At 43.5% G+C, this 123806-nt stretch overlaps 5 protein-coding genes across 7 annotated transcripts; 4 read left to right on the top strand and 1 right to left on the bottom strand.

Moving 5' to 3' along the window:
* The first annotated feature begins 2763 nt into the window (after positions 1 to 2763).
* On the top strand, positions 2764 to 26982 carry TMC7 (transmembrane channel like 7). The gene is made up of 16 exons (XM_054041839.1): positions 2764 to 3119; positions 6364 to 6619; positions 11258 to 11406; positions 12539 to 12709; positions 12870 to 12955; positions 13476 to 13621; positions 14502 to 14649; positions 16627 to 16800; positions 17697 to 17854; positions 19145 to 19259; positions 19917 to 20014; positions 20346 to 20529; positions 21405 to 21535; positions 22555 to 22710; positions 24091 to 24169; positions 25576 to 26982. Exons 1-16 carry the CDS (start codon positions 3062 to 3064, stop codon positions 25633 to 25635), a joined length of 2169 nt encoding a protein of 722 aa, XP_053897814.1. The 5' UTR covers positions 2764 to 3061; the 3' UTR covers positions 25636 to 26982.
* On the bottom strand, positions 8295 to 49497 carry LOC128844268 (uncharacterized). 3 transcript variants are annotated; one of them, XM_054041835.1, is made up of 10 exons: positions 49269 to 49497; positions 47269 to 47359; positions 43212 to 43391; positions 42791 to 42840; positions 41775 to 41892; positions 38796 to 38953; positions 36653 to 36729; positions 34190 to 35598; positions 32229 to 32368; positions 8295 to 8610 (listed from the first exon to the last, which is right to left on the bottom strand). In XM_054041835.1, exons 1-10 carry the CDS (start codon positions 49361 to 49363, stop codon positions 8523 to 8525), a joined length of 2406 nt encoding a protein of 801 aa, XP_053897810.1. In that variant the 5' UTR covers positions 49364 to 49497; the 3' UTR covers positions 8295 to 8522. The 3 variants fall into 3 exon arrangements, with proteins under 3 accessions (XP_053897810.1, XP_053897808.1, XP_053897809.1); XM_054041833.1 differs by lacking the exon at positions 8295 to 8610 and adding an exon at positions 27084 to 29473 and having other exon boundaries at positions 49269 to 49494; XM_054041834.1 differs by lacking the exon at positions 8295 to 8610 and adding an exon at positions 29387 to 31473 and having other exon boundaries at positions 49269 to 49495.
* A 13-nt stretch (positions 49498 to 49510) lies between these two features.
* Positions 49511 to 57311, top strand: COQ7 (coenzyme Q7, hydroxylase). Its single transcript, XM_054041841.1, has 6 exons — positions 49511 to 49619; positions 50659 to 50858; positions 52390 to 52504; positions 52584 to 52723; positions 55837 to 55905; positions 56701 to 57311. The coding sequence occupies exons 1-6, from the start codon at positions 49550 to 49552 to the stop codon at positions 56776 to 56778; spliced, it is 672 nt and encodes a 223-aa protein (XP_053897816.1). The 5' UTR covers positions 49511 to 49549; the 3' UTR covers positions 56779 to 57311.
* Positions 57312 to 57389: 78 nt separating this feature from the next.
* LOC128844272 (palmitoleoyl-protein carboxylesterase notum2-like) lies at positions 57390 to 98579 on the top strand. Its single transcript, XM_054041842.1, is given in 13 exon segments — positions 57390 to 58704; positions 85512 to 85844; positions 85941 to 85993; positions 86262 to 86357; positions 87630 to 87690; positions 88225 to 88283; positions 88366 to 88468; positions 90217 to 90408; positions 90961 to 91061; positions 91631 to 91778; positions 97087 to 97134; positions 98164 to 98305; positions 98307 to 98579. Coding segments are annotated over 12 exon segments (1479 nt in total). The 5' UTR covers positions 57390 to 58704; positions 85512 to 85530; the 3' UTR covers positions 98469 to 98579.
* Positions 98580 to 115039: 16460 nt separating this feature from the next.
* On the top strand, positions 115040 to 123375 carry ITPRIPL2 (ITPRIP like 2). The gene has a single exon (XM_054042534.1). The coding sequence runs from the start codon at positions 117090 to 117092 to the stop codon at positions 119247 to 119249; it is 2160 nt and encodes a 719-aa protein (XP_053898509.1). The 5' UTR covers positions 115040 to 117089; the 3' UTR covers positions 119250 to 123375.
* The last annotated feature ends 431 nt before the right edge of the window (positions 123376 to 123806 follow it).

Below are 123806 nucleotides of genomic sequence, written 5' to 3'. Positions count from 1 at the left end.
AAACTTTCAGGTCAAACATAATATAAACATTTCTTTACCTCTGCTACCAACTGTAGTTTACATTAAAGCTAAAAGATCAAATATTATTTTCAAGGTTTGTTTCCTTGTACCTTTCCATCAACTGAGACAGAAAAACTGTCTCACTTCTGTTTTATAAAGTTTTCACTCAGTTTCACAGACAGATACTTTTATTTAAACCCAGTGCTGCACTGTTTCCATTGTAACTCTGCAGGAGAATACTTTAAAGGGTCCACCTGGTTAGAGTAAATTGTAGAATTAAGGACTCATTGTTTGATAAAATTTGACCTAGAATTTAGGGTTTGCAAGAATAAGTTTTACAAAACCTAAGATCAATACACTGAAAACACTGACTTCAATGGGGTTCTGTCTGGGTGCACAGACAGTCCACACTGACAGTCAAAGGATCTAGGCCTTTGTATTTGTTAGGTTGTGCTACTGCAGAACGAATTTTTTTTCTGCTCTTTGTTAAAAAATCTGTTTGGCCTATTCTAAGTTTAATGTTTATACTATCTGCTTCTTTGCAGTCATGAAAGCATAAATAGATCAGGTACAGTACACCCTTACTGAGACAGTGATCACAAGCATTTGCTAGTGCCTATAAAATACTAGACATTCTTTATAAACGCACAGCTGAACAAGAAGGAAGTTGTTACATCAGATTAATATTTAAAAATACAGTCTGTGGGGTTGTTACTGCTATACAAACATAAAAAAAGTTTTCAAGGACAAAAGTTTGCAGCTATCCCTGAATACTTTTCAGTGTCCAGGTTAATTTAGAACAATTCTGAAGTCAAGATAGTTCACTAGAGTTTAGTCATTATTTTTTCTTTCCTTATACTGTTAAAAGTTAATGCACTGGTACTGTTTATACAAGTCCAGGGGTCATAGAATCATAGAAAGGGGTTGAAAGGGACTTCAGGAGGTCATCTAGTCCAATCCACTGCTCAAAGCAGGACCAATCCCCAACTAAATCATCCCAGCCAGGGTTTTATCAAGCCTGCTCTTAAAAACCTCTAAGGAAGGAGATTCCACCACCTCCCTAGGTAACCCATTCCAGTGCTTCACCACCCTCCTAGTGAAAAAGTTTTTCCTAATATCCAACCTAAACCTCTCCCACTGCAACTTGAGACCATTACTCCTTGTTCTGTCAGTGTCCTTCACTATTAGGAACAATCTTCTTAAAACAGGCTATTTTGTCCAGTATAATAAATTAAATGAACGGTAACAAAATAAACAATTCCTTATAGTGCTTAGGATTCTCTAATCACATTTACCTATTCCTTAAGTCAGCTGGGTCAAGCCCCTTCCAGAGGCTTTTTGGGCCCTCCCCACAAATGTGTTCTCTGGATGATGTAATTTCATTGGCCGTTACTGGGGATTTTAATACCTTAGGTAGGTCCCAGAAACCACCTTTTTAAAGGTACACTGTCCTTATTTCCCTATAAGACAAAAATCATTAATAAAAACTCATCAGAGAAAAGCCTCTCATGTTCCAAAGCTTGAGTCAGTGAGTTTATTCCAGCTGTGTCCAGCTAGCAGCCCTAGTGAGCTAGCTACCTGGGGCCAGATATCACTTTGTTGTACCCCTGGATTTCTGGCAGGTCACTCCACTCTGCTGACTTCTAACTCCCTGCTCTGATGGGTTTTAGGAGCTGAAGGCCCACTATCCACCCTAACTATCCCTTATGTGAGCTGGCATGAGCTGGCTTTCTCTTTGGAGGAGAATATACCCAGAGAGAGACCCAAATTCTCAGAAGGAAAGAGAAAAAGAGAGAGAGCTGGAGATGAAATGCTGGAAGCTGAGTATCTCATGACACAGGCAAGATTCCTCCACTAGCACTAGACAGTGCTATGCTGACCATTTAGGCATTACTGACCTCTGGGACAAGGGAGATAAGGGCTGAGATCTAATCCGCCTCCCTTCCTTCAAAAGCCTCCACTCTGAGCTCCCTTAAGAGTCCCAAAGATCCATATTAGAGCCTCAGTTTTGACCCAGATAACTTTGTTTTCCCACCCATCCCCAATTCCAGCTGAACTCCTAACAAAACTCTTAGATCTCAAGATAAGGAAAGGTGCCAGATACTAGTCTGTTAAACAGGAAGGTTATGTTTGGTACAATGAATAGGTATTTGCTGGGAAAGGTACAGTTTGCTGCTCCAGTGACTATGGGATTTCCTTGTGACCTCTTCCAAGTAGGCAAGGCACTGCAGGAGAGAGTGAACTTTCTCTGGGTCTGAAGTAATTCAGTCCAGCCTGATTTTTCACATGGTTTTGAATTTCATAATTGGGCAGGGTGCCTCTCAGTCTGTACAGACAGACAGAGACTGTAGGGGCAGGACACCTCTCAGGCTGTACAGACAGACACACTGGGCAGCATGAGCACGCTCCTCGGTCTGTACAGACAGACACACACTGTATGGATAGCACACCCCTCGGTCTGTACAGACAGACACACACTGTATGGGCAGGATGCCCCTCAGGCTGTACAGACAGACACGCTGCGTGGGCAGGATGCCCCTTGGGCTGTACAGACAGACACACACTGTACGGGCAGCACGCCCCTGGGTCTGTACAGACAGACACGTTGTACAGGTAGGACTCCCCTCGGTCTGTACAGACAGACAGACAGACACACACTGTATGGGCAGCACGCCCCTCGGTCTGTGCAGACCCAGAAATGAGAGACACAGCGCATGGGGGGTGGGGGAAATGCAAGCCTAGGACTAGCTTTATTTCCTCTTCCTGCCTAGGGGCCCCCTACGCTGCACAGGTACCTCTTTCCAGCCTTGCCCGTGGAGGGGGGCCCTTGCTGGGGCAGCCCCTGCTGGGGGCCCTGGCCGCCCGTGTAGACTAGGCAAGTGCCCTGCTGCTGAGGGGCGCGGGGGCGAGCGGGACGGGGCTCGTCCCTCCGCACTGACTGCACAATGCACTCGGCTGCGCGCGTCTCATTGGCTCTGTGACGGCCGGAAATTAGAACCCTGGCCCGGGCCGCGGCTCCTGCTTCTCCGGCGGCGGGCAGAGGGGCTGACCCCTGTCCAGCATGAGCGAGTCCCTGGGGCCGGGGGCCCGGGGGTCGCCCGGCAGCACCGACGATGAAGGTAAGCGGGTTGGCGGGAGGGAGCCAGGCCGAGCGGGGGGCCCTGCAGCCAGGTGCCCGGCTGCGGCGCTGGGAGGGGAGTCGGGGGGACACCGGTCTCGGATCGTCACCTGCCCGGAGCCGGGCGCGCCAGGCTGGTTGCGGAGCAGCCCGCGAGACCCGCGCCGCGGGGGCCTGGCGGGGCTGAGGCTGGGGCGGGCGGCGCCGCAGGGCCCGGGGATTGCGCTTGGCCGTGGGAACAGCTTGGGCCGGGCGCTCCCTGGCGGACGCTCAGCCTGACGGGCGCGGGTGAGAGCCGGGCTGGGACACGCGTGGACCGGTTAACGCTGGCCCCGGGCGGCCTCTCGGCTCCGGTCTCTCACGCTTCGGATTCTTCATTTAAGCAGCTTGAAAAGAGGGAGACTCCGAGCCAGGCAGGCGGGAGGAGAAGGATTATTCTGGGCAACACAGTGGGGCTGGGGCTTCTCCCACCTGTACCGCAGAGGGAAGTGGGTGTCAAGTGCAGCGGAGGGTGCGTTTGTACAGCGCCTAGCACCGCGGGGCCCTGGGCCAGGAGCGGGGCTCCTAGGTTCTGCGGTACTGCTCTACAACCACTAATGAATCAGCATGGTGGTGTTTTACACCCCGGGGTGTTGTACTGGTGTGAAGGACTGCAGGAGGCAAGGAAGAGCCAGGTCCTTTGTTTCTTTCACTAGGACTCTGGAGGTGCCTCTTCGCCATGGAGAATATTTACGGAAACTCTCAGTAAAAGGGAGTGTTCAAGGAGCCGTGATTGTCTGTTGTTTGTCGTGAAAGTTGCACATGTAAATCTGAGAGCAGAATTTAACCTCAACAAAGAGGGGACAGTCACAGTTCAGGGCAATTGCACCTCTATTCCCTCTCTGGTCTACCAGTGGCACCCACTTAAACGTTTCTGGCTCCCAGCTGTCACCTCTCTGGGGCAGAGACCTGCATCTCTCCTCCTCTTGCCAGGGTTATTTCCAGATTACATGCTCCCTTGCCCTACAGTTTCCTATCCCAAGGAAGCCAGACTGCCTAAACAAGCCAGTGTCTGCAGTCGCCTTTCTCTCCAGTGGTTATGAACATATTAATAGCTATCGGTTGAAAGTTATCACACAGCTCATTCTAAGCAAACACCTGTTATTCTTAAGGTGAAAAAAACAGTACAGAGAAAACATAATACAACAATAAATGCATGCAAAAAAGTTTACTGGAGATCACCCTTTCCCCCTCCCCCAGGTGTCAGTCCTTCAAAACCCACGACTGGGTTTTCCCCAGGCTTACAAATTCATAGCTATCTCCATCAGAATCCAGACTGGGCAGATCAGCCTGTTTCTGTATACAGCTCAGGCCAGTTATCTCCAGCCTCCAGGAGCAGGTAATCAGCAGACAATCACCCTCTCCTCAGGGCTTAGCTTCAAAGGGCTGGGTTTTTGCATTACCAGAGGTGGGGAGTTTGCATTAACTTCTCCCTTGATATGCCCAGGAAATCCACTTCACATTTATTGTTTCAAAAGCCCACTCTTGTCTAGTACCATTTTAATATAGTCCTTTGAACTTCCAGGCTTTGCATCTCATCTCCCCCCTAGATATGTTGCATACAATCCTGGCCCACAATATATAAACTTTGCAATTGATACACTAGGGTTTTTAAGGACATTGCAGGAAATTGCCGTATCTGGTACACTGTCTACCCTATGGAAAGCTACCATGTTGCAGTCAAGTACAATACTGTTGCCTGGTCTGTTGGTTGATTGATTGATTAGAATCCCTAATTTAACATTTGGTGGTTTGGCAAGGTCTTGTCTCAAGATCAGAACCAGAGTTATTAGTTGAGAAGCCTGATGTGCATGGAAGAGACACTGACACTTAGGAAAGGCCTTTTTAATTAGCAATAGTTTTATTAGCACAATTAACAAAATCACAAACACTCCAACCCAGCAAAGTAGATAGAAGTAATACAGAATGGTCCAGATGTTTGAGATCTAATTCATTTGTTTACGCAGACCATCCCTAATGTAAAAACCCAAAGTACTAGTCATCATTTACATCATCACCACCACCACCAGTGGTCATCACCCTGGCATCTCCCCCAGCATGCAGGCCAGGATACATCTTTTATATTGTGTTATGCTGACTCCCACTATGCCTAATGCAGGGGTAAGCAACCTATGGCACGCGTGCCGAAGGTGGCACGTGAACTGATTTTCAGTGGCACTCACACTGCCCGGGTCCTGGCCACCGGTCCGGGGGGCTCTGCATTTTAATTTAATTTTAAATGAAGCTTCTTAAATATTTTAAAAACCTTATTTACTTTACATACAACAATAGTTTAGTTATATATTATAGACTTATAGAAAGAGACCTTCTAAAAATGTTAAAGTGTATGACTGGCACACGAAACCTTAAATTACAGTGAATAAATGAAGACTCGGCACACCACTTCTGAAAGGTTGCCGACCCCTGGCCTAATGCATACCCAGTAGGGGTTTCAGCCCCTTTTCCTCATCTGTATTTCCTCACCCTGGGGTGCCCTTCTCCCATAGGTTACTAGGCCTTTTACCTCAATCTTATCAGAGTATATGTCAGTTAGTTACCATGTCATTCTTGTGGTCAGACATCTGCTGATATCAGCTGGCATCTTGTGGTCCTGTCAACAATTTAATCCTATTTATTTATTGCAGCATTCTAGCTTGTGATATCTTATGGTCTAGGGAGACTCCTGGTTAGCTCCTTATGCTATGGCTTTTTGGGCCTTATGCCTCAATTAGTTTTGCTAAGCTATTGTCTTACAGGCAATGAGGTTTGTAGGCTTATTGTGTTGCTTCCTTAACTTATACTTACGCCTTACCTAGCAAATGCCTATATCTATAGGCTACAGACCAGTAGGTCCTGATGTGGCTAAAATACAGTTTGGTCTTGAAGTGTAGATGGGACCAAATTATGCTGCTGAATCTTGCTGTGGAGCTGGACTTTGCAGGGCTGTAGCATGATTTGTAGCATCCTTGCTCTTTTCAAACTCCTTGCGCCAGCTGTACTTTCACTGTCTAGGGCATCCATTTAACACCTTTCCACCCTCATGACGCTGAAAGGATTTTTGTAATTTCGCAGCAGTACTCTTTCTCCCTATGGGTTATTGTACGTTTCATACAAATTCCCTACCCCTGGTATCATCAGTTGTATTTTGACCATATTTTACATTTAAGTTCATTTGCTTCCTCTTTTTTTTTTTTTTTTTTTGGCAGAAGTCTTCCTTCCTGATGCGAATTATACATCACCATCTGTTACCTTTCTGCAAGAATTGCCTAGTTATCAGTCCATTTTGAGGCGGAGAACTTCTGCTGGAGGAACACAAGATAGACGACAAAACAATCATGGCTTTGCGAGACCCCCTGCTGCAGAGCAAAGAAATCTTGTAGAAAGAACAGGAGTGGAAAATGAGGCTGTGGTTCGATCAATAAGAGAGTATGCATTAACTATTCCGGAGAAGAGAAGACTAAGGTTGGATCAGTAGACTGTTTTGTTTTGTTTTTTTAAATGTTACTTTTTTCTAAATCTGTGCAGTGTACGTGCCAGGGAGAGCTGAAATGGTGTAAGACTCAAGTCCACTTCCTAGATTCTTGCACCATACCAAATATTGCATCAAAAAGGAGCTGTCCAGCCTTTTTTTTTTTTTTTTTTTTGCCAAAATGTATATTCAAATCCATTCTATCAAATAGAAATTTGCAAAGATCACTGTGGGTCTAATTGTGAACTCCTGGCTTACTCTGGTGAGCAGTTATTCACAAGAGAAGTCCCAATGACTTCATTCTGGCCTGAGGTGAGGAATAATTGCAGGGAATTAAAGAAGGGGGTGGGTGAATCAAAGAGCAGTTAACGATCATTACTGCTAAGTCTGGCTCCCCCTGCTCCATCTCATCAAACACAAAAATACTATTCTTAAGGCCCTTCATGCCTTATATCTATCCTGCCCATCATCTCTTATGCACTGTTGAGATGTTCACTCCCCGCTGCTCTGCCAATGGTATCAGTCTCAATTGCCACTTTATCACATTGTCCAATAAGCCCCTTTGTGCTTTCTCACATGCTGCCCCCTGTGCTTGTGAACAGAGCTCTCCATAAACATCTGCAAAGCCACCTCATTGTCTTCCTTCAAACCCCTCCTCAAACTCTACTCTGTGATGAAGCCTACAAAAAGCTTGGCAGCTGGTGGGAGGTGACATAGTTTATCGTGCTGTTTGTAATCATTTCTTGTTTTCTTGTGTGTCCCCTCACCTCCGTTGTCTCTTGTCTTTCTATGTAGTTTGTAAGCTCTTTAGGTCAGGGACCACTTTTTTGTCATGTGCTTGTAAAGAACTGTCACCAGATGGCTGGCCATTTAAGGGGAGTTGCGCCCTCGTCCCATCTGTGACTAATTAATAAGCTGCTTCCCAGCTGAGGCTGAGAGACCAGGGATCAGCTGATAGATCCCTGATCCTCACAAAGACCAGCGAAAGCTACAGGGAGTAGGAAGGTTTCTGCAGGAGTCCCTAGACAGGACCTAGTTTAGATATGACTCTCAGGTGGCTGGCCTGCAGAGTGTGGGGAGCAGCCCAGGAAGTAGAAGGGAGCAGAGAGGTCCACCTTGACTCCCAGGTATTTGGCCTGTGGAGTGTAATTCTATAGGGAATAGGTAGGCCTCTGCAGGAGAGCCTGGGTTAAGGAGAAAAGGGCATGTGTGATGCTCTTCTCAAGGCTCTCAGAACCATAAGCCACAGTGTTACCCCTCTGCCTTAGCAAGAGTGAGCTTTGCTGGAGCTTAGAGTGTGTGTCTGCTGCCAGCCACATCAATCTGTCCATTTCACCAGCAAACTCCTCGAGACTCTGCTAGTCTTAACCTTGCCTCGCAGGTAACAATCAGTGCATCCCAGCTCCTGAGTTACCCAGAGACGTTTCTCCGTGGTGGTCAGTCCCTCTCACTGGACACACACAGAATTAAGTTTGCTGTCTCCAAAGAGACCGTGTACACGCAGCCTGTTACAGTCACCAAAGACTCGCACTATACAGCAAAGTAACAGCACTGAGATAATTTATACTAAAACTAAGAATGTTTATTAATAAAGAACAGATTTAAGTGATACTAATCAAGAAAAAGAGAGACAGGTATAGTACAATAATATCGTATATGCTCATTTGATTCAATTGCTCATTCTTTGAGGTTCCGACCTCCTGTTCTCCCCCTAGGCACTTGTGCAATTTGTAGTTACATGTGATTGATATGGCAGAACAGCTGCCAAGCCAGGATGCTCAGTAATGATAAGTGATGTTCCTGTTGTTAAGTGCCCCAAAAAACTGGACATCAAACTTTCATAGTGTTGAGAACTGCATAGCCTCATCTCCATCTAAAATGGAGGCCAAACGTGGCCTATGTCATTTTCCAGAGTGCCTGTTGGAACGCTACTTGCTGGGGCCTGTAGTCTCTGCAAGCTGCCGTCCTTTGAGAGTAGCTGGAGCTACAGTTAGAGATGAGATCAGCTGTAGTCTATTCATTTAATGCAAATTAGGTTCCTTGGTTTCCTGCCAAACTACCAATTCAGCTTCCAGCTGCGTAGAGCAAGGAAACTGTACTGACTACAGAACATGTGGGACTGTGTGTTGCTATCTTTGGTCTATAAAATCATGTACAGAGGTCTATAAAATCATGACTGGTGTGGAGGGAGTAAATAACACTTCCTTATATACTTTTTCTCATAACCCAAGAACTAGAGGTCACCAAATGAAATTAATGGGCAGCAGGTTTAAAACAAACAAAAGGCAGTATTTCTTCACACAATGCACAGTCAACTTGTGGAACTCCGTGCCAGAGTATGTTGTAAAGGCCAAGACTATGACAGGGTTCAAAAAAGAAATACATACGTTCATGGAGGATAGGACCATCAATGGCTATTAGCCAGGATGGACAGGGGTGGTGTCCCTAGCCTCTGTTTGCCAGAAGCTAGATACGGGCAATGGGATGGATCACTTGGTGATTATCTGTTAAGTTCACTCCCTCTGGGGCACCTGGCATTGGCCACTGTCGGCAGACAGGATACTGGGCTAGATGGACCTTTGGTCTGACCCAGCATGGCCGTTCTTATGACCCTGATACTACAAATGAGCCTGTGAGTAATTCAGTGGGGCTACTTGTGAACAAAGCCACTCACAAGCATATATATTTGGAAGCTCAGAGCCTTTATTTGCTACTCTTGCATAGCGTCCTTGTGAATGCTGTATGCTGCTTTTGCTCCATGAGAGCATAGGTTGAGGGGATACAAGGCTTTTGAATTTCAGTGGGGGGGTTTTGTGCCAAGCCTTAACTTTTTGTATTTAGGTTTCTTCATTGCCAGTTGTTGTGAATATATAAATGTATATTTTTAAAAAAATCCTATCTCAATCCGTTGCATTTAGAATGTTTTTCTTGCTGCTCAGAGTTCCCAATGCTCCAGCCATTGCTAGCCATGGTATTGTTCTGCCATGGCAAATTTTCACTTATGGTGCCAAAAGCTATCCTGAGTCTCTGAAAAAGGTTTAAATGTTATAGAATAGCTTGTGTGTACTACTTGTTTTTGATGCTGGGCTGGAGCATATAACTAGAGCTGGTCAGTTTTCCAGTGGAATAGTTTTCTGTTGGAAAATGCTGATTTGACAACTTCAAAATGTTGGGTGGAAATCAATCTTGTCCAAATTTTTGTGGGAAATTACTGAAGTATTTCATTTTGACTATTATATAATTTATGATAAAGTGAAAATATTTTGATCTCATTGAAAATAAATGTTTTTGGAATATTTCATTTGGTAAAAATAGCTTTGGGGTGGAGAGAACGTTATCTTTTACTGACAGTAAGAAAGAGATCACTTGACCCTCTGAATTATTAACCCCCTGTACCAGCTCACTTGGTCACTAAATCTGGCACCAATATTTTTAAATTTTCAGTAATGCCTGAAGAGAGCTGCTGTCTTCAAATGGCAATCTCCCTTTGTTTACGCAACCCTGGGAAATGATTCCTCCTTCATGGCGCTTTCATTTCACTGTTAATTTAAAATTGTTTTGAGGTGAATGCAGTCCTAGAAGATGAATTACGAATATGCACTCTTTTCGACAGAGAGGCTACAGATGGCAGCCCGGATACTGTCTGTGTTAGGAAAACTGTTTCAACTAAACTGCTTTTAAGACTGGTTAGAGACACAGTTATACCAATTATTAAACAATATAAAGTGGCCTGACCCATTTTTACTGACTCCGATTTAAGCTAGGTCATGACGGTCACTTAAAACCAAGTCCTCACGAGGGTTATGTCTACACTTCAGGCTGGAGGTGTAAATTCCAGCTTGAGGAGACATACTTGCACTAGCTCTAATTGAGCTAGTGTGCTAAAAATAGTATGTAGCCGTGGCAGTGGGAGGGACTAGCTGCGCTGAGTATGATCCTGTCCAAGACTCTAGACATGTACTCCGGGCAGCTAGCCCCTCATGCTGCCATGGCTACACTCTGTTTTTAGCACCCTAGTCAATCAGAGCTAGCATGGGTATGTCTCATTTGGGTGAAATTTAGGCTTCAGGCTTGAAGTGTAGATGTACCCTAAGTGTTCTAACCTGGTTTTGCAGAACCATTTTGAAACCGGTTTAGTAAAAACAGGATAGGCTGCCTTAAATTGTCTAATAATGGGTCTGTACTGTGGCTCTAACCAGTTTTAAAAGTGGTTAAAATATGTAGACAGGCCTCAAGTGGTATTAATGATGAGAAAGATTAAGAAGTGAGGTTGCTGGACCGTTGGAATGTTCCTACTCCAGTTATTTGCCCTGTCTCACAAGGTGGCACTAGTTGTCATTGGATTGTTCTATTTTTAGTTTACAGTAAGGGAGACAAATTATTCTGAAGCTGAACAGGAGAGATTTTTTAGCCATTTTTGTTTTATTTTAAATGAAGGGTACAGTACCGGAGCCATTGGTTGGAACCTGACCTGTTCCAATATAGCTTAGGTGGGACCTGTGTACATTACTATTATTTATTTGTATTGTGGTGCTAGGATGTGTGTGTGTGTGTGTGTGTATACACTCCACCCACTCCCCAAAAGACTGTCTCTATGACTAGGAGTTTATTTTAATTTATATTTTTACTAGGGTCATCCAGGAGGCTAATGTAAAATATTTATCTGGATGGGATCAGTGGAAGCAGACCAGGAATAAATCATGGAAAAAATTCCTAGATGAAACCAAGGAGCTGTCATCTTACTTGGAACTTTGGAGAAATGACATTCATAACATTGAGGGTATTACCCCTTTTATACTTCCATTTTCTGTTTTATCCTGCTATTAAGTGTGCAGTATTGTTAGTATGTAGATCAGTGTATGTAGATCATGTGTGCGTTTTGCTCAGAAAATAAGTTTGCATGTCCCGAAGACTGAAGTCTCCAGAATAGCTACATCATGGCACAGTCGACATCAGTGCAAATGTCCCTACACTGCCCTGATAAGGTTTCTTAGCCTTGACTCCATGCCAATTCAAACCTTTGCACCTTACATGAGTCTAAGCTGGTGCAACTTTCACCTTCTACTGGCCCCCTTGGTGTAAATTATCCTGCCTGAGTCTTGCAACCCCTTACTGTCATTTATTGTGCACCTTTCCCTCACACATTACCTTTAAATTTGGCACATTGAGTTTGAGGGAGTAAATTACATGTTAAGGGACTGGAAGAGAGAGGTGTTAGGGTTGTACTAGGAATAGCAAGTAATTGGGATAAGTTAAAGTTCCCCCTACCCTATTTACACCTCTGGATAGCTCCCTGGAGTGTAAATTAGTCTAAATTAGATTTCCATATGCTCACTCAGACTCAAGAGCATGTTCAGAAGTGATATGTAAGGGAATGTAAATGGCACCTCAGTAAGTGAGTGTGAGTCTGAATGGAAAAGAGTCTAAATTGTTGTAATTTTATGTTGACTGACCCAGAAGAATGTGTAAATGACACCAGTTTAGATTCCCTTAAATGTACGTAGATTTGAATTCAAATTCAAAGGGGAATCTGTGTTTGTCCTTTTTTTTTTTTTTTTTTTTTTTTTTTGTGCAGGTTGCTGTGTTGTGTGGACACAGTTAATAGTTAAAGGTATAGAGTAATGTCTCTAGTCAGCCTTTTAAATATATATATACTAGTATTTATAAATTCCCTGACAGATCAGTAGAAATGTGTCAGATGAAAACTGGTTGAAAAGAGACACTGAGTCAGATTCTCATTTAATTTACATCATTGGAAATCTAGAGTAACAATACTAGCTTCAGTGGCATGCCTCCAGATTTCCCCTGGTGTAACTGAGATCAGATTCTGGACCCTTTGCCTTTAATGTTGTTTCATATTCACAGTGATTTTTTTCCATTATGATTGGTGACATTTTCTTTTCTGTTCCCAGGGAAGTTTGGCACTGGTATCAAGTCCTATTTCTCCTTCCTGCGTTTCCTGGTCCTGTTAAATTTTATAATCTTTGTTCTGATGTTCAGTTTTATAACACTTCCAAGCATCATTTCTCAATACGGAGTTCTCAACAGTAGCTATGATAAACTGCTTCCTCCAAAAGGCATAGGTAAACATCCTTACAATAGTCTACTATTGTTTTATGTCAAACGTTTTAAAGGGGAGAGAAGTGTTTGCCTGTAGAAGTTATGTCTGAACTACCTTGGTCTCAAGGTAAAGTGGAAAATTACTACTTTCCCAGTGACTTTTATTCTGTCTTCCTTTTGCAGAGCCACAATGCACAATTTATACAATTAGTGATACTAAAGGACTCGTTTACTTCTATACTTACATAATAGATCTGCTCTCTGGCACGGTGAGTAATTAGATTGAATTGTTTTACTTTTCTAAATCCAAAGTTAACACATGTAAAATACAAAAGGGTTTTGCTAGGAGAGTAATTTTTCACATCTGTTTTGAAAATGATGCTGCATATTCACCAGTGGAGATAAAGTTTTAATCTTTGTATGCAACAAGCAGCTGCTTGCTGGTGGGTCGGGAGACCTGGCTGGTCACATGCTGCAGTCACTCATCCTCATTGCCAACTGCTATTTTGCACTCAATGACGCTTTAAAAATATTACTTCTGCCACAATGGCTTACAGGAAGCTCCCAGCGGGCTGTATTGTGAGTGGAAGGGGAAGTGGGTCCATAAGATAGGTAATCTCTCTAACAAAACGTGGTTCACGCTGTGCAAAACCTTGGGAACCACAAACTTGTTGCAGCTTGTTTGGGGCCCTATATAGCAATCTTTGTTTCATTGTACTAAGCTCTTTGCAAAACCATGTTTACTAGCTGAGTGATTAATATTGTTATGTGCATTTCATCCTGTCACAGGGTTTCCTTGAAATGACGAGTCTGTTTTATGGATATTACAGAATAGATACGGTACTTTTCAATGACATTAGATACAATGTACCACTTGCGTACTTGCTGACTACACTTGTGTATCTCTCATTAAGTCTTCTCTGGATAGTGAAAAGGTAAAGACAACTTTTGGTATCTTCTATTTACTGCTTGATATTGTACAGTTCACATTCTATCCCAGTATATAGGAAACATAGTGAATTATTCTTGGACTTCCATTGATATGGAAATGGTGTAGCATCAGCTAAATCCCTTCTGATAACTCATGTTGTTTTCTTCCTCCAAAAACATATTGATACAGAGGAAGTGGAATAAAACATTCATTTTATTGGCTGCTTTCCAGGAGATCATTCAGCCTTTGATGGGGGTTGAAGCAAAAACTTTAGGTCTGTAATGCAGACCCAGGTAAACTAATAAAGCTGAATATTGGCTAGGCTTGAATAAATCTAGCTTCTGGGTTTATGATCTTACAAGGAGGTCTTAAGTCCTTATCTGTGTAGTCTTGAGCTATTAGGATTTTTTTAAATATAATGCACTGGGAGCTAAGAATTTTTAATATTTTTAATAAAGTTGAAATAAGTTTTTGTGCAGAGGTAGTGTGAGTTAGAGAGGGAGGAAAACTGGCAAAACAGAAGACCTCATGGACACTATGTGACCGGAGTCTCAGTGTATTTCTGGAAGTATATGTGGTTGCTAAGAGTTGAGGGGACTCTGAAATCCATTTTTGAACTACACAAAACCTTAGTTTTCATGGGTTGCAATGACTTCAAGCTGATTTTTTTTTTTTTTCTTATCTTAGGCCTTACTGAGAGAGCTTGGATGAAAAAATTGGTAACAGATGCTTGTGCTGATTAATGTGTGTCAACTAGTAGAGATTTTGCTTTCTGCTATATAGATTTTGAAAGTGCAGACAGAAAAAATATAGAAATTGTGGTTGCTCAAGTTTTTGGTAACACTGTTAATGAATGAACAAGGGTCTATAATATGTTTTATTAGGTCTGTGGAAGGATTTAAACAAAGCTTTGTACGTGAGGAAGATCCATTTCAGAGTTATTGCAACAAAATCTTTGCAGGCTGGGACTTCTGCATTACAGACCTGAATGCTTCACAGCTAAAACATAGTAGTTTAAAATATGAACTAAAAGTAAGTAACTGTTTTTGTTTTTTCCTTTGTATACTATTTCACCTTGCTGCACTTCAGGGTGGCTAATAAGATATGTATATAACTTTGCAGATATTTGGGATAGGGCTAGGAAGATTAAAGAAGCATGCACACTGTGTGTGAGTGTGAGTGAGTGAGTGAGATATCCCACATCCTATTGCATGCTCTTCCGGACTACATAGGGGTCTGTTACAACGCTGGCAAGATCAGTACTGAGGTTCAGGGCCTTCCCCCATCCAGCCCATGCTTCTCTTGTCATCTTGCTCACATTCCAGTCATTCTTCCTGTGCTAGTCTCTACTTAGCCCAACAGGAAAGCTATTGATTGTGGGGTTATAAGGTAGCAACACTGTAGGAAGCTGCTTGGTCAGAATAAAGAGCAGCAGCAGTTTCACCTTACAATTTATTTGCCAACTGTGACACTGCTGCTTTTAAAAAACAACAACCCATTTTCAATCAGGTGTTTCAGTGACGCATGCACATGTGCAGAAAATAGGATTCAAACCTCCAAATAGGTTCTCAACAGTAGAAGAGGTTTTCTACAGACAACTGGGGGCTATCAGGCATTTCTGATTAAAATTAGTATTGTTCTGCCCTCTTCCCACACACATTTGCTGCTGACATTTGTGTGGTAAAATGACCTTTGGAGAGAAATCTACCACTTATCGCCTTACTCCTCCTCTTTCTTATCCATTTTGAATACTGAGACTGTGTGTGTAATGCCATTAAACAATAGCTATTGTTTGTCTGTACATCACAAAATATAACACCCATCTTTTTCGTCTCTTTTAAGACCAGATTAATGTGTTACCATAAATCCAGGGCCTCAATTAGTTTTATTCCAGTGTTGAGAAAATAAGATGGCTGCCACTCAGGTCACAAATCAAAGCTTCCTTCATCCTAATGGTGATGTAATTTCCAATGAAAGTCTTGATTCTAGTCTCGAACATATGAGGGTGCAATGTCACGTGTCTCTGCATGTTACCATTATTCTGTCAGTCTAGCAGAGCACACAGTGTGAACAGAACCAGCCCCTCCCTTGCTTCCCATGTCCTGGGTCTCATGCTGAATGAGCCTGGTGGCTGGATTAACATCTCCCTTAGAGGTGGCCTTTTCAGATCATCCTTGATGTGCAATAATGGGATAATGTGTGAATGCCGTACTTGTTCTGGGGATGGAAAGTGAACTTCACTAAGGTTATCTGCCTTAAATTCCCTTTGAGTTTTAATATATTACATTAAGTATAAATGAAAATGTCCTTGTTAGGGTGAGTTATCTTTTATAGTCAGTACATGAGAATAACTCCCATTGATATTAAGGGTGTTAAGATTATTACTATGTTTGTTTTTGCAGTGCCCAAAAGTTTGCCAGGGGTTTTCATAGAATAAATTAAAAACCCAGCTCCTTGCTCCAAAGAGAGTACCATTTAATTATCTGATGAGATGGTGTAGATGAGTGTTTCACATCCAGTGGGTTCGGACCCATGCGGGGTCACAAGGCATTGAAAATGTTATTGCAATCTAAAGCAAGGAATTTCATTCCCCCACTCTCCACACAGCCTGACTTTTAAAAGTCAAGTATTCTTGTCAACCTCTTGAAACCCACACAGAAATAAATTATATAGGCTTATCCTTGTTATCATTGGTACATATTTTACTCTTATAATAAATGTAAAAAGGTCACAAAGATTTTTGACTTTGAAGAAGGGGTTGCCAATCTGAAAAGGATGAAAAACACTGGGTTAGGGGATTTACATTGGGATATAGACCTGTTCAGAACCCTTTGAAGTCAATGGAAAAACTTCAATATGTTTTGGATCAGGCTGCAAATGTGTGCACCTCAAGAACAAGATATACCTCTTTGTCTTAATCAGATGTTCCAGGTGCTGATGACACATGGACACATTTCCCTCTGCATTAGAGGACTGTACATTTCAATATGAATTTTCTTTGATTTATAGACGGACTTGGAGGAAGAAAGACTAAGGCAAAAAAAAGCTTGCAGGACAACAGAAGAAAAGCTGCGCATCTACTGTCTAAGACTATTTTTAAATATCTTTGTTCTTGCACTTTTGTCAGGATGCTTTTACTCTATCTATAGAGCAACAATCTACTCACAAGACATTATTTCCAGGGTAAGTCTTAGACAGGACATGAGAATAAATCCCGGTAGTGTGCTGATGATCCAAGTATGCTTGGCAAATAAGGTGAAGAATTGTAAAGGTATGGAGTGGTTTGGTCTGATGCAACTTTCTCTTGTATGGCATCTTCCATACAAAGGGGATCCCCAAGCACTCTTCAGTTCATTGATTAGTTGGCAGCAAATGGGGAGCAGAATCAAGAGGTATATGCAAGAAAGAACAGCGATGTCTTCAAATGAGACAGTTACTAATGTGGGGAGATACAGGAAAGTTGTTCGAGGGGTGGGCACTCTACAGAGAAGAAAAAGGGTCTTGCACCAACAGTGGCCAGTTTTTTTTTGACACGACAGAGAGAAGGCCAGTGCTCGACAAACCGGAAGAGGCGGGAAAGAGGGCCCATATAGACAAAAGGCCATGAAAGGTTTTAAATACAAAGGGTGAAATCCTGGCAGGAGTTTTGCCTTTGTCTTCATTAGGGCCAAGATTTCACCCAAGGAGTTCAGGATCCTAGAATGATTGGGAAGGCAGGGGAAGGGAAAGAGCTGAGACACAGCTGTGCTTTTTATGCATCAGTATAAAAGCTGGCAGTGGCATTCTGCATGTACTTGGATTTAGGGAGGCCTTGGGGGAGCAGTCATAGTGTTCCAAGTACGCAGGGATGACGGCTTGGATGCACATTTGGGAAGGGATGGGGACAAGGCAATGCTGTGTATTGACAGAGGTGCCAGTAGGCAAATTTGTAGTCCCAGGAGATGTGAGTGGAGAAAGAGAGATCAGGGTGAAAGATGATGCCAGAGTTCTGGACAGCTGAGGCCAATGGGAAGCCTGAGCAGAGAACAGGAACAGAGAAGTTTGTGTGTGTTACACTTCTCACCTCTCATCCCATGTAGGTCAGCAGCAAGATGACGTTTGAGGGTAATCTCTTCGTGCAATACTTGCCTTCTATGGTGATCACCCTGGCCAACTTTATTGCGCCTCTGTTTTTTTCATATCTAATCAGATTTGAAGAGTATTCACCAGCCTTTGAGATCAGGTTAACACTTATGCGGTAAGTGTGTTTGTTATTATCGTCACAAGCTTTTCTAAGGCGCTGATCGTGGTGGTACATGGGTGCTCTTTTCATAGGTTAAAATGGTCCCAAGCAGCCAGGGCCGGCTTTAGGGCGATTCAGCCGATTCCCCGGAATCGGGCCTCGCAAAGTCCCGAAGGAACTGCTGCTGAAGTCTCGCCGCTGTCTTCGGCGGCAGCTCAATCGCTGCCGCGGAGGAAGGTCCCTCTGCCGAAGTGCCGCTGAAGGCACCAGCAGCCGATTGAGCTGCTGCCGAAGTCCCGGCATTGTCGTCGTCGGCAGCTCAATTGTTGTCGCTGTCTTCGGCGGCATTTCGGCGGAGGGTCCTTCCTCCGGGTCAGCGATTGAGCTGCCGCCGAAGACAGCGGCAGGACTTCGGCGGCAGCTCCTTCGAATCGGGCCCCGCGGTGCCTAAAGCTGGCCCTGCGAGCAGCAACATCCCAAATCAGGGAGCAGCTATGTTGTGGCTCCCCACAGCAGCCAACCTGGCTTCCTTGGGAGGGCCCAGGATAGCAGAGAGCAGCCACTGCTGGACTTCTATGACTGCATTTTTTCATTTCTGGAAACAATCCACGACTGTGTCTGTGGATGTAAGGACAATGTAGTCATTTCCTCATCTTACCTCCCCTCTTCCCCCCCCAGCTGGGTGGTCTGTGGCGGGATTGGTTCTGGGGGCTCACCCTGATATAAATGGGTGGTGGGACAAAGATACAGTCTTGGCACAGTTCTCAGTAGTGCAGGAGAAATGTTCACACTGTCCTTCTGTACAGCAGCTATTCCACAGGACAGCAACAGAGTGTGCAGTCATCAGCTTCACTTATGTTACTGTCTTGCATTAATAGAGCTAGAGCAGGACAAGGCCCAGCACAAAGTGGAAGTTAAGTACTTTGTGCCAAAAGATACTGCAGGATAAGCGCGCAAAGAGCTGGGAGTTGATGAAGCAGTTAGAGAGTGGCAGCCCTAGGACTGGCTGTCCCAAGCCTACATTTGAAATTACTGTGGTCTAGGTCATAACGTAAGCAAAACACTGACATACTGTAATCTAAAGTGGGGAAGAGTCAAAGAAGCTTAATGTTACTGAAACTGAAATAAAACCTATGTTAACTCATTGGCTTATTCTTCAGTTAAAGCTGTGTGAAATGCTTTTGTATTAAGGGCCTGATCCAACACCCTGTTACACTTAATAGACTCCCATTGCCAGTTGGATCAGGCTCTTACACTTGTGACTTTTCTGAGGGGTTAGAGCATGAGATTTTGTCATTTCTCCAGGTGTGTCTTTGTGCGGCTGGCCAACATTGGTGTTCTCTTGTTTTCACTGCGGAATCGAATCCTATGTGATAGGAAAAAGTGTGAGGCCTGTGGATACAATTACGAACTCTACCCAGTAAGCAGATTTTGTGTTTAATCAGTCGCAACGTCCGAATAAAGATACCTTTGTACGTGCTTTGCTTGCGTGTCAGGTACTCAGAATTGATATTCACTTTGAGACATGCTTATTTTTAATGTCCTCCAAGAGAGGCATTAGTTTTCCTTGCTATATATCTCCTGCATCTACTGGGAGCTGACAATCGGCTGCCTCCTCTTTAGTTGTGGCTGTGAATCAGGACTTGGGTTGCTGTGCAGGGTTGGGGGAGAGATACAGTTAGCACTACATATTCTTGCTCAGTGTAAATCAGTGAAGTTCTTAAATCTGTGTATGGCTTGTTTTCCTTTTAGGGCAACATTGCGATTCCATTGGAGCCAGTGGGACAGATCCTCAGCTGGTGTAGATCTCTCATTGGAGCTATGAAAATTAACACCAGCTAAGGCTCAGACCCAACAGCATTATTGCGTTTGATACCAATGGGACCAAGGTTTGGTCCTTTAAAATGTTTATGGGTTATAGGGCAATAATAATAATAATTAATAATAAAAAACACTGGAAACATGGCTAGGAGTTCACTATTATGGCAGTGATTTTGAAGTTAGTTGTGTTTTCTGACAGATTTCTGTAGTTGCTGTTTGTTCTTCTAATCCTGTTTTCCCTCGTAATTTTTTTCAGTGCTGGGAATCTCGAGTTGGGCAGGAGATGTATAAGCTGATGATTTTTGATTTCATAATAATTTTTGCTGTGGCAGTGTTTGTTGACTTTCCTAGAAAGTGAGTATTCGCTCCCATTGAACATGCTTTTGAAGAACAATTTAAGATGTTCCCTTTTACTGTTACTCCTGTTTCTCTACTTTTCTCACCAGCTTTTCCATTTTAAAATAAGTCCGCAATTATAAAATTACCAGATTGTGCAATTGAGCAGGTATTTTATTTAGCACTTGCCTGCCCATGGAATTCGGTTTCTTCAGACATCATTGTGTTACAAGTTTTGTCTAATGCTTTTAATGTTACATTTCGCTTTACTCTGACTATATATTTAAAAGGTTGTGGAGTTCAATTCAGTCTCACTGCTTGAGAACTAGTGTTTTGTTTTGTTTTTTAGGTTGTTAGTTACCTATTGCTCTTATAAACCGATTCAGAGGTGCGGGCTGCAGAAATTTAAAATTCCTGAAAATGTACTGGAAATGGTATACGGGCAGACAATCTGCTGGATTGGAACCTTTTATTCACCACTTCTTCCTGCTATAGCAACTGTAAAATATTTTATAGTCTTTTACATAAAAAAGGTAATGAAGGTTTGTGGTAAGCGGAAGTAAATTGTGTACTTCTCTGTGGCTTTTGTACTTACAGAAGATAGAAATAGTATTGATTTTTTTTGATTACTAAGGGTGCAGCTTACTCGAAATGAAATAACATGGTGTCCTCTTTGGGGTGGTTTAAAAAAAAAGTAGATATTTAACTTTGAAAGGATCTAGAAAATGTCATGCTCATCAGTTAATTTGTCCATTTTATAAGAAACTGTTGCTTCGTGAGGCAGTTAATTTACACCTTCTTGTCAGTGGTTTATTTACCAAAATGAGACTTCAGAGCAAGGAAAGGATTTTGCCAAGATGGCATATATTCAGTTCAATCAACAAAATGGAAATCCAAGACTTTGCTTAAGAAGTGTCAGTTCTATGGGCCTTTTGTCTCAGAAGTTGTGAAATCTGACCAGACCAGTTTAGATTCATTCCTTTTGAGCAGCAAATCCCTGCTGGCATTTTAATATTTTGCAAAGGTTTATGTGACTTGTTGGGACTTTAGGATTCAAAACCTAAGGCCCCGATCCTGCAATATACTCCGCACAGGCAAAACTCCATTGCAGTCAGTGGGCCTGTATGCAGTCATAGGATTGGGGCCAAGGTCTAAAAGCAACTGTAGGGACTTCCTCTTGAGAAGATGCAAACCCAAGCTGGTGGATGGTATTTGGCTTCTTCTGAAATGTAAAACATTCTGACCTCAGCTTCAGGGAGCCCATTGATGTCAAAGGGAGCAGGATTGAACCCTTAATATTTGGGGCCAGAGGAGGGGGATGGGCTAGGCTAGGATAGACATCGACCTACTGGAAAAATAAAATGGTTGAGATCTGTTTCTCCCTCCCCCCCCCCCACTTCTTCTCCAGATAAGTTTGATGCATACGTGTAAACCTTCAAAGAGGTCTGTCAGAGCATCAAGCTCTAATTTCTTCTTCCTGGTGGTGCTGTTGATTGGGCTTATATTGGCTTTTATTCCTTTGGGACTCAGCATGACACGGTAAATAATGGTTTAATATTTATAAAGTTTATTATTTTGCTTTAATTTAAAGGGATTTTTTTAACTCGAGTAGGGATGCCTCAAGTGGTGGGTCTGGTTTTCATAAAACAAGTCACGGTTGCTTGATCTCTCTCCTTCCCTCCCTTCAGGGGAGAGGGGGCGAGAAGGAGAAGAGTAAAAGTTTAATTTGTCCTCCCCTGTGCTGGGAAAGGACATGCACCCAAACATTCCAAACACAAATACCCCAAAGTCAAAATTCAGGTTTCCCAGCCTGGCTTCCAGTCCTCCAAGGGTTAGCCTCAACTCAGGAAACTTAACTGTGCCAGAACTTGGGTTCAGGAGGCGGGTAGCTGTTAGTGTTTGAATTACACCCCTTTCTCCCAAACCACAAGAGAGCTTTTTAAAAAATGTTTTGGCTCTTGTCTGGTTCTGATTGGCCGCAGAAGCTGCTTTCCTCAAGAAGCTTCACTGGCCTTTCAGGATTAAATTAGGGCAATTAGCCCCCCTGGCTTTTCTGATTTCTTGTTAAGACAATCCAACCACTGCCCTGTGTCAGCACTCTCTTTACTGCTCATTTGATCGTGAAAAGGAAGTGAGAAAGGAACTGCTGCTGCATAGAAATAAATAAAGCTGAGGGAAGAAAGATGTGTAAGGGGGGAGGAAGATCTTTCTTCCCTCAGCTTTATTTAAGATGATCTTTCATTCATTCACTTAATCATACCACATGCAACATAATGAGTTTTCTAGATCACCAAAACCTCTCCGAACATATTCATCCTACAAAGCACCAGACCATCCTGTCACCAACCATTTTGGAAATATAAGTTAGAAGAAAATATACCTGAATAGAATTAAAAAGTAATTAATTACTTGTGCACCAGTAACTTTTTTGTTTTAAAATAATTCATTTTAATATAAACAAGAGCACTTTGACTTATGGAAACAAATAAGAATGGGATTCCCTGTTGCCTTGTTATATCTTTCTGTGTGACATCTCTTTTATGTTGCTTTTTCAATAGCATCCCCTCCTCTAAAGCATGTGGGCCATTCGTTAATTTTAACAATTCGTGGGATGTTGTTCCACATACAATACGAGGGTTTCCAACAGCTCTGCAGAAGGTCCTTAATGGTATAGCTTCAGAAGCATTTGCAGTGCCTTTCCTTATGGTTATCTGGTGAGTGTTGCTGAGTTTGGTGGTGCCCTTTAAGTTTTGTTGTCCTCCATGTAGTTGTATGATTTAGTTCTCTGTTAATTAAACGGATGTGAAACATTTTTTATACCCAATTTTCTTTGCCCAGGGAGGCGGTAGGCTTCAGATCTTGTATTCGAACCTTCAGCTTTTGTCTCTTTTCATTATTTGCATTCTTCTCTCGTCTCCTAATTGTCCAGATGACCAACATCGCAGCTTTCTATCTCTCTTCCCAAAACATTAGCTGCTAGCCATTCCGAAAACTGGCATGTTGTAAGAAGAGGGCAGTTTTCCCCCCAGAATATCACCTGTGTAACGCGTCTGGCCTTCCAGTTTAGGAAACTGAAGTCCCAGGGTTGCTACTTGGTCTCCAGATAGGCCAGTCCATAAAGTAGAGTTTAATTTTATGTCCCTGTTTCATTGATCTGAGAGGCTTGTGCCCTGGGGTTCTATATAGCTTGTGCACTTATTCACCCCAGGCTCTGATTCTTGAAGGTTTAATTTTAAGCACATGCTTAAGAGCTTTCCTGAATTGGGTCTGCAGTTTTGTACCCCCAAGACTTCAAGTCTTATTTTTCATGTCCTTAATACTCACAGAATACATGGTCATTAACTCCCTATGACATGTTTGCTAGTAGGTGGTGGTCATAAATTTTAATTATTTGGAAGAAAAACTATTTCAGTTCTCAGATAGGCAAGCAGTTTCAGCATCCAGTTTCCTGCTACCTCCTTTGCTCCTTTCACAGCGTGAATCTCATTCTGAGTCATTTGCAAGGGCAGTATCTATAGTAAGCCCACAGGAATTAATATTCAATTGATGTGACTACAGATCAAGGGCTAAAAACTGGAGAAGAGGGAAATTAGAGAACTACTTGTTTAAACTCAGCTTCTCAGGGAGCATCCCCTCAGGGCACAGAAGGGTGCTGATAGTCCATGGAGGGGACAGAGGCCCTCTAACCACACAGAAGTGTAGGGGGGGAGCAATACAGATCTCAGAACAGCTTCAAGAGGCCCCGCCTTCCATGCAGCCTGAGTGCCTCTTCCTGCTGACAGGAGAAATCTCTCAACAGCTCTCTTGCCACAGGCTGCTTCAGTCATGGCTGTCCCCTACCCATCCCAGCTGTATGTTGATTCTTCAGTAGTTTGGGTTTTCCATCACAATGCTTAGTTCATAGGTGCTGAAACTAGGGGTGCTGCTGACTTGAAGTGGTTTCTATTCTATACAAGGTTTACAGTTTGGTTCAATGGATCTCAGCACCCCCGGCTTAGTTTGGTGTACACTGTAACTGTCTTTTTTTCTGAATAGTTCTCTGTATGTTGGCATGGGTACGATGGTAACATATTATACACATTTCCTGTTTGCAGCCTCATTATGGTCTATTTCATTGCCTTGGCTGGAGCACATAAACGAGTTGTTGATCAACTCAGGGAACAATTGGTTATGGTAAGATCTAATACAATGTCTCCATTTCTACCTCCCCTCCCCGCAAGTTTTTCAGTTGTGTTGCACTAGAAATCAAGCATGCAGAGATTTATTTCTCTCTTATATAGCCAGATATAATGAGAACAACAGTGTATAAGTAGTACCCTGTATTTTCTCCCTGTGAAGGTAAAGGGCTCTTTACTCTTGCAAGAGTTTAAAGGAATAATAGGAACCAATTGCTAGAATCTGAAGCTAGACAAATTCATATTAGAAATAAGGCAACTCCCCCCCTAAATTTAACATCTCTTTATGTCTTCAAATCAAGACTGAATGCCTCTCTGGCAGAGATGCTTTACTCAGACACAGGGTGTTGTGTGCAATATAGGAGTAACTGGGTGAAATTCTATGGCCCGTGTGATACAGTATATCAGACTAGGTGATCTAATGATCCCTTCTGATCTTCAATTATTAATCTCTGAAAACAGAAAAATAGGAGGTGTCAAGTGACTGACCCCATCTTAGGCAGAATATTTGCTTTGAGGATTTTATAAATGTTCTTGCTAAGAATGTTTCCTAGCCACAAGCTGAGAATAAATCTGATTGCCATATATATATTGCATTCTATTTAATATCACTGCTCTTTGCAAGTACTATGTATGCAAAAATTACTGTGATATCTGACTTTGAGCAGAGTTTCCAAATCTGTGTTTACTAATACAGCTCCATATGCCTATATATTAATTATTATTATTATGTGTCTGTCTTACAATAGCATGAAATTGGGCCCTGTTCCACTAGGAATAGTTTTAAAATAACTAACTTGAGAAACTACTGATGAGTAGGGCTCAGACATTCCACATAGAATCAATCCATGCCCAGAGCTTTGAGGATTTGCAACATTTGAACATAGCATCCACACGTACATGTAGTAACGCACTCTTTGGAGATTAGCATTATCCTGATTGAAGCAAGGTTTTCTCTTGGAGAGTGCAAGCAGAGCTTCAGTCAATGACTATTAAACTTTGTAGTGCATGCCCCTGCGTGTGTATTTAAGGATGGACTCCAGCTTCTGGTATTTAGACTTTGATTGTGTCTGAGAAGGGCATGTGTGTTAATGTATATTGGGGGTGGAATTTTCAAAAGCCCCTGAGTGATTGAGGAGCACACGTGTCATTGAAAGTCAATAGGATTTGTGCTCCTAAGTCACATACATGCTTTTGAAAAGGAAACAGTGCTAACTCATGTTAAAATTACAATTGTCTTGTGTTTACTAGGATTACCCCATGTGGTAGTTACCATGTGGTAACAACCCACCTTTTTTCCTAGTGAAGACAAAGTGAGTGTGACTTATACGTATAGATATATTGGAGAAACAGAATGTCGTTTTCAAATATATTAATGGTGTTTTATTTTAACTGTCTTTTTAGGAGAGTCGTGACAAACAATTCCTAATCAGAAAGCTAGCAGAAGCTCAGAAGCATAGTTGAAAAACTTCCAAAAGGAAATTATGTGTGAGATGGGTTTTGACTTCTTGAGACTTTACAGAACCACTAGATACAGCAGGAACAAACATAACAATCTGTAGGACTTTGAAAACTGAATCACTAACTAGGGTCCTGATCTTTCAAACAATTTTGTGCATGCTTAATTTTAAGAACACAAGTAATCCTACAGTTTCAATGGGATTACTTGTGTTTAAAGTTAAGAATATGCACAGATTTTTTCAGGATTGTGGCCTTAACCTGTTTGTACCATATTAACTCTGCACAGAAACTCTCTGGTAGGACTATTTATGCTGGGAGGGTTTAAGATTGTCAGTGTTTACATTAAACCCCTATTTTCAGGGGGTTTTAGATTGCTCTAAAAATGTGCTCTAAGCTGAAACTGTGCCCATGAAGTGTCTTTGCCCAGAAACCATTTGAAATATCAGTTTATCTGTTTATAAATTATGCTATGGGAGTAGAGGGGTCGGGGGAGAATAGGAATTGCTAGTTTTACACTTTTCCAACTAACTTCTCTTTTAAAACGGAGGTGTTGGAGGCATCTAGGTTGCCATGCTGAATTAGCGCATTGGGGGGAACAAAAAATCTGTATTCATTTAAGTAGATTTCCTCAATATTTTTAATATGTAGACTTAATGCTTTTGTCTGACATAGCTATTATGGTCTGTCTTGTCTATGATGCACTGGAAATTTGGCCCTAAGAGTTTCAGAAGCAAAATACAAAGAAAGGAATTTTGAACAAACACTGGGGAAAAACCCACTGGGGACAGATCCTCAGTTGGTGTAAATCAGTGTAGTGAAACTGAAGTAAATGGAGCTAAGCCAATTTACATCAGCTGGGGATTTGGCCCTTATTTTATGCCTGTAATGTACTGTTGTTCAGAACAAAATCTGAGTAAGTTTTGAATGTTCTGGTGCCTTTCTGACTTAACTCTCAGGTGTACATATTTTAAAGCAAATAAGTAGCAACTTTGCAATACATTTGGAAACTTTTATACTCTTATATGCCAGTACCTCTTAAATGCACTACTTATTTAAAAACAAAAAAACAAAAAAAAAATTGAACTATATTTTTATGAAAGAATAATTTCCAAATACTCTACCAGATTTCATTATTTGAAGAATGTGCTTCCATTGCTTAGAGTTTTCTATAGTGCATTGTATGTATGTATGTGTGTGTTACTTGAACTCTGTAGAGGATAATTTGGAACATATTACACAATAGCAATAAGTATTTATGCAAGCCTCTGGTGTACTGTTAATCTTTGACTGTATATCTTGGAATGTTTCAGTTTTAAAAAACTAACATGCATTAAACAACTCTGAATCTTGTATAGTGTATGAACATTTTTAAAAAATAGTTAATTTTATTGAACATTTTTAAGGCCAATTTACAGCAGCTTAGATCCCGTCCCTTTATTATTTCTTAAGCTTTTAAAATATACTTTGCTTTAAATAAATTGAATATGCTACATATTTTGTGAAGAAGTTAAAAAACATATTCCCTAACGGCTGGCTCTGCAAACTCACAGGATCTGAGGGTATGTCTGCATTGGAGTTGGAAGTTGTAAATTTAGTCTTGAGGAGACCTATCCATGCTAGTTCTGATCAAACTAGCATGCTAAACATAGCAATGTAGCCACAGCTGTGGAGGGGCTTAGCGACCTAAGTATGATCCCATCTGAGACCATCAGTCTTAGTTATGAAATCCCCCCAAAATTTATGTAATAATAGGTTTTGTCCTGATGCAAACTAAATTACTAGTTATTTTTATAATCAACTGCACCACGGTATTTAAAGTTATTTTTTAAAAGACTCAATTACTAAAACTTTTTAAAAACTTGTTTAAAATGCTGTTTTTCTATGATAAAGTAACACTGAAAATAAGTTGAGTTCACAAAACACTTCTTTAAACTGGTTAGGCTTATATTAAATACTGCCTGTTCTTGTCATAAGGAATTGCTCTTTTTCACCATTTCAGAATTATACTAATAAGGCTGCAAAACTTAAGCACAAGGTTTACTTGCCAAATCTGCTTTAAATCTAAAGCTAAAAATAAAATCTTTACCATATTTAAATGTTTGTTCACTTTGTGAGAAAAGAGTCGCATGAGTCAAACCATGTTAAAATGTTACCAGAATTGAATATCACCATTTCCAAGTCAGTTTCAGCTCTGAGGTCTGGTCTATACTACCCGCCTGAATCGGCGGGTAGAAATCGACCTCTTGGGGATCGATTTATCGCGTCCCGTCGGGACGCGACAATCGATCCCCGAATCGGCGCTCTAACTCCACCAGCGGAGGTGGTAGTAAGCGCCGCCGACAAAAAGCAGCAGAAGTCGATTTTGCCGCTGTCCTCACAACAGGGTAAGTCGGCTGCAATACGTCGAATTCAGCTACGCTATTCACGTAGCTGAATTTGTGTATCTTAAATCGACTCCCCGCTGTAGTGTAGATGTACCCTGAGGAAACTAACAGAAGGATTGATCCTGTACAAATAAAGGCAATGTGAGTTTTACCACAGGCTTCAGGGCCAGGGCCTAATTGGATCTGGATTAGTCTTGTGTTCAGTGAATCTCACTTAGGATACACACTTTTACTAAATGCTTGGCTTTTAGTGGTAACAAGTTTGAAAATCTGGGTCACATTTAAGGCAACATGATGTTATTGTGTCACTTCCATTGGGCTGGCTTCCATAGGCATCATTAGCATCTATAGGGAAGTCAATCTGCACTGCTGAAGCCTCATTGCTGTCTAGAGCTAACTGTATTGAGACTGAACAACAGCTTTGACATCTGTTCTAAAAATTAAAAAAATGCATCATATTTATATTCAGTTGAGAACAAAGTAACTGTCTTGGAAGGGAATTAAGAGCATTTCTGTCTTTCTAGTTTATCTCCACTTCATTTGGTGCTAGGAAATATCCTATCTGACTGCTGGACCCTTTCCCACAGTGGTATAAAAATAACAGTCTTTCCTTGGAGCTCTTTTATCACTTTAAAAAATCCAATTGACTGGTAGGAAATATTTTTACTATAAATTACAAATATATTGGGCTTTTTAATATACTGATGATCAAAGAGACAATAAATTTACAGTAATTTACAGGCCAACACAATACTTAGTAGTAATATAATTCTGACAGTAATTTTCTTTCAAAACAGGAAATTACATTGGAAGAATGTATTTCACAAAAGGTAAAAATGAATAATTGTGACCACAGTCCTGCAAAGCCCTGCTTAGCTTGACATGGTGTGAGCTGTCCCACTAAAGGCAGGGGACAATTCAATGCACAAAGTTAAGTATGCTAGTACTAGTAGTCATGGTAGTAAAGTTAAGCACATAGGTAAGTCTTTGCAAGCTCAGGCTCTGTGGGCCTAATCATGCAAGCTCTCTGAATGTGGAACTCCCCGTGAAATCAATGGGACTTTGATTTTTTTTAATACGCTTTTACTCCTGGGGGAGTTCTGCGCCACTGTGTGGGCACAGAATTCAGGTCCCTCTGCAGATTTCTTTGCTTCTCAGCAGAAAGTGATGGGGAAGCAAAGGGAATCTGCATGAGTGGTCATGCGCCCACGTGGTTTCTGGTGGGCGTAGTTTGGGGAGGCATTGGCCCCCCAAACAGAGGTGAGATGGGGGGAGCATGTGGGGTCATATGCCACTGCCACCCCCCATTTCTGTGAGTACAGAGCTGCCTGGCGGAAGGAGGGTTCAGCTCTGGCTTCTGACTCTGCAGCTGGAGGTCACCTCCTGTGTCCTCGTGCTGGTCGTGCTCCTCTTGTGTGTGTTGGGAGCCTTCCTGTTTTCTGTACAAGGGGGAGTGCCTGTGGTGGGGCATGGCAGAGGTGGGAGGAAGAGGCAATTAGGGAGAGGGATGTAGGAGTGAGGGGAGGGAGGCAGGGGACAGTAGGGAGAGGAAGTGGGAGGGGATGAGGTGGGGACAGTTGGGAGGGGGAAGGGAGAGAATGGGGAAGAGAAGGAGAATGGGGTGGGGAATTGTGAGAGCGTGGCATGTGGTGTCCCCTTGGTGGCAGCGGCGGCAGCAGCTGGGGCTCCCCTGTTAAACAGGCCCATCGAACTCCTCCTGCACCTGGACCACCCTGACAAGCCCCACCCACACTGGACCCCCACCCACTGAGTCCCAACCAGCTGCACCTGGATCCCTACCCCACTAAGCCACACTCCCCAAGCACCCAGACCCCTCCCCATTGAGCCTCCCTCCACATGGACCCACCCATTAAGCTCCAACCACCTTCACCTGGACCCCCCTGCAGAATCCCATTGCCCCTGCACCCAACCCCTCCCCCCCATAATGAGCCTTTGTGCATCCAGATCCCCCAATGAGCTGCCTGCACCCAGGTTACCCCACACAGAAACCTCTCACCCCACACCTGGATCTCCCCACACTAAGCCCCTCCACACTTGGATCCTGCCAGGCTGAGCCTGCCTGCCCACACCTGGTGCAGAGGGGCAGGGCCTGGCCCTTGCCCTTGCCCTTTGTCAGGGTTGGGTGCAGCCCCACCGTTGAATCTGTGTCCCGGGGGGACTGCAGGGTGATCTCCCACCTCGATGCAGCCAGTGGCCTGTGCTCCCCACTCCCATGATGGAGCCTCCACATTTATTTATTGACAAATAAAATTTGCAGAATTTTAAAATGTGCACAGAATTTTTAGGTTTTTGGTACAAAATTCCCTCGGGGTAACACTTTGTGCAGGTGTGTGTATCACAAATATTACACTTTTAAAGTAAATACTATTTAGACCCCCAGTCCTGTAAGCTGAGCTAAGCGTGCAAACCCTTAAACCTGCACAAAGTACTAGTGAAGTCAGTGAAGCTCTGCATGGGTGCAGAGGTTTGCTCACGTCTCATCTTGCATGACTGGGTTTTTAGTTGCACATCATAATAGCTTTCAAAAGGAGTTGGCATGATTTGCAGTTGTCCTAATTTAGCTGGCAATATATAACTTAATTCAGTAGAAATCAGCATAGCTGTATGTGGTGCACTTTAATTTTAAAAGCATTATCAATTATTCATTACAGCTTAAATTAACGTAGGACTTGATTCTGGTCACAACAGGCATATGGGCGCTCTGTCAAAGTCCCTTGGGTGCTGGACCAGCCCCTTGATGAAGTTTTGCAACAAAACAGTCGTTAAACATAACTGAGGTGGGTTGTGTGTGACGGCAAAAAGTGAGAAGAATCATAAGTAGTTTACAAAAGGAAAAGTCATGACACGCAGGAAGAAATGCTGGCCCCATTGAAGTCAAAGGCAAAACTTCATTGACTTGAATGAGACCTGGATATCACCCACTGTGATAATTAAGAAGTTATGGGAAGTTGAGAGGCCAAATATCCTTTATTTTTCAAGCATTGTTTTTTTTAATGTAGTAATATTTAATGGTTTAAAGACATTTAAAAATCCCATAGTCCACTACACTAGCCATTAAATGTATGGAGGCTGGCTTGGTAGCAGCTGACTGGGGAGATCAAAAACATGATTTTTTTGTGAGAAGTCATGTTTTTTGTCATGAAAGTGAGAAATATTATGCCTTAACTAGTGCAATCTGTGATGCTATAAAGCAACAGATACCATTACATACCTACTAACACAGAGAAGGAAACACCATAATATTTGTATATGGTATCAGTTCTGGCTCTGGCATCTTAAGTTTGATTTTAAGCATTTTTTATTCTAACAGTTTACTACTGACCTGATAAGTTATGTACTAATGTAATGTGGAAAATGACAGAAATACAGTACTTGACTAGTATTGACACTCTTAAGTGCATGATCCATATTTGCTCTCCCTTCTTCATCTGTAGAACTGTATGAAAATCAGTGACATCAGATTTAATTCATCATAGTACTGCCTGACAGAGACTGATGCATCGATATGAGCTGAGCAGACTTAGGGCTTGTCTACATTACCCGCTGGATCGATGGGCAGCAATCAATCCAGCGGGGGTCGATCTATCATGTCTAGTCTAGACGCGATAAATCGACCGCTGAGCGCTCTCCCGTCGACTTGCTGCAGTGAAGACACTGCGGTAAGTAGATCTAAATACATCAACTTCAGCTATGTTATTCACATAGCTGAAGTTGCGTAACTTAGATTGATTCTTCCTCCTCCTCCCCCCTCCCAGTGTAGACCAGGCCTGAGATTCAGCCCAGACAAGACCGAGAGAGTGCCTATACGGAGGGAGAAGCAAACTGAGGAAATGGCAGAAATTATATCAGTATCTTTGATTAATGGCATGTCTTGGTTTGGTTGGGGAATTTGTTGGCTCCTGAGGGGTTTCTGGATGTCCAGATAGCAATTTAGATTGTAAGTGCCTTGGGGCGGAATAAGTAATACTCATTCTTATCTTGCACTTGAGAGGGATCTTACATTCTCTCTTGTGAATTTGAACCATCCCATTGTTATCCATGATTTTACCATCAGGTGAGACTACTGCAGTGCTATAAAAAGGAAGGCATCATCAGGTCCCCAATATTTAATACCAACTCAAAGATGTGGATCCCTGAAATGGAAACTAAAAGCCTATTCTGGTTCTTTTCAGGTAGAATAAATATTAATACCTGAAATGGAAGGAGTTTGTCTGAGAGAGCCTCTCCGAGGTGCTAATCTTCTGCATTTCCTCTAGAACTCTTTCATCAAGATGGCCTATGCTGGAGTCAGAGTTTTCCTCCTCTTTTTGGTCAACACAAATGTTTTCTTCCTAGGATGAAAAAAATGGGATGATACCTGTTAAAGATTTTCCTCCTTGAAATGTTTGTTTTAAATTAGACTTGATGGGCTGTCATGGCAATTGTTATAATTTCACATTGTCCAGGACAGTTGCATTGTCATCATTTGAGTTCTGTTGTAATAACTGGGCCTAACATTTTACTCTACCTGTGAGCTCAACTGTAAAAACTATGTGAAAGTTCATAAGATGTCACAATAACCTATAATAAATGTTGATGGGAAAAGGTACAATAAGGAGACATAAAAACTTAATTAGCCTGAACAAAAGGGCCTACTGATATGATTCAAGGACTGTTAAAATCAAGCTTGGTAAAAACAGAAGATGTGAAACCAGAAATTAATTAACCAAAATTGGTGTGGGAGATATTAGGCCTAAATTAAGGTCCTTAAAAATACTTTAACATAACATGGAAGAACAGACAGAGGCTACTGGAGTGAGCTTTACCATATGGCAGTCACCTCCACCATCTCCTGGGATCCCAAACCTTCTTTGTCCTAATCCTGAGAGATGGCCTGACCAGACTGGGCCAAAGAGAGAGACTCCGATACCATCGCTACCTCTACTGGCTCCAGCTGAATCCCAAACACTACGTGGGATGAAATGGGATCAGATTTTGACAAAAGCAGCTCCAGCTCATCACCACTAACTTCTTCTCTTTTACGCAAAAGGACAGTTATTACCATCTCTAATACCATCTAAGAGACTGTGAGAAAGGGGGGGGTTTCCTTCTAAACCGTTCTCCAGCTAAAGTGAAAGGGAACAAGAAATGTTGTTAAAATGAAAGCCTTATTTAATATTTTACATTTCAAATGCTTTAACTGCTTTTCTTTCTTTGCTATATCTTTAATAAAAGGTTGAAAAGATTTTTTTAATGGTGTATTTGCCATGGTACAAAGCAGGCTGAGGTCTCTGTATACCAATCCCTGAACCTGTTTAATGTTGAACAGTGACTGAGTTATGTTAACACCTTTTAGCCCATATATTCCTCTACTTTAATACATCAGTTCGTAAGTCCTCTAGATGCACTACGGTGCCAATGAAATATTATTTCATTGAATTATGTCAACAGAAGTGCATGGGACTACATAAGGTTACTTACTGGTTTCTTTGGACAGGAGATACTGTTTGCTGAAATTGTATCTACCATTCAGAGTAAGAGTGAGGGCTAAAAAAGCTGCTCTGTGTGAGCACTTCCTCCAATTTTTCTGGGTGGATTTTATGCTAAGAGCACTAATTAGGTCAATCTTTGACACACATGATTTGAAAATTAAGCTCTAGTCCTGAATGGTGACACCTCTATTATTCCAATCCTAAACCCTTGAAGCAGACTGTCACTCATTCTGAATTATGTTGTTTGAGATTTGCCCCGTCTCCATGGTGTGTGTATACTAGGAAACCTTGTAGCCAGAACTGACTACCTTGGCAGCAACAGTGAAAACTGTTATGAGGATAGGACTCAGGGGTTTTTACTACTGTATCACCTGACCCTAGGATGTACTGGTGGTGAATTAAGGCTATAGAGTTTGCAAGTGTAGACAGGCTGTAGAAACTAGTGTGAGAAACTCTTTTTCTGAATCCCTCACTAATTTAAGTATTTTCAAAGATGTTTAAAGGCTGTTTTTACATCCAGGCTGTTAATTTGACATGTCACATTTGGTCTAATATGATTTAAGAAGCCAATTTACAACTTTTTTTTTAAAGGGTGTTTCAAATGGAAACAAACTGCTGCCTACTTAAAAAAGCACTTAAGAGTTTTGTTACATTAATAACATCATTTCATCAAGCTCTTACCATCTGTTCATGCACATCATATAATGATCCAAGACTCAGGCTATCAGATACAGATGATATAGTGAACTCCTCTTCTGACTGTTGGTTTTCTAATGCACCTAAAATACTTGTTACTGTCACAGATGAATCTGAGAAACTGTCTTGTTCTTCATCAGATGTTTCAGATATAAAGTTGTGTTGTTCTTCTGAACAGGTGCAACAACACTGAGCCTTCTGTGGGATATGTGCCATTTGCCAATCACATGGGTCTGTTAAAATAATGTTACTTGTATGTACATTGCTGATAGTATCCTGAACCTTCGTGTCTCCTGTGGATTCATTAAGGATGAAACGCTGGTTACATAATTGTTGTATACTTTTGTTTTCTAAACTGCTGTCCAGATCTTTAGGCTCAGATGCAGTTGAAGTAGGTGATGCATCTTGCTCCATTTCCAGGAAAACTTGATGTAGAAAGGAAGGTGCTCCAAGTGTGACCCTAGAAAGGTGTTCTTCATTTTCATTCTCTGGAAGATGTGTCACAGTCCCTAAAGATTTACTTTCTGAAGCAATGGTTTGAATTCCATAGTCACTTGTTATGTTACAACTATTCAAGTTTACACAGTTACATTTCTGTTCAGTATTTCTGGAAAACAGCAATGGACCTTGGAAACGGACCTTATGGGATTTGGTGTTTTTTCCTGTAGCTAATTCACACAAATCTTTCTTCTTTTTTTGGTGCTGGTTACTTTGAGGTCTCTGATGAAGGCTGTTACATGTGGTATTTTGGCTGTGGTGAGTGCCACATTTAAGAGCCACAACAGAAGCTGTTTGTTCTCCCGTGTTTTCATTTATGATTGGGGTTTGTGCATTTGTGGAAATAGTATGAATTATTTTCTCATTTAATTCCCTGTTTCCTTCATTCTTTTTTCTTTCTTTTTGATGTACTGGCATATTCCTGGAGTTCTCCATTGGCCTTCTCTGTGAAAGCTTGCTAGACTTACTAATGCTGATGCCTGAATGCTTTCTACTAGGCATTTGGGGTGACTTTTGCCTTTTGAATTCAGATGACTTACAGAGCCACCCAGAGATGCATTCATTTTTCTGAGAGTGAGCAAAACTTGTCAAGCCTGATATACGGCCAGTACTTGGCTCTGTATCTTGGCATTCAGATATCCCTGAAGAGCTGTGCAAGGCAGAGGACTCCCCTTCATTAAGCACATTTTTTTTAGGACCTTTACTTCTGCCAGTTCCTTGTGCATATGGAGATATGGTACTTAAGTACAATGAATTTAAATCAGTTGCTCTTGTCGAAGTTTTAGAAAGTACACTCCTATGTTTAGACGAGTTACTGGAAACGTTAGATGATCTCTCAACTCTGAATTGTCCATTTACATTTATAATGTTTTTTTCTTTCTTGCCTTTCTTTGTATCTAAAGTAGACACCATATTTTTAATGACTAATTTTAATATTTATTTAACAAAAAATCCTTCATCCCCTGGCACTTTACTATTATTTTAAAACACAACAATAAAATGGATCAAACAAATATAGTCTATTAAAAGCGAATAGGAAAAGTCAAGAGGGAAAAGGACAAGTTGTAAAGTAGATAATTAGAAGTCATGACAAGAAAGGACAAAGTGTTTGTCAGAGAGAAATCAAGACGAGAATGAACTTTCAGAAGAGATTTGAAGAAAATATGATGTAAAAGAATGAATCAGAAGAGGGAGCAGTACAAAGGAGCAGAGCACATATTAGGAAGTAACAGACCAGGAAAAGAATCTCTTGCAATATGTTCTTTGGATAATATGATGTTAGACCAAGGTGTGTGTGAGTCTGTTAGAAGTTTGGCAACAAAGGTTATATCTACACAGCAGCTGGGATGGCACTTCCCAGTGTGGGTAGTCAGACGCACACTGGCTCTGGTTGGGCTAGCACCCTAAAAATAGCAGTGTGGCCACAGCGGCACAGGCTGGGGCTAGCTACCTGAATACGTACCCAGGGGGTTGCGCAGGATTGAACTCCAGTAACTAGCCCGAGTTGCTGCCCATGCCACCCGGGCCACATTGCTGTTTCGTAACACACTAGCTCAAGCAGAGCTAGCGTGTTTACCCGCATTGGGAAGCACACTCCCAGCTGCTGTGTAGATACACCCCAAAATAAAAAATAAGTTCATTTCCTCTCCTGCTTATCTGAGATGGATTCTGCATCTCCAATGTTACTGTTTTAACAGTAAAGGTGTAAAAAGAATACCTGGAAAATGTAACTTAATCATTTGCAAACTTGCAATTGTGTTTAGAAACAATTTCAGTACCTTCTAAGACCAACTGCTACAATAATTTAGCCCTGCTAACAATCCAGGAATCAGCCGTGCATTCTCAAATGGCTTACTTGGTTATTCTTTAAGAGATTTTTCGTTGCAGGCAACAGCTGTTTTCTAAGACATGGTGAAAAGGATTGAAAAGTATATTAAGAATGTAACTTACTTTTCCCATAATCATTCCTTGAATTTTCTTGGATAAAGTCAGCATTTGATTCTTCTAATTTGTTCATTTCCCGTGTACTTTTAAAACAGAATACATTAATGCTATGAGAAGTATAAAATAATGGTTTCAAAACAAAATCAAGACGACTTGTCATACTTAATGAGATTTATAGTCCTGTTCATTATTTTTCCTGTCTTTTCTAATGTACCTATTATTTGTATCAGATTGTTTCTCCTCATACAGTACTGTACTCTGACTCCCAATCAATGACTTATAGAAAAGTCTTTTACTGTTTTGCATGATAGCTATAATACACAGCATAACAAAAATAAGCAATTTGGCATGTTAATTATTTCTCAATCTCTGGAAAGGAACAATAAGTCCCTTAATGTTAGAAGGGCAAGCTTCGAAAAGAAACCTGTTTTCCTAAAATCAAAAGCTCATTTAATTGTAAGGATTTTGTTTTTATGCAATCAGACTAGTCTGACTTTGGTTTCTAACTATAACTAGGAATTACAATAGGATGAAAAGCAGTGATTGTTGAATTGATCATCTCTCTGCCACTGCCAAAGAGAAAAGAGAGTGAATTCTAATATAGGACTCAGGTTAGATGCCATACACCACAAGTTGCATACAAATACGATTTAGCCAAATTATTTGGGGACCTGAGAGTATGTCAGTAAATGGGCGTTTGGACAGTGAGGGACTCTTTACATTATGGGAAAGGTCCTTTTTAATTTTTCCCCAGATAATCAGGGTTTTGATAATCTAGGTTTGACTGTACTATGGTAGTAAATGTCCTTCTGATTAACTGAATAATTTAATAATCCCAGTGATCTCTGTACATCCCAACTACTGTATAAACATATCCACTCATACAGCATATGAGATCACAGCAGGCATGCACAGCTTTGTCCCATGTATGGATGGGACCTATATTAAGTATAACTTGTTTAATATCAATTATTTAATGTTACACAGCCTGCTTCTCCTCTCTTTATCCCAGTATAAAACAGGCCTAGTTTCAAGGAAGTCCGTGGATTTACATTAGTTCACAATTGGTCAAAATGAAAGGAAAATCAAATCAGTAATGACCATTTTTAAAAGAAATGGAAATAGGTGGACATTTACTACTAAAATACCGAGGTATGTGAAATATAGGGCCTACAGAACGTGAGCAAGCTCTTTTAAAACACCTATTGGTGTCTAATCCCATGCCGAAGTTTTTTAGTTGATATGCCCCAGCACAATAAAACCTAAAAACTTTTCATGCAACAGTCAAAAGCCACAATTGCATCCACAGCAAACAGTTCATCATAACCCTGTTTCTGGTGCCTAGGTTCCTCCATTTTTTCTGCATGACTTGCCGTAAATTAAAGTGCACCATTGTGCCGTGTGCAACCACAAGGATTTGATCAATATGTGGTCACTGCCTCAGGGCGTGATTTGTTATCAAGTTATTTTGGTATTTGTGATCTGAAGTTAGAATGTCAGACAGTCTTTTAGAAAGAGGAAAGATCGGTTTTGCTTTTGCTTAGGGTCAGACACTGAGCATTCGAAACTTCTATTAATAAAAGCTTCTCTGAAACATGAGATGTGCTAATGTAGAAGTTACCTAGTTTCAAATGGGAGACAGTGGGGACTATATAAAGATTCTCTCTTACATACATTTCATATAAAAAAATCTGGGCCTCTAAAACTTTCAATAAAAGACCAGTCCTCCACATTACATTTGACATGATCTACCATGCTTGGAAAGACTTATGATTGTGAGAAGTCTCTCTCAGTAATGCTGCCTTTCTACAGCTGGCCTCTTTATTATTTATAGGATATCTTGTGGATTAAATACTCCAAACATATTTCCTCTTATTGTTTTGATAAAGTTTGGGTGGTACAAATGTCAATAAGTCTGATAACACAAATAGGATAATTTAACAGAAAAGGTTCAGCTAACTTCAAAAATTAGAAAGCTATAAAGAAATCCTACTCTAACATCTGATACAAATTTCCAATCTGATCCTCTAAAATGTGAAAGTGCTGTAAATGTTTAAAACAGCATCAAAAGGTACAGAGTATAACATTATAGGCTATCATCATTTCACTCAGCTGTGCTGCTGAAAATCTCTCTGAATTTTTTTCACACCTCTTAGCTTCATATTCATGGGGATCTCGAGAGATCACAAGAGGAGGTGCACGCTGCTTGTAGTAATGGTCCAATCTTTGACTATTTTTAGCTTCTTTTCTCTTCTGGGGTGAGGCACAGTCTAGCTTCTTTATTTCCTCCGAAGAGATTTCACAAGTCTGAGAAGAAGAAAAGTGTCATTATATTAATAGAAATCTTTACAAATTGAGTTTGCTACAGATAAGCTATTAGTTCATAAACAATTCTCCATTCATTTTGTAGTCAGCATGAGCAATAATAGTTTTAACCACTTTTCCTCTTCCAAGGCTTACATGTTATCTATTGAATCCTCACAGTATTCTTGTGAGATAGGGCAGCGTTATTCTCACTTTCACAAGGGGGAACTTGTAGCGGCAGAGAGAGAGTATGTCTTGCTTAATGTCTTAGCAGGAAGCTGTGTCACAGCCAGGGTTAGAACTGAGGAAATCCTGGCTCCCAGGCGTGTGCTCAGGCCCACACACTAACATTCCAAGCTTGATTCTCCTTTAAAGTGGGTGCAGGTAATTTACACTCACTTACATTTTAAGGCCACTTTACACTGTCAGAGTACTGCAAAGTGTCAGAGAGACAGAGTTTGAGGCCAGAAGGGACCACCCTATCATCTAGTCTGATTGCCTGTATATCACAGGCCACCACCGCCCATCCACCCACTAAACCCAACAACTGAAATTAGACCAATGTAGTACAGCCCATAGGAGACTAGACTATTAGGGGAATAAGGACAACCCAGGAAATTAATAGAGCAAATAATCAGTCAATTTGCAAACAACTAGAAGTTAATAGAGGATAAAGAACAGTCAACATGGATTTGTCAACAACAGATCATGTCAAACAAACCTAATACCCTTTTTTGACAGGGTAACAAGCCTTATAGATAGGGGGAAGTGGTAGATGTGGTATATCTTGACTTTAGTAAGGCTTTTGATACTGTCTCACATTACCTTCTTGTAAACAAATTAGGGAAACGTAACTTAGAAGGAGCTGCTATAAGGTGGGTGCATAACTGGTTGGAAAACCGTTCCCAGAGAGTAGTTATCAGTGGTTCACAGTCAAGCTGGAAGGGCATATCACGTGGGGTCCTGCAGGGATCAGTTCTAGGGCCAGTTCTGTTCAATATCTTTATCAATGATTTAGATAATGGCATAGAGAGTACACTTATAAAGTTTGCGGACGATACCAAGCTGGGAGGGGTTGCAAGTGCTTTGGAGGATAGGATTAAAATTCAAAATGATCTGGAGAAATGGTCTGTAGTAAACGGGATGAAATTCAATAAGGACAAATGCAAAGTACTCCACTTAGGAAGGAACAATCAATTGCACACGTACAAAATGGGAAGTGACTGCCTAGGAAGGAGTAGTGTGGAAAGGAGTCAGGGGGTCATAGTGGATCACCAACTAAATGTGAATCAACAGTATAATACTGTTGCAAAAAAAGTGAACATCATTCTAGGATGTATCAGCAGGAGTGTTGTAAGCAAGACACAAGAAGTAATTCTTCTGCTCTACTCTGCACTGATAAGGCCTCAACTGGGGTATTGTGTCCAGTTCTGGGAGCCACATTTCAGGAAAGATGTGGACAAATTGGAGAAAGTCCAGAGGACAGCAACAAAAATGATGGAAAGGTCTAGTGACCTATGAGGGAAGACTGAAAAAATTGGGTTTTTTTAGTCTGCAGAAGAGAAGACTGAGGGGGAACATGATAATAGTTTTCAATTACATAAAATGTTGTTACAAGGAGGAGGGAGAAACACTGTTCTCCTTAAACTCTGAGGATCGGACAAGAAGCAATGGGCTTAAATTGTAGCAAGGAAGGTTTAGGTTGGACATTGGGAAAAACTTCCTAAATGTCAAGGTAGTTAAGCACTGGAACAAACTGCCTGGGGAGGCTGTGGAATCTCCGTCACTGGAGGTTTTTAGCAATCGGTTAAAACACCTGTTTGGAGTGGTCTAGTTATTACTTAGTCCTGCCTGGAGTGCAGGGGACTGGACTAGATGACCTATTGAGCATCCTTCCAGTCCTATAATTCTATGTGCCACAGGCAGAGAATAGGAGGGACCATGGTGCACCAGTGCCTGAGGCCCCCGCAGTGGCTGGGAAATGATTAAGTGAGATATCCTAGCAAGTGACTTGCTACATATATACAAAATATTCTACGTTGGTCAGTCTGTTTGATGGGAACATGTGTTATGGTCAAAAGTTTCACATACGGATGAAATTAATGAATTGATTGATGAGGTGCTGGCTTCAAATGTCAGCACCTCTGAAAATCAGGTCACTTATTTCGATACTTAAATTCATACTTACTGGCCTGATCCAGAATCCGTTAAATCAACTGAAAAACTCAGATTCATTTAAACAGGCTTTTATCAAATCCTATGTTTGAAAAGTGGTTTTGCTTTTGTTGTAGTATAAATGTAGAAGCCAGTATGTTGTCCTTGACTTTATTTGAAATAAATACTGTACAGAGACAAAAGAACTGATATAATTGTATAGTGTTTTTTAAATAAGCTGAGGATCAGGGAAGGTGAGGTTTATTTACTATAAAAGAGTCTCTCCCTGGGCAGCTGTGTATATTAAAGTTTTGGGGGGATTTCTTCATTCTGATGCAAGCTGACCATGCCTTTTTCCCCTTAATAGGATGGCCCCTGTCCAACTAGTCTGTTTCAGAGAGTGGAAGGTCGTGGGTATTTTCAACTGGAGGTGGTGTGATATGATTTTATGGAGCAGCAAAAGACTTTGGCTAAATTCTGCTCTCAGTAACATGGTTGTATATCCACAATAACTATTAAAGTCAAAGCAATTACTGTGGATTTACAGTCAGAGTGCAAAATTTGATCCTTTATCATTGCAATTTATGGGGAACTTGTTGTTCAAGTGCAACAGTGGAAAATGTTCTGTTACCTCTTTAATGATTAAAGTAGCATGACCTGTATTACTTACCGCCGCAACAATTAGCTTTGAAGCTGATGAAATGAGCCTCATGACTTCTTCTTGTGATGTGTATGGGGGAGGAGGAAATTGAGATAGTCTGGAAGGGAAGCTGTGCAACTTCTTTGTTCTAGTTAAACATGAAAGAATATATTTTAATCCATGTTGAAAGAAAATTCTATACATATCAATAGCATATAATGTACCACAGGTGTGGGTGAATGTAAATAAATTGCCATGATTTCAAAACTGGCAGATTGCTGTCAATATGGTGAAATTTATGACACTATTCTATGAGCTGCAAAAGTTTGTATGTGGGACATTGTGAAGCTGTGGTATAAAATCAACTAGCATCTCAATAGTTTCTGTTTTATTAACTGAATTACAGTCATGGAAAAGATTATTTTACCTGAAGTTATAAACTGGATTTCTGTGCTATGTTTTCAGAGATTATTTTAACGTTTCTGTTTCTGTTGGGAAAAGGATAGGGAGAGCCCAGTACTTGATTGGATCCTTATGGAGAGAGGTCTGTTTTGTATTTCTATACATGATGATCCATGTCTCCTCTTCCTGTCCTTTTACACAGAGATTGCCAGCACCCTTCCTGCTTGGGGCTGTTTATTGGAGTTTAGGTTCCTGAGTGAATTATGCTCCATAAAGCAATGCCAGTCTAAAGGCTCCTCCATGCAATTTTCAGATTTTCTCCCACCCAGTTATTCTATGCTCACCATTTCCTTCATACATACACTTCTCAAACTTCCCCACAGCCACCACTACAATATTCCTCTTCCAGCAAAGAAGATTAAGTCAGTGGCACTTCTACTCCATCTATAGGTGAGAGAGATCCATCTGGAGAGTGGAAACTCATCAACCTGACTTTCTTAAGATACAGTTACTCCCATAACGCAAGCTCCAGTGGCTTAGGAGTCATACCTGGGTCTGCTGTGTAGCAGTATATTGCACTGCTGATGTATGTGGCCTGGCAAAAGACAAATGCTTAGTAGAATTTACTGTGATTTATACATTACCTTTTTGTACTCCTTACTAAGACCGGGAAAGGTCTGTCAGTTACAACATCCTTCAAAACAAACAAACATATTATTGCATTTATTTAATGTAACTCTGACTGTAATTGTTATCTTCTTCAGAGAGACTTTAGTAAAGTAGCAAAATGGCTCATGTCTCTCCTAATTATTTTCAGTTTTTTTTCTAAAATATTAAAACAGGAACTTTCTTTATCAAATTGCTTTTGTGCTTGTTCATAACATTACTTTTTATTGCAGTGATTTTAGCAGGCCTATCTTCATAGCAGCTAGATGCAACGTTAAAGTACTTTAATGACATAAAATTCTGATAGAAAGGGAAAATTAAAAGCAAAAATTAAACTTCTATGTTTGTATTTGAACAGGAAAATACTTTATATGTATAAAGAAGAACATTAAGTGTTACTTGTGCCATTTTCTTTTTGATGATCTTCATTTCCTGTTGTCTTTCTGGGCTGCTCTGTAATTTTCTTTCACATTCTTCAGAATTTCCTGTATACATTCGAAGAGATGCTTCGAATTTACAATCTGTAAAATTATGCTTGAGACACTGATCATATTTTTGTTCAGCAATACTTCCAGGATGCTGTAATAAATAAAAATGGTAGAAAATTATGGGTAAAATATGGATATTTACAGAAGGAAAGTCAATCTTAATCCATGTAGATAATTACTTATTTAAGAAAGACATTCATGTAACATGGTACAGTAACACACAAAAATGCATACCTTAGTCACCAAACTCCTGATTCAGGAAATTACTTAATAACATGCTTAACACTGTGTATATGCTTAAGTCCTACGTACCTCAGTCCCTTATATTTACACACATATGCTTGTTATTTTCTGAACACGGATGCTCCCCTGAACCATCACACAAACTGTACACTTGTGTTTGTAGGACAGGTAAATCATAAAAATTAGTACTAAAACTACTCACTAAGGATTGCTCTATTTAAAAAAAATCAGTAGTACAATAAAGGCTCTTGTTAAACCTTAGTATAGAAAGCATGTTGATGATATGATGCATAAAATATTAGATACATTCTACTTAGAAAGCAACCTTTCATCTAAGAATTTAAAAAATATTATACAAGCATTCATTCATTAATTGACTTTCCCAAGGGCAAAACAGTGAGTCAATGGCAGAACTGGCAATAGAATTCCATAGTCCTGATTTTTACTCATGCTTGAGTCATCATATCACTGTTCCCTGGCATTATCTTGGGTCCAGTCGTGCAAATGAACACTTTCACATGTCAGTAACTTTATATCGGCAATTCATTCTGTTGCACTCAGTGGAAGTACTTGTGTTACATACTCATGCCCATGAACGTAAGGGTTTGCGAGATCTGTGCCTGCCTTTGTGTTACTGCATAGCTGATGGGAGATTAATGCAGGTAATTCACATTAACACAAAATGTGCATGTAAATTTCTATGCAGCAGTGGGAAAATAAATGTCACTCTACAAAAGTATTTCTATACATTTTCACAGGAAAAGTTATACATTTTTCCTCTGGCTTGTTAGAGATTTCCTCATTGTGCAGCAGAGAGGGTGTGACAAACTAACAAGTAATTCAGTGTGCAAAGTACACTTCCTCATTAAAATAAAATACAGTGAAAAACCTGTTCTTCCAACTTACCAGGTCTCTAAGTAGCATCAATTTACAAACTGGCAAATTATGATGATTAGTTGTTCTATTTGTTTAAAGACTCTAAGAAAAGTTTTATATAACCTAGCAAACCTGCAGCATAAGATGTAACCCAAAGGGAAAAAAACCTTCTCAATAAGGAATTCAATTTCCAAAGCGAATCTGGAATTGTGGATTCCTTAAAATTTCCAACCGTTCCACTAGCAGTGCAGTTTCATCAGAGATAGTAATGGTGGTGTGGAGGGAGGCTGGCTACTGGTGTTTTAACTGGCTACTGTATTATCTTACCCAGCTCAGCAGAGGTCTCTGAGACATGGTGGTTCAAATGCCAGTAGCAACCTTTACCCTGTCTATTCTAATCACTGTTGCTACCACTGATAGAGCTACGCTAGTGCTAGCAATAGAAAATATTAAGAAAAATATTAGTGTGGACAAGACCTGGGATTTCTGAATTTTAGATTGTTGAACAGCAAATACCATGCTTTCCATTTGGTCTTGGTTTTATTTTGGTCTTAACTTTTATTCACAAAAGTTATTTATTTTGTGTTTGTTTCTTTGTTTTTGAAAAGGCAAATATGTTATGAAGTGTCCAACTTTGGGGCAGAGAGATGGGGTCAGAGTACTGATACTAAGAAGAGCTAGGAATTTTCTGATACAAATGTTCTTTTTGCCCTGGTGGAAATAAAACATGATAAATATTGTGATGATCTGAGTGGTGAGCTAAAGAAGGCATGCACCACTTCTGGTAGGGATCAGTATTTGGGCCCTGATTAAGGAAAGCTATTAAGTACATGTTTAAGTTCCAGTGATGCCAAGGGGATTTAAACACAAGCTTAAAGTCAAGTATATGCTCGGGGTGCTTTCCTGGATCGGAACCTTGGTTAGCTCCAGATTCCGTATAGGATCCCTTGATAGCTGAAATATCAGATATACATACAGCTTTGATGAGCTACTTCAGATAATTTACGACCCTGGTAATTTAGTCTGTCCAAATGTCTGATATCTTTTACAGGTACAGCCAAAAGCAGCATATGCTTGCTCCTCAGAATACAATACATACATACTACAGCTCAAATTCTGCTTAGATTTAGATTCCTTGCAACTTCACTGAAGTCATTAGGGATGCATCTAACCCAGTCTTTAGTATTAAAAGGACTTCAAAACATGGCTCTCTGGACCTTAGGTAAGAATAGGTAATTGGTGCATAAGAAGGTTCCACTTTTTATTTGTTTTTATAAGAACATAAGAATGGCCATACTGGTCAGACCAATGGTCCATCTAACCCAGTATCCTGTCATCCAACAGCAACCAGTGTCAGATGCTTCAGGGGGAATGAACAGAACAGGGCAATTATTGAGTAATCCATCCCCTATCATACAGTCCCAGCTTCTGGCAGTCAGAGGTTTAAGGACACCCAGAGCAAGGTTTCAGAGTAACAGCCGTGTTAGTCTGTATCTGCAAAAAGAAGAACAGGAGTACTTGTGGCACCTTAGAGACTAACAAATTTATTAGAGCATAAGCTTTCGTGGACTACAGCCCACTTCTTCGGATGCATATAGAATGGAACATATATTGAGGAGATATATATACACACATACAGAGAGCATAAACAGGTGGGAGTTGTCTTACCAACTCTGAGAGGCCAATTAATTAAGAGAAAAAAAACTTTTGAAGTGATAATCAAGCTAGCAGAGTACATCTGTACTCGGCTAGCTTGATTATCACTTCAAAAGTTTTTTTTCTCTTAATTAATTGGCCTCTCAGAGTTGGTAAGACAACTCCCACCTGTTTATGCTCTCTGTATGTGTGTATATATATCTCCTCAATATATGTTCCATTCTATATGCATCCGAAGAAGTGGGCTGTAGTCCACGAAAGCTTATGCTCTAATAAATTTGTTAGTCTCTAAGGTGCCACAAGTACTCCTGTTCTTCTTTTTCCAGAGCAAGGTTGCATCCCTGACCATCTTGGCTAATAGCTACTGATGGACCTATCCTCCATGAACGTATCTAATTCTTTTATGAAACCAGTTATACTTTTGGCCTTCACAGCATTCTCCAGTAACAAATTTAATAGGTGGACTGTGCATTGCGTGAAGAGGTAGTTCTTTACGTTTGATTTAACCCTGCTGCCTGTTAAATTTCATTAGGTGACTCCTGGTTTGTGTGTTAAATGAATGGATAATTAACACTTCCCTATTCACTTTCTTCACACCATTCATGATAGACCACTATATCATATCTCCCCTTAATCATCTCTTTTCTAAGAATAACAGTCTAAGCTTATTCAGTAATATTGTGAATATTTCTAAGGCTAAATAAAATATTCAGTACTCTCACATGTGTATGAGTTAAATAATCAATCACCAATTGCAGTATCTAGTATATCCTCTAGCAAGGGACTATATTCTGGTCTTGCAGGGAGAAGGATTTGATGATGTGGTAGTTTTTTTTTTCCATCATAAACTACCACAACCGAAAAGAAAAGCATACATCTTCTAGTAACCTTAACGGTCCTCAATTTCAGTTGCTTTCAATCAGATTTTAAAGGAAGAAACATAGCAACAGTAACTAGGTCAGACTTATTTTTTCAGCATTTCTTGGGCTTCATTAGTTCATGCAGATCCTGTACTGACATTCACTCAGGCAGACCCTTGTGTCTGCACAGAGCCCCACTGATGTTATGTTGCATCTTATGTTGACTTCAGTGGGAGTCTGCATGCACTCAGGGATCCATCAAGGCACAGTGCGGTGCAGGATTGGAGCCTATTAGCCCTTTTAAAAACAATATGCATTTCAGAAAATACTTACCATATAGAAACTGGAACTTTCAGCCTCATTCCTGCTAGCTCCTGATAAATCAAAACTATCTTCTTTTCTTTGCACATCAATGTAATATTTTCTAGACAAAACATATTTTCCAGTTTCAGTAAAGAAAAATAGAAAGTAGGATAGGCAAACTTTTTGGAGTTTGGGATCTTGTGAATCTCTTGCCTATTTCTTAGAGTTGTAAATCTAGTTCATGTTATCTGACTATTTCAGGTCTAATTTAAGTTCATCTTTCCACCTTCATCCCCAAGAGTTATTCCATTTAAAAACAAAAATCTAGTTTTCTAGCAAAAAAGAAGCCTGTGCTATTTATTAGAGTCAGAAGTACTCACTTCCTTAAGGGATTCCTCAGCACCTGACAAAAAAGTTAGGCTTGCATGAACAGGAGCCTCTGTATACAGTATATACAGAGAGGCTGTATTAGTAGTAGTATTGGATTCTTATACTCTGTTCCCCTTTTCAACTGCTCCCTAAGCAAAATGTTAACCCAGTAACATTTTACTTTGAGCTGAACTATCGAACAATACTAGAGACAATTTGACCTATTTCTAACACTAATCCATAGCCATTTACTCCCCGCATCTCTGTTCACCCCTCTCCCAGTCACCACTCACTGTCTGTCTTCTACCACGCACTAACCACCCATTCCCACTCACTTGTCCCCCTTGTACTCATGCACAACACCCGTGTGCACTTCCCTTACATACAGTGATGAGCTCCCAAAATCCTAAGAACCGGTTCCCTACCGGGTCCTCGGTGGCACTTCGGTGGCAGCGGGGTCTTCACTCACTCCAGGTTTTCAGCGGCAGGTTCTTCACCCAGAGCAAGTGAAGGACCTGCCGCCGAAGACCCGGTAGGGAACCGCGCGGTGAATACAAGCCCCATGTCACATATATATCTATACATCCCCCATGTACTCCATGTTCATGCACAAACCCCATACCTATACACTGTTCATCCAAATACACACCCTCAGATATCCATATACCGCTCATGCACCAACTGTAACGAGGCATCCCCACATTCCTGAGTAACCACACAGTCCTCATGCCTATAATGCAACTAGGGTGACCAGATGATAACTCGAAAATGTCGGGAGCGCCGCAGGGGGAGCGCCTTTTCAATTGTTACACTCACCCGGCACGTCCGGGTCTTCGGAGGCACTTCTTTCTTTGGCGGCAAGGTTTATTACCCGCCACCAAAATGCCGCCGAAGACCATCAGCGACTGAAGGACCCGCCGCCGAAGTGCCACTGAAGATCCGGGCGTGCCGGGTGACTGTAACAATTGAAAAGGTGTTCCCCCTGCCTGTCACTGCCGCCTAATCAAAAAGGAAAAGAAAGAAAAAAAAAAAAGAAAAAAAAAAGGGCCGCCACACCCGAAACAAAATATTGGGAAAAATGGCGTCCCGACCGTACTTCGGTCGGGACGTAGGACAAACTGCTTGATATCGGGACAGTCCCGATTTTATTGGGACGTCTGTTCACCCTAAATGCAACCATCATACTCATATGCCTGAAATCCCATCCCCATGTATCCCTGGGCAACCCCATATCCACTCATCACCCTATCCTATGCACCACCCTATTCTGATACACTCACCATACACCCCTAAACTCATGCTCCCTCCATGTGCCCCCTATACTCATGCAATATCCATGTGTAACCCACACAGCTTCTGGCTGTGGTGTTCTGTCCCATCTAGTGGTGCCAAGACCACTTAGCGAGAGAGATTAATGAGTTTGCTCTACAGCCTGAGCTAACAAGCAGTTGGCTTTTAGCTCATGACGACCAGGGTCTGCCGGCGTTACACATGCACATTGAAACCCGCAATCCTCTATTCCCAGTCCCACCCCATATACATGTCCTCACCCCTCACCATACCCAGGCGCTCTCCTGCACTCCCCATCCCCCTGGAGCCCCGCTCACCAACGCACCCGCCACCCTGCTCCCCATATGCACACGTTCCTCTCCCCCGCTTACAGTCTATGAGCCACGGAGCGGGTGAGGCCCCTGGTGGAGACTCGCCCCGGCATATCCCCGCAGCAGGCAGCACAGTCCCGCATTCTGGTTGTCATGGCAGCCAGAGGGACGCTCGCCTGTGACTGACAGTACTTCTCTCCAATGGGGAGGAAGCCATAGAGGCCGAGGAGACAATCGGATCGGCACAGGGGCGGGAAGGCTGTACGCCATTTTGAGCGAGCCTTCTGGATACGTCATCACTCCGCGCCGAGGTGAGGAGGTTCCAGGCCTGGGTCAGGGCTATGGAGGCAGCTGTGGCTCCGGCCGTGAGGGGGCTGCGCGCGGGCTGCCAGCGTCTCCGCTACGGGGCAGGTACGGGGGCCACAACTTTCCCCTCTCATGGCAAAAGTGGGGTACCCGCTTCCCGCGTCACTGCCCCTAGCGCCCACCCCCTCCTTGGGGTACCCCCTTTTCCCCGTCACCTTCCGGGTCATTCCATCTCTGCCACTCTCTGGGGTCACGCCCCCCCAATGTCCTCTCCCGTCCCTGGGTTCACCCCTTCCTCCAATATGTTATTACCTTCTGGGGTCACTCGTCCATCCTCTTCTTGGGGTCACTGAATGAAATTAATAGGCAGCAGGTTTAAAACAAATAAAAGGAAGTATTTTTTCACACAACACATAGTCAACCTGTGGAACTCCTTGCCAGAGGATGTTGTGAAGGACAAGACTATAACAGGGTTAAAAAAAGAACTAGATAAATTCATGGAGGATAGGTCCATCAACAGTTATTAGCCAGGATGGGCAGGGATGGTGTGCCTAGCCTCTGTTTCCCAGAAGCTGGGAATGTGTGACAGGGAATGGATCAGTGGATGATTACCTGTTCATTCCCTCTGGGGCACCTGTCATTGGCCACTGTCGGAAGACAGGATACTGGGCTAGGTGGACCTTTGGTCTGACCCAATATGGCCGTTCTTATGGGGTCACCCCTTCCTGTCATACTCTGTCCCCTTGCAGGTTTACAGTTATCTCCACCCTCTCTTATCCCCACCCTGGAGTCATCTCCCACCAGCTCATCCCGTTCCAGGGTCATCCATCACCCCTGTGCTTCATCCCTACTCTTGGGGTCATCTGAGCCCCTTTGAGGCTAATCTCCCATATCCCACTTTCACACTAAGGTCACCTGTCATCTGTTCCCCTTCTCCCCGTTTTCCATTCCTGACTCAGAATCCCTCCCCCCGCATCACACTGGAGTCATGTATCACAAAGGGGTAAGTAAGTAGGTACAACATTGAGTAAATGGTGTGTGCATTCCGTGTTAAGTGTTTGTATGGATATTTTATTAAGACTTCCCTCACTTTCAGTGGTAGTAGAGAATTATAGCTCACATAAGTTGTATCTCTGTTTGACAGGTTCTGAAAGAAAATGGAGTTTGCAGTCAAAACACACTTCTTTCAGATTTTGTAGTACTGGAATGACCTTGGACAACATCAACAAGCCAACCATAGATCGCATAATCAGGGTGGATCATGCAGGGGAGTATGGGGCAAATCGTATTTATGCTGGGCAAATGGCTGTGCTAGGTAGAACTACAGTAGGGCCAGTCATTCAGGTTAGTATGTGTGGTCTAACTTCATCTTATCTTTAAGCTTCTTATATACTCAAAGACATATTCTTTAGCTCAAGTACAATAAAATAAATTACAAGGCTATAATTTAAGGTTTGCAATATTTACTTTAAAACAACTGGTCTTACAAAAGCTCTTCCTATGGTAAAATATAAGTATGACACGTAACATAGTGATCGATTGGCTGATGAGTAGGGTCATACCAAATTCATGGTCCATTTTGGTCAATTTCACGGTCATAGGATTTTTAAAATCATAAATGTCATGATTTCAGCTATTTAAATCTGAAATGTCATGGTGTTGTAAATGACCCAAAAAGGAATTGTGGCGGGGTCACAAGGTTATTGTATGTGCGGGTTGCGGTACTGCTACCCTTACTTCTGTGCTGCTGCTGGTGGCAGCGCTGTCTTCAGAGCTGGGCAATTGGAGAGCGGCAGCTGCTGGCTGGGATCCCAGCTCTGAAGGCAGAGCTGCTGCTAGCAGCAGCAGCAGCACAGAAGTTAGGATCACATGGTATGATATTGCCACTCTTACTTCTGTGCTGCTGCCTGTAGAGCTGGGCCCTCAGTCAGCAGCAGCCACTTTCCAGCCTCCCAGCTCTGGTATGATATTGCCATCCTTACTTCTGCACTGCTGCTGGTAGGGCGCTGCCTTCAAGCTGGGCAACCAGGCAACAGCCGCCGTTCTCCAGCCACGCAGCTCTGAAGGCAGCGCAGAAGTAAGGGTGATGATACCACAATTCTCCTAAAATAAACTTGCAGCCCCTCTTCAACTCCCTTTTGGGTCAGGACTCCCAGTTTGAGAAGTGCTGGTCTCCCTTGTGAAATCTGTATAGTATAGAGTAAAAGCACACAAAAGACCAGATTTCACAGGAGGGGACCAGATTTCACGGTCCGTGACGTGTTTTTCATGGTGGTGAATTTGGTAGGGCCCAACTGCTGAGTGAATCATAGACACACAGTTGTTGCAGTGGTGTGACAAAGGCTTCGTTATGTTTTAGGTGTCAGATTATTGTAAAATAAAACTCATTTTATATGTAAAAAGGAATGAGGGAAAGCTGTGAAATAACTGTTCATATTCCCTTTTCCCAAAATGTTAACTAATTACTGACTATAAATAGGTTTTAACAAAACCTAATAGTAAAGTTTTAACAAATCTGACCAATGAATTCCTCTTAATTCGTCAACTTTCATTCTTGCTTCTTCTGTTGTCATCATTTCCTAATTTTTCAGTCCTCATAGAGTTTTCTATGTTAGACAGGACCTGAATTTCTAATGTAAAAGCAAACAAGAGAGGGGAAAAGACACACAACCCATCCCTACCTGTGCACCTTTCAGGCCCTGTTTGTGTACCCCAGAGAAAAAACAGTCACAAGCCAATTTAATTTATTTTGTAGATCACCTTTAAAAATCAAATTAGCATGAGTGAAGTTAACATCCATTGAATTTTTTCTCTACATTTATAGTTAATGCTTATTTTCTATTATGTTTTTTCTATAATTTTATTTCTGTTGCAGCAAATGTGGGATCAAGAAAAGGACCATCTGAAAAAGTTTAATGAGTTAATGGTCACATTTAGAGTTCGACCTACTGTTTTATTGCCTTTTTGGAATGTTGCAGGGTTTGCTTTAGGTGAGTGCATAGTCTTATTGATGTTATAATAATTTAGGTTGGAATGTTTTGTTTGAATTAATTTGTTTGATAATTACAGGTGCTGGAACTGCTTTACTTGGAAAAGAAGGTGCAATGGCTTGCACTGTGGCAGTGGAAGAGAGCATATCAGATCATTATAACAGCCAGATCAGAACACTAATGGAGGAGGATCCAGAAAAATACAAAGAATTATTACAGGTATGTGAATGTAGTTTAAAGGTATTTCACATATTCTCTGAACAGTATATTGAGACAGTATTTTTCAAATGACATAAATATGGCATTTGGGTTTGCAGCAGATTATTTTCTCACTGCTAGTTCAGAACACTAAAGGCAGTGAAACACTCAAAATGAAAAGTGTTACGTTTCAATTAGCTGTTGGATTAAATGTAAATCTCTGAGACCACAGCTACAGAGCCCATTTCTAGTAGTTGCAATCTGTTTTTTGATGGGGACAGAAGAGGCAGCCTATGGTGCCCAAACATTTTAATTTAATGGGAGGGACTAGAGAAAAAGAAAATGTACAAATTGTTATAATGTACCATGTGGCATGCTTTGGTTATATTGGGTCTGACAATATCATTGCAACTCCAGATACCTTGCAGGCTTTGAGAGCAGCTGATCTCTCACCTTCACTTGGATTAGGAACCTCTGTCCTAGTCTTTTAAAATTTAATACCTTTGGGCCACAATCCTGAGTTGAGCTCTTAATGGGCAGACAACTGTGCATGTGCATAGCCCTGTTGATTTCAATAGGAGGTCTACCTGTGAGGAGCTTGTTATAAGGTGAGGGCCTAAGAACTCAGTTGTAACAACCCATTGACCACTACTGCCTAGTCAGTTATACATGGGCTGACCTGCAGTGGAGGTTGGGCTGCTCCAGATCCCAGTCTCATAGGCCCAAGACTGGGATTTGAAGTAGCCCAAATTCTGTTGTTGATTAGCATCTGCAAGACTGGGTGAGAGATGAGCTGTGAGCACAAAGGTATCATGTTAAAAAAAGCTGGTCTGTGTACCAGTAAAAATACAAGACAAAACAATGACACTGAATGCAAGACCAGGATAGAGGGAATATCAAGAACTCAAATTGTCCAGCAGAGTAAGATGTTCTAACTTTGATGTCTGGAGACCCTGAGCACGTCTTTGGCAAAAGTGTATTTTATTTTTCTTTTGATTTATACAAATATAAAAAGAGGAGCCTATGCAAAGCCCTACATGAGGAAAGCTGTCATGTATGATAGAAAAATCTCACATCATTAGTTCACATGTTTTGCTTGAAGGTATTTGGTTTAATAATTTCTGCAATCTGTACTTCACAAAGAAGAAATTTTTGCATTTTATATTCAGCTCATAGCTTGAGTCCTAGTTCTTTCTCTTCTAGGCTTTGATCCTGAAAGTTGTTCCATACAAGGGGAAACTTGAATCCTCATGGACTGGGCTATGAATCCTCCACTGGAGCCTCATGGACTTGGGCTATTAAAAAATAGAATATAATTTATTTAAATATTTTTGAATGTTTTCTACATTTTCAAATATATTTATTTCAATTACCACACAGAATACAAAGTGTACAGTGTTCACTTTATATTTATTTTTATTACAGGTATTTGCACTGTAAAAAAACAAAAGAAATAGTATTTTTCAATTCACCTAATACAAGTACTGTAGTACAATCTCTTTATCATGAAAGTTGAACTTACAAATGTAGAATTATGTACAAAAAATAACTGCATTCAAAAATAAAAATGTCAAACTTTAGACTAGAGCCTATAAGTCCACTTAGTCCTACTTCTTATTCAGCCAATTGCTCAAACAAAGAAGTTTGTTTACATTTGCAGGAGATAATGCTGCCCGCTTCTTGTTCGCAATGTCACCTGAAAGTGAGAACAGGCATTCCCATGGCACTGTTGTAGCCAGCGTTGTAAGATATTTGCATGCCAGATGCGCTGAAGATTTATATGTCCCTTCATGCTCCAACCACCATTCCAGGGAACATTCGTCCATGCTGATGACAGGTTGTGCTCGATAACAATCCAAAGCAGTGTGGACTGACGCATGTTCATTTTCATCACCTGAGTCAGATGAAACCAGCAAAAGGTTGATTTTCTTTTTTGGTGTTTTGGGTTCTGTAGTTTCCGCATCTGAGTGTTGCTCTTTTAAGACTTCTGAAAGCATGCTCCACACCTCGTCCCTCTCAGATTTTGAAAGGCACTCCAGATTCTTAAACCATAGGTCAAGTGCTATAGCTATCTTTAGAAATCTCACTTTGGTACCTTCTTTGCCTTTTGTCAAATCTGCAGTGAAAGTGTTCTTAAAATGAACAACATGTGCTGGGTCATCATCTGAGACTGCTATAGCACGAAATATATGGCACAATGCAGGTAAAACAAGAGCAGGGGACATACAATTCTCCCCCAAGGAGTTCAGTCACAAATTTTATTAATGCATTATTTTTTTAACAAGCATCATCAAAATGGAAGCATGTCTTCCGGAATGGTGGACGAAGCATGAAGGGGCATATGTATGTTTAGCATATATGCCTCATAAATACTTTGCAATGCCAGCTACAAAAGTGCCATTCAAATGCCTGTTCTTATTTACCATGTCACCAGAAAGTGAGAAGAGGGCAGCATTATCACCTGCAAATGTAAACAAACTTGTTTGTCTTAGCGATTGGCTGAACAAGAAGTAGGACTGAGTGGACTTATAGGCTCTGAAGTTTCACGTTGTTTTGTTTCTGAGTACAGTTATGTAACAAAAAAAATCTACATTTGGAAGTTGCACTTTCACGACAAAGAGATTGCACAACAGTACTTGTATGAGGTAAATTGAAAAATAATATTTCTTTTATCATTTTTATAGTGCAAATATTTATAATCAAAAATAATATACACTTTGATTTCAATTACAACACATAATACAATCTATATGAAAATGTAGAAAAACATCCAAATATTTAATACATTTCAGTTGGTATTCTATTGTTTAGCAGTGAGATTAAAACTGCCATTAATAGCGATTAATTTTTTTAATGGTGATAAATATTTTCTGTATAGTTCCAAAAACATAGTATGAGCTTCTTTATATCAGAAGTTGTTTCCTCATACACCATAGCTATAGGTTCTTCTAACGGGAAATTGTGGGGAGGGGATTTTTCAAAAGCATTCAGTTTCCTGCAGGTCTTGATCTCAGATATTGTCCCTCGAGTGATGATGTGGCCAGAAGTATGTGGTTTATGTACAGTTTTGTCATCTGGATGATTGATGTGTAGGTGAAAACTGTTACTAATCTGGTACCATTTCTTTTAAAAAGATAATAAAGAAGTTCCGAGATGATGAGCTGGAGCACCATGATGTAGGGCTTGACCACAATGCAGAATTGGTAGGCATAGAGCATTTATTCATTGCTGTTGATCATTGCTATGCATCCAGTTGTGATGGTCTCTCCTTCTCTTTGTGCAAATGAATGTATAGCGCGTGGATGGGAAAATAACAGTGCAATAATAATTCTTTATTCTTTCTCGGGAGGCAGGTATAAGATAACACTGAAGGTGCCTTCACCAGAATCTGAAATGATGCTGAATTTTTTTCCAGCAACTGAGTAGCATCCCGTTATGCTGCTGTTAAAACTAGTTCGTTGTTCCTAGCTAACTAGTTCAATTCTGCTTTTGTTTTTTCAAATCGTGGCTTAATTTGAGTTTTCTTAAAAGATCAGATTAGTAAGTGAGTCTTTTGTCAGATAGAGTAATCTATCCCTTTCAGTCTTGGGAATCCAGATATCACCTTGATATACCAAACACAGTTTACCATATTGGTTTAGGATGAAACTCTGGACCAAATTATTCCTTCTCGTAATGCCTCGTGAGCTCTGTGTAGTCCCTCTACTGTTTTCCCACCTCTGTGTGGGGGACCTGAAAGAGTTCTGTTATGTGGAGGGAAGGGGCATATTTTTCTCACATACAATATATTTCAGTGCAAGGTAAGGCTCTTTAATTAAAAAAAAAAAAAAAAAGGCTATTTTTCCTGTTCTGAGAAAGCAATATTGTTTGTCTAATGTAGATGAAAACAAATCTTCATATATTTCATTTTTTTTAAATTAATGCATGCCTTGTTTCCACAAATCTATTTTTTTTAATTAAGACGTCATCCAGTGACTAATTATCTTTCTCTTTCATAGGCACCAGCTTATTCACTTTTGAAGACTGCTATACAAATTGGATGTAAAGCTGCAATATTTTTATCAGAGCGAATTTAGCACTCTATTTTTCAATAATATAAAAGATTATGGTATTAAATTAAGACTTAACCAGTGCACTTGTGAAACTAGATATTTTTTACAGTAATTGACTTTTTTTTCTTCTTTGTATAAAGGATCTGATTCTGCCACTCTTATTTATGCTAAGTAGTATCTTGCTCAACAGGTATTTTCATCGAAATTAGTGGGGCTACATGTGGAGTAATATACTTACAATGTGAGTATGGATGGTAGAATTGGGTTCTTATTGACTAAATTAAAAGGCTGTTTTTTAACCAGAAAAAATCTGTTGTTTTTGCAAGTATTCACAAGGTGGCAGTAAAGCGTGTGTCTATGTAATAGTATATAGCTTTAGTATTAGTCTTCTGTACTTATACAGACTTTTAAAAATGAGCTAATCCTACAATTTAATTTAAAACAATACATTTAGCACGGATTATTTTATGAGTTTTATTTTCAGGGAAAGTAAATCAGGTTCTGGTAACAATATTTCCCTCATATGTCTCAAATAAAGGTCTGTTATATCAATGAAATAGACCCCTGTAATGACTTTCAACTTTGTATTCTTGGGCCTAATTCTGAAGTTTAGTCAGAAATTCCCTTTGTCCTGAATGTGTACAGAAAAAGTCGGCCCTATATACTTGATTTAAAGCAGAAGGAGACAGATACTAGCTGCAATTAGCAACAGTGTTTCTTTTTATGAGTTTTAGCTCTTCCTATCCTATCTCTTCCCAGGTCTTCTATGGCATTGATTGGATAGACACATACCAGCTTTCACAGTGCAAGGGAATAGGGTTCCCCAAACCTCTTAAAAGCACCCTAGCATGAGAGCAATTGAAATAAACCAGACAAAATTCTGACTGCATCTTTCACAAGAAGTGCAAACTGTCAATGCCTGGTGATGACCGAGAAATACAGACCACACTGTGCAATAATGCAGTTGGTATATCTTTAAACTGGAGGGATCGCTACCAGTTAATACGGCAGAAGTACAGATTTTACAAAACTCTTTTCTGGAGCCCTGGAATGGAGATGGTTAATGGCCTCAAGCTGCCAAAGAGTAGGATTGGGATGTGAATTTCCTCATGCTTCACTTCCAGATGAGACGGGTACAGCTTGTTTAGTAGGGGACTACTCACACAATAAAGGAGATGGACAGGAGCTTGGGCCAGGTACTGCCCAATGTTCCTTCTGCCTAAAGCACCTCCTGCCCATTCTTCCATTGTCACTGCCTCCTAGGGAAGGTGTGATCAAAAAGAAAACTTTAAAGGGAATTCGGCCCAGTTTTTTCACACACACAGATTCCTTTTTAACATTTTATAGTTTAATAATGAGTCAGGCCACTTTAATGCTACTTATGGCAGAGACTGAAACGCTTCCATTATTTTCACAGTGACCTCTGCAGTGTTTAAGCAAAATCACTTCCGGAATGTATGCCAGTTAGATGTGCTGACCTATTGCTATTAAGTCATTTGAGGTCACTGTTAAATTTGTGTTAAAGTGCAAGTTTGAAGCTGGGATATGTATTGATTTTGGTTGTCTGTTGGAGACAGGCTTTCACTTCTATCAACGGTGTTGTATGAAGATGGAAAGGAATGTAAAAGTCTGTCCTCTTAAATTATGGAAACAAAAAGTTAGGGTTTTGGGTGGAGGGAGTGTGTCCTGTTCCAACCTTACCTGCTACTAAACATAGTTCTTGTTCGCTAATCTAGTTTTCATCCTTTCCATTGAATGGAGAGCATTGAGCTTGTTTGCCAGATTAGAAATAGAATCATTTTGTTGTTCATGATTAAAATTTGTAGCATATCAAGCCCTGTTTCTTACAGACAAACCGAACAGTGGTGGAGAAGTGATTGAAAAGCTGGCTCACAAGTGTTGGGGGATAGCATTTTTTCGTGACTTCTTTGCAAAGGAGGGAATCACAAGGTGAGAAACAGAGTATCTCGGAGGTTCTGCTCATGCCACTATTGTTGAAGTGTTGTTAGCATTACCAATATAAAACCTCTTTTACAAGGGGCTTATAATGCATCTGTAAAAATTCATTCCTAGCTAAAACTTGGCATTTAAGGTTTCTGCAAGAGGATGATTTCCCTACCCCCTTAAATTTGGTCAGAAAAGGTAGATCTTCAAATAGAAACTTTTTGTATGCTCCCTATCACTAGTCACAATGGCTCTTTATATAAACAACAACAACAAAACCATCTAATTGGACAGGCAGTGAAATAAATTCTGTTCTCAGCTAACCAGTATGGATCTGGAGAAACTCCATTCACTTTTAATGAGTTGAAGTGGACATCACTGAAGTCATTTACATTGTTTAAATGAAGTATAATTTGGTCACAGTCCTTAGTCTCTTCACTCACCCACTGGACCCACTCGACCCATTGGCTTTAACTCCTCTAAATCACTGAGTTGATGGGGAGTGGGAGTACAAGGAAGTAAACTCTTCCAAGAGACTTCCTGGCTGAACCCCAGGAAGCTGTGACCAGCACAGATGTGACTTACATTAGTATTGAGCTAATGGTGTTCTCTCCCCTGGTTAATGCATTCATTTGATGTAAATGTTTGCCTACAGTGGAATCTAGATCTCCTGGTTCTATTCTCTATCCACTGGCTCATTCTGCCTCCCTTTTACTTCGTGTGCTCATCTTCTCAGTAGGGAGAGAATTTTTTTAAACACTTGCTCATCGGCAGACCTGTTGGATCTGTAAAGCAGCATGGGGCAATGGGTGTTTTTGACATGTTCCATATTGTACCCTGTACATGACACGCACATTCTGCAGGAATATTGCACACATTATCAAGTTGTTTTTCTTAAGATTCTTAGCTAAGGCTTACCTATACTTGGAAATTTACTGAAATAACTATTGTGGAATCATTATTTTTGTATAAGGCCCTGGAATAAGAGTGCTTTTTTCTGATTTAGCTTAATCCACTATAATCCTTTTCCCATTACAGCCTGATTAGTTCGAAACCTGTTAGTATTTAAGATGTCTGTGAAGTCACAAAGCAGAACACTTACATGTCGATTTTAGGACACGTGAAATGCATAGGCATCATTCATCATAAAAACATCATCCCTGTAGGCTAATAGTCTAATTTTGGAGAGCCTGGAAGACCGGGCTTCCCAGCAATTTGTGGAAATTTTTGATTTAGCAGAAAGTGACTTTTCCATTGGAAAATCCTTCTGATAGAAGAGTCCCAACCAGCGGTAGAAATTGCCTTTTTGGCTGTTAGATGATCATTATAAGCAAGTCCATGAAACAGTGATATTCCCCAATCTGGTATAGGTAGCTGTTAAATCTGCCTTTTGCCGTCATAGATGGTTCTAACAGGTGTTTTGGTGCTAAGGAGTTAAATTATTATTGGCTTATTAGTACTCCAGCAAGCTATATCATTCTTTACTTCTAGGCATGTGTCACTTTTATAGGTGCAGAGTTCTTTATTGCTTATCAAAACTTCTAAGATCATTGCAAGAGTAATCTCCAATTTGATCCTCACAGCTGAAAGCCCCACTGTTCATTATAAGGGATGGATAATCACATCAGTCAATAGGAACTGGCTGCTGGGATTGCTGCATTTTTCATGGCTGCCCTGTGGTAGTTGGCTCTACTCAGAGGCAGGCAGGCATACATTGGGTCTGGTGTTTAGCTGGTGAGTAGAGATTATAATTTTAGCTTGGAATGTTGATTTTAGATGGGAGTGCTGTTTAAGAGATTTTAATTATTCAAAAAACAAAACAAAACCCTATATTTTTTTAAGATGTAAGATTGTTCTGTAAAGTGTTCTTTGCAATGATCCACCATACACCACAACCTGGATAATTCTTAAACAGATGCAGGGTCACCAGCCACCCAATTGTTTTATTGGGGCAAGAATCCTGTTTTGATGGTTCACTCTGTAAGGATTGATGGAATAAAATGAGCTGCCAGGCAGCTTTGAGGGAGAACATTGGTCAACTGACTGATCACTATTGCCAGCTTGGTAGGATTTCATAATTGTGCTCTCAGCTACTGGTAATGGCATTACAACACACTTCCCTCTGGCTTCATCCTCACAGGTCACTTTAGTTTACTAATGACATGTGAGAGGTGAAGCAGGAGGGGAAGTGGCTAGAGTACAAGTGACAGAAATCTTGGTCTGAGCCTCAGCAATTGCATCATAAATGTTTGAAGTCTTATGATGTGACTGTGCTTATGGCAAATGTAGTGGTTTTTTCCCCCTATCTGCTCTTGATGAGATGAGTATGACCTTCTTTATCTGGTGCTGACCTTGCTGGGCTTATCCACAAATTTATCACTTCGAGATTAGACTATTGTAATGTGCTGTACCTGGGGCTACATGGTGAAACTAGTTACTGAAGCTAATGCAGAACCTGGCCACTCACCTACTAGATGTGTTAGCAGCGAAAACATCACCAGGACACTGTAGTCATGTTGGCTGTCAGTAAGCTTCCAGGTGGAGTTAGAGGCCGTTGGCTTTAACCTGTAAAGGTTTACATGGTTTGCGATGTGATTACCCTAAGGGACAGCCTGCCTCCCTAAGTGAAACTGTTGCAGGCACAATCAGTGAAGATCCTTGAATTGGAGCCCTCTTGTCTTGAAAGAGAGGAGGCAGCTGGCAGGGCATTTGTTGTGAAGTGTCCTCAACTTCAGAATTGACAGCCTCCTGGTTGATAAAACCCAGACTTTTTAATCATTTGGACGTGTTGCAAAGCCCATCTTTTCTCTTGGCCGTTTGGGAAAGAGGCAAGTTAATGTGATGGGGTATGTTGCGTGTGGGTGGGACTTGTCAATAAACTTCTCATAGACTTGTAAAAGGTTGTTGTGACGGGTTGGATCACAGAAACCCCCTTGGGAGCTGCCAACTGATGTGCCAAGACTACCCCTGTTCCTATTTTCCCTGCCAGCTCACAACTCCAGCACCCTGTCTTGCTGAGCCAGACACTCCCATCTGCTCCAACACCGACCCAGGTTCTGAATTACTTGCCCCAAAGCTGCAGGTTTACCTGAAAACAGCTCACAGAAGTGTGCTTGTCTTTAGCACTCAGCTGCCCAACTCCCAATGGGGTCTAAACCCAAATAAATCAGTTTTACCCTGCATAAAGCTTATGCAGGGTAAACTCATAAATTGTTTGCCATCTATAACACTGATAGAGAGAGATGCACAGTTGTTTGCTCCCCCAGGTATTAATACATACTCTGACAGGTTTCAGAGTAGCAACCGTGTTAGTCGGTATCTGCAAAAAGAACAGGAGTACAGTGGGCTGTAGTCCACGAAAGCTTATGCTCTAATAAATTTGTTAGTCTCTAAGGTGCCACAAGTACTCCTGTTCTTTTTACATACTCTGAGTTAACTTTTTACTTATTAATTATTTTATTAAATACAGAAAGTAGGATTTAAGTGGTTCCAAGTAGTAACAGAATAAGTCACCAAGCAAAATAAAATACAATGGGCAAATCTATGTCTAATCGAACTAAATACAGATAATCTCACCCTTAGAGATGCTTCAGTAAGTTTTTTTCCTCAGACTGGACACCTTCCAGGCCTGGGCACAATTCTTTCCCCTGGTACAGCTCTTGTTCCAGCTTAGGTGGTAGCTAGGGATTCTTCATGATGGCTCCTCTCCTCCCTTTGTTCTGTTCCACCCCTTTATATAGCTTTTGCATAAGGCGGGAACCCTTTGTCCCTCTGGGTTCCCCCCTCTTCCCCCTCACAGTGGAAAAGCACTAGGTTAAAGATGGATTCCAATTCAGGTGACATGATCACATGTCACTGCAAGACTTCATTGCCCACTTGCCAGCACACACATATATAGGAAGACTCACAGGCAAAACACAGCCATCTGCAGACAATGGTCCTGGTTAATGGGAGTCATCAAGATTCCAAACCACCATTAATGGCCCACACTTTGCATAATTACAATAGGCCCTCAGAGTTATATTTTATATTTCTAGTTTTAGATACAAGAGTGGTACATTTATACAAATAGGATGATCACACTCAGTAGATTATAAGTTTTGTAATGATACCTTACAAGAGACCTTTTGCATGAAGCATATCCCAGTTACATTATATTCACTTATCATGTTTTTATAAAACCATATAGACTGCACAACATCACAGTTGTTTTAAATACTATTTTAAAATTGTGATGTACCTAGAGTTTGGGTTAGGAACTGATTAAAATAAAATGTTGGAAAGTGAGATTGGATCCATGTGACTAAATGGTTGCTAACGTCATCAGTGAGAGAAGTAAAATTCTACTGTACTATAAGATGCCCTGTCCTTGCTTTTAAAGATTATTTGTTCAAAATAAGATATTTAAAGCATGACTTCATCACTCTTGTAATAGATCATTCACTATAAAATAAGATTACAAAGTACATTTGCTAAAATGTAAAACCGAAAACATACCTGTACATATCTCAAGAATTCCAGAACAAGAGACTTATAGTATCACAACATATGCATCCACTTATCTATGTAAGAAAACAAAACAACTTTTAAAAAATGGTCACCACGTTGAATGCTCTATTCTAAAAGCCTATAAATACTGGATATTAAGGCCTTTATGTTATTTAGAAATTGCTGCAGGAAAATAATGACAAATATACAATCAAAGTTAGGAATTTACAAAAGTTTATTATTAGTATAAAAGTGATAACTCCCCTGAGTCAGACAATCTCCTGGTCCCCCAGCCATTATGTCAGGACTTAAAGCTAGACAAGGCATGGTGTAGTGCTTTCATAGGGATTATTCTTTTCTAAGACCAATATTCTCAAAGAAACAGGTTTGTACAGAGATTCTCTGAACCTATTTGTGTTATAAAGTGGTCATGGAATTTGCTTCTGAATTATACAGACAGCCTGGTGTTCTGGTCGCGCTTGAGATGTGGGTGGCCTCTGAGGACATTGCACTCTGCACCCTTACAGCAAAAACATGTCAGAGACAAAACACTTTTTTTAACACATTTGGGTTGACTGAGGGATGGAAACATCAAAGGACAGGAAACCTCAGCGCAAAGCCAATCTCTTTGCCCATGTCTATACTAACAGTGGAAGAATTCACACCAAATACACTGTCACGAATGGCTGAAAACAATATACTACATTCAGTTTAATAGAGTGCATTAAAGTACATCCCTGTCTAGGTTGTCAGACAGTAAAATCATTTCTCTAGCAGTGAGTTTGAATAGTAAACATAGCTCAGAGTGTATGTAATGTGTTAGGTGAATAACTGCTGCTTTATGTACCATAGCAGGATTTCTTACTTCCATGTCTTTAGAGTGGAGCATTTGCACCAGTACATTTAATATTATGGGCCTGATTCGGCTCTCTTTCACACTGGTTTTCACACCGTGTGCATCCCCATTTATTTCAGTGGAATGACTTCTGATTCTCACTAGCGTAAGTGAGAGAAGAACCATACCCAATTTTTAGACTTTTGTTATTAAAAACCTGCGTGGGGGATTGTAACATGGCTGTACAAAAGGTTAGGGATGGTGCAAAGGGAAATACTGTAGAGGGGTACTCAGATACATTTAATTTGATCTGTGCCTCAGCTTGGATTTTGTGATGATTATACAGATGCCATGAGGCTGTAGTATTTTCTTCTTTATGCTTTTCAGCCATTAGCATTAGTCAATTTCTGATAGCTGTTCAGCCTTCAACGGCAGGCAGAGGGCAAAGAGATTTCTAAGCCCTCATTGTGTGCTGTGTAGTCCTGTTATACCGTTTATGCACAAATGGACTCTGTGGTCAGGCTCATCTTTTGTTTAACAGAGCAAAACGGATTGGATTAGTGCAGATGCCTCACAAACATCTGAAAAACGGAGTGGGATTGTTTCTAGGAAGTAGCTTGGCTGACTGGCCACTGTTTCACTTCATGTGGCTACTTTCAACTGTCCCTTGAGTCACAGAATATACACCTCTTTTGCTCTTGTAATAAAATTATAAGGACCTATGCAAATGTGCCATGGGATCCAAACCCTTGCATTTAAAATACAAATGGTTTCCATGAGGACAAGGCAACTCGACACTCATAATAATTATGGGCCTGATCATCATTCTCCCCTCAAATGGGAAGGGTTTCTCATCCTTCAGTGGGGAGAAGGGGCATAGTTTACAAAACCTTGACTGCACAGCATGCATGGTTCGTGCAGCTTAGCCGCTGCTCTCCTTACCTGCTCCCAGCTCAGTTTCTGCCAGCCTTTGCTGCTTTCCACCATCCTCATTGGGAGCGGATATCTGGCCGCCACTCTTGAAAGGTGCGCCACAAACCAGAGGCTTAATTAGTACCACCAGTGAGGGAGCTAATTACAGACCCCAGTGTTGCTGTTGTGGTGACAAGTATTCTGATGTGTCCTGCTCCAAAGCTGTCAAAATATGCCCTTGCTGCAGCCACTGCTGTTCACGCTGCAGGAGGAAGACCAAGCCGAGGAAAGCAAACAGGCAATTCTGAGCTGAGTATTGTGTATCGGGAAGGATGATTTTTAAGAACTTAAAACAGCTTCTGGGCCTTGTCTCGCCTCAGAAGCAAATCCAAACACGTTATGTATAGGGCCCGTAGGTCCAGTAGTTTGTCTTGTCATATGCAAGACTGGGAAGATAACATGGTTATTTGAGATACTAGCTTAATGTCTGTGATTTTTGTCATCTAAGATAAAAATGATTGATTTATAAGGGGCCCAATTCTCAGCTGGTGTAAGTTGGCTTTGTTCCCTTGACCTCAGTGGAGCTGAAGTTTATATCAGCTGAGGTAGAATTTACCGTGTGCAATATTTAAAATACGGTGGTAATTGCTCACATACTATCAAAGCTGTAGGTACTCACTCTCTGAGCAAAGCTATGCCTGTTGCAATAGCCTTTTGTCTGCAGACCAGCCTCCTATTTTCAATTTATTACACTCCATAAATGGATGTGATTTTTGTGTGTTACTAAAGAGCACTCAGAACTTGTAAGAGTTGACAAACAGGAATTAAAACTACTCAGAACTTTTTTTTTATGATACATAGAAAATGAGTGTCTCACTCTGTTAATGACCTCCGAACTTATTGAGCACAAAATTGGCCAAAATGTGCCCAACAAGTATCTTGAAAGAAATCTTGTCTAGTAGGTCTCTTTGATGAAAACTCCATAGCTGTAATTTAAAACACTATTGCACTGTTGGTGGCAACAGTTATATAACTTCACCTAGGGAATATCTTGGTCTCATTCTAATTTATATTTCTTGTGATCTTTCTTTTGTTCTTCCGTCAGTCTTATGTAGATATATCTAATTTATTTTAATCCCATGCTTATCACCATAGTTACTTAATCATTTGGAGTCTTGCCATTGGTTTTAACAGTAACAAGCCTAGGCCTTATGGTTTGTGTATGTATTTGTATTTTCTCAAAGTATTTAGAAAATCATGTGCTACAGGACCAAATTCTACATTGACTATGGGCAAAACTCCCATTAGCCTCCTGTGAGATGTAAGTCAGGGTAGAATGTATGGAAAATTTGACCCATGTAGTTCATTGCTTATTTACTGTACTGTTTGTATGATACTAGTGTTTGACTTGGCCAGTTAAGACGGATAGGGGTCTAAGGTTTGTCTGACATTTCTACATTGGAACTTGTAGTCAGTGTGCCCAAAGGGTTGGAGAAAAATAATCTCCTAGTAAAAAGAACAGGAGTACTTGTGGCACCTTAGAGACTAACAAATTTATTAGAGCATAAGCTTTTGTGGGCTACAGCCCACTTCTTCGGATGCATATAGAATGGAACATATATTGAGGAGATGTGTATATATACATACATACACACACATAGTACTGGTATATACACACACACATACAGAGAGCATGAACAGGTGGGAGTTGTCTTACCAACTCTGAGAGGCCAATTAAGTAAGAGGAAAAAAAACTTTTGAAGTGATAATCAAGATAGCCCAGTACAGACAGTTTGATAAGAAGTGTGAGAATACTTACAAGGGGAGATAGATTCAATGTTTGTAATGGCTCAGCCATTCCCAGTCCTTATTCAATCCTAAATTGATTGTATCTAGTATCATATCAATTCCAGCTCAGCAGTCTCTCGCTGGAGTCTGTTTTTGAAGTTTTTCTGTTGTAAGATAGCCACCCGCAGGTCTGTCATTGAATGACCAGACAGGTTAAAGTGTTCTCCCACTGGTTTTTGAATATTATGATTCCTGATGTCAGATTTGTGTCCATTAATTCTTTTGCTTAGAGACTGTCCTGTTTGGCCAATGTACATGGCAGAGGGGCATTGCTGGCACATGATGGCATATATCACATTGGTAGATGTGCAGGTGAACGAGCCCCTGATGGTATGGCTGGTGTGATTAGGTCCTATGATGATGTCACTTGAATAGATATGTGGACAGAGATGGCATTGGGCTTTGTTACAAGGATAGGTTCCTGGGTCAGTGTTTTTGGTCAGTGATGTGTGGTTGCTGGTGAGTATTTGCTTTAGGTTGGGGGGTTGTCTGTAAGCGAGGACAGGTCTGTCTCCCAAGATCTGTGAGAGTGAGGGATCATCTTTTAGGATCGGTTGTAGATCTTTGATGATGCGCTGGAGAAGTTTTAGTTGGGGACTGAAGGTGACAGCTAGTGGTGTTCTGTTATTTTCTTTGTTGGGCCTGTCTTGTAGGAGGTGACTTCTGGGTACTCATCTGGCTCTGTCAATCTATTTCTTCACTTCAGCAGGTGGGTATTGTAGTTTTAAGAATGCTTGATAGAGATCTTGTAGGTGCTTGTCTCTGTCTGAGGGATTGGAGCAAATGTGGTTATATCTTAGAGCTTGGCTGTAGACAATGGGTTGTGTGGTGTGTCCTGGATGGAAGCTGGAGGCATGTAGGTAAGTGTAGCGGTCAGTAGGTTTCTGGTATAGGGTGGTATTTATGTGACCATCGCTTATTAGCACAGTAGTGTCCAGGAAATGGATTGCTTGTGTGGATTGATCTAGGCTGAGGTTGATGGTGGGATGGAAATTATTGAAATCATGGTGGAATTCCTCAAGGGCTTCTTTTCCATGGGTCCAGATGATGAAGATGTCATCAATGTAGTGCAAGTAGAGTAGGGGTGTTAGTGGACGAGAGCTAAGGAAGCATTGTTCTAAGTCAGCCATAAAAATGTTGGCATACTGTGGGGCCATGCGGGTACCCATAGCAGTGTCGCTGACTTGAAGGTATATATTGTCCCCAAATGTGAAATAGTTGTGGGTGAGGACAAAGTCACAAAGTTCAGCCACCAGGTTAGCTGTGACATTATCGGGGATACTGTTCCTGATAGCTTGTAGTCCATCTTTGTGTGGAATATTGGTGTAGAGGGCTTCTACGTCCATAGTGGCCAGGATGGTGTTTTCTGGAAGATCACTGATGGATTGTAGTTTCCTCAGGAAGTCAGTGGTGTCTCGAAGATAGCTGGGAGTGCTGGTAGCGTAGGGCCTGAGGAGAGAGTCCACATAACCAGACAAGCCTGATGTTAGGGTGCCAATGCCTGAGATGATGGGGTGTCCAGGATTTCCAGGTTTATGGATCTTGGGTAGCAAATAGAATACGCCTGGTCGGGGTTCTAGGCATGTATCTGTATAGATTTGTTCCTGTGCTTTGTCAGGGAGTTTTTTTAGCAGATGGTGTAGTAAACACTTCCTGGGAGATGAGATTCTGTCCACTGTGCTCCTGTTGCAGGTTATTAACCAAATAGTGTGTTACCATGGTTGGTTTTTCTGAGATAGGTGCATGAAGGGGGTTTTCATACATAACTGTATAGGGGCCCTCTACTGTCCTGGCCAAGGAAGGTTTGTAAACACACTGGAGATTTAAGGGCCATATTTTGGTTGGCCCCTGAATATGTTTGTGTGTGTGTGTGTGTGTGAGACACAAGGAGAGCGCAAAGAGTTTTCCCCTTCCTTATACCCTCTCACTATGACCAGCCATAATCACAGCCCCATTGTTCTCCTGAGTGCAGACACTGCTCCCTGATAACACCTCCCTGGTGGGACAAGGGGGCATGGGAAAGAGTCTAGGACATAGCATCTTCTGTAATACTAGTAGGAGGAGTTGTGGAGGGCAGTATATGTACAATGGACACACTTCCCTATATGATGGGTTGGTCTAGGAGACGCAGGGTGAGCTGCAGACTGGAACCTAGAAAGCCCTGAGTTTTAATCCTGATTCTGCTACAGGTTGCTTTGTGGGCTTATGCAAGTCATGTGGAGCTGCACCATCCCATCAGAGGCACAGGACATGCCTCCCTGATCTCTCCAGCATGCAGGGAGCATGCAACTGCTACTGACACTCCTTTATGGTGCTGCAAACTCCTTGCAAGGCAGCCACTGAGAGCTTTAAATGTATGCCAACCATTTTTTGCCACTAGGTTCAGAGCTATGGCATTCAAGCCTACGTGAATTCCTCAGGCGTTTTCAGTTCATGTAAACAACAATGCCTAAAATGGAGGAGCCAAAAATAGAGACCAGTTCCAAGGAGAGACATGTGAGGGGTGTTCATTTAACAAACCGCAAAAGGGAGCCTTTAATTCAGTTTCTCTGCATTAGAACCATAATATGAAGTCAGGGTCAGAGAGTGCTGACAGCTTTACAGCAGCAGTTGTATTCACAAGCAACCAGTCAGTTTAATGCTCTTCAGAGATTTTTATTTTTTGAGTTCTGCATTTAGAACTATGGTCCCAATCCAAAGTCCATTGATTGACGCCACTGGGTGTTGGAACAGGCTCGATAGATGGGATTTTTCAAAAGTGCCTAAGTAAGTTGGGAGCATAAATCCCAGGAGAGGTCTATAGAATTTGTGTTTCTAAGTCACTTAGGTGTTTTTGAAAATTCCATCTTCTATTACTGTCTTACAACAGAGGACCCATGTCGTCTTAGTAGCAAGGGTGGCATGGAAAATCTAAGCAGAGCAAGGAAATGTGTGTATCCATGTCCAATAATCCTGTTTACATGACATAATTTTGACTTAGTCAACATGCAGGGTAAAATTCAAGTACTGATTGTTGTTAATATTTAAATTAATTACCACTTAATATTATTTTTAGTACTAAATCTCTTCATTTTACAAATTAAGGCCCTGATCCCGCATATACTTGTGCTCAATACTTAACTTTAAGCACATAAGAGAGGGGCATTGTCTAATATCCTGGGACCGACAGAGCTACAACACCACTGCATATATTTAAGCACATGAGCATTCCCATGGAAGCTAACGATACTTAAAATTAAGCATGTTTGTGAGGCTTTGCAGGATCGAGGTCTAAGGCCTTGATCCTTCATATGGCTGTGTAGGGCTCTACCACTGCATTTTCCCCCATCATATCTAGTGGGACTTCTTGGATGTGTATCCCTTTGCAGTTCCAGGCCTACTGTACTAAGAGAAGGTCTTTGCCTGGAAAACTGTCTAAGCAAAACCAGAAGGCAATGCACACTTCCTGTTATGCCCAACTCCCCACTTGTGCACAATGAGACACTCCTTAATAATTTATGGTAGGGAGCAGTTTCAATTGAAATGAAGTGAGAAGTGCCACCCCCAAATCTATTACACTCCAAATGATTCCCAGGGTTTTCTAAGCTGAGTGCCCCCTCTTCCCAAATCAAACGTTTGATATTTGCTCCCCTTCACACTCCACTATTGTAGGCCATGTTCATGAGCTACAGGGGGTGGTGGCAGATTGATTTATGGGGGTGTTTGTGTGCGCCTTGTTTTTGATGGTCCATTAATTTTGTTTGTATTCCCTGCATTATGGCTGAGTAAACACTGAAGCCCGGATCAGCCCAGGTGGATTTGCACATGGAGGGGATACTCTGCGCTTGGATCCTCACCTTCCTTTGGTGTGTGCGTGCATGTGCATGCTCTCTCCTCGATGGGGGCTGGGGACTTGGCCAGGCATAGAGTTGAGGGGAAGGGGCTGTTCTCCAGGGCAGCAAGCCTCTACTCCTTCTGGATAAATCTGTGTTATGGGTGTGTTTCCTCTCCCTAGCTATTACTATTACTTTTTCTGCCCAATGGCAGGGCAGCTCCTGCTGGTACTCTGCTGTGCTGCCAGAGATGAAGGGTCTGGCAGAGCCATGAGCTATGGCTGCAGGGTAGTTCCTGTTGCAGCACAGAGGCAAGGTTCCTGCAGCTTTCAAAATCCACAGCCCCCAAGTACCTCTCAACAGAGGGAACAAAGCAAAGGAAAGTTAGAGTTCTCCTCTTATGCCGTAGCCCTTCCTGTGGGTTTTTCTATGGAAGATAGCGATTAACCACATGTAAATAAGTGTGTCACTGCCAGAGCACAAGGAGTTCTATACAATCACTGTAAGAAGCAAGCAGCTATTGAATAATAGAAGTGCCAACTCCAAACACTGTTGCTTCTTGTCCTGTTGCCCATTGTTTCTTGTCCTATCCTCAGAGGTTAATGAGAACAATTTTTTCCCCTCCTCCTTGTAACAACCTTTTATGTACTTGAAAACTGTTATCATGTCCTCTCTCTGTCTTCTCTGCTCCAGACTAAACAAACCCAATTTTTTCAATCTTCCCTCATGTTTTCTAGACCTTTAATAGTTTTTGTTGCTCTTCTCTGGACTTTCTTCAGTTTGTCCACATGGTTCACGTGTGATGCTTCAACAATGACCTCACTGCCCCATTACATACTCCTCTTTTATACTAACTTGGTGGTCTACTGGATTTAGACTTTGCTAAATCAGTTAAATGTAAACACATTTATTATCACTGTGCTTTGAAAAAAAATCAGAATTTAGAAGAATGAGTGCCAGAGTGAGATCCTCTTAGTTGTACTAAGTAATGCCTTATTCTGGAAGTCGCTCCATTGACTATTTGTAGAGTAAGATGTTATTCAAAGTGAATAAGGCTATCAGAATCTGCTACTAAATAAATATTAAACTAATGGACATTTTAAGTTGCCCATGTAATATTAGTTCCTCTTTAAGAATATTGCATTTTTGCACAATGTTGTTCCTTGTGCTTCTGTGGATCACTGTATTGTGTTTACAGAACTTCCACTTTAAAATCCGTCTAAAAATCCTTTGGATTTTTAAAAACTCTAGCCTCCATTGAATTCCTACCATGTATCTCCCATCTTAATAACGTGTCAATTCCTCTCTTCCATGGTGAAAAACGAATAGTCTCAGAGACTGCACACAGCTCCGGAGAGAGGAAAATAAAGCTAGATGCTTTCCTAAGACCAATACCTGAATGCTGAAGACACAATTGTAGTTTTCTCTTTCATGAAACCACTGCAAATTCCCTCACACTGAAGGTGTAACAGATTGCTTGGTATTCGGCACCAGGCTCTTGTTTATCCACAGTGGACATCCCTAACATATGTTTAGCAAAGGTCATCTTCTGTTATTAAAGTGTCACTGTAGGTGTCAAAGACCAGACACTGAATCTATCTCCTCATGTCACACTGCAGTCCTTATTTATACATGTGAGCTCAACGGTACTATGACACCATGCAGAGCTTCTGCCCTGGAGCCAGCAGTCACGGAATTAAGCTTTTCTGCTCACTGCGCCTGAGCAGGTGGAGAAGCTTGGGATAATAGGACTCCTGATGGAAGGCTCATGTAGGGCTCAGTTCAGCAAGGCACGTAAGCCTGTGCCTAACTTTGAGCTTGTGAGAAGCCACATTAAAGTCAATGTGAGTGTTTACGTGTGTAAAGTTAGGCATGTGCTTAAGTGCCTTGCAGAACTGGGTCCTTAGGAGCTAAGAGTCTGACCATGGAACTAAACCATGGCACTAAAATCACTTCTCCAGAGACTGTGCACTGTTAGAGCACTTAAAAAGTGCTTTTCTATGTGTTTACATCAACAAGCAAAGCTCCAACTTGAGAGGCAAGAAAAAGCATGGGATCTCATGGTCTTTTAAATGTTATCCGTGGCCTATGCTGCAATTATTCATAATATTGTGGCTGGGTTTATGATGTGAACAGCACCAGTTTCATTTTTTGGGTGGGGGAATGAGAACAGAAATAGATAATTACCATGTTGCTATGACCATGTGCTCAAATGGATTAAATGCAAAACACAATTCAGCTTTAATGCTAGAGCTGCAACTGGTTCCTCCACAGAGTTGTTGAGATGGTCTAGTATGAATACATCAAACTCCTATAGCCCCTTCATTCTGAGGATCTCAAAATGCTGTATTACCAGGGTTAATTATGTCTCACAACTTCCCCATGAAGGAAGGGGAATTATTCGCCTTATTTTACAGATGGGTTAAATGAGGCAAAGAGCTGTGTAAAAGCCCTTGATCTAACAAAACATTTAAGCACATGTGTCAAGGTTCCTTCCCACTCTGAACTCTGGGGTACAGATGTGGGGACCCTCATGAAAGACCCCCTAAGCTTATTTTTACCAGCGTAGATTTAAAAACTTTCCCCAAGGCACAAATTCCACGTGGCCTTGAACAGTATGCTGCCACCACCAAGTGATTTAGACAAAGAATCAGGGAAAGGACCACTTGGAGTCCTATTCCCCCAAAATATTCCCCCAAGTCCTACACCCCTTTTCCTGGGGAAGGCTTGAGAATAATATCCTCACCAATTGGTACAGGTGAACACAGACCCAAACCCTTGGATCTTAAGAACAATGAAAAATCAATCGGGTTCTTAAAAGAAGAATTTTAATTAAAGAAAAGGTAAAAGAATCACCTCTGTAAAATCAGGATGGTAAGTACTTTACAGAATAACAAAAGATTCAAAAACATGGAGGATTTCCCCTCTAAGCAAAACTTTAAAGTTACAAAAACAGGGATAAACCTCCCTCTTAACACAGGGAAAATTCACAAGCTAAACAAAAGATAACCTAATGCATTTCTTTGCTATTACTTACTATTTCTGCAATATTAGATGCTTAATTTATATATGGCTTAGGGAGATTATTTTCCCTGCCCTGGTTCCTTGTTGACGCCGGGAGACACACCAAAAACCTTCCCCCACAGATTTGAAAGTATCTTCTCCCCTTGTTGGTCTTTTTGGTCAGGTGCCACCCAGGTTATCTGAGCTGCTTAACCCTTTACAGGTAAAAGAGGAATTAACCCTTTACAGGGTAAAGGGGGATTTTATGCTATCCTTAGCTGTATGTTTATGACAACATGTTTGACTATAAGCATGTGAGTAGTTCCATTGACTTCAGTAGGACAACTTTCATGCTTAAAGTTAACCATATGCTTAAGTGCTTTGCTGAATCTGGGCCTAAATGCCTTGCCCAAGGTCATGCAGTAAGTTAGTGGAGTAGCTGGAAACCGAACTCAGGAGGAGTGAGTCCTGACTCCTAGTCTTCTGCGATAGCTTTGGCTGTGGAGCTAGGGGGGCCACAGCCCAACCACTTTTTGGCTCATACAGCCCAACTCCAGGAAGGTGGAGTCCAGTGACTCCTGATCTGGTGGAGTCAGGGCTAGGAAGGGGGTGGGGCAAGGTTGGGGGAGGGCCCCAGCTGCACTCTGTGACCAGTGTCAGCAGGCCAAGGTGGGGAGCTGGCCCAGCCCAGTGGGACAGAAGCTGCTGAAGGGTGAGTGCAGGGTGGGCTCGCTCTCCAACCCCCACCCTAGGCCTCTGGCGCTCTGGAGGCAAGACCTGACCCCTCCCTGTGTGGCTCCCCCACTTGGTGCACCGTAGCCCAATTACACGATAATAGCGTTCAAATCTTACAGCTTTTCAGACAACTCATATTTTCTCATACAGCCAAAGGAGAACTGCAGGACCTACAAGGACCACAGTAGAGATGAGAGAATACTGCTCACTTATGCATCCTGAATAGCCAAGTCACAGCCCTGGCCAAAGTGTGCAAATGAACTAATGGAATGACTAATAATGAATGAGGATAATTCTCCCCCAACACACACTCGTGTCACTAATTTCTCCCCACTATTGTACTCTCACCTTGGCAGGGTATTGAAAGGTGACTTGCAGGCTTTTGTGGGATCTGAAAGTAATTTTTACAATACGATTACTGTCATGTCGCTTCCTTCTGTTCTGTTTATGAGAGAACCAGACTCTACGGGGTATTTGCTACATAGGGAGGCCTTATTTTATCTTTCAAAACTATGTGACAAAAATAATTTTGTTTATAAATAATGTGAGAATCTGATAACATAACAAGCATAAAGGGATAATGCATCAGAAAGCAATTCTCTTTTGTTGGAGAGCTGAGACTTGAAGAATAAAGAAGGCCTGCTAAATTAGTTCACAGGCACACTGGTTGTATTTGCTTGTCACTTGTCATAAATACAAAAAACACAGTGCACAAGCTACTAATTAATCAGAATTCAGAATGTATGTTCCTCTCCTGCAGATGCTACATGAACCATAATGTTTATTGGAGGATTTAGATTGCAACTTGTAACAAGATTTTGTCTTATCAACAAGGTTTTATGAGTAACCTTGAGCATTCATGTGAACTTTTATATAATCCATGGAAAAATTTCAATCTGCATGCTATCTAACAACTACTAACTGCTTAAGCAACCATCAGGGTCAACCTCATGTCTTACATGAATAGAAGGGTTATGAAAATGTTAGGATAAAAGTGTGTACTCTTACGTTATTGCTCTTGGAAAATCTTGTAAAAGTGATAGGTCTTTTCGACCCCTCAGTATATCTTTCCATCAATGCCTCATTCTTCCTCTGCAATATCTGTTTGTCACTGGAATAAAAGAGATGAGAATTGTGTGTGTCTTGTCACAGTTTATGTATTGCTCAGTTAGTGACAAGGAAATCTACTAATCAATTTTTCCTCTGTACATTTTCCCTTTTATTGTCAATAATGCATTTGATGCCATTTCTACATTCTTAAGAGGCATTGTGACATAAGCTCCATTTCTTTCTTTCTTTCTTTCTTAGTAAATATCATTATTCAGTCTGGTATGTGAGTGTAGAAGCATTTTATAGAATGGATTAAATTTGCCACACCCACTTTACAACATTTGTCCTCCTGGTTTATTGCTAAAACTTGTTTCACTTTTGAAAACATTTTGCCTTTGCAGGCCAGAAAAATTAAAAAGACAAATTGCATCAATGAGCTGTTTGGTGTATGGGAAAGGTAGCATTAAAGCCACCAAGGGAGGAAAGCTTAATCCATTAGATTTTCACCTCTGGAGACCAGGGATTAAATCATGAATGTGGCCATTTCATCCCAGTTTCTACTGAACATTTATTTACATCAGAAACCTACTAGCAATCTGGTGAAATTTGCTATGACAGGGAATTATTATTATTATTATTATTATTAATGTATTATTATGCCACATCCTGAAGATCTTGCTCAGTGTTTACTCAGACAAAACTCTCTGACTCATGAATTACCTGACATTTAAGATCTTATTCACAGTTTCAGATTTATATGCAGTATATGGTAATTTACCATTCAAACAATCTGAATTGAAAATGTGTTAATATAGTTAATATGCCAGGACGTATCTCCATTAATGGCCTTCAGTGAAGTGATTGACACATGTTGGCTTGTTTTCTTTTGGTAACTGTTAAAGATAGAGATGAGCTGAACAACACCCTGGATCCAAATCCCTTTAATCTTTTGGAAAATTTTGGACCTGGATCCAAATTTTGCAGCTCGTGCTCACCTCTGGTTAAAATGCAAAGACATTGGCCTTGCAGAAATGTTTAGAACTGTCTCCGCTTTCCAGCTGTTTGATTAGAGTTGTCCTAAGGAACATTGATGTGTTCTGTTTCTTTTTGACTTTGCCAGGCACCTGTTGAGTGCAGTTTTGTATGGAATTCATATTACTTTGCTTTCCTTGGCTTCAAGAATCACTTGCTTTACTGTAGAAGGTGCTCTGTAGCTTCTGAGGGAAACAAACATGATTATGTTGACGGACATGTACAGCTGTAATGATATTATATTGGGCTGTGTTCTTTTATTCTTTCTATAACCATTTTAAAGACTTTTACTGAACAGAGTGAATTATTAGGGCAGGTATTATTGCAGCAATTGATTTTTTTACATATAAATGGATGAAAGGATCTATACTAATCATATGGATGTTTGTGTGCCTCTTAAATAATGCCATATATCTCTACCACAGCTGCATAATATGCTTTTTATTTAATCTAAAGTATAGTCTTAAAGATTACTATGTAAGAAGTGTTGGGCTCCGGGTGCAATCTACAACAGATTGCACGTGAATGTACACAGAGCCATGGGCAATCAATGACATATTACATATGACTAGATCACATGCAGTTGATGACGGATTATATGGGAATCTATACAGAAACAAAGGCAATCTATGACATTACATGCCACTGTACACAGAGCCATGTGCAATCAATGACAGATGATGACTGACAGTACTATTTCACTAAACTTTGATCCAAGTGCATGGTTCCCTTTGACTTTACCACAGAGTAACTGCCTATATGGACAGCAGTCCAGCACATAATAAAAAGGCCACGTTGTGCCCAGAGTTATACCCCATGCAATCCTGTTTGAACCAGTGGGTTTGAATGGGATGCTAGTCAGGGCAGAATTGGGCCTGGTGTAGTCATACCATCAATCACTCTGACACTGATAGAGGTCCCAGTGCAGATTTCTCCTGGAGTCATTCAATCTAGATCTGGCCTGTGCACAAGCAGAGAACTGGCCAGGTTTCAGATTTCATTACAGACTCAAAACTCAGCCCAGGTTTTGGTGAAAGGCTGACTAAGGTTCAACAACCTGCCAAGTGAATCTTGGGTGAACTTTATGGGGCCAGATCCTGACTTGCTCCAGACTCTCTGTGCTGCTCTGACGCGCCTTGGCTGTAGAATGGCCCTGTTAGGGTTCCCTCCCCACTTTGAACTCTAAGGTACAGATGTGGGGACCTGCATGAAAGACCCCCTAAGCTTATTTCTACCAGCTTATGTTAAAAACTTTCCCAAGGCACATATTTTCCTTGTCCTTGCCACCACCAAGTGAGTTGGACAAAGATTTAGGAAAAGGACCACTTGGAGTTTCTGTTTCCCCCAAATATCCCCCCAAGCCCTTTTACCCCCTTTCCTGGGGAGGCTTGAGAGTAACCAAGGTGAGCACTTAGCTGTGTGTTTATAACAGGCCCCTTACATGCAGTTGCAGCCAGCTTCTAATCAGGGCTAGCTCCAGGGCTTTTGCCGCCCCAAGCAGCAAAAAAAAAAAAAAAAAAAAAAAAAAAAGCCACGATCGCGATCTGCTCTACTGCCGCCGCTTCAGTTTCGGGCGGCAATTCGGTGGCTGGTCCTTCGCTCAGAGAGGGACTGAGGGACCCGGCCGAAGAGCCGGACGTGCCGCCCCTCTCCGTTGGCCGCCCCAAGCACCTGTTTGCTGGGCTGGTTCCTGGGGCTGGCCCTGGCTTTAATTTAGAGCAGCCATGATGAACCCAGCAAGCCTCAGCTTCAGGGAAGAGCAAAGGTTGGAAGCAGCTTTTGCCCGGCCATTCATGCTCCTTTCTCACCTTCCCCTTAGACTGTGCTGGGGGAGCTCTGGTGCAGCTGAGGGTCTGAGCCTTTGAGTTTCACATTGCAATATGTTCAGCAGAACAAAGCACGTGGCAGACGAATGCTGCAGCACGCTACTCACTGCCATGCAGCGTCAAGCAATTCTGAGAGTGCTGTTTCAATGGTCACCTGAATGTCAAGACTTCCCTTCATTTTGTTGAGTATCCTTAATGCGAGCACCCTCTGGGTTGCTCCAGAGCAGCAAACACATGCAGAAACAAGACTCAGAGCAAACAAGAACTAAGTAAAAGTCCACAGTCAATAAAAGTGTGCCTTGGATTTTAAAATAGCCACTTATAATCCCCCAAGGGTGAAGAATTCCCTCGTGAGCAAAGGACTGAGCACGGAATGACCTTGTCCAAATGCATGGCATTTTTAACAGACTAGATGGAACAGAACAAAAGGCTGATCCAGCAACGCTCGGGGACCAGTAAATCATTCAAATAACTTGACAAAAGACAATCCAGAAACATCTAACTATTAATGAAACCTTACAATGGCTATGTTGTTTGCTTGCATGTGTTAGACAGATTCTAAAGTTCAAGAGGGACTAAAAGTTTGCATTGTTGAATTGCCCAAATATATGACTTTAACCAAAACCTTTTTACGGTTAGTGTAATTATAATTAGTCCTGTCTTCATTTTAGTGAACATAGAACCATTTTCTTTAATGTTTTATGCGCTTGGTAGTGAGTGTGGTCGTTGTTTTATGCTCCAAATTTGCACAGCTCAAAGATAAACCACTGAGTTACGTTAAACACTGAAACAATGATGTGACTTTATTTCAGGTATTGTATGAACATTTGTGAACAAGGGGTTCTGGCTGCATTTGCAAAATGAGATGATGGATTTACAGCTGTTTGTTCATTCCTTAGATATGTGAAGTATCTGCTGAACAACAGATCAGTAGTTTTAGGAAGACAAATGGGAATGTTGCATGCAGACAATACAAAGACAGAAGAAAACTGATTGATTAGCCTACTACTATCTTCAGGTTTTAGGAGATCAAACCTAGAAATGAGGTGAATGGGTTGATTTCTAGAACACAATATACATCATCCAAGAGCAGTTTCTCATGTGAAGTTTGTAGTTGGCAGCCCTTCAAACATAGCATTGGAGCAGAATTAAACATTTTATTTTTCTATCCAATCACTGGCCTAAGTAGAGGCACAAGAGTTGATTGAGCTATAAGACCTACAGAAGCGTCTCATACAGTTTATGCTTTAGGGTGAGTGTGCTTCAAGAAATGATTTGTTCAAATGTGATCGTCTCCAGTGTGGCCCTGAGCCCCTGCTAAAGGATGAGGGGCTGTGGATTAGACTGCACCATTGTCAGGACACAGCCATCTATAGAGGAGAGTCTGCATGGAAGACAAACAGGGTCCCCTCCAATGGAAAACTCCCCAGAACCTGTTCAAATATTATACTGATGGATATGACATGACGTTGATTTACATTTGTAGGGCTTATGTGGTTCATAGAATTGGTGCAGGCACTCTGCGCAGGAGTGGATTTCACGCTGAGGGGAGGGAGAAGAGAGAGAGAGCGCACTAGATTGGGGAATCTATTCCTAGTTCCAGGGCTGGCTCTGGCTTTCTGGCCGCCCCAAGCCAAAAAAAAAAAAAAAACGCGGCGGCCAGAACAGCAAAGCAAAGCAAAAAAAAAAACCTGCGGCGCGGCCGGAGCCAGGGTGCAGGGGGACTCCCTGCCCTGCAGATGTGCCCCGGCTAGCGGGGGGAGGGGAGGGAGAGAAGGGGGGCGGCCAGGGCTTCAGTGGGGCGCTGCCACGCGACCCCTCCCACCATGGCCCCTGCCGGGAGGGCTCCGCACCACTCTGGTTGGCTGGGAGGGAAGGACGCGGGCTGCCCTGCTGGGCTTGCTGCAGGGCGCTCCCGTCCTCCACACCGCCACCCCCTACAGGGCGGCCGGAGCGGAACAACAACAACAACAACAACAAAAAAGCAGCCGTGCCGCCCTAGGATTGGGCAGAATGCCACTTCCTACAAGCCGCTGCCCCAAGCACCAGCTTGCTCGGCTGGTGCCTGGAGACGGCCCTGCCTAGCTCTGCCCCTAGATTGCTAGGTGACCTTGGGCAAGTCATTTCTCCCCATACCTCAGTTTCCCCATCTGTAAAATGGAGCTAATGATACTGAACTCCTTTGCAATCTAGAGCTAGAAAGCTCTATATAAGAGCTAGCTATTTTGATTTTATTATTTCCATTGAGGATTGTCTGAGTAAGGACTATGTAAGAACTACTGTATATGACCTTTCATTTGTTGGCTCATGGGAAAATAGTGAATTAGACTTACCACCTTTATTGTGAGGAGACCTTTTTATTGGTCAGTCTTTATTCGGATCCTTTTGTGACCACGTCTCTCTCTTAGTCTAATGCTGTGATTTTAGTGTGAGTTCTCTATTTAAGGAGACAATCTTTGAAACACTTCGATATTTTGAAATCCATTTGTATTTCGGATGTTATAGACGTTAATATCTGACAGCACATTAGAGCAGAGAGTGCCTGGAATAATGCATCCTGGCTGTTGAAAAACCTCCTCTCCAAACACTCCTGCCTACGGTGAAGAGCTTAATAAGATTCAAGGCAGTGATCTCCAAAGACATCAGCAGCACTTGGAGCCATACCCAGCAAAAGGGCTCAGTGGTATCCCCTGCTGTGCAGGTTAGTGCCTGCAGCAAGCTCACAGGAGCTATTGCAGTTAGCTCCAATACGCATGGAACTGGGCTGCTTTGGTCAAATTTGAATGTGCACCTTTCCCCTTCCTCAACGCCTGGTTGCAGGGGAGGGGGGATGTTGTTGACGGGGGACCCCTTTGTCAATGGACCTAGGCAGGCCCTCTCTTCTTCTCCATTTACTGCTGGGTTTGGGAGCAGGTAAATCTTTAGCCTCAGGGAGCCACTTGCTGCTGTCTGCTTCTCCTTGGCTGACAAGGACAAAGCTGTTTCCCAGGATGAAAGCAACTAAGTCAGGTCTAGGGTGACCAGATGTCCCGATTTTATAGGGACAGTCCCGATTTTTGGGTCTTTTTCTTATATAGGGTCCTATTACCTCTCACCCCCGCCCCAATTTTTCACACTTGCTGTCTGGTCACCCTAGTCAGGTCATGCCTCTTTTTAAAAGCCTCCCCCAGCCGACTGAATGTCATTCCCCCACAGATATCAGGCTCCTCACAAAATCCCTGTGTTCAGTGGAGTCTGTGACTATGCCAGAAAAGCCGCAGCCATGTAATCCCCAGCACTGCTGGGACGGAGCAAGACGTCTCCATCACAGCTGCAGAGCCTGGGAAGCTCATGGAGTTTTCGTAGGCCAGTTGCCATGGTGCCCCGGGGGAGGGCCTTTGCTTGGTTATCTGGAGTGGCAGCGTTTAGACCAGCCTTTCATCCCAAAGTTAGTGAGCCAAATGCATGTTAGGGTACAAACTCACCAAGCAATTCTGCAGCCAGCCAGGAGGTCAGTTCTGCAGCCGGGGGATCCTGGGATGCACAGGCTCCGGGGGAATTAGGAGCGCACTTGACAAATGTTTAATTCTTTATTATTATCATTTGTCCAGATGCCCCAATCAACATCAGGCCCCCATTGTGTAAACAAATGAAAAAAACAGCACATGCTGAGAGTGCCCATCTCATCAACAACACATTTTGCAGGTATCAGTGCATGGGCACAAAGACGTGTGAAACAGGCGTGAAAACTCATGACTAGCATTAAGGATCAATCTTTTTCTCCCTCATTATCTATGTGCGACATCATGCCTAACCCCTTGCATATGTTCCATAGCTTCCTCTCTCATCCCACTGAGCTTTTCTATTGAGATTGTTTTACTTTGTTTTTAAAATGACACTTAAGCTGATGCAAAGAAAATGAACCATGGTGATTTCTTCTACAAAAGGGAAATGACATCTGCCTTTGGCTGAGGTGATTGGTTAGAAGGCCTAGGTTCGCATTCTGCTACCAGAGTTGTAAAAATGTCATGCTGGCAGCCATCAAACAAAATCAGAAGATCTAGGGTGGATTCTCACCTCCCTTTGTCCCTTGTTCCTTAATGTTAATGAAGTGCAGCTGCAGTGTATGCAGTGTAAAAAGCCCTGGGTTTTAGTATGCAGAATGCAGTGATGCTGCTTGTGTTATGATCAGGAAGGAAATACTGTATATGAGAAACTATAAAACCAGCAGAATCAAGGACAATGGAGCAGTAGGTGAAGGACATTTCATAAGTACATAGAATGCAAATACAGCCAGGCAGGTTTGGGTCTGTGGATCTCCTGCACCCTTTCATTTCTGAGAACCAGCCTTGCTGTAAATCTACAGGGCAGCCCAGGTCACATCCTGTTGCTGTTGGGTTCAGCTTTTAACATACTACTTCCAATTATGAACCTCAGTGAGTCTCAGGAAAGTGGCTGCTGTGCCAGGAGAGAAACCTGCACTCATGAACGGAGTGCTTGTTCCATTGACTTATTAGCATATTGGGAGAATGAAGGGCCATATTTTGAGATGTCCAGGCACGAAGCCAAGTAAGATATTCTGTCCTGGCATCAATCTGATCATCAGAACTCAACAGAAGTTGTCTATGAGAGAGACACCTCTCCTTGGAGAGGAGGGGCTATAGATATGCTTGAAGGTAAAGGGATAAAGTTTATGGAACAAGGTGAGTGGGGAGATTGCTTTGGCTCATCAGTGATGCTACATGAAGCGGATTTGGGGGGCCTTGTGTTCAGACTTCCCTTGTGGGGAACACTCCTGTGAGTAGTGAAGTAATCACACCTAATGAGTCCTTAGCTTCTCTGCTGAGGATGTCAGCAAGGCAGCCAAACTGTGCCAGTTGTGGTGGAGGATTTTGTAACGTTCACACCTGTTCACAAGACCTGCACTGACCCGTTCCCAGCACAACTCATTTCTCTGAGGCCACAAAACAACCATCAGGTAGAAATGTCCTCCCCGTTGGTACAAACCTGGGCTGGACTTTAGTGGTGAGATATAGATGAAATAGGCACATTTGCCCCTTTCCAGACACTGAAGCCTTTTAGTCTCTTCTTGGCTCATTAGCTTTTTTGGTGACCAATTGCCAGGTCACATCACTTAAGCAAGAGGGTAGCTTCACTGAAGCCATAAGAGCTGTTGTTAAAAATGCAGTTGAAGCTCCCCATGGTGCTGTCTATTGGCTGGCTGTACGCTCACCCGGACTGCAGAGTGGGCAGATGAAAACCCTCATCTCTGGAGACAGTCAAATTTCATGAACTATTTCACCCCATCTATCTCCATATGGCATCTGACACATCACTCCCTGAGAAAGGATCCTCTGGAAAAAGCAACCTAGAGAAATTAATGATGTGATCACTCCAGCTAAGCATCTCAGCACTGGACCAGCAAGTCCCTTTGATGGATGTGGATGGCCTGCATTGCATTTCATGGATGGGTGAGGGGAGCAAGCTGCACTCATAATTCCCTTTAGGGACCAATGAGTCACTCTGTAACTATCCGAAAAATATGTCTGCTAGTTTCAAATAGACTGTGTTTTCTTTCACAATGTTCATCTCCTCTCCAGTCAGTGATGGTTATTTCCTGTGTGCTCCATGGGGGATAAGTTTTTCCATCTCAGCTAAAGGTAAGAGCACGGAGTTTTCCTTTCTTTTTCCAATTCACTAAATGGAAGGGAGGAAGAAATATTTATACTGGACTGGAAGTTTAGTTTATGATGTAGATTTTTATAACCAGTTGGGTCTGTGACACTGAACGCTCTTTTCTGTCTTGATGACTTTCCACCTGATCAAGGAACATAGACTGTATTTTACAAAATGAAATAAAACAGAGGTTAGGATATGTTCTGACATTCTTTTTCTCTTAGTTCTGTGACCAAATGGCTTGATTCTGATCTCACTCCAGTTTTACACTGGTGTATCTCTAGTGAATTCAGTAGAACCTGTGTCAGCAAACCTTCATTCAAATTATGAGTGGCTGTTCGACTGTGTTCCTGTCCTTTATTATGAATTATTTGTTAATAGTTTTTTTCATACAAATTTTTTGGGGTTGGCTGTTCCTCATACAAACATCTGTATTTACATGCATACAAAATTATCCATCATTTTTTGTTATTTATAATTCATTATTCTGTTTTAAAACTTTCAATCATCCAATCAGGGAGCTGAAGCAATACCATGTCACAGAGGTGACCAATCACACAGCCCAATTAACAAATGACTAGCAAATATTGAAGGTGATCAGTACTCAAGTAACCCATTGGTTCAAAGTTGTTCATCCAAAGTATTTGATGAATAGTTACAAATAACAAATACATTTGCAGAAATCTGAATTGGTTCATGACTGATTCATTTAAAAAAGGGGAATAACTTCATCAGATCATTTATTCATAATGAATAATTCAACTAGCTCTAATATATTTAAGAGCACTATTTAATGATTTCCATACCAATACTCTATAAATCTGACAAAAACACGAACAAGGGGAAAGATACAGTATTTACTGAAAAAGTTGAAAGGCTGGTGCTGAGGTTGTTTGATGAGACGGCAAATTGAAAGCTTTTATCAAGTTCAAATGTAGCCCCTAGCATTTCTTATGCATGAAACAACTAAAAATCATCCACAGAGGAGAATTGCCAAAGCTTATATAATCAGATCGTACCCTTCCCCACCCTTCAAAAAGCAGCAAGCAAAATGGGGATCAAATTATAGAAATTTTAAGTATGTAACTTTCAAGATCAAAGTGCTTGCAAGGAAATCTTGAAACGTATTCAGCACGGGGTGTGGTTTCGTTTCTCCAGCCCCTGTCATCTGCCCAACCTTGGCGGTAGTTCAAAGAAAAGAAAAGAAAAAAAAAAAAGAGGGAAGAAATATGTTCCATATGAGGACAATATAAGGTTCCACTGGGGAGCTGTGATCTGAGCACAAGTATTATTTCTGGCTGGGTAACAACTCCTCTTGGGCTTCCAACCACGCTCTTCATTCTTTGGCCATCAGAGGCTTACCTTCCCTATGATATTGCACTTGTTATAATGCTTCAGGTGAAGATCAGCAATTGACCAGCATTCTTTAAGGTATTTGATGCTATTTCAGCTTTGTGGTGTCATCTGTAACATGCCTGTGTCTATGCCTGTGAACATGACTAGATCCATTCCTTGCTGGTTTAATTCTTCTCGACACTGCCTTTCTTAAACCTCGCTTTCTTCAGATTTTCATGTTGCCCTTTTATTATACCACGGGTTTATTCTTTGCCTGTTCAGTCAGGAGGAGGCAGTCACTATGAAGATCCCAGGGGCGTTGGTGGCTTTGTTGCTCCTGGGGGAAGCGGTGTCTCAAAGCAAACGTAATTCCAAAGCTCACGTGAAGACTCCTGCCCAGAATCGAAAGGGCCCTAACCCAAGTGGGGAACTGGAGCACACTGCTGCTGAGGAAGATGTCTTTGTGGGAGTTCTTCCTCCTATGGAAGATGCCTTGGCATCACAGCTCAGAAGTGCCTCACTCACTCCTTGGCATGCTCAGAAGGCACCTGAGGACATGAAACTTTTCTTTCTGAAGAACCCCCTGGTCACCTGCAATGATGGGACAACAGCTGGGTAATGATCACGTCAGAACTCGCTTGCTTTCCACAAACAGTGTAACGGGAAAAAATAGTCTGATTTGTGTTTACTTTCCTTCTCCACCATTTGCAGGTATTACTTAAGGGAGCACAAAGGGAGCAAGAGATGGATAATATTCTTAGAAGGTACAGTAAGAAATGACAATTCAGTAATGAAGCAAGGTATTGTGAAGACAAGTCGGGCTTGATTCTGCACACACATTCATCGATCAGTGTAATTCCAGTGATTTCAGTGGAGTTACCTCTGATTTACACCAGTGTGAGATGAGAATAAAGAGAGTCAAGAATCAAAGATGACATTGACTGAGTGGTATAGTCAACAATAAATTTTAAGTTTCAGAGTCAATCAGATGTGATATGAAGGTTTTAAGACAAACTTCTTGCTCCCATTCAGGTGGCTGGTGCTGTTATAATAAAGAAACATGTGATACCAGATATAAAAATATCTGTCGCTTAATGAGCTCATCTGAGTGGCCTCAAACAAAGAAAGGTACTTGCTGCAATTTTTGTATTATTCCAGGGTTTCTCAAACAGGGGTCGCCGCTTGTGTAGGGAAAGCCCCTGGCGGGCAGGTGTGAGCCCCGTCCGCAGGTCCGGCTGATCGCGACTCCCACTGGCTGCGGATCGCTGCTGCAGGCCAATGGGGGCTGCTGGAAGTGGCGCGGGCCAAGGGACTTACTGGCCGCTGCTTCCAGCAGCCCCCATTGGCCTGCAGCAGTTATCCGCGGCCAGTGGGAGCCATGATCAGCCGGACCTGCAGACGGGGATCAGACCGGCCCGCCAGGGGCTTTCCCTACACAAGTGGTGACCCCTGTTTGAGAAACCCTGTATTATTCCTTTCTTTCACATGGCTCTGTGAAAAGACAAGGGGATGGCTTCTGCTACCAGCTAAACAGGTGCAAGTCTGGAATGACTCCACTGAAGTGAGTGGAATTACTCTGGGTTTATGCTGATTATGAGCAGAGAGGAAAACCAGGCTTTATGTTCCTGGCCGTGATTTTAGAATGTAACTCCTATAACTGTGATACATCAGGAGTAGATTTCCATTGGAATCAGATAAAGAATCTTCCTTGTGGGGAGGCCTCTGAAGAAGCCTGCATGAGAGAAGTTAGGTTTTTAGGTAGGATTTGAAGGAGGAGAGGGAGTGTGTTTTCAGCAGGTCAGGCATGGGCATGTCCCAAGCACAAGGGGGGTGGCATTAAAGAAGGCCGAAAACTGAGTGGAAGAAAGAGACAAAGGATTTGATCCTGACAGCTGCTGAGCACTATGGCAAAACACTTCAACACCAGCTTCACTTTAAGCTTGTGAGTGGGTCTGTTGAGGTACAGTAAGATGGTATTACACGCATGCTTACATGCTTTCCTGGCTCAAGTCAATGCGCAGCCAAAAGAAGCAGATAGGAGAAATGCTGGAGAGAAGCATAAGGAATAGGCAGAAGTTTTGAGAAGAGTGATGGAGCCTGAACTTAATGTGGAATGAGAGGGATGGCCTAGGAATACTTGGTCCTGCCTCAGCACAGGGGGATGACTAGATGGCCTATTGAGGTCCCTTCCAGCCCTATGTGTCTGTGATTCTAGAGGGAGAGGGTGACATGGGTGGATGACAGTCTGGGAAGAAGGTGAGACAGGAGGGGAAGCTGTGAGATCCTTACAGGGATTGTGCCTGCTTCTCGAAGCTGGAAAAGCTGCTGCTCTTGGTCTGGTTTTCTGAGACTGTGTCCAGTACAACATGTCTCTTTTGTGTTGTGTGTCTGTGACTCTAGGGACAGGCATTTTGTCTTCCCAGATGGAGGAGAGCCCTCACTGGTGGAATGCCAATGCAGTGTAAGGACCTTCCCAGGTGCTGTACTACCACTTACATTTCACAGCACCTTATGGCCAGTTACTGCTCTGACTGTTAATTACAAATGACATCGAGTGACACCTCCTGTACTCTATGGGTAACTGTGTGGCTCCTCTTGAAAGGACTACGAGGTGCTAAAATAAGGAGAGTTGGAACTCAACTGCCACAGCTGGAGGGTGGGGATATGTAGTGATTCACTTTCATGTAACCTAATCTAACATCACTCATGGGGCAAAGCTGTGGATCAGTGGTTCTCAGCCTTTTCCATACAGGGAGCCTCCTGCTATCTAGCTAAGATCTAGCCAAGACCCCCCTCTCATCTAGCAGCATGGGAAAGGAAAGGTGGTAACGGCTCCCTCTCACTTGTTTGTAACTGCATGCTGGGAACCTCTGTCCAAGATAATCCAAATGCTGAGGAGATGATGTGGTGGGAAAGGAGTAGGAGTTTCTCCGGTCTATTCAGGGACTTTCTGATGACCATAACTGTGTGCCTTTCCTTTGCTGCCTCTGCCTAGGTTTGTGCCTTACTGCTCGAGTGATATCTGGAGTGGAACTTTGCCCAAGTCACGGCAAGGTAGGCAGCCATCTTTATGCCACTCCCCGCTTCTAGCAGATCCTTTGACACAGTCAGTGTTAACTCTGACTTTTTCTTCTAGCAGACTATGCCTTCATGGGATCGCTAATTATCCAGGAGGTGATTAAAGACCTGGTTCCTAAGGGAATTAAGCAAGCTAAAGTGGTCCTGCTTGCTGGGGAAAGGTAAGGATGGGCCTAGAGCTGTGAGAGTGCCAAAGTGAGAAGTTCTCAAAACCCTTCTAAGTGGTGTCATTAACTGCTTGTGCTTCAGTGGTACCCAGAGGCCCTAACCAAGATCAGGGCCCCTTTGTGCTAGGCACTGAACAAACACATAGTAAGAAACAAGAGCTTACAATCTAAATAGACCAGACAGACAGGAAACAGAGGTACCAAGAGTTGAAGTGACTTGCCCGAGGTCACACAGCAGATCAGTGGTAGAGGTGGGAATAGAACGTAGTCTCCAGAGTCATGGACCAGCATCCTGCTTATGTACAGGAGTCTGGTAGAGGGCAAATACACTGGTCACTGATAAGTAGTTTTCTGTTCCCTGAATGACCAGAGCAGGGGCTGCACTAGAGTAATCAGGAACCTGCTAGAACCAGTTAAGGCAGGCAGGCTAATTAGGACACCTGGAGCCAATTAAGAAGAAGCTGCTAGAATCAATTAAGGCAGGCTAATCAGGGCACCTGGGAGGAGAGTGAGAGGTGTAAGGAGCTGAGAGTGAGAGGGTGGGCTGCTGGAGGACTGAGGAGCATAAGCATTATCAGACACCAGGAGGAAGGTCCTGTGGTGAGAATAAGGAAGGTGTTTGGAGGAGGCCATGGGGAAGTAGCCCAGGGAGTTGTAGCTGTCATGCAGCTGTTACAGGAGGCCCTATAGACAGCTGTAGTCCACAGGGCTCTAGGCTGGAACCCGGAGTAGAGGGTGGGCCTGGGTTCCCCCCAAACCTCCCAATTGACCTGGACTGTGGGTTCTTCCAGAAGGGAAAGGCTCTGGGCTGTTCCCCAACCCACATGGTGAATCTCTGAGGCAAGAAAATCCGCCAATAAGCGCAGGACCCACCAAGATAGAGGAGGAACTTTGTCACTGCATGTTACCATTGCAGACATGTTCTGTACTAAATCTTGGGCTAGCAAGGCCTCAGCTGAATCTATCGAGGAAGGTTTCTTTTACTTATTTCTCATATAAAAATGATAACAGATTACACAGTATTGCTCCAAACCACTACAGCTTACAACAGCAGTCGGGTTCTGTACTGGCTCCATACTGCAGTATAAAGGATGTGTTGAGTGGCCCCATTGAAATGAGTTAGTGCTCTCGGGGCCTGCTCCAAAGTCCACTGAAGTCGATGGAAAGACTGTGGCACTTGAAACTGGACCAGGGACCTAATTGTTGAAATCAATGGGAGTCAGGTCACATTCAGGCCATTAGAACCCCATCACAGTTGGCACTGACTGTTCTTGGTCTCTGCAGAGAGGCCATGGAGTGAATGGGCATGAAGCGTTAGATAGTTCTTTTTGCCCGAGTCTGTAGCATGTTGACAAGGCAATGTGGGGAAGCTGGAGCCACTGCTACCTAGGGAGCATCAGTTCTGCAGAGAAGCAAAGGGTGTTGATGTCCAGGGCTGTCTATTGAGCGCTATACAGTTTTAGCAAAAATAACTAAATAAAAGCAGAGGGAATAAAGGAGGCAATGCCTGCACCTCCCTTAGCTTTCCAGTTAACTTCAAATATTTCTGTCCAAAAGCCCTTTGTTCCAACTCCATCTCTGGTGGGAACAGTGAGCAGGAGGTGGGATTACAATGATAGTGGGCTTTAAAGTGACTACAATGCACTGCTTCCGTTTCCTGTATTTGCTGCCGAAAGAGTGCCTTAAGCACAAGCAGGGCTCCATCTGGGGACCCAGATAACTGATGTCTGTCTTCTTTTCAGTGCTGGTGGGACTGGTGTGTTACTGAACCTGGAGAGGGTGGCAGCCCTTCTGGAGGAGCTGGAAGCTGAGGCAGTCCAGGTCAGAGGACTTGTTGACTCTGGCTGGTTCCTGGACATTAAACATCCAAGACAATCTAACTGTTCAGATGCTGCCTCTTGTGCCCCACTGGGTGCAATCAAGAAAGGACTCAGGTACTTGAGCCTGTGGGTTGTAACCTTGGGGTGTTTTTTGCTATGCCTGCAAAATTTGTGCCCATAAAATGATTCAAATATGAGTTCTTGCATCTCTGGCAACCTGATCTGCACCTCCGGTAAGGTAGCGAGGGGCACAAGCACTTGGACTGGCATCTGGAATTAAACTGTGCATGTAAATCTTGCAGCTGCATCTTGCAACCCCAAAAGGGAAAATAACCTGCTGCAAATGTACCTCTCTGTGAAGGTCTTATAGACTAGCTGATCATTATCATAAACTGAAAGTTACCCAGCTTTACTCGCCATCACAACACCTTTAGGAAGAAACAGGGATTGCTATGCTCAGAAGAAGAGAGCTTCCCTCGGGCTGAACAATATGCCATGTATTCCTTATGCTGGATGTATTGTGTTCTTCTCACACAAACAATTGGTTTTATTTGGGACAAGACACGTAGCTTTTATTTTTTATATATAAATATATTTTTACATATTCGTTTAAGGTAACACCACCTCTCTCTTTCCCGCTAATGTTTTCTGGTCATGGCTTTTTAGGATGTGGAATGGAATCCTTCCAGAAAAATGTAAACAGCAGTTCAAGAGAGTTAACAAGTGGCAGTGCTTCCTTGGATATAGATTGTATTCGTCCTTGCAATGTAAGTTCATTTTCTCTCAGTTTGGCTCTGATCCTGCACTGACATTAATTGGGGCTGGACTTTCAGCAGTGCTCAGCATCCAGCGGCTCCCATGGTGCATAGTGGGAGTGGAGCATTTCTGAAGCTCTTTGGGGCTGGGACCATATTTTTGTTCTGGGTTTGTACAGTGCCTAGAACAATGAGATTCTGGTCTGAGTGGGCTCATGGGCACCAGTGTAATCAGCATTAGCCTCTAGCTACTGGGTTTTTTTTTTTTTTTGAGCTGCAGGATCTGGCCCTGTATGCTAATGTCAAATACTGACTTAATCTACAACTTTCTCGGGTGCCAATAATGATAATAGGATATCTCATTTAATAATATTATCTCCTAGAACTGGAAGGGACCTCAAAAGGTCATTGAGTCCAGCCCCCTGCCTTCACTAGCAGGACCAAGGACTGATTTTGCCCCAGATCCCTCAATGGCCCCCTCAAGGATTGAACTCACAACCCTGGGTTTAGCAGGCCAATGCTCAAACCACCGAGTTACCCCTCACCCCCTTTCTTTCTTTCTTTCTTTCTTTCTTTTGCAGCTCCAGTTTTTGTGGTTCAGTGGCTGTTTGATGAGGAACAGCTGAAATTAGAAAATATCCATCTTGGAAGTCAGTTCCTAACGGAAAATCAATGGAACTACCTACAAAACCTTGGGCGAGAACTTAGGAACTCATTACGTGTTGTCCCGTCAGTATTGCACTACTTTGTGTTGAATAAAATACCAAAGGTTAACTATCATAGAGGCCAACTGAAGACAGAATTTGGTCTTATAAAATAAAATGAGGTCACAGATGCTCACCATCTAATACACTCCTGCTAATTACTGAGCCTGCAGAAATGTAACACTTGTTAGATGAGCTAATCTGGGCATCAACTATTAGCATTCCATTGGAATATTATTTTATGTGTTTTTTCTAAAAATCTGGGCTTGCGTGTGATTGTGATACAACTGGATAGTACCTGACAACGACTAGACTACTTGCAATAAGGCTTGTCTACATGATGGGGTAATGGGTTATATGGGGGTGTGGTTTCTAAAGTGCACTGATATGTTGTCCATTAATTGATCTATAGATCTTCTGGTGCACTTTAACATAGTGCTGTTTAGACAGCATTATGCTAACGTGCACTAGGGAACTGTAACAGGGTGCTGGCCAACAGGCACTGACTCAGCCCCTGTTAGCTCAGAGCCTGCTAGCTCAGCTCCCAGTAAGGGGAAGTGATTGGAGCTGACAGGCTGTGGCTGATTAAAGCCCTAAAAGAGAAACACCTGTGAGCTTGAAGGTCTATAAAGCTAGCAGAAAGGAAGTAGGAGCAGAGGAACAGGAAAGTGAGGGCCTGTTGCTCCCAGCTAGCTGTAAGAGCAAGCTGTTCCGTAAGGGGCTACCTGACTGATACTGAACTGTGTATAGCTGGTGGGCAAAGATGGAAATAAAAGGGCACTGGTGGGTGACAGAGTGGTCTCCAGCGAATTTGTACCGTGAGCAACGAAGGGCACGTCTACATGTGGGGGCGTGTCTGGGATCGGAAGCCAATGAGCATGGTTGGTGGCCCGGCAATGGAGGAGACCCTGAGATGGCTCGTAGAGCAACAGAAACAGACCCAGCAAGCCCTGCAGACTTTCCAGCAGGCCCACCAAGCAGAAAGACCGGCTGCTTTGGTCTGGCAGGCTGAGCAACAGACAAGCCTGCAGGACTTCATCTGGGAGCAAAGCAATGTCCACGGGCAGCTCCTGCAATGACTGGTGAGTCCTGGGGCAGGGGAGGGCGCCCGGCTGCCAGGCTGGGGACTCTGTAAAATGAACCCGATGGATGACCCAGATGCCTTCCTCGGAACTTTCGAGAGGATAGCTGCGGGGACCGGATGGGACAGAGCAACCTGGGTCCTCCGACTATCCCCTTATTTGACTGGCGAGGCGCAAGTGGCTTATATGGCTTTGGGGGAGGAAGCTGCCCAGAACTGAGGCCGTGAGAGCAGCCATTTTGGACAGGGTAGGTTTGTCAGACAGTAGGGTAACCATTCGTCCGGATTTACCCGGACATGTCCTCCTTTTTGTGCTAAAAATAGCGTCCGGGGGGAATTTGTAAAGCACTCACAATGTCCGGGATTTCCCCCCTCCCCCGGCAGAGCGAGTGGCTGGGAGGGCTGCAGGAAAGTCCCGGGCTGGACTCAGGAGCAGCTGGAGAGGAGCTCCGCCCTGCATTCTGAGCAAGTGTCTCAGCACAAAGTGCAGCCCTCCCCTTTTGCAACTGGGAGCGGTTTCTGCCATGCAGCGTAGCAAAACGGGAGCGAGAGCACTTTGTGCTGATACAAGGGCAGCTCTCCCCTGCAACCCGGTCCGGCCGGCAGCACTGTGCGGGGCCAGGAACCGGGTTTTGTTGTGCAGGGCCAGGGACCGGGTTTTGTTGTGCTGGGGAGCGCAGCCACGTGTCTGGCTGGCACAGAGCCCAACACCCTGTTCTGAGCAGCAGGGTAAGGGGGGGCAGGAGAAGGGGCAGGGAGGTTCTGGAGGGGGCAGTCAAGAAACGGGGGGGGGCTTTTGGGGGGAGTGGAGAAAGTTTTGGGCAGTCAGGGTACAGGTAGGGGGTAGGGTCCTGGTGGGCAGTTGGGGGGGGGGTCTTAGGAGGGGGCAGTTAGGAGACAAGGAACAGGGAGTCTTAGGTAGGGGGTGGGGTTCTGGAGGGCAGTTAGGAGCAGGGGTCCCAGGAGGGGGCAGTCAGGGGACAAGGAGCAGGGGGGTAGGGGGCTGGGAGTTCTGGGGGGGAGCTGTCAGGGGGCAGGAGTGGGGAGAGGGATCGGAGCAGTCAGGGGACAGGGAGCAGAGGGGTTTAGATGGGTTGGGAGTTCTGGGGGGGGCTGTCAGGGGGTGGGGAGTGGTTGGATGGGGCGTGGGAGTCCCAGGGGTCTGTCTGGGGGTGGGGGTGTGGATAAAGTTTGGGGCAGTCAGGGGACAAGAGGCAGGGAGGCTTAGATAGGGAGTGGAGTCCTGGGGGGCAGTTAGGGGCAGGGGTCCCAGGAGGGGGTAGTCAGGGGACAAGGAACGGGGGGAGGGTTGGGAGGTCAGGGGGGACGGGAAGTGGGAGGGGCAGGGGCGGGGCTCCTCCCGTCCTCTTTTTTGCTCGCTGAAATATGGTAACCCTATCAGACAGAAGCTCCGGTCGGCCCGGTGGACGTCTGCTGTGCAACCACGGGCATTCACCCAGAGGTTAAGGGACTGGGCCACTCGCTGGTTGAGGCCTGACACGCATACCCTGGAAGAGATAATGGACTCCCTGATACTGGAGCAGTTCCTGCAAAGCCTCCCGGAGATGGTGCGCAGCTGGGTGAGGAGACACCAGCCAGGCACCGTGGAAGAGGTGGTCCGGGTAACCGAGGAGTATAGAGAGGCTGAGGGACCCCGGTGGGACTGGCAATGGAAAGACAGAGAACTGGGGCGGAAGCCCGTGGACTCCTTCCCCGGGAGAGGCAAGGAGAAAAAAGGGAGCCCTGAGGAGCACCCGGGAGGCCCGCCTACCTAACGTGCCGGCGGTGTGGGAAGCTGGGGCACGTTAAACAAGACTGCCCAAACATGGAATGTGGCTGGGCGGACTTTTATGCTTGGACTGAACAGGCGGGACGGAAGCGGGGGTGGGGAGTGTCCACCGTGCCTGTGACGGTGGGATGGAGACTCCAAACGGCTGTGGTCGACACTCCCTCAAACTGCATGCTGGTGCAAAAGGCACTGGTCAAGCCATATTGGCTTATTGCGGGGGCAATGATGGCCCTCGAATGCATACATGGGGACAGGAAGTCCTGCCCGGTAGCCCAGGTACCCGTAGAAGCAAAGGGTTGCTTGAGGTGGAAATGGGTAGGGGTCCTGGAAAAACTACCCTGTCCGGTAGTGTTAGGCCCGGACTGGGCCCCACTACTGGGCACGAAACAACGGGGTACCCTGAGAGGGGGGTTGGATCCCTGGAGAATGAGAGCCCCAGGGCGGGAGGATGACCCTAGTCCTGGGAATGAAGCGAAAACTCCTAGACAGCAAAGCCCAGAGCGGGGAGACCTGCAGGAAGTATATATGGGGGAGCTGGTCAGTTTGGACCCCCCAGGGAAGAAAGGAGCACGGGGGAACACCCCCTGATCCCGCTCTCTGCGGAAGAAGCCCCAGATGTACTGGGACGAATGGGGGAAACTGAGGCGCGGAAGGTCCCACCCCGAGGTCTGATGAACGCTGACCCCCCCTATCAGTGGCACAGGAGGGCCCCGAGCTGCAAGGAGAGCTGGCAGAAACTGAGTTGGGGGGGTTCCCCCTAGAAGCCGAAATAACCCCTGAACCCCAGCCAGACACGTAGGGGGAGCTGGGGATAGGGGGCCTGCCGCACTGCAATTGGTGTGATGACCTGTGAGCAGAGGCAGAGATGGAGGGCCCACCCCTCCCTGATATGTGCTCCTTCTGTGGGAGGGGGATGGAGAGAGCCGAGGTAGAGGTTGGGGAGAGCCCCACCTGGAGTAGGGAGGCTTCCCCGGAGAACCCTCCCTCAGGGGAGTGGTGGAAGGGCCGAGGGGCCAAGAGGCTGAGGGCGGCCGGGGGTCGCCGTTCTTAAGGGGTGGGTGTGTGTGTGTCTGTCTGGGTGCTGTCCAAAAGGCACTGACTCAGCCCCTGTTAGCTCAGAGCCTGCAAGCTCCGCTCCCAGTAAGGGGAAATGATTGGAGCTGACAGGCTGTGGCTGATTAAAGCCCTAAAAGAGAGACACCTGTGAGCTTGATGGGGGAAGGTCTATAAAGCTAGCAGAAAGGAAGTAGGAGCGGAGGAACAGGAAAGTGAGGACCTGTTGCTCCCAGCTAGCTGTAAGAGCAAGCTGTTCCCTAAGGGGCTACCTGACTGATACTCAGGGCCGGCTTTAAGCTGATTTGGCTGATTCCCCGGAATGGGGCCCCGTGCCTAAGAGGGCCCTGCAATGTCTGGGGCTGCCAGCGGAGCAAGGAGGGGGGGGGGGAAAAGCCACATCCTGCTTCTCCCCCCTCCCTCCAGCGCTTGTGCCACCATATAGCTGATCAGCGCAAGCCTTGGAGGGAGGGGTGAGGAGGAGGAATGCAGTGTGCTTGGGGAAGATGTGGGGCCAGGGCCAGGGCAGGGATTTGGGGAGGGATCCAATAGGGCAGTGAGGGGGCGGGGTGGGGATTTGGAGAGGGATTCAATGGGGCAGGGTGGGGGGCCGTGAGACAATTTGCGTCCCCGGCATGGGGCCCCACACCTGCTAAAGCTGGCCCTGCTGACACTGAACTGTATATAAGTGGTGGTGGGCAAAGACGGAAATAAAAGGGCACTGGTGTGTGAAAGAGTGGTCTCCAGCGAATTTGTACTGTGAGCAACGAAGGGCACGTCTACAGGAACCTTTAGTGCACACCAGCAGGGTCTACATGGACCAATTAATGCCCAACATGTTAATGTGCTTTAGACATCACACACCCCTGGAGCACATTCCCCCCACTGTGTAGACAAGACTTTAAAAGGTACTACTCAAAGGGGCAGATCCTCAGCTAGTGTAAATAGTTCAGGGTTCAAATAATTTAGGGTTCAAAAAAGAATTAGATAAGTTCATGGAGGATAGGTCCATCAATGGCTATTAGCCAGGATGGGCGGGGATGGTGTCGCTAGCATCTCTTTGCCAGAAGCTGGGAATGAGCGATGGGGGATGGATCACTTGATCATTACCTGTTAGGTTCACTCCCTTTGGGGCACCTGGCATTGGCCACTGTCAGAAGACAGGATACTGGGCTAGATGGTCTGACCCAGTATGGCCGTTCTTATGTAATCCTAGTTTCACAGAGCTCTGACAATTTACACCAGATGAGAACCTAGCCCTCTGTGAGCAAGGGTGTCACAATCCTGTTCACAGAAGTCCGTGGCAGTGGGCTGGTCCCTTTAAAGTCCTATGTAAATACAGGAAAGGATGTTTTCACTAGGATGTGCAGAGGGTATTTTGTCACTTGTTTGTGTTTCCCTTTCTCATAGAGCTGTGTTTGCCCCTGCATGTCTGTCTCACATGCTGATTACAAAAAGGTGAGCAAAGATGCTTTCTTCATTTCCTTACCCTACACGATGTCACCTAAGGGGATTAAATGTCTGTTCATCTTTCGAGTATTAGGTCATGTTGTTAGTTCTCAGCGTGACTCTGTCTAACAAATATTGTCTGGCTACACACATCTTCAGCGTTCCCCTCAGCCTGCTGCCCCTTTGTGCTGCCTGCAGGAATCTCATTGCTTAGGTAGATTTCTGCAGCTGTTCAGCAAAATGAAACAAATTAGTGCTGATGCATTACAATCCTGCAAATTCTTATAGCTCGGCTAGTGCTTATGGTCCTGATAGTCCAACTACTCCAATGGGACTACTCAAGTATTAAGTGCTGTGCCCAATTGTGGTTGCAAGATTGGGCCCCAAGTTAATATTCCTAATAATATGAATCAGGGCCGGCTCCAGGCACCAGCCGAGCAAGCTCGTGCTTGGGGTGGCAGATTCTACAGGGCGGCATTCCCAATTTTAGGGCGGCACGGCCACTTGTTGTTTTTTGTTTGCTGATCCGGCTGCCCTGTAGGGGGCGGAAGAGGGGAGCACCCTGCTGGGAGCGGGCTGCGTGCTCCGTCTGCCCCAGCCGGTGCCAGGTCTGTAGCAAGCCCGTCAGGGCAGCGCGCGTCCTTCCCTCCCCGCTGACTGGAGCGGCGCGGAGCCCTCCAGGCAGGCGGCGCGGCGGTCGGGGCCGCGTGGCGAGTGCCCCGCTGAAGCCCTTGCTGCCCCCTTCTCTCTCTCTTCCCCCCTGCTCCCTCCCCGTCGCTAGCCGGGGCACATCTGCAGTGCAGGGAGTCCCCTTGCACCCTGGCTCCGGCCGTGCCGCAGGTGGGGTTTTTTTTTTTTTTTTTTTGGCTTGGGGTGGCAAAAAAGGCAGAGCCAGCCCTGATGTGAATAATTTAATAATAATCGGCGAAGGAAAATCAGAACAAGAAGTCTCTCTCTTGAGCTAGCCCCATCTCTATGGGTTATTTGTCAATTTAATCACTTTTTGGTAATCTTCTTCCTCCTCTTCTTATATTGTAGTTACTGGCTGGAATTTCAAGTAAAGGGCATTTCTTTGGCCAGAGCCTTGCAGTGCTGGGAGAAGAGCCTTCAAGACAGCAATAAAGCCCCAAAGATCCCCATGAGAAGTTGTCCCTTCCATCTGATTGATAACTGTCCATGGGCCCCATTGCAACCCCATCTGCTCAGTTCTGCATGACCACGGCACAGGCCAAGAAGTGAACTTCATGCAGACTTTATTCAGGATGAGGCTTGATGTCCACAGGAAAGCTCAGGAGCTCAAATCAGGCCCCAGTCAACTGGCAATGCTCAGTAATGGTGGCTAATGCATAATCCATGTGGGTTAATTGTAGCTTAGTGTCAAACAATGCTGAGGTTGAGCAAAAGTCAAGGGTTTCCGTAGAGTTTAGGCACCTATTGGGATGTTATGGTTGTAATGACTGATGTTTGTGTCAATCTTACCTTGTACTGCCGCTGTTTCAATCAGGTGAACTCACAGCCTCACTTGTACTCCACTGCATTTGACATAAGTCGCAGTACGGTTTGGAGGGTGCTACACATTTTAGGGATTTTTTTTGAGGGGTGGGCCAAACAAGGATGATTGTTGAACAATCTTCATTCACTTCCCTTTACACTTTGAGTGAATACCACCAGATTACTGAGTGGAATTTTCATTTTGCATGATAACCTACAAAAGTTTGATTTCCTGTTTTCATTTTAGCTCCATTTGCTGCTGCTGAGACTATTAATAAAATGAGGCATATGAACAAAATATTGACCAAGCTTTCAAGGGCTTTGACTCATTAGGATGCATTACTCTCAGATTGATCCCTCCTGTAGGAAAGCAGGCCGTTCAGACTGTGCAGAGTTTCTTCACTCAGTTGCTCCATGTTGTCCAGTCAAGGGAGGAGGTTTACCTCCTTGTGGAATAAACACGGGACTCCTCCTACAGACCCAGAGAGAGCTACGCAGAGTGGGGCTGATCACATAAGGCCACCAGGGCTTTCCACATGGAAGCCTTGTATCTCTACCCTAGCTCCAGGTGGTTGGATGGTCGGACGTTCTATCCCTCTACCCCAGCTCCTGGACTGCACAGCTTTATTGGCACCATACTCCCAGGACTTGCCCTGGAAACTCACACTTATTGTAAGGGAATGTGGGCTCATAACACATAGGTCATTTGTAACAAAATGAATGCAGCCACAGGCTACTATGATAAAGTTGTGGCTTACTGAAGCTCCTTCCTCAGTAACTTTCGCATCCCTCCTAAATTTTCCCAGTGCAGGATTTCCCTCTAATAAGACCTTTCTGTCTAGCATGCCTTTCTGAGCTTGGCCCTTTAAATTTGTTCGAGCCAACCAGCTGCAGCCCCACAGTGGTCATTTTGCAAATGGCTGTTGATGTAGCATCATCTCTTCTAGATGGTCAGTGCTCTAGGCTCCTGTTGTTTTGTTCCTCCAGTTCTTTCTTGTTCCTGAGAAGAATGGCACTTCATTACAGATGCATCAGATCGCTCACAGATTCCCTGTGGGGCTTTGATGATGGGGGAATAATGGCCTAGCCCCCTCCCTGCTGCTGGCCTTCCACCAGATCTGCCCCATCCCTTCTGAGCTGTTGTATTTTGGTACTCGAACCTCCCAGCCACTTTTAACTGATTAGTATTGTATGTGCCAGGATCGCATTAATGCCTTTGACTTTCTAGGCCCATTTATTCCATCAAAATTAATGCACCAAATCCTGGGAATGGGCTAAGCTCTTGGGGTGAGGTCTGGATCTCTGCATGTTTTGCCCAGTGCTTAATTTGTGCCAGGGCTTGACAGCTAGGCTTAGCCCCTCTGGACTTGCTGCATCAGTTATGAAAGTAAAAAAACCTACCTGAGCCCCAGCACCTCTTGCATTACAAATTAAGCTCCGGTTTCACCCCAGTGTTTGTTTAAAGTTGGGTGCTTTGTATCTGTGGGATCGTGGTTAAAACCTTTGGGGAAGAATCTTATAATAGTTCAGTTTTGTTATTAACATTGAATGACTTATTTGGTGAGGCACTGCTCCCTAGCTGTTAACTCACCCGGTTATTTATTGTAAGTGCTCAGTCACATTGCATTAGACTGGTCACACTTTTGACTTAGTGTTTCACATTTTTTTCCTAGGGCCTGATCCTGCTGAGTGCCCCTTACAGGGAGTTCAGTGACTTCAACTCCTGTTGACTCCAGTTAGGAGCTGAGGCTGTGAAGTACCTTGCAGGATTGGGCCCTTACTTATGCAGTCAGATTTCATGAGCCATCACTGTGATGTGAAGTTTCCCAGATGGGAGAAAGTTTCTTATATAAACTAAATGCTATCTACTCCACTGGAATGAGTGAAATTCATATGGCTGTTTAGAGGTCCTTTATTTATGTCTATGTAAGATGTTATAATTTTGATATTTAAGCAGATATTAATGGTGTATACTCTAGTGTAGTATGTTTGGTGTTGTGAGAAATCATCAAAGGTTTGGTTTGTACCAGATTATCAGTAAAGATTCATTTAGATGGAAGTCTTTGCCAAAGGCCGTGTGATCCTGCAGATTATTATATAGTTAAAGGCCACAGTTTCTAAAGTGGTGAAAGTGTCCCATTGGGGAAGAAAAATGGGCACAAAGCATAGGCTAGGCACTTGGGGATTTCCAAAGGGGCATGTTAAAAGCACCCCAGACTGCCTGTACCTGGGGTACAGCTGGACTGTAGTGATGGAGCTGGTTTCTCCCCAGGGATTTTCATGAGTGCAGGCTGCCTCTGAGACAGTTGAGCATAACTCAGACCCTGCCCCCTTGCCCCCGCAAACAGCCACACCAGACCAAGGGGCAATAGAAAGTCATAACTTTACATTTGTTTTTTAAAACACATCTGGAAAAACTGGGGCTCCATCTGCATGGCAAGGTAAAGGGAACACCACTCCCCCTGGTGGGTCATCGGCAGCAGGAATCAGACCTAGGGCCTCTGGATGTAAAAACATAAGCGGCTACTACGTGAGCTTAAACTGCCAGCGGTGGTCACTGTCGTAGGCTGTAGAGGCTCATCAACCTCTGTATGTGACCCAGCTACCGCTAGGCGGGGACAGAACACTGCACTAGGTGGGTGGGGGTTACATAAAAGTCCAAATTACATGCTGTTCAAACCACCAGACAGACACAGTGGTGTAGCCAGGTGGAGGGAACATGGGGAAATGGTTTTACTTTGTGTAATGAAGTAAAACTATGCTATTTTTTCCCCCTACTGTTATTCACACCTTCTTGTCAACGGTTGGAAATGGGCCATCCTCATGATCACTACAAAAGTTTTTTTTCTCCAGCTGATAATAGCCCACCTTAATTGATTAGTCTTGTTATAGCTGTTATGGCAACAACCATTTTTTTCATGTTCTCTCTGTGTGTGTGTGTGTGTGTGTATATATATATATATATAAAATCTTCCAACTGTATTTTCCACTTCATGCATCCGATGAAGTGGGTTTTAGCCCATGAAAGCTTATGCCTAAATAAATTTGTTAGTCTCTAAGGTGCCACAAGTACTCCTCGTTCTTTTTGTCCTGTCTGGGCATAACTGGTCTGGGATTTTGCATTTCACTGCCTCATTCAGATGCTCCAGTGATCCCCCAAAGCCACATGGTCACATTCCCAGTGTTAGTGCCATCACTGTGATTATTTGCCCCTTAGTGATAACACCAACGAGCCACTTATCCTCCTGGGCTCATGTGAACATTCATGCTGCCCAATCCGCCCAGGACTGAGCAGAGTGGGGCATGCTCAGAGCATCTCATGAGAGAGCGAGAGCTCAGCTGCTTTTGTGGCACAATCATCCACAGGCCCCAGACTGTGCAGTGATCCCTCCGTGGGGAAGAAAAGGGTGGGTGCATGGCAAGGAATGGGGCTAGAGGAACATACATCATGCCCCTTCCCTAGTCCTCACAAAAATATTGGGAAACGTTAATACTCGATCCAGGCTCTTAATATTTCTGTGTTCAGCTGTTTGCCCTCCCTCCCAAGGCCATTTTGCTTGTGTGTCATTAGACATGGAGACATAGGTGGCCAGGAGTCAGTATGGAAGCCCAGGGCCTTCATGCAGGCCCTGTGGGCTATATAGATTTAATGGCATCCTTGAGATCTCAGGGCATAACGGAAGAATTTGCAGGACACCCGAGGAGCATGACTTCCTGGCATTTCTCTCTTCCCCTCTGCCCCCAGGCTCCCTCCCAGGGGTTTTCCCATGGGGAGAGAGTGATCTGGCCCAGAATTATGACAATAATTGTTAGTAATGATAGCAGAACTGGGATCATCTTACGATGCATTACAAACTGCTAACAGCTTGTTCCCCGCAGCGTGAGTTTTGTGTGCTTTATTTCGATGAAGTCTCATCTTTTCAGTCCACTGCTGGTCTATTAGCCTGGCACAAAGCTCCAGCTCAAATCTAATGGCCAGTCTAATGGTACAAAGCAAAGTTAAAAGAGACAGCTATTCTAATGAGCAACACTCTGCTAGTTGCTTCCAATTCTGTACCAGAGTGTCCTTCAAGGCAGATGAGAGGCAGCTTATTGCTGTTACCATCTGCCGCTCTGCCATCGCTGCTACAGCCAAGATGAAAGTTAACAGAAGGTTGCAGTGTTGGTGAAACCAGTGAAAACTCACATCTCAAAGTTTGTGTGGTAAGAGAGAGGGCTTTTCTCTATTGGCCTTGAATCTGTTTTTCAAAGTGGAAGGCAGTTTGTGTCGTGGTTAAGGTGACAACACTCCTTGAAAAGCTGTTTGACTTGCAAAAAGAATGAGATAAATTCACAAATGTGCGTGCATTGAATTTTTACGTATGCTGGAGAAAATGATGACCCTCTGCCCTGGAGTAAATATTGTACGAGAGAGAGAGTGTGTGTGTGTGTTTCCCCAGTCCCTGATGACTGGGACTCTTAGACCAATCCTTCCTGAAGAATAGCCTGGGATCAGTTCAGGCTGGGGAAGAAGGAGTATATCTGGTGGTTAGACCAGAGGGATTGGGAAGTAGGAATCTTGGCTTTTACTCCAAACTCTGCCACTGATTCATTCTCTAATCTGTGTGAAATCACAAATTCTTGACCACTTGCAATACCAAATAATAGCACTGTCATGCAGGGGTGGCATGTTTGTAGAAATTTTGGTGGTGCCCAGAACCTGCCCCCGCCCAAACTCCGCCCCCCCAAACTCTGCTCCACACCTGCCCAAGGCTCTGGGAGGGCGTTTGTGTGAGGGAGGAGGTCTGGGGTGCAGGCCCTAGGCTGGGGCAGGGGATTGGGGTGCAGGCTCTGAGAGGGAGTTTTGGGATGGGAGGAGTGCAGAGGGATGGGGTACAGGGGCGAGGGCTGTGGGGTGTGGCTGCAGATGAGGGGTTTGGAGTGTGGGAGGGGCTCAGGGTGAGAGTAGGGGTGTAGGGGGGTGAGGGCTCTGTCTGAGGCTGGCAATGCGGGGTTTGAGGTGTGGGAGGGGCTCAGGGTGAGAGTAGGGGTGTAGGGGGTGAGGGCTCTGTCTGAGGCTGGCAATGGGGGGCTTGGGGTGTGGGAGGGGCTCAGGGCAAGAGTAGGAGTGTGGGGGTGAGGGTTCTGGCTGGGACTGGGATTAAGGTGTTTGGGGTGCTGGAGGGGCTCAGAGCTCGGGCAGAGGGTCAGGGTGTGGGGGGATGAGGGCTCTGGCTGCAACTGGGGATAAGGTGTTTGGGGTGCTGGAGGGGTTAGGGTAAAGGGTTGAGGGTGCAGTGGGGGGGTGAAAGCTCTGACTGGGGGTGTGGGCTCTGGGGTGGGGCAGAGCTGGGAATGAGTTTGGGGTGTAGGCAGTGTCAAAGTTAGATTCAGGACTCACAATTTGTTAGACCACTCTCTTTATTAGCACAGCGCTCTGCTAATACATTCAGATAATGTGAGCACCATCCAAGACCCACATTACCTTATTTTATACAGATAAAAAGGGTGCGAACTTAACAAGAGGACAAAGAAAGCAGAACTGACAAGTTTACCCAAGGCTAGACATACATATTCAATTTTCTTACTAACTTTTATAGATCTCCGGCTGATGTTCCACCATTAGCTTAAGTGGACTCATTGTTTATGCCTTAATGTTCCTTTTCCTGACACCTGTATTTCAGCATTCCTTATTTCTGCTTAAAGGTACATACAGCATTTCTTTAATCCATTCTATTTTTACAACATAATTCATTCTACTTTCACAGCAGGCTGCTCTGGGACAGGGGCCAGAGAGGAGGACCCCCTTCAGCTCTTTCCCTGCCGGCAGCAGCAAGCTCTGGGCGACGAGCTCCCTTTCCCCCCCCCCCAGCAGCACACTCACCCCCACCACTGTCACTGCATGTGCTCCTAGGGTCCCTCTCAGGTCAAGGAATCTCCCTCGCCTCCCTCGTGGTGGGTGCCGGGGGGCGCTTCATGCACCTCCTCCCCTGCTGTTGCCCCTGACTGTAGCCTCACTGGGGGTGAGGGATGGGGCTGTCTCCTTGCCCAGCATGGGGCAGGAGCGGTGACTGTGGGCAGGAGGTCCCCGTGCCGCTGGAGGGTCCCATTGGAAAAGGGAAGGGTCTGAGGGGGAAGGGCAGGCTCAGAGTCAGTCTGCCCTGGCAGTGGAGATGGGGGGTGCTAGGACCCTGCGGCAGCAGTTGCTGCCAGGAGGCAGCACACGGAAGAGACAGGGACACTACTCTGGAGGGCCCATGAAAGGCGAGCCGGGGGGCGGGGCCAGCAAATCGGGGCCAGGGGACACTCAGGGAAGGCGTCGGGGGGACACCGGGCCCCAAGTATTGCTGGAGCTGGGCCCCTGGCTCTGAATATTGCTGGTGCCTGAGCACCACTTGGATATGGAACTTGCCGCCTACACGAGAACCCTGCCCCCAGATTCAAACCTCTCTTTTCCATTCTGGCAGGCCACTAATCCCTCCTGACAATGAGAGAGCTGTGACGTCAGAGGGCCCAATCCTGTGAGGGACAATGCACCCTCCATTCCCACTGATTTCATGAATGTGACACATTGATGAATGTCTTTGACATGTGACTGTAATTCCTCAGACTCCACAGGGACTGAGTGAAGGTCACACAGCACTTCATATGTTTGGGCCCTGAAACCACATCCACGAGAGAAAAATTTATCTGTCATTAGCAGCATTGTTAACTGAAAGGAAACTGGCGTTGCCAGAAATAGTTGTGATGAAAAACAAATGCATCCCAGATGCACAGGCTTGGAATAGGCATGGGTGCTCTGTGGATTCATGCTGCCCCAGACAACAGTTTCCAGTAAAACCTCCCAGCCATTTCACGGCTGCTTTTCGCTCTTGTTCCCCCGTTTCTCAGCATGGAGGCTAATGCACAGCTGCATGGTGTGGTGAGCACAAACTAGCCCAAAGGATATGAGTGTTTGTCATCCCTGGGTCCTTTTGCACAAGAATAACTTGTGATTTCAGCACAGCAATAGAGTAGTGGTTTCTATGCACATAGGAGCAATGCAGGATCAGTCAGCTGAGAATCATGGTCATGTGTGCATGGGGGTAACACATGATAGTTGGGGTGCATCATATTCCTGTGTGGATGGGAGTAACCTTGAATTTCAACTCATAGGACTGAACTAGACTCTTTAACTCATCAGATGTAGCAACTTTCAGTATCTTGCTTTTTTCCTTCTTCTTCCTTTCCCTCACCTACATTAAACTTCTCTGGTGCTCTCAGCTACATATGGCATTCAAAGACACTGGCTCTCGTCCTTTAACCAGCGCTTCACTTAAAACTGTTCCTGGCATAGTAATGGCCGTTGGCATGTGATTTGTTTGACACTTCCATATCAGCAAAAGCCCTGGTACATATGCAGTTACACTGGCAAAAGTACTGTTTTGTTTGTATAGATTATTTTGTCCAGGGAACCAGTTTAAGCATCTACACTAGAAGATTTTGCCAATATAGCTATACTGGTATAACTATACTGGCAACCCTTTCTATCAAGGGCGTGTGCAGGAATTTAAATTTGACCACTTTTGCAGCCCTGGGGTTGGAGGAGGTCACTCTCCTTGCCCTGCCATTTATTGGGGGGCCCTTGCCCCTGCTTGTGCATGTCCCTGCTTTCTAGCATAGGCTAAGCCTTAGATATACTTGAATTACTTCAAGACAGGTGAAGAGAATCATTTTCATATCTGTATACGAGGAATGTGTGTTGCTATCAAGAAAGTTGGGGGCATGTTAGCCTGTACACAAGGGTCACTGGTGAACGTGTGTGTTCAGCCAAAGAGCATCACTTTCCCACAAAACACTGGGCAACCTTTGAGCCTGATTCTACTGTTACTGGTACCCATGAAAATCAGGAGCAGCTCCCTTGAGGCCAGTGGAGTTGGTGTAAAGCCAATGTGAGAGGAGACTCGGACTCTATTTGTCTGACAGATCTGCTTGGGAATGGTGTCCCTAGCCTCTGTTTGTCAGGGGGTGGAGATGGATGGCAGGAGAGAGATCTCTTGATCATTACCTGTTAGGTTCACTCACTGTCAGTAGACCAGGCTGGATGGACCTTTGGTCTGACCCAAATGGCCATTCTTATATTCTTATGCTTTTCATAGCTTTCCTATTTTTTTAAAATGTTCTAGTAATGCTGAAGTTGGGCAACAAGCCAGAAAAAGCAGGAAGTTGAGACTAAACTTAATCTAGTTAAACAATGCAAACTCCTAAAGTAGATGCATTTAAACTGGTTTAACCTTCACTTAAATGGCTTCAATTTTCACCAGCAAATTGCTGGACTAAGATCAACTGGTTTAAGCAATGGTTAAACTGGTTTAACTGCATCTACATTTGCATTGAACTAGATTAATTTTAAATTGGTCTAGTTAAACCAGTTTACCTTTTCTAGTTTAGACAAGGCTTCAGTTTTAACTTTGTTTCCTATTTTTAATTTGGCTTGTCAAAATGTTACATATTATGTCTTCATTTCCTATTACAGATGGTCAACCAATCTTCAGTTAGACACAAGTGTGTGTGCCTGCAAACTGAGTATTAGTAATAACCATGATCTGAACCAACTATTGCATTTCTATATTTCTCATAAAAAGTTTCCATGATCCCTAAAGTAAATACCTCCATTTGCAATTACTGTTAATCTCCTTTCTCTGTGACAGCTGTGTATTTGCTCCCCAGGGTTTTTTCCTTCTCCTTCTGCAGCATTTAACTTTGTTCCGGATATCAGCATCTTAAGCTTTAAAAGGGCCACACTGATCGTATTTTACAGTGCCCAGGGTTTTGAAGATGGTTTCCAATTTTTATTAATGTAGATATTGTCTGTTTCTGTTCCCTTTATACAGTTCATTGCTTAGGACAGCTGGAAACAGGTGGGCAGGGCTTCCTGCACTATAACATAACAATAGGTAACAATTAAATATCCCACATTCAGCTCTGTAGGAGGAGCTGAGTCTTTTTTACCCCAGAGTTTCCATGAAAAGTTTCCTAGAAGGTTTATTTAAAGTGAAACAGTAAGTGCTTCGAGTTGAGCCAGCTGTTGTTTGCATTGTTCATCTGTGCAGGGTGTTGGAGTTTGTAAGGATACCTTTGGACAAGGGATCAGAATATGAATTGCTCATCAAGCCTGTGCTTTTAAACCAAGGAAATACTGGATTGGGTTACTCATGATTTATAGAATAAATCCAGGTCTAGTTATGGGCAAGCATGAGCCTTTGCGAATAAGCATTATAAGGCCAGTGAAATCTGGAGCATCACAGAGATAGCTAGTGAACAAACAGACTATGGTGGGTGGCAAGAATATACCATTTATTAAACAGGAGAATGGGTTAAAAGAAAAATGGCAGTAACCTCTCCACTCCCAAACCCCTGTGAGTGATACTGTCCAATCAACACACTGACCCTCTTCAACTCTGGCCACAAAGTGCTCCGTAGAGATGGTCTCCTGCAAACCTGCTGTTCTTGTAAACCAAGTCCTCTTATCTGATGCAGTGATAGAGATGGATTGAGCTATTAAAATAGAAAGGCTTCAAATCTGAACCAATAGCAGGTTCTGTTTGTTCACATTGTCATGAACCGTGTTTGTATTGTGTGAGTATGTCTCAGTAGAATCTCACAGGCTACAGAGGGACTAGGTCCAAGGAGCTGCAGGTAATGCTATTTCCACCACTAGAGACAGAATACCACACTGAGTGGGTGCGGTTACATCACTGTAATTCTGTTTTAGACCAGTACATGTAAAACAGACCCCAACGTGAGTTTGAGTACTGAAGGTGAGGTGAAGTGATTATTTTCTTCTCCACTAGCATAGAACGTAAGTAGGATCCTTGGATAAATGACAGTTCTGGTAATGTATGATATCATGTTGTATAAAGTAATGAATTAAAAACAACCCCCCAAAGCATAACTGCAGAATGACATAATCAAATGATGCCATTAAAATAGATAGGCAAAGTGGCAGTCTGAAATAAAGGGATGGAGATTTTTACTTAAAACACTATGACCACTCTAATTTTGATACTATCTACCATCAGGCATTGTTAAGTTGCCTGCAGGAGCAGATGGAGTGGTCCTTAGATTGCTCTGGTCCTGGGTGAGGTCACAGATGATAGTGCTGGGCAGTGGGTCATTCTCCCAGAAGTCTCTTACATATCTGGCATAGTCAGAGTTCCATTTGGTCACTCTCACCGGTTCAATGTGCACAAAATGCCACTAGAGGGAACTGTGAGATGTTTTGGGCTATGGTATGCTGATACATCAGACCCCGATTCTACAGCTCCATTCCTTTCCGGCATCTGACTGTGATGGATCTGGGTGAGAATGAACGGGCTGCATGAGACAGACCAGGAGGTCCTTGGTAAAGGGAAGCATGTAGAGGAATGCACTGGGGCAGTGTCTATACCATCTGTTGAGGGTGCATGAGTGTGTTTTGCCAAAATGGTCCATTGCTTTGGGGTCCTGTTGGATTCATTGCTGCTCCTGGATTTTCTGCCATTGGGGGTGGTCCATAATTCCTTTTATTTATGGCTGGCTTGCAGGCAGGAGCCTTTCCCCTCAACCTAGATCAGGGGTAGGCAACCTTTCAGAAGTGGTGTGCCGAATCTTCATTTATTCACTCTAATTTAAGGTTTCGTGTGCCAATAATACATTTTAATGTTTTTAGAAGGTCTCTTTCTATAAGTCTATAATATATAACTAAACTATTGTTGTATGTAAAGTAAATACGTTTTTTAAAATGTTTAAGAAGCTTCATTTAAGATTAAATTAAAATGCAGAGCCCCCTGGACTGGTGGCCAGGACCCAGGCAGTGTGAGTGCCACTGAAAATCAGCTCGCGTGCCGCCTTTGGCACACGTGCCATAGGTTGCCTACCCCTTATCTAGATACTGCAGTGACAACCAGCACCTTGTTAAGTTCTAGCCTGGGCTGCTGCAATTTTCTCCACCTTTGGGCTTCCTGTAAAGTCTACCAAAAAGTTCCCATTAGTGCAAAAGGTTTGTGGACCAGCCTCTCAGGGAAAGTCAGCCCAGGCTGCTTTGAAGCGCTGTTCGCAAACCACTTGGTGAGCCGTTGCCCAGGTTTCAGGCCTCTAGCAAAACCTTAAGCCAGATGACATGTGCTGCATTTGAGGGTGCAAGTCTTGTACAATTTTATTACCTCTTGAAAGAGCAAAGGCTCCTGAAGCAGGCCAGTTACTCAATAGCCTGGCAGTCAAGTGGGATCATCCAAAACAGCACCAAAAAGGCTCAGTTTCAGACAAGGGAACTATGCAAACAATGGTACATTTGCTTTCCTAGGGCTGTATTAGTTTTGCTATCTGTTGGGCCTGGTGCAATGGGAGCTGTTTGAAGGGAGGGGGCCGAGGCAATAAGCAGCACGGATTATTATTACTACACGTTTGTAAAGAGCTGTGTCAATTTACCAGGTGATTAGTGTTAATAATTAATGAATGTTACAGTACTGTCCAAAATGTTATCCCTGGGGGAGGGAAGTCAGAGGCTGGAGGATAAGAAGGAGGGAGGGTTTTGACAACTAAGATGTGATTGGAGTCTTGGCCCACATGTCAAGGTGTCAGGTGAGTCATTGCAGGCTACTAGGCCCTGGGTGTGTGCTGGTAAGAGGTGCTGACCAGGTAGGGTTTCCCAAAAAGCAGGGCCTTATCAGACCAAAGACTTGGCACAGAGTCCTGAGTTAGGAGGCGTATATGTTTGTTTGCTCCTCTGCATGTTACATTTTTATTCTAAAAGTGTCCCAGAGAAAGCAGAATTTGGTTTCATGCAGTATATTTGTAGGTAGCCTTTTGCCCTGTCATCTGGTCAGCTGCATGCATACAACTCTCACTGAGAAAGGAATATCATCATACAAATAATGGGATAAAAAAAGATCTAAAATGTGCTGAGGTGGGTAGTCTGCTTCACAAGTTTTCTGGACTTGTGTTTTATATTTTTGAGGGTGATCACAAGATGTAACATGTGAAACAGGTTCTCATCAAACAGTATACAAGAATATCCTTCTGCTCTCCTAGATATTTTGTTTTGTATATGCTGCTTTGTAGAGAAATGCAAGAAAATGTGAACCAAGAAGGGGAAAAAATCCCATAGATGCTTTTTCATTTCCAGTTTGGTTTCAAGACCTGCCAAGAGTGGTGGAACTGCTCATATTTTGAGATCAGGACTGTGACATCAAAGGTACCATAACTGCCAGGCCACATGCTCTCGACTCTACTGCACTGGCGTATTACTGGGATTTTTTTGTTATAATGCTATAAAAATTGTTTGTGGGTGTGTTCCTAGGCTTTAAAAAAAGCGTAGTTAAGGGCTACAGTATCCCAGTCAGGGAACATAAACCTCTCCTTGTGAAATTTGATTTTTTCACTAACTAGAAGTAAGATTTTATTTTATATAGAAGTGCATTGGAGGTGTTCTTGATGTTTTTCTTTTCTTTGGTACTTGTGTTTTGAATCCTTTCCCCGCTGACTTCTTATACTGAGACTTTCTGATTGTTAACTGAATTTTCAATCTGTCTGCTCACCTACATCTTTTAAACATCTATATCTTTCCTCTCTGCCAGTGTAGCCAAAGACCTCAGATCAACACTCTACTGCAGCTAAATCACAATAACACAATAAGAGCTTCACCCTCTGGAATTAAACCACAAAGCAGAGCCATAAATAGAAGCTTTTTATACTTTAGCAAGCAGTCTGAAAATTCAGTAAACAAACAGAAGGCAGCTCGGAATATGCCAGGAGACGATGTTCCTGGCTAAACTGATATCCGTGAATGAGTTAGCACATTTCTAGCAAGAACCATGTTTAAACACTATCTGCTAAAAAGATGCTAACAAGTTTTAAAATCCCTGTATAGAAAGAGCCAAATGTCTATATATATATATATATATAAAAAACCCCAAACAAACCCAAAGTTAGAGAATATATAGCCCTGTAGTCAGGAGAAACACTCAGCAGAAACTACTCTGTGCACAAAAAGCATTGTTGTTCTGCATAGGGAAAAATCCAGACCGACTCAGTTCCCGAGTTTATCAGTTACTATGCCACTGTGTGGCAGAGTTTTACTACAGTCTTGAAACTGCATCTTCTGATCTTCACAGACCTAAAACTTTAATGGCTAGAGAAGCTCACTTGACTCCCCCACTCCAAGCATGCTGTGGTAGAGGTGTTATTATTTACTATTTGTGTTATTGTAGGGCCTATGATCCCTAGTCATAGACCAGGTCTTCTAAACTCTTTTCTCTGAGCAGGTGAAAATGCCTCTCAGTCTCAAGTCATCAAAACCATAACAGCAGTCAATACCTAAAAGAACCAGGAATTCAGTTTTAGAACAGTCAGTTTTACAGTAGGCAAGTCCCAGCCTTCCTCAGAGTTCACTCAGCTTGCTAGCCTATTCAAATGTCAGGCTCAGCTACCTACGGGCAAATTCACTAATGTCTGTAAGGAACTTTATACTGATGACACAGGCATAAATTTCCAGAGCTGGCAGGAGAAAAAATGCAGGTGGAGGAGAAAATCAGTAAGTACTTGGTGTTCAAAAGTGAAAACAAAACAAAACAAATCTGTGGATCAAAGAACAAGTTCTATGGGAAAGCTAATAATCCGTGGCAATCAATCAACAGCTGTGTCATCAATATGAGCAGACATATATAATTCAGGAGTCTGGAGACATGGGCTATATATACACTACGGAGCCCGTGGTAGCGTAGCTGTTGGAATAGCCCGCTTGTATTGATGCAGCCTACACCAACAGAAGTTTTTCTGTCTGTGTAGGAACACCACCTCCCCGAATAAAGTTAGCTACATCAACAGAAGCATTTTTCCATTGACACAGCTGCATCTACACTGGGGTTGCGTTGCCATAGCTATGCCAGTCAAAGGTGTGGTTTTTGAACACCTGGACTGATGTAGCTATGCCGATGTAACTTTTAAGTGTAGAACAAGCATCTGTGAGCTTTATACCTCTCAAATACTTATGTCAGATAAGCTGCACGTAGAGTTGCTGGAAGCACCAGATGTTTAGTTGCCAACACAAGCTCAGAAATCCAGCTACCATGGGGTGCTTACCCATCGTTGAAGGATGCCAAACGTGTGACACAAAGAAATACAGCTCTGAAGAGATCAGCGATACCCACAGAATCATAAGGGAGAAGATCAGACAAAGGAATCACAGAAGCATTTAAGCACTAATGACTTAAGTTTCTTTTGTGAGAAATAACATTACAGGTAAGATTTTCTTCCAGAGAACCCAGGGTATTGCTGTAGATCATGCCTGAGGACAGAAAGGTTGAGAAAACTATTTTAAAAGCTTACTTATAACTGTGGGGGTTTTTAGTGCAAACTGTGTATATATGTGAACTGAACACAGTGGTTTTATTGGTATCAAATTGCATTATATATTATTTAGCCTGAGACTGTTACTTCATCTTTGCCAGACCACACATCCTCTTTATGTTATTGTTTCTGCACTGGCAGCTGGAGCTAGTGTAATTACATATGCAGGAGTGTCATTCTCCCACCAAGTATGATTAGTGAGTCTCCTTTCCGTCTGTCTTGCTCTCCAGCCTTTCCCCCACTACAATTTATCAGAGAGCTCTTGGCCAATACTTGTTCTCCAGAAGCTACCTCTGGCTGTCCTTCATGTCCTGGCTAGTAGATCTTTCCAGGGGGTGACAGCCAGTTAAAGCTGGCTGTGTGTCATCTCTTGAGGATTTCATAGGGGCGATGATGAGCATGTCCTTGCATCTGTCTAAGTTCAATGTAGAGGCAGCCTCGCTGGTGGAGATATGGATTGCCTTCCTCACAATTGTGAGTTTTCCAACTGCTATCAGGCCATTCATCGCATGCATGTTTATTGCAATCATCCCGCCTTCTGGTCAGGTGGACATGCTTCCCAATCAAAAGTGTTTTGCAGCATAAATACGCAAGTGATCTGTGATGCCAATTGCATGATCATATGCATTCCTTCCCAGAAGCAGCAATGACCCTCACATGTTTGAATCATCTGCTCCTAAGGCTTCTCTCACATAATGGGGCTCAGAGCAAAGATGGTTATTCATGGAGTGTGTGGTCGGCCTTTGTTAATTGCTGGGTTGTTTGGGAACTGGGCGTGGTGCTGCTGTCATGATGCTGTTCTGGGCCTACATGCCCAGTGGAGAACATCTGCCTGGTGGCTACCCATATCTTTGACTGCTGTATTTGCATGAGCAACTTCGTTCTGCTTCTGGCATGTGATCCAGCTTATTCAACTGTGCTAGCAACTGCAATGTCCTGTCTCACATGTTTACAGTGGTTCTAACCAATCCTGTTACATCAGCAGCATGGCTAGTACTTCCCTGTGTGAGGTACATGTCTGTTTTCAGGGATGTTGACTCTATTCCTTGCAGTTCTGCAAATGACAGTGCCTGTCCTCTGCACTTGTATTTGATGACCCCATTCCCCAATTCCGCCACTATGGGAGAGTGGCATTTAGGGCTGCTCAGAGAAGAATAAGGAGGAAGATTGAGAGAGCATTTGGGAATTCAAAGATTCACTTCAAGGCCCTATGCTACGTGGGATAGAGGGCAGGATTAAATTATGGCAAAGTGTGTAAATTTGGGTGGGTGACATGTATGGTGCACAGCATCAAGGGCCAGCAGAATGTCTCCCTTGTCAGTGCGTGCAGCTCCGTGTCATACTGACTGTGTGTCTCAGGGATTGTATCATGGGACTGGCTACTCATTGTACCTAGTGGCACCTGGGGATTTGCATGTGAGGTGCTGAGCTTACTTATGTCAACCTTCCAACTTTCCCACATAGCTTTGTGAGCGGCTAAACCAGGGTCGGCAACCTACGGCACGCGTGCCAAACACGGCATGCAAGCTGATTTTGAGTGGCATGCTGCTGCCTGCCCGGTAAGAGGAGGCGGAGGAGGGGAGGGGGGGCAGGAAAGCACCACGCTGGGGGAAGAAGCGGGGGAGGGGGGAAACTTGGCTGCCGCAGGACCAAGCTTCTGCCTCCTGCCCCCACAGGGGAGAGTGGTGGGGGGGGGGTCCCGGTCCCCAGCCCCACTCAGTCCCCCCTGACCCCCACACCCCCAGCCTTCTGCCCTGCACCCCCACACACCCCCAGCCCTCTGCCTTGGCTGCCGCAGGACCAAGCTTCTGCCTCCTGCCCCCACAGGGGAGAGTGGTGGTGGGGGGTCCCGGTCCCCAGCCCCACTCAGTCCCCCCTGACCCCCACACCCCCAGCCTTCTGCCCTGCACCCCCACACACCCCCAGCCCTCTGCCCTGACCCCTGAACCCCCCCACACACCCAGCCTTCTGCCCTGCACCCCTCCACATCCCCAGTGCCCTGACTCCTGAACCCCCCCCCCAGGTCTGGGGTCCTGGCTGCCAGCCCCTTGCCAGCCGACGTCCCGGCCGCAGGCCCTGCTCAGCCCACTTCCGGCCTAGGTGAACAGAACCCCAGGCTGGAAGCGGGCTGAGCAGGCTGGCGGTGTAAGATCAGCATTTTAATTTAATTTTAAATGAAGCTTCTTAAACATTCTGAAAACCTTGTTTACTTTACATACAACAATAGTTTAGTTATATAATATAGACTTATAGAGAGAGACCTTCTAAAAAACGTTAAAATGTATTACCAGCATGCAAAACCTTAAATTAAAGTGAATAAATGAAGACTCGGCACACCACTTCTGAAAGGTTGCCTACCCCTGGGCTAAACAGTTGTCTCGCTTTTTTTATTTGGCTTGGCATACTCAAATTGGAGTGGTGGGAGTGTGCCTCAAGACATGTGCGGACAGGCCCTTCTGGGTTTAGCACTGGCCTCCCAGAGTGAAGCCACGAGAGGTGAATCAACCCCACCCTTCATGGTTCTCTCATTCCACACATTCCAGTCCTGAATTGCAAGTAGCTGTGCAAGGTGCTCACTACACTCTGTGACTGCTCCAAACCGCCTTCTTGTGCAACTTCCTGTATCAAGTTCTGAGTATATATCTTTGCTGAATCAAAGGTGGAGTTAGCTCATAAGGTTCTTTCAGATGGCTATTGTTGAATTCTGTGCTGCAGGAACAAGTGTCATAGCAATTGACTGCTCTCAGCCATCAGGCCTACAATAGGCAAGGAAGGGTTCATAATATAAATTCTGAACTAGTCACTAAGTTAATAACTGCTCCCAAAGTCCTCTCCTTTCCCTTCAGGATGTCAGTATGTGAGCAATTTGGGCACAGTAAAAACTGAGAGCAAGTCTTGTGTCACCCAGACTGAGAATTTAACAGAACAAGGATGTGACAAGAGGCATTATCAGGAGCAGTTATTAATATTGTAATAAACCTGGAGCTACCTAGGAACAGCAGTTGTCACTGTGCTGCACATCAATCACTGAAACCTTCACAGTGGTAGTAGGAACAGAACTCAGTGCCTTCCCTTGCAAAAACACGGGTTTCTAACTTCTGAAGTTAAGGAGAAACACTGTTAGCTATTAGCACAGTAGAACCTGTGATAATCAGTTGGAAGACTTCTGCGGTGATGACGATGCAGTAGTGACAGTGCACACACACCTAGTTCATGACACACTAGTTATACAGATTTGCCAAGTTTTAATTTATTTTGAATATTTGTATTTTTGTTAACTAAATTTTTCTTAATGCGATGTGCAATATGAAAACAGTATTAAAATATTATTTAAATAGTCTGTAAAAATCTAAGCTGGCCTGGTACTGATTTTCTCCCAGATTCTGCAGCTCAAACTCCATTATTTTTCTGTAAGAATGGCTGTCATTTCAATAGAACTGTGCTGATTTACACCAGCTGAGGATCTCGCCCTCTAAAGTAACCATCCTGCTGACTTTTTTTTTTTTTTTTTTTTTTTTTAAACAGTGCCCTTCTCTTGCATCTTTGCTGATAAGTGAGCCTGGCATGTTGGCTTCATGACAGTAAAGCAAGTTGATTAGCAAGGTTCTCACTGTACCTGGGTATGTGCTGGACAGATTATTTAAACAAATCTGTCTGAGCTTCCTCTTATCAACCTATGCCTTCTTTTTTTAAAGTAAATTTATCTAAAAAAACCCCAACTAAATTATTTAAAAATAGATTAAATGGCATTAAAACTATTGTACAGAGAGTTCCCACTATGAATCTTTTGCTGTCTTGTTTTTGTTTTGGTCTTTGATCACTCGGTGTTTAAGAAATGGGAACAAAGCCAACCTTGAAAGTTTGAGAACTAGAAACTGCAGCCCTTAAAGTTTTGAACGAAGAAGCCCCTGGACAAAAACTGTCAATGGGTTCTTCTGATGACAACGCCTTCGTTTCGGAGAGGAAAGGGGAAGGGATGGGGAGGGGCTGTTCCTTCTCTCCTCTCTCCCACTCCAGTGCCCTAGTTTTGGGCAGGCAAACCGCGGGGCTTGTGACTACACCTCCAGGCCTGATCCCGCTTTCCTCTGGCCAAAACCATTGGCATTTCCTCTGAGCTCACACAATAAATGACGCGGCCCCTTTTCCCCTCGGAAGAGGAAGCTTCGGAGCTAAGTAACGGTTGGGGGAGACGGGCTGGACTAAGGAAGCACAACAGCAGGGGCGAAGGGGCGGTGAGTGCGTGTCCCGGGACAGGAGGCCGAAGCAGGCAGGGGGACGGAGGCTGGGTGCGTGTCCCGGGACGGAAGGCAGGCGGGGGAAGGCGGCTGTCTGGGCGTACCCCAGGGGCTGGAGCAGGACCCGGAGGCGGCGGCTGTCTGGGCGCACCCCAGGGGCTGGAGCAGGACGAGGAGGAGGCGGCTGTCTGGGCGCACCCCAGGGGCTGGAGCAGGACCCGGAGGCGGCAGCTGGCTGGGCGCACCCCAGGGGCTGGAGCAGGACGAGGAGGAGGCTGGCTGGCTGTCTCGGGACTGGAACTGGGAGTGGGGGAAGAGCACTCGGTGGGAGGAGCTGGCACGCCGGGAGCGGCAGGGGTAGTGGGTCTAGGGCAGCCGGCAGGGGGGTGCCTGTCCCGACTCCCGGAGCTGGGGGAGGCTGGTGAGTGGGGTGGCGGGCGCCCCCTGCATGCAGAGGCCGGGGGGCGCTGCCGCAGCCGGTATCATGGGCTGAGCTCCCGCCGCACCATGACCGTCTACACCCTGAACCTGCGCGTCTTCTGGCCGCTGGTGACTTGCCTGTGCACGGCCCTCGTGTGCCTCTACCAGGCCGTGCGAAGCAGGGCGGGCGCCCCGGACTCGGACAGCGCCCCGGACTCGGGCTCCGTCCCGCTGCTCAAGGGCTCCGCGCTGCTGCTGCTGGGCTTCCTGCTGCTCCGCTACTGCGCCTCCCGCAGCGGCGGCGGGGAGTGCGGCCAACGGCCCCGAGCCGCATGCTGCCCCGAGGCGCCGCCGAGCAGCGCCGCCCGCCGGAGCCTGCTAGAGAGCTTCTACGAGCAGCAGCTGCGCCTCTCCCCGCACGTGCTGGGCCACAGTAAGGCGCACGTGAGCCGCATCGTGGGCGAGTTGGTGCGGGCTGCCAAGGCGCAGGGGCTGCAGCCGGGGTCCCTGACCCCCACCCTGCGCGGGGACTTCGTGCAGATCGGCAGCGCCTACGAGCAGCACAAGGTCCGCAGCCCGGACTGCTTCGACATCCTGGTGCCGCTGAGGCTGCCGCCGCGCCTGGAGCTGGAGCCCCGCTGCCTGGGCGCCGAGGAGCCGGGGCTGGCCCCGGAGCTGCGCAGCGCCTTCACCTGCGCCCTGAAGGTCCCGCAAGGGGCCGCCTGGCCCCGGGGCTACCGGCCCTTCAGCGAGGGCTTCTGCGTGGAGCTGCAGGGCAGGCGCTACCTGTCCTCGGCCCTGGTGCTGCGCTGGTTCCAGGGCCACCTGCAGCGGTGCCTGGGCGCCGTGCTCTACCGGCTGCAGGAGCGCTGCCGCATCAGCCTGGCCGCCTGCCCGGGCCGCCAGCTCACCCTGCACATCCTGCCGCGCTCCGACTACGTCTGCTGCCACATCTCCATGGCCGTGCGCCTCATCCCCGCCATCCCCCTGGGGGACTCGGTCTATCTCATCGCCCTGCAGCCCGGCGCCAGGAAAGCCCAGCCCGGCACTGCCTGCCCCCTGCAGGCCCTCTGGGGGCTCAACGTCTCCAAGCAGGAGCAGCGGCTGCTGAGCTGGCTCAAGGAGCAGACCCCGGCCAACTCCTGCCACCTCAAGTGCCTGCAGCTTCTCAAGGGGCTGCGGGATCTGCGCGGCCGGGGCTTGGAGCAGCCCTTCGGCGCCCAGTGGAGCCGCGTCCTCTCCTCCTACATCCTCAAGACGGCGCTCTTCTCCTTGTTGCTCCGGGGGCCCTGGCAAGCCTGGGAGGAGCAGTTCCTGGCGGAGCGGGTGGAGGACCTGGTGCTGTACCTCAGGGACTGCCTGCAGAAGCGGGTGCTGATGCATTTCTTCTTGGGCAACGCCAACGTCCCCGAGGCGGTGCCGGTGCCTAAGCTCCTGAAGGAAGCTGCCCCCGTCAATCTGCTGGCTGCCTTTGACGCCCCTACTCTAGATTTGGCCGCCTTCCAGCTTCTGAACACCTGGAACCAGGCTCCTAAGATCATCCGAATGTACAGTAGTCCAAGGTACTTGAGGAAGAGCCCCACGTTGTGTAAGCACATCACCGACACCGGACAAGAGTCCCAAAGCAACTGAGCATCACCTGGGGCGTTTGTCAGTGCCTTTGGGGCATGCACTGTGAGGCCAAAGTACATACCTGTGTTAGCTAGTAAACTACCTGAGGTTCCTAAGGGAGATCTACCTGCCTGACAGCATCAGATGGGGTTCTGTGTTTGTTTCCCTAGTCGTGGTAATCTGGGAAATCCAAAGGTCAAAATTTAAGACTAAGAAATACTGATGCTTTAAGATCTTGATAGCTTTGTAATGATGATTAGTCATGGAGAAACTATGAAACTTCCAGGAAAGTGCCTTAATTAGAAAGCACTACAATAACCACTTGTAAATCTAATTTAGTACCAGATTTATAGAGGGGTTCACACTGATGAATTTGGAATGTCATCTTAAAGTTTAGTCACAAAAGTGACCCTGTCCAGAGCTTTCTTTTAATGCAAAAGATAATCAGGATCAAAGATTAATGGCATGGAAAAAAGTCAGTGTGACAAGGTACTTTTTTGAGATGGAGGAGGAGCCAAGGGTGTTTCTTGATCCTTAAACACAGTTTGAAATATTTATTCAATGAGACACTCATCAGTGGTTGTCTGTGATTTAATATACTGTGCTAAATAATATGCAAATTAATATAAAATTAAATTATGAGGCGTGACATTAAAACCTATTTGACAAAAGTATGAAGAATCTAGTTGTACATTTGTGTTAAAATGAAGGTCGCTCTGAAAGATTAAAATATAATTATACAGCTCACAAATGAAAGAAGAACAATAGCACTTTATTTCCATAAAGGCCTTCATTTTATGGTAATTGGCTGCACTAAATATTTAGTTTTAACATAGAGGCATTAATATTTTTTTTAATTAAAAATGGATGGATGTGTAAATCCTCTAAGCATTCTGTCTTGGTTGTTAGACCTGAAGCATTTTTCTTCCTTCAAAGTTGCTGTACCTTAATAACTACCAAACCTCCCCCACACCTTATTTGGTATACTGTGAAATTTAAAGTAACTCCAAAAATGTAGAGGTGTAAACTCGCTGCTGCACCCATGTGTTTTTCACTGATCGCTGATCTTCTAAAGGACCTTACTGACCTAACCAAACTCTTGAACTTGTGGCAGCACTATGGTCTGCAGCAGATCAGGAGATACCAGAAGCGAGAGATGGTAGTTGTAGTGCAGCAAATATTTTTTTGTAAAAATAATATTTCAGGGTGCCTTAAAGTTCCCAAAACTTGGGACAAATTCATGGTACAGTAAGTACTTATTAACTTTGATGGTGTCCCTTTAACGTAAACACCAGCCAGATAATTTCCATGTGTAGATAGATTATTTGAGAATACCTCATACAACTTCTCAATTGATCTGTAATGAGCGCTTACTGTCTTTGGATAGTATACATTAATAGTTTAGTTTTGGATTTTAGCTGAGAAAATACATTTGACCTTATGGGCCATTGCTGCATTAAACTATAGTATGTAGAAAAGGATTAGAAAGCTTCTATTTCATATGCTCTTTAAAAGTGTGCTTCATTTCTGATATAAATAGTTAAAAACTATTGAACCAAATGCATCACAGTTTGTCAGCAAAAGTACACATTCTAAGCAATCCAAACTCTAATGTAATACAAAATACATTTCCACAGATTCTGAGACCGCATCCTTGAAAATTAAAAGTATTAAGGCACCAAGCCTGTAATTAAGTTTTTCATGTGCGTAAGGTTAAACATGTGCCTGATTGTTTGCAGGATTGGGTCCTATGTGGACAGTCTGCTGTGCTTAATTTTAAATCGGTAAATGAATTGGGAACAGCTGGGAATGTTTGGAATAATTTTAAAACTGTTAAAATTTCAGAATATTGTTCTGTATATATTATGCTGGTGTTCTCTATCTGTAAGTCATACATGATAGAAAATAGCAAACTTTTAAAAACAACCACAAAGCTTCATAAAACCTAGTTTACTAAACTGAAAATTTCTTCAGTTTTAGATGCATGTTTCCTTGTATATGGTTTTTAAACTGTCTTTGCTGTCTTATTTTCAGGTAATTTAGCACCTAAGTGTCACTTTCTCAAGTTGGGTTATTTTTACATGGAGCGTTGGTTCTCTCTTTGGGCAAATACAAATGGCTTGTTTATGTGTAGTGTTGACCACTGTGCTCATCATGCGGACCGAAGTGACCTACCTTGGTACATTTTTAGTAGGCCAAATGTTTACTGTTTTGCAGACTTGTATAGGGTTGCCAAGCCTCCAGGTTTGTCCTGGAGTGCCCAGCATTTAAAGATTGTCATGTGATGAAATCTCTAGGAATACGTCCAACCAAAATTGACAGCCCTAGGTACACATACAAGGAGTGCTATTCTGCAGTCCTGGAGTCAATAGTTTTGCCTGAGAAAGGGCTAGAGAATCAGGTCCAAAGTATTGTGGTTGCCTGGAGCACTTAATACACATTTAGTTCAACAGTTAATTCTGGCAACATGGTTACCTTAGTGAACTATCTGTTTGTTTACATTAGTGTGTAACTTTTTTTTTTCCAAGGGGGGCTATGTAAATTTTGGTGTGTGTTCCTTACTGGCTTATATAATACATGGAAACCTATTAGATTTAATACAACTTTCTTATTGCTGTTAAGCGCTGATACTACAAAGGGAAAGTTACATCAAGAAATGCATAATAAGAAGGGAGTTTGGGGAATATAAATAGTTTGAAAGTGAAACTCGAAAGTTGGGGGGAAAGGACAAATAAGGAGGAGCAGAAACACTTGGTGAAAGAGCAGTGCAGGTAATCCAAAGGACACAGAGACAAATGGAGGAACCCTGTAGAAGAGTCATGGAAGATTTGAATTGAGGTGGGGTGGGGGGTTGTGATTTAACCATGTTAAACCATGCTTCCAAAATGTATATAAAACAAGGCTACAGTTGTGGCGGGGCTCCATACCCATGTTCCCGTCAACTGCAAAACTCCCATTGATTTAGGCTTACTAACAACTTCAAATCAAGCTGATCTTTAATGGGAGCTTTTGCTACATAAGGTGTATGTGAGATTATGTTCTTGGTGATATGAGCAAACCAAGGCCCTGATCCTGCAAATACTTATGCACCTGCTTTAACTTCAGTCACATGAGTAGTCCTATTTGAAGTCAATGAGGCTATTTACATGAGTAAAATTAAATTTGCACTCAGATGATGCAGGATCAGAGACTGAAATTCTCTATTGAAGAGCAATTCTGGTCTGTACATTTGGGGTATTGGTTGGTATTTCCTGTGTCTATAATGCCTACGTTCATCGATATACTTATTATGTTTGACTAAAGTGACTTGAAAATTGGGTCTGTTAGACTATTAATGTCGTTCTATGCCAAATGAAATGTGGTGGTGCGAATACTAGTTTCTGGTGCTATCTTTAGGATCTTATCCTGCAAACATGCACATGCAGAATTTGACCCATGTGAGTAACCCATTGACACTCTCTCCCCTCATGGGAGTGCTCACATGAGTAATGTTCCACGTATGTATTTGCAGGATTGGGGCCTTACTTGTTACAATGTAACGTAGACTGAGCATGATAGTTTGTGTATTTAAATTAAAAATGAAATATAGAAAGAAACACGTGTTTCTTAGACACTACTGTGTATTTTAACTACATAACAATTTTTTAAGGACTTGGTATAATCAAGGCTGGTGTCACTTTTTTGGGGAAAAGCTACATCTAAAAACAGAATAAATTGAGATGTGCATTTGAATTTTTGGAACTGCATATCTATTTTCCCCATGTATTAGAAATTATAGTGTTTAATTGTTAAGTTCGTAACACTTCTTAAATGAAACCTTAATTAAATGACTAAAGCATTCCTCTTTTGGATCTTCTTGCAAAGCAATCGAAACTAAATGTCTGTTTTGAAATAGACATTCATGGTACAATTATTTTTGCTGGTTAATAATCAGACCAAAGATTTAACTAAGTGTTGTTCAGCTGCTATTGTTTAAGAAAGTGTTTATATGCTTAAAACGTTAGCTTGTTCGGAACAAATGTTCATAAACTCTTCTTCTATTTAATATCCAAATACATGTGCACTTTTATTGCCTCAGCAAAAAGTTGGAGTTTTTGTTACTCATTTTTAATATTTCACTGTCTATTAATAAACAGCTGTTTTGAAACCTCTGTGCCTCAGTGATTCTGTGGCTAAAGGTAACTTCTCTATCAAGTAGAATTTACTCAAATAGCTGTGAACCCGCTACTGTATTACCTAAGGGTGAAATCCTAGCGATTGCAGAAGGTTCCTCTGCCGGTGGGAAGACCTGTCCTGACGGCACGCTCCTTGGGACTATGAATAAGGATGCTGTGGAAGGACCAGGAGAGAGGTTGCAGTTTGGGCAATAGATCCACAAACTGTTTGGGTCCATTGCCAGAATTCCATGCACGAGGATGCAGACTAGGCCAAGAATGCTGCTGCAAGTTGTACTAGCACTGGCTGCACTGTTACCAGGTTTGGGAGGGGGCCAGTTCTGTTTTTCTGACTGGGTCCCCACATAAAGTCTGCTTGCATTTTTAAATATGGAGGTATATCTATCTCATAGAACTGGAAGGG

Source organism: Malaclemys terrapin, chromosome 10, assembly GCF_027887155.1.
Source record: "Malaclemys terrapin pileata isolate rMalTer1 chromosome 10, rMalTer1.hap1, whole genome shotgun sequence".
NCBI lineage: Eukaryota > Metazoa > Chordata > Testudines > Emydidae > Malaclemys > Malaclemys terrapin.
Note: the sequence above shows the minus strand (reverse complement) of the source record. Positions and strands in the feature narration are given on the sequence as shown.

Coding starts and splice junctions, on each gene's coding strand:
- TMC7 (XM_054041839.1), top strand. CDS start 3,062: ATGAGCGAGTCCCTGGGGCCGGGGGCCCGGGGGTCGCCCGGCAGCACC. Junction 11,407..12,538: donor TGACATTCATAACATTGAGG/GTATTACCCCTT, acceptor TTCTGTTCCCAG/GGAAGTTTGGCACTGGTATC. Junction 20,530..21,404: donor TAGTCTTTTACATAAAAAAG/GTAATGAAGGTT, acceptor CTTCTTCTCCAG/ATAAGTTTGATGCATACGTG.
- LOC128844268 (XM_054041833.1), bottom strand. CDS start 49,363: ATGACAACCAGAATGCGGGACTGTGCTGCCTGCTGCGGGGATATGCCG. Junction 43,392..47,268: donor AAAGTTCCAGTTTCTATATG/GTAAGTATTTTC, acceptor TATTTATTACAG/CATCCTGGAAGTATTGCTGA. Junction 36,730..38,795: donor CATGAATATGAAGCTAAGAG/GTGTGAAAAAAA, acceptor CTGTTTTAAAAG/TACACGGGAAATGAACAAAT.
- COQ7 (XM_054041841.1), top strand. CDS start 49,550: ATGGAGGCAGCTGTGGCTCCGGCCGTGAGGGGGCTGCGCGCGGGCTGC. Junction 49,620..50,658: donor GCGTCTCCGCTACGGGGCAG/GTACGGGGGCCA, acceptor TCTGTTTGACAG/GTTCTGAAAGAAAATGGAGT. Junction 50,859..52,389: donor CAGTAGGGCCAGTCATTCAG/GTTAGTATGTGT, acceptor TTTCTGTTGCAG/CAAATGTGGGATCAAGAAAA.
- ITPRIPL2 (XM_054042534.1), top strand. CDS start 117,090: ATGACGCGGCCCCTTTTCCCCTCGGAAGAGGAAGCTTCGGAGCTAAGT.